Source organism: Antennarius striatus, chromosome 7 (genome assembly GCF_040054535.1).
Source record: "Antennarius striatus isolate MH-2024 chromosome 7, ASM4005453v1, whole genome shotgun sequence".
NCBI lineage: Eukaryota > Metazoa > Chordata > Actinopteri > Lophiiformes > Antennariidae > Antennarius > Antennarius striatus.
In genome coordinates this window covers 25,127,538-25,270,420 of record NC_090782.1, presented here as the reverse complement: position 1 = coordinate 25,270,420, position 142,883 = coordinate 25,127,538, and the positions used below count along the sequence as shown (strand labels likewise).

General features: G+C 45.7%; 6 protein-coding genes and 1 long non-coding RNA gene across 12 annotated transcripts; 2 read left to right on the top strand and 5 right to left on the bottom strand.

Annotated features, from left to right (window-relative positions):
* Window positions 1-6,573: 6,573 nt before the first annotated feature.
* foxf2b (forkhead box F2b) lies at window positions 6,574-9,367 on the bottom strand. Its single transcript, XM_068319565.1, has 2 exons — window positions 8,291-9,367; window positions 6,574-7,201 (listed from the first exon to the last, which is right to left on the bottom strand). The coding sequence occupies exons 1-2, from the start codon at window positions 9,261-9,263 to the stop codon at window positions 7,026-7,028; spliced, it is 1,149 nt and encodes a 382-aa protein (XP_068175666.1). The 5' UTR covers window positions 9,264-9,367; the 3' UTR covers window positions 6,574-7,025.
* Window positions 9,368-12,777: 3,410 nt separating this feature from the next.
* On the bottom strand, window positions 12,778-14,161 carry foxq1b (forkhead box Q1b). The gene has a single exon (XM_068320033.1). The coding sequence runs from the start codon at window positions 13,994-13,996 to the stop codon at window positions 13,118-13,120; it is 879 nt and encodes a 292-aa protein (XP_068176134.1). The 5' UTR covers window positions 13,997-14,161; the 3' UTR covers window positions 12,778-13,117.
* A 42,435-nt stretch (window positions 14,162-56,596) lies between these two features.
* On the top strand, window positions 56,597-88,830 carry exoc2 (exocyst complex component 2). 2 transcript variants are annotated; one of them, XM_068319509.1, is made up of 29 exons: window positions 56,597-56,639; window positions 63,072-63,229; window positions 64,991-65,167; window positions 65,827-65,953; window positions 67,475-67,588; window positions 68,229-68,353; window positions 70,956-71,036; window positions 73,969-74,114; window positions 75,162-75,243; window positions 75,325-75,427; window positions 75,676-75,794; window positions 79,172-79,285; window positions 79,380-79,504; window positions 80,234-80,302; window positions 80,386-80,543; window positions 80,624-80,745; window positions 80,830-80,891; window positions 80,976-81,056; window positions 81,133-81,192; window positions 81,287-81,348; window positions 81,420-81,489; window positions 82,136-82,252; window positions 83,519-83,660; window positions 85,570-85,625; window positions 85,703-85,825; window positions 85,943-86,004; window positions 86,211-86,270; window positions 86,361-86,442; window positions 88,082-88,830. In XM_068319509.1, the coding sequence occupies exons 2-29, from the start codon at window positions 63,112-63,114 to the stop codon at window positions 88,193-88,195; spliced, it is 2,871 nt and encodes a 956-aa protein (XP_068175610.1). In that variant the 5' UTR covers window positions 56,597-56,639; window positions 63,072-63,111; the 3' UTR covers window positions 88,196-88,830. The 2 variants fall into 2 exon arrangements, with proteins under 2 accessions (XP_068175610.1, XP_068175611.1); XM_068319510.1 differs by lacking the exon at window positions 88,082-88,830 and having other exon boundaries at window positions 86,361-86,948.
* A 218-nt stretch (window positions 88,831-89,048) lies between these two features.
* LOC137598927 (interferon regulatory factor 4-like) lies at window positions 89,049-95,015 on the bottom strand. Of its 2 annotated transcripts, none has more exons than XM_068319511.1 (8): window positions 94,598-95,015; window positions 93,554-93,740; window positions 93,374-93,450; window positions 92,516-92,654; window positions 92,328-92,429; window positions 91,364-91,741; window positions 90,311-90,423; window positions 89,049-89,586 (listed from the first exon to the last, which is right to left on the bottom strand). In XM_068319511.1, exons 1-8 carry the CDS (start codon window positions 94,793-94,795, stop codon window positions 89,425-89,427), a joined length of 1,356 nt encoding a protein of 451 aa, XP_068175612.1. In that variant the 5' UTR covers window positions 94,796-95,015; the 3' UTR covers window positions 89,049-89,424. The 2 variants fall into 2 exon arrangements, with proteins under 2 accessions (XP_068175612.1, XP_068175613.1); XM_068319512.1 differs by having other exon boundaries at window positions 93,554-93,834; window positions 94,598-94,758.
* A 233-nt stretch (window positions 95,016-95,248) lies between these two features.
* On the bottom strand, window positions 95,249-100,392 carry LOC137598930 (dual specificity protein phosphatase 22-B-like). Of its 2 annotated transcripts, none has more exons than XM_068319516.1 (7): window positions 100,216-100,392; window positions 100,111-100,144; window positions 98,650-98,732; window positions 96,843-96,892; window positions 96,662-96,736; window positions 95,844-96,007; window positions 95,249-95,777 (listed from the first exon to the last, which is right to left on the bottom strand). In XM_068319516.1, exons 1-7 carry the CDS (start codon window positions 100,234-100,236, stop codon window positions 95,623-95,625), a joined length of 582 nt encoding a protein of 193 aa, XP_068175617.1. In that variant the 5' UTR covers window positions 100,237-100,392; the 3' UTR covers window positions 95,249-95,622. The 2 variants fall into 2 exon arrangements, with proteins under 2 accessions (XP_068175617.1, XP_068175618.1); XM_068319517.1 differs by having other exon boundaries at window positions 95,260-95,777; window positions 95,844-96,015; window positions 100,216-100,384.
* Window positions 96,131-108,442, top strand: LOC137598928 (valacyclovir hydrolase-like). 3 transcript variants are annotated; one of them, XM_068319513.1, is made up of 13 exons: window positions 96,131-96,755; window positions 96,845-96,880; window positions 96,962-97,140; window positions 102,395-102,453; window positions 102,567-102,647; window positions 103,064-103,560; window positions 105,358-105,411; window positions 105,547-105,650; window positions 105,754-105,920; window positions 106,090-106,243; window positions 106,326-106,457; window positions 107,787-107,910; window positions 107,979-108,442. In XM_068319513.1, exons 6-13 carry the CDS (start codon window positions 103,532-103,534, stop codon window positions 108,067-108,069), a joined length of 855 nt encoding a protein of 284 aa, XP_068175614.1. In that variant the 5' UTR covers window positions 96,131-96,755; window positions 96,845-96,880; window positions 96,962-97,140; window positions 102,395-102,453; window positions 102,567-102,647; window positions 103,064-103,531; the 3' UTR covers window positions 108,070-108,442. The 3 variants fall into 3 exon arrangements, with proteins under 3 accessions (XP_068175614.1, XP_068175615.1, XP_068175616.1); XM_068319514.1 differs by lacking the exon at window positions 103,064-103,560; XM_068319515.1 differs by lacking the exons at window positions 102,395-102,453; window positions 102,567-102,647; window positions 103,064-103,560.
* A 149-nt stretch (window positions 108,443-108,591) lies between these two features.
* LOC137598931 (uncharacterized) lies at window positions 108,592-112,156 on the bottom strand. The gene is made up of 5 exons (XR_011036733.1): window positions 112,002-112,156; window positions 111,791-111,892; window positions 111,533-111,700; window positions 111,347-111,451; window positions 108,592-110,731 (listed from the first exon to the last, which is right to left on the bottom strand). It is a non-coding gene; the product is annotated as an uncharacterized lncRNA (long non-coding RNA).
* Window positions 112,157-142,883: the final 30,727 nt, after the last annotated feature.

The following is a 142,883-nucleotide window of genomic DNA, read 5'->3' as shown; positions in this document are numbered from 1 at the left end:
AGAAAAAAAGTTTGTTTAGACTGACCGACATACCAAAAAAAATGTTTGGACTGACCGACGGGTTGAGAAAAAAAATTTTTTTGTTGGACCTATCGACCAACCGGTTGAAAAAAATGTTTTTTTGCCCCACTAAAACAATTTTTTTACACTGACTGACCAAAAAAGATTTTTTTTACACCGACCAACAAAAAAAAATTTAGACCAACATCCAAGGGTCGAAAAAATGTTTTTTTGGACACACCGGCCAAACCAATAAAACATTTTAGACCCACCAACTGTGGGTTGGTAGACCAACTGGCTGACCAAATAAAGTTTCGTTTTGACGGGGTGGCCGGTTGGACGATCCAAAAAAACATTTTTTTTGGTTGGTCAGTCCAGAAATGACTTTTTTCGACCAGTCATTCGGTCTAAACAAATTATTTTTTTGGTCGGTCAGTCCGATAAAAAAATTTTGGTCAGATGGTTGGTCCAAAGAAAAAAAATTTTTTGGACTACTTGGTTGGTTGGTCCAAAATTTTTTTGTTTTGACTGGTTATAGGTTGATGAACGTTTGACCAATCAATTGCCAATCGATTGGTCAAAGGTCCAATCAATTGGCAAATCAACTGGACCGATCGATTCTGCCAATTCTTTTGGCAAATCGATCGGTCCAAAAAAATTATTGTTTGATGGGTTGGTAAATTTTGAAAACATTTTTTGGTTGGTCGGTCGGTCCATAAAGGAAATTTTTTTTTGAACAGTAGGTCAGTGTAAAAAAAGTGTCTTTGGACGGTCGGTCTTCTTGAATACCCGGATGTGACATTGCATGTCTGCAGGGTGAAGAACCCAGCAGACTCCATTCCACTCCCGTTTGAGGGAGAACACCACATTGAAGCTTTAACCGGCAGGTCAATGCCTTCTCCAATTTACAAAACAGCTAAGGGACCTTCTCTTAGTAAAAATTCAATCCAGCAGCGCTGGTTCTTGGCTGGGGGTCGTCCGGATCGTCAGCTGGGGCAGCGCGTGGGTTGGTGGGAGCGGGAGACCATCTTTTCATCATCATTGTGAGCTTTGTCTGAATTGTTCGTTTCTTTTTCTCCTCATAAATTTCACGATATGGACGGAAGGCGTCGTTTGCCATCCGTTCAATCCTTGCAAATGTTTCTATGTTCTATGTCCATTTCTTCAAAGTGTGCACGGAGTTTATTTAACAGGGAAAAGCCTTCTGACAAGCCTTTGGTGGTGAACATTTTTTCTGTTTCCTCCTCTTCTTTCTCTGCTTCTCTTCTCTCTTCTTCTTCCACTCTTTCTTCTTCCAGCGCGATCAGTTCTTCTTACAGCGCGATCATTCGTGAGTTCTCCAAGGAGAGGTTTTTTGCCAGTTTCACTATTTTCTCCCGAATCTGATCAAGTTCTTCGTCACTTTCAAATCCAGCAGAAGAGTTCACGTAACGCTTGACAGTTTTTCCATACGCCATTCATACATTTCTCCGTCACAGCCTCCTAAGCAGCCCAGCCCATCAGTAGTGGGCTGGGCTGCTGATCTCAGTGTGACTGAACAGCGTGTGTGCGCCGTGGGGACTGGAGAGAGCGCGGGAGCCTCAGAGCGTGAGTACTGTGGCTGGAGGGAATGCCCGCGTTACCCGGACATTGTGGTCGTAAAGTCGGTTGGTCGTAAGTTGTATAGGTCGTAAGTTGACGACTACCTGTACAGGCAAAAGCTGACCGTGAGGAAATTCCACCTTCAGTGACACCAGGAGACTTGGTGTCCATAAAGGTGTTCAGACAGAAGTGGAACATCCCCCGACGGGAGGGTCCGTACGAGGTGGTGAGGGCTTCTTCCACTGCAGTGCAGGTCAAAGGATCCCCTACATGGTGTCATTAAAGCATTGCTCAAAAGCACCCATTGACATTCTCAGTGACAAAGATGAAGGCCAGGGGAAGGATTCCCTGGAAGGGGGGAATGCTCCTTCTTCTCCTCCTGGCTATGATGGGGATGATGATACAGCACAGTTTCCAGTTATTCATTTCCCCAAAGAGAAGTGATACCAATAATGATGTTAATAATCTAATCCCTACAATTACTAGCTGGTTCCACAGGAAAATGTTAGGGTTGGAAGATATGCCAGAACTTTTTACAACGGAGGTGAAAGAGGTAGCTTGGTTTGAAGAAAAAGAGTCAGACATTGCGGTTGGACCAGAAAAGAATGGTTGGTATAAGTGGGTTCAGTTTGTAGGTTATCTAGGTTAATCATAAGACTGACTGCTATATCTGTACTAAAGCTAAGATAGATCATCTGTTTGTGATAAATACTGTTTTCAGCTGGCAGAAGTGTGTTGGTGAAATCGGCAGATACATGGGGACTATTCGACCGTGGTGTAAGGCAGAGTGTTTGCTGTTCCTGGGATCAGATAAGTACTGGCCTTTCGTTATGCATGATACTAGTGGAAAGACGGATGCACAGCGTTGTATGGAGCTGGATGAAAGGATTGGCAGACGTAATGCAGAGCTCGGGATGCCAACAGGAGTTCCTTTAATACCAGTAGGATGGTTTGAATGCTTTGAAAAAATCATGGAGTGTGTATTTAGGAATAATAAACTCGGCTAGATGTACTTACATGTGGAATGTAGATGCTAATTGTTCTAAACCAACTTTGACACCTGGTACTCAACGAAAGGGTTTGTCAATAAATCCTGCTTATGTGCCAGCGTGTCCTTATTATTACCAAAGTCCAGTTATGGCTGATCATTATTGGTGGTGTGGATAAGTCAATAAGTCTTATCCACACCACCAATCAGTCTTATCTAAAAAAAATTTTTTTTGGTCGGTCAGTCCAAAAAAATTTGTTTATGGTCAGTCGGTCCCCCAAATTTTTTTTTCAACCGGCTGGACATTTGAAATAAAACCTAAAAATGTTTCTTTTGACCGGTCTGTCGGTATAAAAATTTTTTCCGACCGGTCAGTCGGTCAAACACAAAAAAGTTTTTTGCGACCATCCCACCAAAAAAGACTTCTTGGTGGGATGGTCGTGATAAAAAAAAAAATGTTTTCAGTCTAGAAAAATTTCAGACGGTCGGTCGGTTTTAAGATTTTTTTGAGTTGGTTGGTTGGTCTAAAAAATTGGTTTTGGTCAGTCAGTTAAAAAACTGTTTTTGGTCAGTCAGTTGGTCGACTGGCTGGTCGTTTGAAAAAAATTCTATAATTTTTTTCTTTAATAGGTTGGTTGGTCTAAAAAAAATTTGTTTGGTATTCTCTTTGGTTGCTTGGTCCAAAACAATTTTTTTTTGACTGGTCAATCGGTCAAACAAAATTATTTTTGGTCGGTTGGTCTAAAAAAATGTTTTCGGTCAAAAATTTTATGTTGACTGTTCGCTTGATTTAAAAAAAAAATGTTTTAGTTGGTCGGTCGGTTCAAAAAAAATTTGTTTTTTTGGTGGGTTGGTTGGCCGGCATAAAAAAATTTTTTTTGACAGGTCAGTTGGTCCAAATTAATTTTTTTTTGGTTGATTGGTAAGTCCAAAAATTTTATTTAACTGAGCGGATGGTCTAAAAAAAATTTTTTTTTGGTAGGTCAGTCAGTCCAAAAAAATGTTCTTTTTCAAGTGGTTGATCAGTCTACAAACCTTTTTAGTTGGTCGATTCATATAAAAAAAAAATTTTTCCTGACCAGTCGGTCAGTCAAAAATGTTTTTTTTCTGACTGGTGGGTCAGTCCAAAAAAATTTTTTTTGAGCGGTCGGTCAGTTGGTCTAAACCTTTTTTTTACTGACCGACCGTCCGACTGACTGACTGACTGACCGACATGCATCTGGCTAGTGTGAGCAGTTGGAGGTTGGGTTCCATTCGTGTCATTTTTGGAGAGCGACATAGAAATCAATGAGACTGACTGTTACGGCCGTAGCTCATCTGTGCATATTGTATAGTGTATCCCTCTGCAACCCTGCCTCTGAGCTGCTGGCCCTGCTCTGGGTTGCTCCGCCCTCCGTCGTCAGTGCCAGGTGTGGTGTCTCTGGGACTCCTGGCCAAGCCCATCTCCTGATTGGTGTGCCGTCTCCTTGATTAGCCCAAGCCCTGCCTCGTCAACTGGAATGGACAGCTTAAAAGCTCTGCAAAGCCATTCAAGCGGGGCGACTCTCTGACTGTGGCAGCACACCTTTGAGAGCAACATCGAACTGTGACCTTATGATTTGTGAGCTTGTGATTCGGCTTTTGGGATTTTGATTGTTGTACACCCTAGTTAAAGGGCTGGTGTGTTTTTTGTTCCATTCAGTAAATTTGTGTTAGTGCCTTTTGCATTTTTGAATCTCTTGAAGAGTCCTAAGTTTAATGCATTTTTGTTTTTGTTAAATAGAGCCCATTGGCCTTCCTTTGTTAATTAAAAGAACAATCTTACTTAAACCTTTGTATTTAAAGTGAGAATTTGAAAACAAATGTTTTATGTTCCCCCTTTTTCTATCCTAGTCATGTTATTTCCCCAGTCCTCTACCTGGGTCGTAACGCTGACGGGTTAGAATGCATCTTTCAGAACACAAAAAAATTGGTTTTTGAAACTTCTCTTAGTTCTGATTGTTATTTACCTTAAACAGATCAGAACAATCTAGTCAAGGGATCTAGACCCCTCAAACGGCTGTTAAGTCATTAACGCCCTTTTCCCCCTTGAAATCTGACCTCTAAGCTAAAATACTTATCTCTAAATCCTTATATTGACATTTACTCTAATCTTAATCTTTATAAATCTGCAATTTATGCAGTTACAGCCTGTGGCCACTATATTGCGCTGTTCTATACATTATTATGCGGTTAAAGCTTGTGGCCACCAATAGCGCTGTTCCCACGATTTTTGTGCGATAATAGACTATGGCCACAAGAGGGCGCGGTTCTCCACACTATTGTGTAGTTGGGGTCTATGACCACTAGAGGGAACTCTTCCCACCATTACTGTGCAGCTACAGCCTGTGGTCACTTAAGTGCGCTGTTTTTCAGCTTGTGGCCGCCAGAGGGCGATGTTCTCCAGCTTATTGTCTGTTCCTTCACCACTGAGGCCGAAACCAGGAAACGCTTTATTTGTCTCGCTTATCCTTTAGTTCTTTTTGAACAGCGTCTATATTCTGTTAAATCTGCCCACATTAGCAACACCTGATGACGTCATCGCCAAGCAGGATCCGGTTACCTGTTTATATTAGAGTAAATTGTTTTGTCAAAGTTCTATATCGATAATATTAAAAAGAACAAGCAAAAACCTGCATTGAGACGTTTTATAATGATACTCTGATACATTACGTATAAAATAATCAGGGGAAAAAAAGGTTTTAAAGGCTTTAAAAATCTTTCACAAAATATGAATGTGTGTGTCTCCCCGGAATGTTGTCCCATCATTTGATCTGTTTGTTCGTGGTTATTTGTTTTCAAATTAAACCTTTTTTTTAAAGTTTAATCTGGAGTTTTAAAAATGAACTTTAACCTAATTTTTATGCATAAATATTTTAAAATCTATCCGGAGCGGGTTAGACAGCTGCACCGGTGACCTCTGGTGACCCCTGATGGATTCCACTAAAGATTCCCCCTTTAAGACACAAACGTTTATTTTGCGCAAACCTGCTTCTGGATCTCATGACGTCACGCACCGCCGAACCGGGTCCGCTATGGGGCTGGTGTGTTTACTACCCCCCCCCCCCCAGGTGCGTGTTTATTCGTGTCTTCAGATGTCGGCAGCCGCCGATGGAGCGCAGACCCCCACCCTGCGTGGGTATTCGGTTTTTAGCCTCACGTCGTCCGGTGGAGAAGAACCGTGATGATTGACTCCGTTATCGGATGGAGATAAACCACGTGACGCTTGAGAGACGCGTTCATTAGAAATTAATCAGAATGACATCATATCCACCTGATCCAATCACAGCTGGTCAAATTAAGGACGTTTAAGATTAAAAGACGATCAATAACAGATAAAATCTGTTTACCGACAAATTTAATTCAGGCGTAATTATTGTTACCAAAATCAGCAGAGCAAGTAATCGGATACTTTATGGGATTAAAAACTGGTTTGTATGACATTAAAAACATTTTAGAATCTTTATTTTTTTCTTAGAATTCCTGATGAGATGAAAGAAGCTGAATTCATTTTAAAATCTGCTGCCGGTTGAATTTAAATTCACTGACAAACGGACGCATTTATATTTATTCTGTCTTCATGAGTCTAAAGCAAAGAATTAATAATCTGAAACCGAATTCAAACAAAACTTGAGTCCGCTGTGAATCCGGAGTGACATCCGAACCGTCTCCAGTTCAAGAAAGAGACATCAAACCCAGGGACGTCCTGTTACTATGGTAACGGAGCATCACAGGAAGATGAAGGAGGGCGATCAGACACCTGCAGTCACAGAGCCGAACTTTACCTGAATTTATTTACATTTTTCTTTTATTATTTATTCCTCTTTTCCTTCTTTCTCTTCTGTTCTTTATTGATTCCTGTGCTTCAAACTGATCAAACGTTCCAGCTGATAAAAGTCGTGAAACTGTTTCCCACACGTCGAGGCAGCAGCTCACATTTCCCCCTCGTTTTAACGCAAATGAAAAATTTCTGCATGAAATCTTCCTAAAATATATTTGAGCTTTATTGAAATCTTTACAGGACAGAAGGCGCTTGGTTATACAATAAGTGCAGGTCGTCATGTGATCCTATGACGTCATGTCAGCCTATGAAGCCTCAGGTGTGTCTAATATGATCGCTATAGAGGTTATAATTTGTTACAGGAGCAAACGCATCAAAAATCGTGTTTCTGTCTTTGGAAGAAGAAACCGCTTGTCGGGTTCGCGCAGGCGCAGTGGTTTCTTTACAAGGCCTCTGGGTTCCTTCATTCAATCCCTTCAATGCAAGTCCAACAAAAATAAAAATAATAAAAATAAAAATGAAACTAAAAATAAAAATAAAAATAAAAATGAAACTAAAAATAAAAAATGTTTCTTTGGCTGCAAACACCTCCAGAATTTTTTTTTATTTTTAAAAAGACAAAAGTCCGCGTGTGGGAGTCCACGGAGGCGTACGCGCTCACATGACGCAGGGCTTGACGTCCTGACAGACGCTCTGGGGGTGGTGGTGGTGGTGGTGGTGGTGGTAGTAGGACCCCCCAGCCGACGGGTGGAACGACGAGATGCCGTTAAAGTTCAACACGAAGTCCTTCCGGTCGCACACCGACGAGTGGCTCTGGTAGCGCGGGATGCCCACTGTGGAGGAGACACGGGGACACGTTAGCAGCCACCAACAACCCCCCCGTTCATTCTGAACCCCCCCATAAAAAAAACAATAAATAAATCTGTTCAAACTGAAGAATGTGTGATTTTATCAGATTATCAATAATCTCTTCTAGACCGATTGTTCGATTAATCGATAATTTCTTTACAGCAGGAATTATTTTTTTAAAAACGTTTTATTATAAGGTAACATTTGAATTTAATTCATCATAAACTTCCTTCTTATAGCGAGTTAAAGAACAATTTTCCCCTAATTTGACACCAATCTATACGATCAATAATTAATTAGTTGATCAGCTGACAGCTGATATTCGACTGTTTCGTGACTGCCTGACAGATTTGATTATTTTTTTAAGAAACTTGGTTGTGATTTTTTTTTCTGATGACTTCGTTAAAATTAAATTTGTGATTTGGACAAAACAAAATATAATTTCTTGATCGATCAACTATCGATTAATGGAGAATGAGCTGCAGCCCTAAACGCTGTGAGCCCAGACCACACCGGCGGAGCGGCGGCGGGTCATCCGCTCTCCAGATGTTTTCAGGCGGCTGTCGGTTCGCGGCCCCGCGGCCCTGAAACCTCCGCCGGTGTGGTCCGACCTGCGCGGCCCTTGTTTGGTTAACCTCTGGGGCCCCCGCGGCTCCAGCGTGGGGGTCCCCGCCCGGTGGAACCCCCAGACTTTAAGCAGAGCCGTGTTGTGTTAAAGGAGGAGGAGACCCCCCCCCAAGACATTTCACGTCTGTTTCATTTACCGTTAATTCCGTTAATTTAACGGATTCCAGCGGAGCAAGAGATTTAAAAAAAGAACATTTAAAGAACTTTCCTTAATTTGATTCTTGTGAAATAAACGATGAGAATTTACATTTTTTTGACAGTAAAATGAATTTAAAAATTAAATTAAATTTTATTAACGGGCTTTTTCTCCTCGTTAATAAAATCGTTCGGTTCCTTCCGGTGTTTGAATAAAACTTTAAATATTAGAAATATTCCTGGATATTTAAAATAAATCTTTTATAAATAATCTCAGGCCTGCTGCCGTGAGGGGGGGGGCATGCCGGTACCTGTCAGCTCGCTGCTGTGGGTGTCCCTCCCGTTCTGGTGGAGGTAGCTCTGCTCCAGGGAGTAGGGCGACATCCCGGAGTGCAAACCGGAGGCCGCGGGGCTGCTGGAGGCGAGCGGCTGCTGCTTGATGTAGTGGGACCCGCCGGTGGGGGCCCAGTGCGCGGACGCCCCCGCGTAGGGCGAGTGTCCGTCCAGCGCGCTCCCCACGCTGGGGGACGACGGGACGGGGCTGCTGCTGCTGTCCGCCCCGAAGTCCCCGCTCGGCGGCACCGGACAGCTCGCCATGTAGGTGGAGCCGGGGCTGGGGGACATGTGGGGGACGTGGTGGCCGCCGTGATGGTCGTACCCCCCCGCCATGGAGTTACTCATCATGTCCAAGTTGTAGCTGTTGCTGTGACACGCCAGGCTGGCGGAGGGGGGCTGGAAGTCGAAGCTCTGCGGCAGGATGGAGGTCCCGAAGCCGATGCCGTTCATCATCCGGTACATGGGCTTGAGCGCCTGACACTTCCGCCTGAAGCCGCGGGGTCTGCGCCGGAACGACCCCTCCTCGAACATGAACTCGCTGCCCGGGTCGATGGTCCAGTAGTGGCCCTTCCCGGGCCGCCCCAGGCCCTTGGGCAGCTTGATGAAGCACTCGTTCAGGGACAGGTTGTGCCGGACCGAGTTCTTCCAGCCCTGGTAGGAGCCCCTGAAGAACGGGAAGCGCGCCTGGAGGAACTGGTAGATCTCGCTGAGCGTCAGGCGTTTGCTGGGGGAGCTCTGGATCGCCATGACGATCAGCGCGATGTAGGAGTAGGGGGGCTTTTCCGGTCGGCGCAAACCGGAGCTCGCCTTTTTCCCTTTCATGGCGGTGGACGGGCTCTCCGCGGCGGCTTGAGGGCTCAGCATAGCGGGGTGCAGGACGCCGGACGCCGGGCTGGATCTGAGTGGGGGCGGAGGCTCCAGCTGCTGCTGAGGGGTCTCAGTCGTCATGTCGGCTCTGACGCACGACCCGCGTAAAGAGGAGAGAGGGACGGTCCGCGGAAGATCCGGTGGTGGTCGGTGTGTGTGTGTGTGTGTGTGTGTGTGTGTGTGTGTGTGTGTGTGTGTGTGTGTGTGTGTGTGTGTGTGTGTGTGTGTGTGTGTGTGTGTGTGTGTGTGTGTGTGTGTGTGTGTGTGAACGTGAGCGTCACGCCGCCAGTCGTCCAGCAGGATCCAGCGCGGAGTGGAGTGGATTCTGTCTCCGGTTACGCACGGCTCTGCCGTTACGCACGGGGCTCCCCTGACGCACCGGACGGAGAGGAAGAGGAAGGGAGGCGCGGGGAGCTGGCCGCCCACTCGAGACGGAGTGTCCAGGATTCTATAGCAGAGGCTCCACTGGGTGCCGTGTGGCGCGCCGGGGGGGGGCGGGAGGGCGCCTTAAGAGTCCTTCACGTGGAGGAAACGCGAAAAACTCCGCGACTTACAAACCCCACCACCTATCATTCCATAAATCTTTCTTCCTTCTGCAAAAGCGCGCCCCCCCCCGCCCTCCTCTTTATCCGCACTCTGAAATCACTGACGAAGGGAGCCACCCCCCTCAAACCTCTGCCAAATCTGGGACCACGTCCACTTAGTGTTAAAGGCCCTCATTCCCCCCTCCCACTCCAAGTTCGAACACGCAATTAAGCCATCTATCAATCCCCCCCCCCCCCCTCTGACGTCCCAATCAACAGCGCCACACGCCAGACGCGCAAGTTAAAAAACGACTTTGGAACCTCGGACCCTACACCCTCCTGACGCGGATTAATCACCACAACAGGCGCAAAGCGTCCAATGTGCAAATCGAAACCCGGACGCCCCCCCCCGACCCCCCCACCCCCCAAACACGCCGAAGTGAAGCCATAAAAACGCGCCATCTTTGTATTATTTGTGTTATTTTGCTCACAATTTCCTCCAGAGGAGAAGAAAAACAAACGGGGCTGGGAGAGGAGTGTGAGACGGGGGGGGGGTCGTTACCGTGCGCGTACAAGCGGGGGGTGGGGGGTGGGGGGTTGCTCTGAGTAAATGACTTTGACATGAGTGGAAGCAGGCTTTTTCCATCAGGCGCGGCCCTGGATGCCACACACAGCGCCGCAGTGTCAGCTTACCGCCCCGGGCGGGGGCCGGTCCCCCGGGCCCCGCGTTCATTAGACAGAGAAAAGAGAAATTAGGCGAACGGGCGTCGACAGTTTCCTCCCCTATGGAGACATCACACGCAGATTTGTCCGACATGATGGAGTTCGAGATCCCAGACAGGGAACGTCAACATCCGCGCGTCGGAGCTTCCGGTTGAGTCGTTTATTTACAGCTCGAATCGACTCAAGTCGTTTCACTTTAATCTCAAGTCAGTTTTAGTGGATTTGAGGTGATTTATACAATAAAAACCAGCAGATCCATTTTTAATTTAACGTCTCCAAACGGCCGAACAATAACGGCGCTGCGCGCAACAAAGGATGTGCGGATAAAATCATTTTCCACCGCAGTGAGGGGCCCCTCCGCGGCCCCAGAAGCTTCCTGCGACATCAAACCTTCTGACCCCCGTGGAGATCAGGATGCGTTGGCCCGCGGAGGGGCCCTTTGTTCTGGGGGCGCTTTGAAGACGCGGAGCCGCGCTCCTTTTTACGCACCGAGACCTTTATGAGCGCCCGATTTAGCCTTCTGGAAACACCGACGGTCACCGGGAGAGCTGCCCCCGACCGGGGGAGTCTCTCCGTGGGCTGGGGGCCCGGGGGGAGCCGCACGTAATGAGGCCCGGTGTCTGTTTGGACGTTAACGGTGAAATGTTCTGATATTTAAAGAATTTATTCCTCCGGTTCTGTGACGTCATCCGCCCCAGGGCCGTGTTAACATCAAATGACAGTTTACACTTATTAAAATAATTTACACAAGAAAACACAATTTATCCCTCATTAGAAATAATTACTGCAAATATTTAGAGAGGAATTTTCTCCAATAATCAACAAACCGTTTGTGATAATGGTGATCAATAGATTTTACACTCAAACCCGTCAGAAATAAAAGTCATCAAATCAAACAGGGATATAATGGCGCGGTTCTCCTCCGGTGTTTCCGGTGTCGGTGCCCCCCCCCCCCCGGGCCTCTCGGTGTCACCGGGCGGACCCCCGGACCCTGCGCCGGGCCTCCAGGCAGCCTCCACGCCGCTGCGGGCCCGGAACGAGCCCGAGCTCCTCCCCCCGTGAACCAGGCCGAAAACACGCGGGATGACGGGGAGCGTGGGGACACGTGACAGCCACGCGGACAGGTGTGCTGTTCCGGTGTTTCACCTGCAGGTTGCAGCATTGTCCCTGGAAACACCTTCACCTGTCACCTGTGGAGGGGGCCTCCCGAGGGCCAGACGCGTCACGGCGGCGGTGTGGACACGTCACGGCCCCAACAGGTTGATCGGATCGATCGTCGTGCGTCACAGCCCGCGCGCTAAACAGCATTTAACGTTTATTGACTTTATTTTGCGGATAATTTAAAATGTAAAATCTGTTTATTGATTAAAATCAAAGCTCTGGTCTGAAGCTCGTTTCGAGTCTTTAAGGTTTGGGATCGATACTAATAAACAAATGATCGATTAATATTCCAATAAAACTCTCAACGTGACAAATACGTGACTCAAGAAGGAGTGATCTAGAGAATAGTCGTGGATCAATAATATAAATATCAGTTATTGATTGTCACACCCCCCCCCCATCTCTCTCTCTCTTTATTCTAAATTCAATTTATTTAAATGAGACATTTTCTAATAAGGAACACATTTGGCTCCGGGGGGAGCTTTGCTCACATCCACCTGTGGTGCCCGCGGGGTCACGTGACACGTGACGACACTTTTACGCACGAACGTCAGAAATGATGAATAAACGTTCTGAGGACTGAAATCTAAACGTTCAGCTGGAAGGAAAAGAACGGTTTACAGATTCCACAGTTTCCTCCAGAGGAAAACTCAGATTTATCACTTTAAAATAAAATAAAATAAAATAGACGAAACAAAAACCGGATTCATATTTAAATTCAATATTTAACAACATTTACTCATTCTTTGTTCCTATCATTTAAAAGATATTTAAATATCATGATAATAATTTTACTGGTGAGTTCAGGATAGAAATGTAGTTTTAAATCGTTTGAATATAAATAAATAAATATAAATAACACATTAAATTATTACTGCAGTGTTTTATAATATTTTATTTTTATCTATTTATTCGTGGCGTTTTTATTTAATCTTCTGAAGCTCGTTCACTTCATTGATTTTTAAATTTTTTTTTAGAGCTCTGATTGTGGATTTACGTATTAAATCTGTTCCCCTCGTGAATCTCCTGTTGAACAGGTGTTATGCCCCCCCCCATCGCATCACGCATCACACACACACACACACACACACACACACACACACACACACACACACACACACACACACACACACACACACACACACACGAGGAACTCGCTGGACGTCAGGTGTGTTTCACATGTTTTTATTCATAAAAATATCATGCATGAATCAATCAGACACACATCCGTTATTTCCACGCAGCCGCGACTCGTGTGGAGGCAGCTCGGTCCACATCCATAGTATTTATGTTTCATTTATTTACACGACATTTTAGACAGCAGGTCATAGAAAACATGAAAATATAAATAGAACAGTTTAATGTCAAAGTCACACACACACACACACACACACACACACACACACACACACACACACACACACACACACACACACACACACACACACACACACACACACACACACACACACTCTAAACATCTAAAGCGCTGAAGGCTGCGCGCGTCTGACATCAGTTCCCGCGCGTTCACGACAGCAGAGAGTCTATGTGGAACCCGCGCGCCCGCGGGCCGGGCGGCTCGAGCGCGTGGCCCGCGGGCCTCTGCGTCTGCTGGAGGGCCGCGAGCGCGTCCCCGCTGCTCTCCGAACCCGCGCGCGCCGCCTCCGACAGGTAGGCGCGTGGGGGCGGGTAGCACAGCGCGTAGGGCAGCAGGTGGACCCCCGGGGGCCAGTAGGGGCCGGGCGCGGGGCCCTCCGCACCCTCCCGCCGCCTGAAGGGCGTGCTGAGGATGCTGTCGATGGCGAACGAGCTGGAGAACTTGGCCCCCACCCTCTCCTCTTCTGGCCCTGGGAGGCGAGTATCCTCACCGAGGAGGTCGTGGGGCCCCTCCTGCTCCTTGGGGGGCCTCTTGGCGATGCGCTTCCTCCTGCGGCGGAACACCCCGTCCGCGAAGGTGTACTCGCTCTGCGGGTTGAGCATCCAGTAGTTGTCCTTGCCCCACGGGCGGGAGGGGTCCCGCAGGACTTTGAGGAAGCAGTCGTTGAGGGACAGGTTGTGGCGCACCGAGTTGCGCCAGCCGGTGTAACTCCCCCGGAAGAACGGGAACTTCTTCATCAGGTAGTCGTTGATCTCCGCCAGCGTCAGGCGGCCGCTGCCGGACTCCCGGATCGCCATGGCGATGAGCGCGATGTAGGAGTAGGGGGGCTTGGGTCTGCGCGTGTACGGCTTCCCCTTCCCGGCGTCCCCCCCAGGAGTGACAGGTGCCGGGCTGTTGGCCACGCAGTCGCCGTCCGAGCCCAGCTCGTCCCCGGACAGAGGAGACGGGACTCCCCGCTCCGCATCCATGCACATCTCGAGCAGCGGCTTCTGCGCAAAGTGGTGCGCAGAGAACACTTCAAGTTTCATTTCTCCCCAGAAGTAAAAGAATAATAATAAAGCAACGTGGAAGTCTCTCCGCTGGGTGGGTGGGTAGGTGGGTGGACGCGTCCGTGGACAGCTGAGTGCGTCTGTGGGGTGTTGGAGTGTCGTGGAGACGCGTGTGGGGCGCTGGAGGCACGTGGAACCTCTGGAGCGGAGCGCACGGATCTGTCTCTGGAGACGCGCGTCTTGCTGTAATAAGACGGGTTTGCGTGGGAGGGCCCACGGGCGGGGCTTCAGTCTGGAGCCATTCAAGCGGAATAATGTATATGTTTACAATTGGACGCTACTGTGCCACGCCAGTAAAAAAAAAGAAAAAAACAAAACCCGGTGGGTGGGGGGCGGTGAGGTGAGAAACGACAGGTATGGAAAATAATTAGTCTGGAGCGCAAACAAGCCCGGAGTCGTTTATTACGCGCAGGTTTCTAATAAAACGCGTTTCCTGAATTAATTTCCAGTCATTAATGAGTAAAAGTAGAATTTTTTTTATGTTTTACAAAAACTTTTTAATTGATTTTAAGTATTTAAGTGAAGTATTTTTTTTAAGCATCTTCTTTGTGGAAGCCTGAGCCGTCAGGACGCGCAAATCTTCACCACAACTGAACTAAGAAAGGATCAGAATTAATGGAATTAAAATGGGTTTTTGTAATCAGGTCACGTCAACCTGGTCCTGCGTGAACGTGGGCGCGAAACCTGAAAGGAGCGTGCGCGTGCGCGTGACAGAGAGGCGGTTGGATGAGATCCACGGAAGGCAGAAAAGGTGATAACTCCCGTCACGGGTGAAGCAACAGGGGTGAAAGAATAAGAGAGATAAAGGTTGGGGGTGGGGGGGGTCAGGTGCACCTGCATGCAAACACGGAAGAAGAGCAGGTCCCGCGCGCGCGAGCCGCTCATGCAAATGAGCAGCGTCACAAACGATCCGTGAACGTCTCACCTGTGGACGTAAAGCGGAACCGGAAGACGCGACAAATGTGAAGCGGTGTTCGTGTGACGATCCGGGTCGTTAGATGATTTATGATTGGACTGTGAATCCATCCCATAATAGTCCCAGCCATTGCTGTGTGGAAACAGGAGCAGGATCACCACTGGTTGACCTTTGACCGGTGCAAATGTCAAAACGTTTCAGGAGCTCCAGGGCTGGAGGTTCAGGGGCCCGAAGACAAAGTGTGTGTGTGTGTGTGTGTGTGTGTGTGTGTGTGTGTGTGTGTGTGTGTGTGTGTGTGTGTGTGTGTGTGTGTGTGTGTGTGTGTGAAGTCACATAGATTAATCACAGTGTTTTGTGTCACACGGTAACGTGGTTCTAGTAAATGAACATTAAAAAATGAATAAACATGGTAACTGTAAGCATTTAAATCCTTCTGAACATCAGCGCCTCCTAGTGAGCAGTTTGAAAACATACAGCCTGCAGTTAGCATTCTGTTAACCACGAACAAACATTTTTAAATGTAGGTTCGAGGTGGAAAAAATTCTGATTAACTAACCGTTTGCATGGAATTAACGCATGTAGTCCATGTAATATTTTCTTTCTCCCACACTCCTTGAACGCACCCTAATGGTCGGTGAAATGATGATTCTGTGGGTTTTTGTCGAGCCGGCGATGCTTTCAGGGTGTATCTTAGCATTTCCCGAGTGTCAGATTGAGAAGAAGAGTTTCCCATGAATGCTAATGAGGGTGAATGCGTGAACATCGGTGCTTTAAAATGTGTGAAACTGGAACAAAGGTTTGGTGACGCAGGTTTGACCCCGAGGACAAAGGAGTCCGAGTCGTAAACGGTGTTGAGTAACGTTCGCTATCAGCGCCGGAACACGACTGGACCTTCTGTCAGCGTTTATTCTTCATGAATTCAAAGAGATTAGTTGTGCAAATAAAAAAAAAAAAGTTTCACACTTTTTATTTGAAACAGATAAGAAATTACGAGACGTGTTAATAAATATGAAAGATGACCGTTAGCAAAGAGAGCATCACGTCTTTGTAGCGTCTAGCCTGATAGCATCCTGTTGTCCAGGTGTGGTTGAGTGTTTTAATATTTTTCTGTAAGTAGTGTCCAGTTAATACACTGTTGATTTCAAATTAACATTTTGGACCGCTATGCTATTTAGCATGCTAAATAACGCATGAACGACGCAATGCTAGCTCATAAAAATGCTAAGGTGATGTCATCCAAGATGGCGGAAAATACCCGTTTATCTCCAATGTGATTCGTGCAACGAGCTAAAGGATTACATGAGGCGTAGCATCATCTAGCGTTAGCGGCAGGCTAATTTAGCCTTTTAGTCTGGTTGCATTAGCTGCGTCACCCTGACCTCATTTACGTTCTTAACAGACAAAAAGGTCTCGGATTCTGGCGCAGACTGAGCTAACACGAATTAGCATTTCATCCCGTTAGCCTCACACGAATGCTACCCATGCGCAGCGAGGCTAACGCTAGCGCGGCTGCACCCGGCTAGCAGGTTTTAAATAAACTGTCTCCTTGACAGCTGTTTGTCCGACTGTCAACGCCCCCCCGCCCCCCCAACCACCAGACGGGGACGACACTGGGGAGTTAGCGTGAGTTATGAGCTTGGCCCCGGGCCAGTCATAACCATTAAAGCGTGACACGCCCCCCCACCCCGGCTCACCTGCTCGGACCCCGCCAGGACTGAACACATTGTTCCAGATCCGTGCACCTTCACCATAATTTAACACGATTTACAGTGGCGTGCGATTAATCTGATGGATTATCGTAAACAAAGAGCGTGAAAAACCCTCGAAGGTTATTAATGTATAATAACACGATAATAAGACGGAAGATACGATTAAAGACGCGCCGACACGCCAATCAGTGTCTGACGGCTTTTATGTGATCACGCTAAGTTTGGCTTTACATGACTGGTGTGTGTGTGTGTGAGTGTGTGTGTCACGGGGGTTTTACCAAACGGGGGGCGGGGGGGGGTCGGAACCAGCGAGCTTTTCTGTCTTTGTGACCCCCCCCCGCTGCACACCTGCAGGGGGGGGTGCTGAAGGCAGAGCACCTGTTCAGGTTTCATCCTGGTGAAGTGGACCCACTCACACCACCGTCTGCAGGTCACGGAGGTCAAGCCTCGACACCTTTTTAAAGGTCTCCTGGGAGCTGGGGGGGGGCGTCGGTTTGACACCAGTGGAATCCCAGCGATGTGAACTCGTCGGTGAATCCTTCGCCGCTACAGAAAATAGCCGCACCTCCGTGGCGGTCTGCGCTCACACGCTAACCTTTGTCTTCGCGTCTCTGGAACGTCTTCCCTGAATCTCATCGGCGTTGTCTTTCTTCTCGGTGACTGGAGGGTGTCCGGCCCACATCAGTCTGTGTAAACACACGGGGCGGGGGAGGGACGGCGCTGCGTCGCTGAGATTCCCCACATTCCCCTGCAGGAGATTTGGTTTCTTACGAATGCCGCTGATAGTCGGCGTGCTTGGATTGGGCGGACAGGTGGTGAAGGTACCAAAGTCTGGTGTGATGTGCCCTCACGCATCAACACCCACGACTTCACCTCACTGTGATGTGTAGCAGTCACATGATACCGTACGCGCATTCTATTGGCTGACAGCACCCTGGAGTGCATTATGTTCCGTGAGTGTCGGACGTCCATGAGACACGAAAGCGTTTTAAACATCCGAGTGTTTTAAAGGTGATACAGGTAGAAGGTGGTTTAACCCTTTCAGCCCTGACCTATTTTGGCCGTTTTTTGGTGCTTTTGATATTTGTCTCTCCAGACCACATTAGAAATGATTTAACAGACCCATGCTTGGTATGTTTATCTTTGGCGCAACTTCAGCTATATGAAGAGATGGTTATTAATTCCCTGTAACTTATTATTTTGACATATTGGGGCAAAATATACACACACAGTCAAATTGGGAAAAATGGAAAAAATTAATTTTATTGCAAATAAAAACCAAAGACATGCTCATCAATTTGATTTTGAACTCCAAAAATGCTGCCATATAGGCTTTCTAACACAATTATATCAGTTTGTGTCACTTTTGCCACTCTTCAAAAAGGAGTTTTTCAAAATAAGACGGTGCAACGTGAAATGCACGAATCACGTTTGCGTCACTTGACAAAATGCACCAATCACGGTACATGTTTGCATCACGATCATAGGGCTGTAAGGGTTAATATCAGTATGGGGGGGGTTCATAAATGTTTAAATTACTGTAAATAACAGATAAATATTTCTTGGCTTTGGTATTTGTTATGTGCATGTGGTTCCTGGAACGTGTTAACCGCGAGTAACGAGGGATTACAGTAATTTAATCCTGGATCGTGGATGGTTCCCCGTCTGAATGATTGAGCTGCTTGTGTTCTGACAGATGATTGACAGCAGGAGCCTCATTATAATAATCACCTGATTATTTAACGTCAGCAAACGACCGGTTCCTACCAAACCGCCGAGAAGATCCATCAGAGTCCAGCAAGAAGGATTAAAAAAAGTTTACAGTTGTATAACACACACACACACACACACACACACACACACACACACACACACACACACACACACACACACACACACACACACACACACACACACACACACACACACACATTCGGTGCAGGTAGTGACTCATAAAGCTTTCATAAATGTGGTTGGATGAGAATAAATCTCCGCTTTTGTGTCAGCGACCAATAAATGAAATCTGATAAAAACAAAGCGGTGTATCCTGGCGGCCGCCTGTTGCTATTTTGGGTTCTCCTACATACTTACCTGAGGTGCTCACGCCCTGCCAGACCAGCAGAGAAAAAAAAACACGCTTAAAAATAACCGGAGCCAACAGAGGTGCAATTAAGGTAATAAAAGCGCCGAGGTGAAGCGCGGGTGAAGCCGTGGTGAAAGGCGGTGAAAAAGAACCATGTGACCAAAAAACATGAAATTAAATGAAACGACCTGAGATCGAGCCGTTAGCACCGGAGCTAAAAGCATTAGCATTATCGTACAGGTAGACACTGAGGTAGAGAATTCCTCATGAATTCGCGCATCAACACGCATGTCGTGGATTTTTGGTAGGTAGTCACGTGATACCGTACACGCGTTCTATTGGCTGACGGCATCAGGAAGTGTTCTACGTTCCGTGAGTGTCGGACTTCCATGAGACACAAAAGTGTTTCAAACAGTCTATCAGAGTGTTTCTAAGGTAATACAGACAGAAGGTGGTTTAATATCAGTGTGGGGGGGTTCAGAAACGGTTAAATTAACGTAAATTATAAAATAAATAGTTTGTCGCTACATTGCGGAATTTTTTGTCACATTTTGCGGGTGGTTCCTGGAACGCGTTAACCACGAGGAACGAGGGATCACCGCATCACTTTTTCTAACTTAGTGCCCCCCCCCAACACCCAAATCTGCCCTCAAAACCCCAGAAGAAGAATTTGCCCTCCCTGATCCGTGTGTTACTGTTAGCGCATGTCTGTCAGTTACCCTCCAACACCCCCCCCCCCGCCCCAACCTACCCCCTGATTGTCCGCCGCTATTGTGGAACGCTTCACACGCTAAAGTCGCCTTGCACGCTGAGCCGCGAGGCCTGCAGGGTGGAGGTGGTGGTGGCGGTGGGGGGGGGGGGGGTTAGAAGAAAAAGAGGCATTGATTGATGCCTTAGACACGTGTCTTCATCGGTGCAGCTGATTGGGCCTCTCCTGCGTGTGGGGGTGGTGCTGTTCGTGTAAACACGGGGTGGGGGGGTCAGGGGGGTGGGGGTGGGGGGGACAGTACCTGTGCTGTTTACCTGGCACCCATTCAGGCCTTTCTGTCTAAACTTGAAATAGGATCCAAACACTCTACTCACGCTAGTGTTTTGCACGAGATGCTGTGCCCGCCTCCCGGACCCACCGCGGGGCTCTGCCGAGCTATTTTTGAGCCGTCTGAGCCTCACCCCCCACCCCCCCACCCTGATTGAGCGGTGGAACATCCACCTCGGGGGCTTTCGCTGCACGGATTTTCAAGCAGTTACTGAGAGTCACGCCTCAGACGAACCCGACAAACACGTCCCTGATTGATAACCATCGTCTGTGGATTATATTTAGACGGTTTTCTCACCACAATCAACAGACTTCAAGACATCACGGCGGCTGATGTCACCGAGCGTCACGGCGTCTTTAGAGGTCGTCATTCGAAGATTTATAGACGCCAAGTTTTTGCTACGCAGCGATTTCCCACATTTTCTTGTTTATTCGTATTATTTGAAAACTAACAGTTTTACAGACTTGAATGTTGGGGTGAGATGTTTCCTTAAAGCACAAACTCAAGGCCCGGGGACCCAATGTGGCCCTCCACGTCACTTAATGGGGCCCCCAAGAGCATAAAAGTTCAGAGTGTCTAAAAAAAATAGGTCAAAGCAAAAGTTTTGAGCAAAACTACATTTCCCACAATGCATTAATTCAGCCCATTTTAAACTCGTGAAAAAAAGTTAACGTCCTAACTTGTGTCTGATGTTATTTTTCTTTATTGATTGATAGTTTGATCCTTGATTGATGGAGTTCTGTGGGTTTAATAACCTGACAAATGAAAAGGATTAATGTTAGAACAGAGAAACATTACAGTTTGCACGTATTCAAGTTACAAACATGTTTGTAACTCAAATAAGTATTAAATTCAGTTATTTAACATTAAGGAGTAGTTACATTTATATTACATTACATTGAGTTTCATTTAGTTACATTATTAGTGCCTTAAAGGATCAGTTCATCCCAAATATTTTAGTTCCGTTATGGATTCACTGTAACTACGGAATTATTCTCAGAAAAGTTTCTCTAACGTCGCTTCAAAGCGTCGTTCCAGGATTCCCCCCAAAGGACTGAAGAAGATGAGACTTATTTGAAACGTATAAAGAGAATCAAGTGTATATAATGATTTAACGAACATTCTGAAGCCCTCAGTTTCTAAATGTATTCAAAAAATATGCTATTTGCATTTGCTAGCCCTGCTACAAATCAACCAGAGATTGCGCTATCGGTTTATTTCATTCTCTGATGCTGTCAAAGGACCAATGAGGCTGAGATTTATTTAAAGATGTAAATTACAAACGACGCATTCCCAAAACCAGAGCTGCAAACATTCAACACCAGGATACTGATTAGAAAACCTCCTCATTTGACCTCATAGTCGAGAAACTCACCCGTGAACCAAACATCTAGAGAGCAAAGTTTCCCCTCTTCTATAGACTTTAACGGCTCGCTGCAGAGGCGATCGGGCACCCAGATGCTACTGTTTGTAGTCGGGGCTGTTAGATATCGACCTGGTGATAATTCATTAAAAAAATATCATTAAGGATCGGAAGTTTGATCGGGAGAGGGCTAATCTCCTCCGGCGGGTCGTAATGCGTCCGGCATTGATCCACCGGAGCAAACAGCAGCTGCCCGGCTGCAGAGGAGACAGGAACATTTGAGTCACGTTGCAGGAAAAAAAAGTATTAAATTAGCTTTGGGTTAGCATTAGCAGCCACACTATAGTGTTCACTTTAGCAGAAATGCGATGCTGAACGTATTCCCTAATGCCTACGAAAGGTACGTGAGAACAGGCAGAACACGCAGGCCGTCATTTCAATCTGATGACAGAATTCCTGACATATCACGAAGATGCAAACGTCTGGAACAGATCAAAAGATGCTGTAATTTATGTTATGACTTCTGCCCGAGGCGGGAATATCGTGTTTAATGGAGAAACAAAACATAATTGGTTAGAACAGAAAGAAAATGCTGCCCGGCGACAAAGGAACTCCTCCTGTTAATGCAACCAGAGATACTTTGATGTCTTTTTTTTGTTTGCTTTTTGACAGGATTATACAAGAACTGCTAAAGCTAACGAATATTAATCGACATTTTCCCTCAATATTGTAGAAATAAATATTGTAGAAATTATCCATAAATCATAAAGGAAATGTATAGTAATTAAAAAAAATAAAAAATTCATAGTGTTGATGTCTATAAATGAGATCCAGATCCAAATGAATCAGATTTAATTAATTACCTTCCAGATTAATTGGTCTTGGATTTTTGGGATTGTAATCTGTTACTCTACTACTACCTTAATAATAAAATAAATAAAGTAAACCCTCATCATCATCAGCAGACGTCGGAGCGTTCAGCCCGGTTCCAGTCAGGTGACACGTCGCTGCTGGACTAATCGAACTTTCTCCGATAGGAGCTGTCAGAAAACAGGCGTGACTATTCTTACAGCCCCACACCTGACCAGGCATCCATCCAAGCGCCGGGTCTTGAACCCAGCCCTTGCGTGCCGATCCAGCCCAGACTTTCTGATTAATTACAGTGTGGCCGTTAAAGCAAAGAAAAAACTAGTCGATGAAAAGTCAGCGAGTCTGCAGGCTCAACCTGCCCAAACAGCGTCATGCGTGTTAGCTTGTAAAGTCGTCCCTCCCCCATTCTGTCATGCATTCCCCCCCCCCTGCCCCACCGCTCCAGGCCCCGTTCGTGCAGACGAGGTAAAACATCTCGCCGGCCGCGTCAGACCCCGCAGGTGGGCCCTGCGTGCTCAGGTAGATAATATCACTGTTACTATAGAATGTGTTTGGGTTAGCTCAAAACACTTTTCACGGCAGCAGCAAAACAAAGTGCCGAGCGGTGCGTGATAACACTCCCTGCAAATTAACCTGTGGAAACACTTCGGCCTCGCACGAAACAAACACACGCGGAGTACCTGCTTTGTCTTTTTTTTTTTTTTAAATCAAAGTTTCCAGGAAACATTATATTCAGCATTTATCCAGGATTCAGGATATTTGTTATATGTAATCCACCAAAGGAATCCAGTTAATGCAGAACAGTGAAATAAGCCTTTAATGTTCTGGTGGTTATGTTGTAAGTCGGAGCTGTCTTCCATCCAGGGCGAAAACTTTGGACTGATTGGACGAGTAGCTCTGTTTCTAATCTGCATAGTGTTTGTGCAGTAGACTATAAATTGACTTTCTGTAAACAAAAGAGGCATGAATAGCTGAATGCGCTCAGGGCCAGGAGCCGGGATGGCTTCCATAAACAGATCACCCAGGTGGTCCATGTGCAGGCGAGCGAGCGGAGCGACGCTTTAGAGCCTGCTGCTGCAATCACAAAGCTGGATCTTCTTATTTCAGGAGCTCCCCTTTGTCTCCTTCGCAGAAGTTTGAAGTGAAGCTCATGCGACGAGGCTTCGGTTCAGGCGATGCAGATGTCTGGCAGCCGATGGTTCCTGCTGCACGAAGGAATTAAGGATGAGTTTCGAGGAGTTGGCGTGTGGTTTTAGGGGCAATGCCTTTACCTCCTCCAGATATATTATATTTGTGTGTACCCATTCTGTAGACAAGGGGTGGTCCAAACCCAGAGAGGACATCTGAGACAACCAATAAGTAATTGAAATGATGTAGAAATGAGACACTAATAGACCAAACCTTCTTGAAGAGGTTTTTGCCATGTTCACCAGACTTCCTTCAAATAAAAGTGCTTAGGTCCACTTTATCTGCCCAAACGGGGCTGATCCATCAAAGCCTGGGCTCCTCCACACCTCTGAAGGTTTTCTGTGGTATCTGACACCAAGACTTTGGCAATAGATCCTTTAACTCTTGTCAGTTGGGGGGTGGATGGATCAGATGTTGAGATCAGGGCTCAGTGGTCTCAGTGGTCTCCTACCTATCAGAACCAGCAGTAGCTTCTGGGCTAGCCTCTATCCTTCACCCCATCAGTGAGCCTTGGGCACCATTAGGGTGAATGACCCTCTTCCACTTCACTGTTTGTCCTTCCTTAGACCTGTTTTTGTCAGGTACCAACCACTGCAGACCAGGAACACCCAACAAGACCATCAGCTTAGACCATCAGCTCTGAACCAATCACCCAGACAGGACAGCTTGGATCTTGTTGAGGATTTTCCCCTCATCCAATAAATCTGCTCCTTCTGCTAAGGGGTTGTTGCCCCTTGCAAGGAGATGTTACCTCCACCAAGAGTTGTTCTCAACCGCTACCAACGAGGTTGATTTATTTCATTTATTGCAATACTGCACAAAAACTAATGGGAGGATTTGCATGATATGTTCATCAGATATGGACCCCAGCAGATCTTAGAGGAGATTACATTTTGGTGATGATCTGGACTGGGATGTGGAGTTGGGAATCATTTAAATGATTCCTTAACATTTGGGCTCACAGGCTTTAAACCACACCTCTATTGAAAATTAGGAAATACTTCCTCAACAAACCCTTCCACAGGTTACGAGCTCACATAGTCCCGTCATTGTCATTATCCTCAGTTTTGATTTTTCCTTTAGCACAAATACACAAAAATGACTCGACATGGAACTTTGCGGAAGCGTTTTTGAATATTACAGGAAAGAACCCATTAAATATGGGATTGGTTCTAGACGACAGGATGTGGTTTCACTTTCTTTAACAACAACAGTAACAATGGATTTTTTTCCGTCACCATTTCTGTCTCTTAAATATAAGCTTTATTTATTCATAAAATGTGGTAGAAGGGTCGGGCACAAAGAACCCGTTGAACCTTGGATCCGATCCATGACGGTGGATAGTAGTACTTTGAGATGTAATGATGTGCTGAGGCTTGCGATGACTGTATAACGTTTATCTTAATTTTGAAGTTGTTGGTAATTAATTAAATGAGTCAGACTGATGAACCCACTCCTGTTTCTTCATCACTGCCACTCCAGGTTGCTTTAAAGGAACCGATGTGGGTGGATTTATAGGTGCGTCTAACAGTGGCTGGATGTTCTCACGGCTGTGACTAGTGTGCAGTAACCCACCCACAGATTCAACCAATTCAAAACTCTGATTGGTCAATGCTGATAAAAATAAACGCAAGACAGTTTTAAAATCATAGCTCTTTTAAAATTCATCTTTTGCATTGGAAAAAAACATGAATTCAAATAAATCCTCTAATTGAGAGATTCCGAGGCGACGGTAAATGTTGTTACCTCAAACATTATGCGTCAACTTGTGTTTTTAACATTCATGCTTACCCACTTTTGTAAACTGATAACATCTGAGGCACCTTATGTTTATATGTACATATGTATTTATTCATCTATGACAAGAAGTCTTGTTATGTAAACACCGGACGCCATGTGTCACCACCACCCTCTCTGATTGGATGCCAAACTGCATTCTGGTGTTGTTTACTTGAACCGGGCGACGACAATAAAGTTGAATTTCATCCAATTAATCTCATCTAGTGTCTCCACGCTGCAACGGTAGCCACGCCCCCGGCGTGGCTACAATTGCAAAGAATTGCAATTGCAAAGAAAAGACAAAGGAAGTCGACAATTTTTTGGTCTCGAATGGCAGATTTGTCAAACTCCTAATCCCTGAAAGCTAACTCCCCGGCCCATCTGGTTGGCTGTGTTTATGCCTGATGGTTTACGCTGTCAGCCGCTGCAGACGGATGCTAGCCTCCACGCCGCGACGGCCTGAGATTTACAGGGTGGAAAAACACATTCCTCACAACTAGGCCCACACCAGTCATGTGACCACCCTCATCTCCAACGCAGGTGAAGGATTACGGCTACAAATCCAGACACCCCTCTGCTTTATGCAATGTTTAGATAGCACTTTACATAACTGGCGTGTTTTCGTGGCCTCCCTTATCGCGGGTCGAGCTCGTTCAGTCGATGACATTGACCCCCGGGGGGGGGGGGTTCTGCTGTCAGATCACCTGGCGGAGCTTACCTGAACGGGGGGTTTATGCACTCGCCAATGATTTATGTACAGTGAGCGTGACAGATCACCTGGCCCACACAACATGGTCATTCCAACAACATGTACAAACACACTCTTTAGCTGCTCGGCCGTGTTTGTCTGTGAAAAGGATTAGCGTGAAATATGAGGAAACGGCGACTGACAGAGTGTAACTCTGAGGTAACCCGGCTAGTGTTTCACAACGCTTAATAGCGTCAGATAATAGCTGTGAGTCATTGTTGAGAGTATGCCATCGCGTGTATGTTGAGCAGTTGCGGTTGGGCCTGTGTGTATATGTAGGTGTGTGTAGAAACTGGTTCTTCTGAAATGCTGTTTTGACAGCTACCGATAGCGCAGGGATCACCAGGTACAGGGGGGCGGGGGGTGGTCGGGGTTGGCGGGGGTGGGGGGGTTCCCTGTTTGGTCGCGAATAGGGAGTTTGTTTGTTTTTGCGATGGTTTTTGAGACGGCGGTGAATCAGGCGCGGATTGACCGACGTGTTTGTCTGTGGCTGAAGGAGCCCCACGAGTTTCTGTTATTGTTTTTGCTCTTGCTTTGCTGTCTTTTGTGACTGTAGCTCTAAAAATAACACCAAACCCGTAATTATGGTTTTAAGCTAACGCTACCCTCCTCCTCGACTCCCTTCTGCCATTCTCCCCAGGTAGAACCTGTGCTTATCCGAGAGCGTTGGCTTGTCAGGTGATTTATGACATAGCTGTTGTCACTCTGAGAGGTCTCACACAGGAACGTGACACCAGGAGGAACGGTTCTATACCTCTATGGGAACCTTTTGCTGATGACATCAACTTGTGAACCCTGGTAACAACAATGATGAGTTTATTTATAGTGCTGGCATGCAAGGTGTGGCGCTGAGGATAAGTTTTCAGCTCTAAGAATTCCTCTCTGGGGTGCCCCGGGCTAATTTACAGTAAGCTAGACAACAAACACTAGCGTTGGAGTAGCTACAGAACGGTTGACACTTTACGTAGGCGACGTTCACATTTCCTCATTGTTCAATTCTCATTTGTCGCTCAGATCAGATTTGGTTCTCGTGATGGGGTGCCATCATAACCACAGGTGACCCATATCAAGGTGAATGTGACTATCCTCCAAAATCATCATCCGCACAATAATGTGTTTTAGCACCAAATAAAAAAAGAAATGAAAAATGTTTGTAAGTCATGCTTTTCAAACTAAAATAGACCCCTAATGGTGAATATATGTAAACCAGTTTCCCACTAATCTGAATCAGATTTCTGTAGAACCGGCTAGCTTGTGTTCTATGCAGATGATCTGCTTCTATTGGTTTCTACTGATCAGCGCCTCTGTGGACTGACTGTTCCTCGTGTTGGGGGGGAGTTGCTATCGCAACTGAGGGACTTCCAAGTTTCCCATGGTCTTGATTGTGAGTGAAGGGAAAACGGACCAATGGATGTGTTTGCATTTTTGCATCAACATTAATGTGGACAACGTTGCGGTGAAGTTCTGCTATCTACCGGACCTCACCAGTGTCACAAGTTAGTAGGGACTCCAAGAATGACATCACAGATACTGGATATTTGACCATGAATAGCCGTTAGCATGCTAACATACTCTGATCACAGGACGAGGAACATCTCAGCCTGAATGATTATTGACAAAAATTCAATTTGATTTTTTTCTACCTCTGAATTAATAATTAATACTATTCATGATGAGAGGAGCTGGAAGTACATCTTTTCTGCTTGTAGTTTAGTTGCGTTTTGTAATCAGTTTATTTGTGCATCATCTGCAAGCACTGTTAGAAAACTAGAGGTAGAGGAAATGTAGTAATACATCTCAGCTGACTAATCCAGAGAATTAATTCAGTATGGAATGATGTACAGAATACGTCTGATGCCAACCATCGGCGCTGATGTAACACTGGCCAGAGACGGTTGTGTTTATGTCAATGTAAGGAGCTTTTTTTTTACAGGAGCACTTGTTCAGAATCCAACGTTCCTGCAGGTCTTCCAGGACAGGGAGTAGATCTGCGTGAGAATTCCTGGAATTCATTTTTCGTATGGACGGGTGCCGTGTTTTGAAATTCCTCGCCGCGTCCTCCCGTGTGATACATTGAAGGTTTGTCTGCCTTTGAGCGCTGATCGCCAAACGCGATACCGGGCGGCCAGTTTAACTTAAAAAGAAGGAAATATGTTTGTTAAATAGAGCTGCAGCTTCAGCAGCAGAGATGACAGAGATGAAGCGACAATCTTATCGCGTTCCTGCTTCTCACCTCCTCTACACTCTGGTCTGGACGGCGCCTATCAGACGCCATATCATCGCTCTGTTCCCGCTCGAACCCGATTATCACGCATGAGGCTATAACGTGCCAGCGAATGCGGGCATCGTCTGTCAGTTCTGAACGCTGGCACGCTCAGCAGAGTCTGTGACATCACAAGGGGGGCGGGGCCGCCGTTCTGTTTTGACTGCGCCGAGCAACCCCGTTACGCTGCATAGCATAGCTTGGTAACACAAGTCCACAAGACAATCGAAGGCGAGTGAGTCAGGTTTAAAGAAGCTGTTTCTACCTCCACAAAGAATGTGCATGCGTTTTGTTCTCTTAATAGACGAGTTAACGTTTGAATTCAGATCATTCAGTGAATGTCTTTCTCTTTGTTTGGCTCCTTCTTTTGAAAAGCGTGTGACAGAAAAGTGCGAAAGGATTTCCACAGTGACTAAACTAAACACGCTTATAAACGATCACAACATTCACTGTCTGGGAATCCTCACCAACAAGGAAACAACAGTCAGCAAAGCGTGGCTCCGACGTGTCCCCACTGTCTAGAACCTTTCTTGCGTTCCAGAACCAGACTCCAAAAAGAATAAATAAAACGTCTGTTCCGTGTTTCAACCTTTATTTATTAAAGTTATCGGTTAATTGCGACCTGAATTGAAGACCGACTCTTGGAGTTTGGGGCCTCACAAGTTCGAGGGTTCTTCGAGGAAAATGAGTTTCAGAATGTAACGCCTACATCTGACATCTTGATTTTGTCCTCTTGTTTGTCTGAACAACAACAACAACGACAACAAAAACAACAACAACAACAACAACAACAACAACAACAACAACAACAACCTCAGACTGTGTTTGCCTGTGTTCTAGACTCTCTTTGGTCTATTTACGTCCATCTGACGTAGATGTAGGTGGTACAGTGGTGCAGGTGCAGTGGATAGCGCTGTCATCTCGTGAGCGGTTGTTTGTCTTTCATGTGGCTCCACGGTGCACCACCGGAGTGTACCCCGCCTCTCGCCCGTAGCCATCTGGGATAGGCTCCAGACCCAGAAAGCAAAAGAAGCGGCTCGAGGGGAGATGATTACGGTCGTCTCGTCTCCAGGAAAACGGATGGATGGACGATGTCGCACCAGTGTTCTTAATGGTACTGTGCCAAACTACACTGCCCTCTACTGGCTTGGCATGCCTCCTGCGGCATCACATGGTTCAGTAGATTTGGAATGGCATGGCTGGTTCCTACCTCTGCAAAGTGTTTGTTGTGAATCCATAGTGAAACAAGACCACCGTAGTTGGAGGAAACTGTGAGACTAAAAAGCAAACTATTTCCTTGCTCAATTAAAGGCGGTCGGATGATTCTTGGAGATTAACAGATAGAACCGAAGCAGGCCTGGATGGGAGGTCACATGATAAAGTAGATTTAATGATCACAGCTCAACAAACAGATATCGACTCTTTGATAAAGTAAGAAGTTACCATGTTGATCATAAACGCTCCTCATTTCCATTGAATTATAAATAAAAATCTGTTTAACTGTTTGCAAAGGAGCCAAAAGTCAGGAAACTTTATTGCTGTTGTGCTGAACGACTGCTTCTCATTGAGTTTTCACCACCAGAACATGGAAAACTATTAATATTCAAAGTCGAATCCAGGAAACAAACAGAAGACTTTAACCGACTGGTGCAGCAGGTTCGGGTTTAGGCCTCAAAGCATGCCATCATAATCTTAAAAGCGTCTGTCACTGTAAGCAGCTGCTTGTAATATGTTTCTGGTCGTGTAAGTTTACCTTGCAGACAAACATTCACGAGCCAATGAAAGAGCAGCAGAGCCCAGGTGGAGGAATGTGCGGTTTGAAGAACGCACACACGAGAAAACAACTCACGACATCGACTGGAACAACAGACAGAAATGCGTTCCAGTCGTTTTGTGGCCGTGGTGAAAACAGCACACATTCTATTGACGGCACAGAGGTGCGTGAGAATTTTTCACACTTGATTTAATGAGCTGTACTTTCAGATCAGATAAGCTTTATCAGATCTGAGCTTGAGTCATTCTGTATAAACATCCAAGATAATCTGTGTGTTTGTGCATGCTGCATCCAGAACACATGTTTACATAGCACGGGGGTTCCAACCCAGACCCGGGTTGACAGGTACCCCCAGCTCCCAGGTGTGACCCCTTGTGTTCCAGGGCAGGTGCATCACCCCAATACACACCAGTGCATCCTGCATCACGGGCCGTGTGCCAATCCAGCAGGAATTTGCACTGAAGTCGCCCTAAAGGGAAACATGATTAAAGTTTTCACTCACGAGCAGAAATCTGTGTCCGGGTGTTGAATCGAAGACAAGTCGGATCTCACGTTTTAATCTTTAAAGTGACGATGGGATCGTTTTTGTCCCCAGGCTTTAAACATCCTGAAACTTTAAACAGCTTCCCTGGAAACAAGTGGACTTTCCGCCCGCACCACCATTACATTTCTTTCTGTGATAAACAAAAAAGTTTAGGACTGAGTGGCTGTTGTGACACATCTGAAGGTCAAGGTAATCTCCTTTGTCTGCAAATCAGGCCTGAAATCTGCTTCAGTCATGAGCAACAGGTCAGATTTTATCCACATCATCCTGTGACAGCTAGCTGTTAGCTTAGCTTTAGTTGAGATGCTAATGTGGCTAATTGTCCTCGGGATAGGTCTTCATATTTGGAGAAACTAAGCTTCCTGAATTTAATATTCATTCCAGTTGTGTCGTCACCGGTCCAGGATGCTCTGCAACAGATACAAAAACGTTGACTAGGCCAATGTGGAAACGGCTGCTGCTTTTCATTAGAGCTTTGTTTATTTTATATATGTATATATATATTTGAGTTGATTTTAGTGCGATTTCACCGCTCAGGCTGGTTGTGCACAACCACAGGTTCATCGTCGGATTCAGGATGACGCACGACGAAAAAAACGCTGGATGCTTCACGCAGGGCCGACGCCCGCCTCCTGCAGTCATTCATGCTCTCCTGCAGGTAAATGATGGAAATGTGTTTGGAGGGCGTGATGATTCTGTCATGTCATCAGCTACGGGTATTAACTGTTCATTTTTTTCACGTCGGCATGGAAACAAACGGTTGTCATAGATACGTGTAATGAGAACAGGTAGAGCACACCTGGGTTTGTAAATACAGTTGTAGTAGTTGAGTAAATGTACTTGGTCCTAGTGTGTGTGTGTGTGTGTGTGTGTGTGTGTGTGTGTGTGTGTGTGTGTGTGTGTGTGTGTGTGTGTGCACTCAAAGAATAGATTATCTCCACCTGATTAAGGAAACTGAAGAACACCTGCCAAAATACTGGTTACTTTGGTGCATACCAAAAAGAGTGTGTGTTCATGTGTGTGTTTGTTGTCCACCAGGGTGATAAGCTGATAAGATTAGCGACATGTAAGCAGAGTCATGGTGGTAGCAACAGGTCGCACGCCATCAGGCCCTACGGCCCCCAACGCGTCTCTGCACCATCAGGTCCACACACCGCCATCCACACACACACACACACACACTCACACACACACACACACACACACACACACACACACACACACACACACACACACACACACACACACACACACATGTACATTACTCACACGCACGAGTGCATGCACATACATGTGTGTACACACGTGTGTCTACACACAAATACTTGTCTTTGTGCATGTGTGAGGACATGTGTGTGTGTGTGTGAATTCTTGTGGGTTCCTGTATGAGAATCCCAGCAGGAGCTATTTTCTCTTCAGGGGTGGGGGCTGAGGGGGAGGGGTTGGGGGGGGCAAGCTGTGATAACAAACTCCATTCACTTCAGTAATAACAACACAGACTTGAAGTGCAGCGCCGTTTCCTCTGGGGCCTCGGACCTAGCTCCTCATTGGCTGTTGCATCACAGGATGGAGCCCCGCCTCCAAAGCCATCCCTTATCTCCTCGTTTGCACTTTGCTCACATGGACACTCCTGCCGGCGCACCAGCGACCATGTTTGGGTACAAAAACACAGTCAGGCAGAGTTTCTGAGTGGAACCACGTTTCTACTGGCTGTTGTGTTTGTGTGAGTTTGCGGTGAAGATTTCAGCTTCAACCTGCGCGTAAACACTGGATTTTCTGATCACTAGCAGACCGTTGATGCTATCTTTAGTCGATCTGATGTTTTGAGGGAAGGCCAAGTCAGGGTTCGACGCCCCGTTCTTCCAACCAAACACATCAAATTGTTTTCAGTTGGATTAAACAAAAGCTTCCGCACCTCATTCGGCTGCAGACTTATTAGCTTGGTGAACTAGCGACCCGTCCGGGATCGACCTGATCTGTTTACGTTTGCTTTCACGTTGGAATTAAAGGAGCGCATTAATGGAGTTGACAGGATGTTATGTCACCTCCACCCATTATTGGCTAACGTTAGCAGGCAAAGGCTACAGGCTATTCTCAGTTTCTGCAGAGACCAATGAGGCGAAGCGTGACTCGACCAGGTGTTTCCAGAGCAGCTGTCACCAAAGATTTGTTTTCTGCACGTCAAGATCAGCTACCGGAGTAAACACCTACTAGCCTAGCCTAGCATATGCTAGCGTAACTATCTCGCCGCTCATTTTCAACTCAATTTCTAATCTTGTTCCAAATGTTCAGATGTAGCAGCCCTGACATCCACAGCTTCTGCTCAGTCCATCTGTTTCAGTATGGTCAAACAAGCACACGAGTCAGAGGTCGGAGGTCATCACAGGTCATCTGAGGTCAGCACTTGGGAGAACAAGTCATGGTAATAATGATGGATGATTAGCATGAATGAGACCTTTAAACCTGTCAGGCTAGTAAAGCTGTCAGTGTCGCTCGACCCCGGAGTATCTGAGAAACGATTTTCATTGGTCCTCCACTGCAGGGGCGGAGTTTGACTTCTTCTGTATCTATAAATCATTTTTAAAAAATCTACTTTTCATTCAAATATTTATTCGGAAGACAGATTTATGAATTTGAATTGTCTGCAAAACTGAAACTCTTCTACAAATTTGTGAACATGCGCACGAAATGAAAACATTGAGATCATTTTGCTGAGGTGAAGAGCGGCTCTACCGTCACATGATGTTCAATTCACTGAAGGGAGAAACCTCATAAATAATGGACCAAACACCAGCTTCAACATGTATGTTATTGTTAGCGACAGGCCTAGCAGCAATACGCAGCCCCCCCCCCGCCCCCTCCAGCTCCTAGCAACATTTTAGCCTCTTTCAGCTCATTGTTTTGGAGTGCAGAACCACCCAACCGGCTGTGTTTACACAGTGTGTCAGGCCCTGAGACGCAGAAACCTCCTCAGACGTCAGACGTCCTCACATTCCTTCAAGAAGGCCTCTGATGGGGTGGGAGGGGCGGGTCGGGGTGGGGCGGGGCAGGCAGGTGGGCGGTGATGGCACAGGTGAGTGGCTTTGGTATGTGTTTGTGTTCACCCACGTACAAGTAATCAAACACCAAACTTCACACCTCAACGGCTTTATTACTTAATTATCTGGCTCCGCCCATCACCTGTCGCTGTTTTGTAACCGTCGGTGATTCATCCGCCAGAACTTTGCAGTGACCCCGGGTGACCCCGGGTGACCGGCGATGGAGTCAAGATCCGATCCCGACCCACTCTGGGCGCCAGGGGTCGTACCCGGCCCCCCAACCCTGAATGCATCAATAACAACTGACCGCTGATCTCCTCCTCTGATTGGACGACAGGGAGCACCCAAAAACTGAGACTAAATGCTAACTGATGCTATTTTTCGAGATCGTCAGTTGATGTTTTCGAAGCTAACAGGCTTCTTGGGTACCTCCCGCCTTGCCGTTTATCATCTGACAGGGTCAGGCCAGTGACAAGGCTAAAGGTCAAAGGTCAATGGCCACGACTGGTGACCTCAGGGAATGACAGGCACCCTAAAGAACCTGGACCAAACAGAATTCACTGACGTAAATGTCCCCGACACACACACACACACACACACACACACACACACACACACACACACACACACACACACACACACACACACACACACACACACACACACACACACACACACACACACACACACTCGTCAGAGGTTATTTGCCTGTAACCCTTGAGCATCTCAGTAAACAGTGTAAAGAAAAACTTTATGACTCTTGTTCTTTAATCCCAAAGCTTTAAATACACATTTATCTAAAGGCAACACACACACACACACACACACACACACACACACACACACACACACACACACACACACACACACACACACACACACACGACTCCAGGAGTGAACCGTGAACAGATTACCTCTCATCTCCGTCAACTGAAGGTTTTCCTCGCTGGTTTCGGGACAATTTTTTTTTTGGGGGGGGGGGCTTTTTAAGTAAACTAATCTTTGAGCAAATACCGCAGGCTGTTTCTGAAGTCGGGGGCATAATGGGAAGTCTTAATGTGTCTGAATGAGAGCAAACAGAGCCAACAAGAGGCACGCTGGAAGTTTGGGATCAAAGCTGCGGGACACAAAGCGGAGCTTTAGCGGGTCGGAGCCGTCGACACTCGCTCACATCCACCATTGTGTCTCCGCAAGTTCTTTGAATTCCTGCTCAGTGTAAAACGCTTATTGTTATCCGTGTTCTTCAACATCTCCTTTCAGACGCCCCTCCATTGAAGCGCAGATTAAACCCGACATCAAACGGGCGAGGGTTGTGGGTTCGTGTTTACCCGTTCGGTTATTGTTGGTCTTGACCGGAGTGGAGCGAATCCCAGCGGCCGTGGGACACCTCCTTTCTGCGGTGTGTTTTAAGTGGTTGTTGCTATGTATGCTGGGCGTGTTCCAGGTGTGTTTGTACTAAATGTGGAGTTTCTGTGTGCACAAGTGGCGTTCTCCTCATCCCGCCGCCGCTCTCAGTCTCCAAACCGTTTGATGGTTTTGGCAGAGCTCCGGTTAAATCGCAGATCCCGATGCAGATTCCAGCCGTTATGAAACACCCAGGGTGAATTATTTTGTTTCCAAGGCAGCGGGCCCGGGGACTTATCACCTCCCACAATGCACCTGAAAAGGTTTGATTGATTGTCGTTTGATTGCCGAGCTGCGGGAGCCGTGTTGTCGATGTGATTTGATTCACTAGACGGTGTTTCACACTGATTCCGTCTGATAAGAACGTGTGTTGTACATGTTCGTTTACCTGACACACCTGTGTGAGTGTGTGTGTGTGTGTGTGTGTGTGTGTGTGTGTGTGTGTGTGTGTGTGTGTGAGTGTGTGTGTGTGTGTGAGTGTGTGTGTGTCTTGTTTTGATAATACATCCAAATGAGAGATTTAATCCAGTATAAACGTCTCTAGATTCAGAGAAACGCCCACGTTGGTTCAGTTATGGCTCAGTCTATTACATGGACTCTTGTTGTTGTGGTTTCTCTTGCAGCTGTTTAGTTGCATCCTTTCATCCGGTTGCACCTGAATAATTTTATCTGAGATAAAAATCAATCTTCAGTTCAGAGGGTGGATGGAGAACCAACGACGTTGTAGGATTGATTATTAGGATGTCTAGGACCCTCAAATGCGACGTCACCACCGGTGACATCACAGAAAGAAAATTAAATCTAATATCCTGTTTTAATCAACCTTCTAGACTCTAAGAATGTTTCTTGAAGACGTTTCACCTCCCGTCCAAGAGGCTTCTCCAGTTCTGGTGGTACAAGACCAGCCACCCCCTGAACTGAAGAAGCCTCTTGGACGAGAGGTGAGAGGTCTTCAAGAAACTTTCTTCAAGTGGACTGAGAACCTACACAGACATTAAATCAAATTAAATAAGGCCTCTCCGATTGTTATTCACATTTAATCCTGATTATCCTTATATTTCTCTGTTTCTCAGAGGATTTCAATGTCTTCACATTGTCAAACGTCACCGGAGCTTGGCGGAGCTTCCTGGTTTACCAAAACGTGTTATGTCTATAAAAGGTCAGAATGAAGTATAACGACCGCGCCCCGTTGGAGGTCGTGGACCCACTTTGGGAAGTTTGACTTCATGTTCACCTGTTTGTTTGTTGTCTCTGCTGTGAGCCTAAGAACTGGATGATGGAGCAACGAGAGCTGAAGGACCAGTTCTCAAGTTCTTCACCTGCAGCTCAGCTGAAGGCAACGGGGTCAGATTTTACCGTCCCCACATTCCTGCGATGCATACATTGATCTCGTCAAAACATAAGCTGTCCATACAGACACATTCCATCCAATAGGAGCTGCAGAGAGACTCTGATTGAGTTCCTGTCGCCGTGATGTCACAGATTCCTGAACTGGAAAGGGAACGGTTCGTCAGCATAGAAGCTAAACGTGTACGTTCTGCACATATACAGGGGTGCAAGGACATTTATACTAGTTGGATGCTAGTTGCGTGCATGTCTGATGACATCACCGTCCTTTCACCCCAACAAACACACACTTGCAAGAAAACCCAACCTAACCATCATCAACACGGGGTCGGAGTATTCTATAAAAATACTCACAGATGGATTCTTGTTAAGTCAGGCTTAAAATCAACGCTGATCTAGGGTCTATTTTATCTTTAGCTGCCAGGTTACATCAGCCAGACACACAAACACACCGGGACACGCACACAGTGGTAAATATACACCTCGGCTGGCCTTCGGTGATGGGTCACGGCACGCCTGCGTTTTATAGCTGCGTTTATTCGACATGGAGGCATCACAGTTTCACCCTTCTGCACAGTGAGAATTCTCCCAGGGGTTCACAAAGGGTTCGCCTGCCTACACCTCTGTGCGTGTGTGTATGTGTGTGTGTGTGTGTATGTGTGTGTGTGTGTATGTGTGTGTGTGTGTGTATGTATGTGTGTGTGCGTGAGTGTGTTTGGCAGCCGGCATGTGTGTGCATGAGTGTGAGTTAGCACAAATAAACAGGTGAGCCACAGGGTGATTATGCTGTCAACTGCTGCTGAGTCACACTCATCTCCAGCGAGTTAATTAGAGGTGGCAGCGCATACCTGGATTTTCACACACACACACACATGAACACACACACACACACACACACACACACACACACACACACACACACACACATGCAAACACGTACATCACAAAAAATTACAGAGAGCTAGACAAATGATATATATAAATAAACTTGCGTGCCATCCGTTGGTACACGCAACAAGTTGATAAAGGTTGACACGTTCATTCTGGGAGCATGCGCACACACACACACACACACACACACACACACACACACACACACACACACACACACCTGCAGCGCTGCATTGTGAGGTGTGTTTTCCAGGAAGGCTACATGATCTGGCTTCGGTTTCAGACCAGCTGTTTGCTGTGCCCCCATGTGAGGCTGTGAATGAATGAAAACCTCAGGATGATGTTTGGCCACGTCGGACTCCCAGGGGTTTGTATCAGGAAGTAAAACAGAGTGACAAAGGTCAATCACGCCTACTCAGCACACATCCTTTGAATACAGTCATAATTCGAGATGCAAGGTACTTGACATACGAGTTGTTTGAGATACGAGTCGTGCTTCGGGACACCACCGCTAGCTGGCGGATGGATACATCAGTGAGACCGGATCTCGTTCTCGTTGGTGGAGTAAAGACGTAGATCGTGTGCTCTGACTTTTGCGTTTCTTTTCATTCTTTATCATTGTTTACATAACTTAACTCTGTTGGTTGATATAAATTTCATAATTCAGGAGGTTTGGGTCTTTTGTACAAGACTGGAACAGATTGAAGTGATTTATTTTAAATGGTTAAATGTTGTTTGACTTAGGAGTTCAGTCACGAAACCGATTCAACTTGTTTCTCCAGGTTCTACTGTAGGTTCTACTGTAGGTTCTACTGTACTTGTTATAGAATGTTCAAAGCTAGAATCCAGATGCAGAGAAGGAAACTCAATGCTGATTTATTAATAAGATAGTATACGTATATACAGCATGTATATACAGTATGTGTATGTAAATTTCCCAGTTTGGGATCAACTAACACATAGCATATCTTATACGCATGTGACAAACAGATTGACTAACACTAGGGTGAATAAATAATTTCCCTACGGGGATCATTGAAGATGATTTCATTTCATTTAAAAAATATACAAGGCGTCAACACAAAATCCACCATGAAGGTCAAAGGAACTCACCTGTTGAGGCGTTTTGTAAGTAGAGGTACCACTGTATTTATAGTAATGATGATGATGATGATGATAAAGTTAATGATGATGAGGACCAATAAATCATAAACCAACTGGATCAAACGCTCACTAAGTAGGAACCCGTCTTGAACCTGGGGGTGAACTGAGTAACTAATTTGTGAAAAGGATTAGTTAAAACAAAACAACATGAAATCTCGACAGAAACATTTACATCTCCAGTATCTCAGTCGCTCGTCCGCCACTTGCTCCTCACGCCACATCAGAACCCACGACAGACAGCGGTGCTATCGGGGGACGGCCTCACCCACAGACTGAACAGAACCACAGATTAAAGCATCCAGTCGCTGCCCTTTGTCGGTGCTGCTGACGTGATGATAGGGTTTAGGTTCCTAGCCCACCGCTGGCCTCCCGCATCATTACGTAACGACACCTTTTGAGAGCACAGAATGCCCTGTGGTCGTTCTATCCCAGCCACGCCTATGAGGACCGTCCCAGAACAAAGGGTATTATCTCTGCTCTGGGTCGTGGTGTCGACTCTTTGCAGACGAGGCCGATCTTTATATCTGAGCTGCTGGGTCAAACCAGATGTGAATCAGGCGGGCCCCCACCTCCCAGACACTGGTGGACGGAGAACCCACCACAAAGATGTTTAGATCTCGGCTTCCATGTATCAGCGACATTGATTCAATCTATAATTGTTTATAATTTATAAATCACATTATATATTATATTGGAGAATTTTCCAAGAGTCTATCTTTCTTCTAGAAACCCAACAACGTTCCATCAGTGACAACAAGAGGACAGAGGTTAGGACAACCTGCCTTTAACAGGGAGAAACCTCAAGCAGAGCCCAGAACCACGCTAGGCAGGGCCTCTGCTATGATTGGTTAAGATGGGGGGGAGGGGCAGGAACACAGATGTGTGACAATGATGATATGATGATGACTGTTATGATAAAAAATGATATAATAACCATAACTTTATTCAACTAATCTTTGACGCCATTTTTATGACATTTTAGTAATTAAAGTGGATATGGGAAATAGGTAAAGTACTTACATTAGCAGAGCTGCACAGTTGGCATTAGCAGTGGGGCCCCACCCTTTGTGGGACACCTGAAACCAGTGTCTGATCAGGTGACAGGAAGACGTTGTGATGTCACACAGGTGAATTCCTTCAAAACCAGTTTGAACGAATGAAAAACAGCATCAAATATGGAGACAGGATGTAGAAAGAGGAGGCGGGCTCTGGCGGCGTGAGAGGACGCCATTGGTCAGTGCATCACCTGGAACCCAGGAAAAGACTACCGCTACCGGATGAAACGCCTTGAGAACGGTGAGAAGAGTTTCTGTTCTCACAGAGATTAAATTGGAAATGTGACCTTCCTGGACGACTACTTCCTGTTAGAGATCGTCGTGGTAACCAGGGTACTTACACTCGTTTGCCATCCATACGTTACGATACGTTACGGGGAGGCTTTTAGAGCGTGCTGATGCACTGGTGGATGTGGTAATAATCTAAAAGCCCTGCCTTCTGCTTCACAGACCGAGGCGAGGCGAAGTTCTGTTTCACGTTTCACATGCTGGCATTTTTCAAAACTGGTCCACGCAGCGTTCCCCGGGTGTGGATGGAAACACAGAGAACAGTCCACCCAAAATGTAAACAGCAGTTTCTCATTTCTCTGCCTTAATTTCAATGTAAACCAACCCCCCCACCCCGACCCCCACTACCCTGCTTGGGCTCAAACCACCAAACTTGATGGTTTCTTGGTGTTCATTGCCCCCTGGGCCACCCATTTGGCACATCGTCCCATACTGTGTGCCTCATTACTGTAGTCCCAGAAGACTCGCGGAGAGCAAAAAGCAAACTGTAGGGGGGGGCAGGAAACTCCTCAGAGGTGGGGAGATTTCTATAACGTCCATCAATCCAATGGAAGTGAAGGATTTATTATTAAATTGGACGTATTTAGAAGAAGGATGGTACAGATCCAGGTCCAGGGTGGTTTGAAGGTGGGAGGGATCTTGTTTTAATGAGCTTCAGTCATTAAAAATCCCAACACATGAAAGCTGCTTCTGATAGGGCGTAAAAAACAAACAGGGACATAATAATTACCTGGGATTACCCATTGATAGAAAGACCTTTAACATCTCGGGTCGTAATTCTTCCTCTTTTATTTATTTTGCTTTCATGAGACACCAGCGGAGCTCCGGTTTTATTCAAATATTTTTTTGAGGCAACAAGTTGGAGACAATGAGCAAAACATAAAGGGTTAAAGACATAAATCTATCCCATCATGCATCCCTTTGGAATTCAGGAAAATAATTTCTTATTAATTTTTAAGCATTGATCACCCTCGGCTGTGTCTGGACGTCGTGTTATGATGCGTGTGTTCGTGGTGTTAGGTAACTAACAAAGCAAAGGATGTGTGGTAGCGGGGGCTGATGGGGGATGTTGTAATCCTTGTATAACAGCCGCTGTTACCAACAACAAGTGGTTGGATGTTATTCAGGTAGACGTGCGCGTTGACAGATGACGTCGTGTTATTCCTGTTATTAACCCCACAGTAAACTAGACGGCGTTTAAAACCCCGTTTCCTCTACGAACCAACGGGTTTCAGTCACACACCAGATTCTCCAAAGGCTCATTAAAGATGGCAGTAAGACTGCTTTTGACAGCATTTCCCATCATGCATCAGGTGGACATTTACAGGTGATGCAGTGCAGTAAGTGGGACAACCTGCTTGTGTGTTCTACCAATGTTTGGGGGGGGGGGGGGTTTCATTCCAGGTTCTCCAGCTTCCTTGGACATCATGATTCTGACAGTAACGTTTCTGGAGCCGTCTTAGGCGTTCGTCCGTCTTCCGCTCGTCTCTCCAGGAAGTATAGGGACAACTCGCAACCGAGTAGAAGTCCGTCGTGTTTGACCACCATGGTGCGGTACGGAGCTACCAACTTTAAACCAGCGTGGACAGAGAACTTCAGAAGGTGCAACCCGATCTCCCGCAAAGGGTTTTTACCCAACGCCTCATTGTGACCTCTCGTTACGTAGCCACCGGAGATCTCTGGGGACGTAACACACGGGTGGACACGACCCACTTCTCACGGCGACACCGGATCAGGATGTTATTACATAAGATGCCTTATGACAGCTTGTAAGGCTACGTCCTGTCTTTCCTGAAGCGACGCTGCCGGCCGAGCGACTCTCGATGAGGACGATTTCAGAAGCACAGCATTATTTATTTTATTAGCTATTAGCCTCTAGCATCATTTCTATTTGCACAGCTGACAAGATCAATACACAGTGAGAATCATTGGTCTGATAAAAATGATAGAATAAACAGCGATGACTCTAGTAACTGTTTGCTCCCCCACGGCTAAAACAAACTGTCCCTGAATTACACGGCTATAAAGCAATCAGGAGGAGATAGCAGGAGCTGCTATCAGCCGTTGAGCAAGGCTTCCTCTCAGAGGTGTGTTGCCACTGTGTTGGCCGCAGGCCTGCAGGTTCTACGTCGGTAGGCCTGTGGACGGATCCCTAAAGTCACAAGGCACCAAATCTGATTTTAAAAACACAGATATTGACTCTATCCCAAATTCCACAAATCCGGTGTCCTCATTGGTCATTGCTCCATCCCAATGCGCTGGTGTAACGATTACATCACCGGCTGAACAGAACAAGCTATCAAACCCAAAATTGTCGCAATGATCGGTTGACAAGAAAGAATCGATTCTCCTGTTTCAGTTGACTTTTATTCTCTACCTGCAACAAGTTCAGATATGGATAAAAAGACGCTGCATCATCTATCAGCTCAGGGCTAACACGCAGTAGGAATGATCAGTAACCGCTAGGCTGAAGTAGCATTTTTGTCAGCAATAATAGTATATGGATTATTAATTGATTTGTGCTCTAATGGTCAGTTTGTACATTTTATATGCAGTATGATAAAAATAGCTTCTAAAATGACTGACAACGGCAACCCCAAAGGAAGAAATGTAGTTTTTAGAGCTCATACCGTTATATTTTCTATTATATTCCAATATCCCTATTGATTGATGAACAGGAACAGTTGGTGAATATTTTTGTTTGCACATGATGTCAGGAGAGAATTAATAAATTGGCCATGTGGTCGCTCAACGTGTCAGAATTTATCAAATATGAATGATGGATGGTTCTAATGATGGTCTGTAAATGAATTAACTGACCACACATGACAAAGTTCACAACTTTATCAAAATATTACTTTACAGCATCTGTTTTCCATCCGGGCAGCCAAAAGTTCAAGAATACACAAAACCCCTGATTGAGTTACGGTTTGTGACGACAGTCCTGCAGACGCTTGTTTTTAACCTTGAATTTATTTTTCCTTATCTCAAATCTGAATATAGTAACATAATAAAAGCTGAAAGATTCTGGATTGGATTGATGTAGAATAATCACCCAATCAATCGTCCTTTAGGTTTTTACCAAAGGTCAATATACACGGAAATACATTTATTCCAGATTGATAAAATAAAATGCTGACAAGCTGATTTATACAAATAGTAGAGGTGGAATAAAAGTAAAATAAATCACTTTCACATCAATTTTTACTGCCGCTCAGTTCCAACATTTAAAGACAGATTAGACGTTTAGGGCAAACATTGGCTCTCAAACCGCAAACTGGTTTATGTGATAACCGGTGAGTGGACGTGACCCGCCGTGTCGCAATAAAAGCTGAGCTAATCATTAAGTTAACGCAAGTTAAACACGCCTGGTTAATCAGGGCGTGGCTGAGGTCCAATACAAATGATGGTCAGGTGTGAATCACTGGGGGTGTGATTCGCTCACCGTGTTGCTCGTTCACCCACGGATCTGATTCAAAGTCGACCGGTCCCACAGGTGTGTGCGGTTTGTGCAATCCATCCACCACTCGCACCCAAAGTTAGGTGGAAATCGGTTCAGTCGTTCTTTCGCAGACGATTAAATACTTTTTGTTGTAAGTTCTATAACACAATGTTAAACGTGAAAAGAAAAAGTTCCTGGATGAGAACATTTATAAAATTCGCTTCGGATTTTAATGGAAATCGGTAGTTTTTGCATAATTCTGCTAATTATGCAAAAAACAAAAACAATCAAACAAACAAAAAGTGTTGCAAATCATGCCTGAAGCAGCTGTTAGCTAATGCTAACTGGGCTAAGGTGCTGGTCATCCTGTTAGATGAGCTAAAACATATTTAGCATTCTTTAGCTCTGGAAAATTTTCAGAATGCTCCTCAAAAATATTTACAAAGACGATTTTTAAAAAAATATTTTAAATTGTTCACGTTGTCTAGCTTTAGGGGAGCTCGGTTAAACGTTCCGTGCTGGTTTACAAAGCTCTAAAGATGGAAAGAGTTGAAGAAAGAATCTTTGATTCCATCAAAAAACAGGAGCTTTAAGTTAATGTGAATGTAAGACGAGGATAATAATCACGGAATCTGCTGTTTGGGTGACATTTATTTGTCGTATCGGCGACTGGAGGTGAAAACCATTTTGTAATTCTGGTGAAGCAACTCTTTAAATCTCTGAAAGCGAACCAGGAGGACGTAAATAGACAGACGAGGATTTTTAAGCTGGGAAACATAAGATTTTGGATTATATAACACCTGCTGCAGCTCCATATCAACAAGGAGCTCCTGGTATTCGGAGTGTACACGACTGTAAAGAGTGTGTTTGGGTTTGCAGCTGAACAATGAACTCTGTCATTTTTAAGCAGGATGAAAGTTTAATGATCCCCTCGGGGGAATTGGGAGAAATCAGAGGAAACTGAAAAGATGTTTTCCCGTTTATGAGGGCGCGTCATCGACATAAAGAACAACTTTCCAGCCGTTGTTATGCTAATTCTGTTCCTCGGGTTGCAGAGGTTTTGGAGTCGGGGGGGAACAAATTTGACTCCTTGTCGTCGCCGTTGTGCCCCCCCCCCCCCCCCACACACCTTTTTTGACTTCTGTTTATGCAGACGTCGGGGGGCCCCCCAGCTGGATCGGGCCCCCTCACAAAGGAGGTGTCTCATGTCGCTCTCTATGTTAATGGCGCCGTCTTTGTGCGTCTGCTGCACACGGCGATAACCCACCCCCCCACCCCCCAGCTTTAATCCAAGCCTGCGTCTTGGCTCTTGTTGGGATTAGCTAGCAAGGGTCGCGTTAACGGCGTCTAATCTGCAGCGGGGCTGTTCTTCAGGAGTCAGGGGCTTTGAGTAAAAACACAATCACGCGTTAGACGCCGCCGCTCTGCATATACACGCCTTCATTATCCCCTCTGTGAGTGGCGTGCAGCGTGTCACGCGTCCCCAAGTTTGCAGTTAGCTGCGTGTTTTCAGGTTCCCCACAGAACGCCGGGGGTGCGACGTCCAATCAGAAGGCTGTTTATCTGCACTGACAAACCCTTCGTGACTGGGTTTAACCGTGTCATGCCTGAGTGCGTGCGCGTTCCCCCGCTGGCGACAGCTGAGGTCACCTGTCTGGCGTTAGCGGCGGCCTGAGTAATGACTGCAGATACACTTCATATCAGCGGTGGGTGTTCCCGCCGGCTTTGTTTGCCCAGTCACTCAAACACTCAGTGGACTTACACTTTGGCTTCGTTGCCCTAACCCACCCACCCCCCGCCCCCCCACTAGTCTTGACGGATCGACCCCGAGGGCCCGGCTCCTTGTCCCGCAGGTGAACCGCGAGGGCCGCTCAGGTGTGATGCTTTTCACCTGTCGGAGGTATGAGGCGTGTCTGAGGGTGAAAGCGTCCGACTGACAGGCGGCGCAGCAGAACACGACGTCCCAGAGTTCAGTCAGCGCCGCCGTTCAGCAGGTTGAGGCTTCGCCGCGGGCACCAGGTGAGGAAGGTCAGAGGAGGAAGAGGAGGAAGAGACAACAAGGTCTGAACGGGAGATGTTACAAGAGTGGGCAAAACTCTCACAAAATACGTCGTAACAGAAGTCAAACATTTATATATGCAATTGTATCTTTGCTCATTTGTAAACAATAGAATCAATACTAATCAATGGTATTGGTCCCAATCACTTCCCACGCCCTTTAAAGGTCAGGTGTGTCTCTGCTGAGGGAAAGGTGTGACGTCATTGGTCGGTGGTCCCTCCGCCTCCACCAATCACTCGACTACTCCAACAACCTTGCAGGCTCAGTCCAGGTCCGTACAGTGAAGTTGGTGCATTTCTTGTTCTTTTATTGATCACATGATCACTGACAGGTTAGACGAAGGGAAAATTTAACAAATGCCTCCTGACATGTTTTCCTGTCGTTTTAAACTCTCATTTTGGTTCAGATTTTTGACAAATTTAGAAAGTAAATCAAATTTTATTGCAAAAATATACAAAAGGTTTTACGTTTACGTTCACAAACAACATGTGAGGATATTTTACTCTTTTTCTTTTCCAACTGAAGAAACACAGGAGAATCCGAGCTGCCGAATGTTCATCAGATTATTGCTTGATTGACGCGCGGCTGTAATAAATCATTTCCTGTCTTCACTGCTTGTTGGTCTGCTGATAAAAATAGAAGGTTTCTTGTCAGGTGGGGGCCCGGGGCCATGTGGCAGTTACACAATGTTCAGACACAGACGCCCTCAGGAGATGCTCCACACAAAGCGCCTCTCTGGGAACATGACAGTTACACAATCCAGCTCCTGAGCCACTCTTGTGGTTTGTGTTACGTGTCGCATCGTGTTTACATGACATGAATGATCCCCGTTACATAAAACCAACGCCACGTTTGAGAAGGCGCCGTGTCATCGTGTCGTCGTATCGCTAACACGCCCCCCCCACCCCCACCCCACTCCCACGCCCACCCCCTGTGGGAATCTGTGGAATCATGGGATCAGGATCGCGTTCAGAGCGTGAAACAGATTCTCCAACAGAAAACGCGACGCACCGATTTGTGGTCTTAGCGTGACGATCAGATCCAAAGGCGTGATTTTAGATCGTCATCATTATCATTATCATCATTATCATCATCATCATCGTCGTCATCATCACAATCATTACCATCATCATCATATCATCATCATCCTCATTGTCATTCTCATCATTATCATAGCTATCTTCATCCTCATCATTGTCAGCATCATAACCATCATCATCAACAACATTCTCATCATCCTCATCCTCATCCCCCAGCTGATGGTTAATCATCATCAGGATGAGGTTGGCTGTTTAGTTTCAGGTTGTTGTTTGTTGGTCGGTTGTGTTCAGGTTTGTGTTTCTTTTACATCAAATGATCCAAACTGTCATTATGTTGTTCTGGTAATTATTTCTCTTTATTCTCATTAGAACTTCAATCCCACACCTGCAGGAGTGTGAGTTTTCTCATATAGAGTTTAAACCTTTCATCGATTTGGCTGGAAAAAAAAGTGTAAGAAGTCAAAACGTAAATTAAAAGCAGGAAAAATTCAGTCTAATTTTCCTGTTAAATTATCAAGTTAAATTGTAGAAGCTAGTTTAAACTGTTGTGTTCTGAAGATGTGACATCACTCAGCTCTAGTGGGGACAGGATGTGGCCCCAGGGGGAGGGGGGCCCTCGGTGGAATAGCCGTGACTCCCAAGGTGTGTGTGCGATACTGATAAGTCCCACGGCATGCAAACGCATCCAGCTGTGAAGGCAGACACTGAGCGGTTATGTAAATGCTGTGGATGGAGTGTGTGTGTGTGTGTGTGTGTGTGTGTGTGTGTGTGTGTGTGTGTGTGTGTGTGTGTGTGTGTGTGTGTGTGTGTGCGGCTTCAGTCTGGATCAACACACACTGACCCGCTGGGGGTTTTGCATAAACACACCCCGAGGGGACGGCTGTTACCGCCTGATTGCTCGCAAATTAAAAGGGACGTCTGTGTTTGTCCGAAAACTTTCAAGGGTTAATTTTCCCCTGACAGATTTCAAATGACTTTTATTGTGAAAATTTATCAAAACAGGAAGAAACAAGTCTTGTTTTTGTTCAAAATGATAGAAGCAATACAAGGTTAATTATTAAATCACAGATAACGTTTTTTACCTTTTGTTTCGGGAAAAGCCCACCAAAATAAAAGCATCTAAAAGCTCCAATTATTACATTTGACTTTTTTTTAACTTATTTTATTTAATTTTATTTGAAAGGGACCCCATACAGTTCAAACATAACTCTTGTTACCTGATAAATGCACCAGACTGTAGCTTTAACTTTTAATGTGGCAGGTCACATTAAAAATACAAAGCAGTGAAACAACACACAAGAACATTCGTGTAAATAACAGAAACGATCAAAATCGCACTTGTGTATATTTAAATATTTGAATAGATTGTCATCACAGTTTTCAGCTTCAGTTTATAAACTGAAAATAACAGATATCTTAATAAGTAGTAGTCAGATTTACATAGAATTCTATTTAAATGTTAAAATCTGATTTATTTAATTTGTTTCTGTTAATATTACATAAGAGGTGAAATTTCTTTTGGACTTTCATTTTGAAATTGTCAGGAAAATTGTACATTTATATTTTAACGTTTCAGAATAAGGATGTTTACATGTTACTGTTGTGTAAATTATGTTTTTAAATGACTGTATATGGTTCTTATGTGGGGTTGCAACTTTTTATTGGTTCATTGTGACTTCTAACATAAATAATTGCTTTTGTGGAATGACATTTGAATGTGAATTTTTCCTCTGTTTGCATTACAAGCTCTAGTTCATTGTTTGCCAACATTGGGTGATTACTGCTCCTTTATATCATTGTTTCTAGTAATTACTTCTATTTATTCCTGTCAGAACTTTAATCACATGACTGCATGAGGGAATACTTTAATGCCATATTTTTCCACGATAGAATAATGACTCCTGTCTGATCTCTAAAAGACGAGAAAACGACACACAAACAAAACCCAAATTGACACGAGAAAGATTTGCAGAGCACTAATATTCCTCGAGACGCTTTGCTTATAATAAACACAGGCGTCCGTCACTAGAACAGGCTGCACCCAGTTTTCTGCCCGGTAACAGTGATGAGGTGTTGATGCGACAGGTACGTGATGTCACAGGTGACCAGGATGAGACGCGATGCTTGAACTCTGCTGTCGGACAGAACGGTTTATGTGTGACCACAGTTCACAGAACAATGGCCGACAAACGTGGATCAATGTTGTTCTTGTTTCTAGGCGCGGCCTATCGCCAATCAGAGCTGTTTAAACAAGATAAAGGGCGTCCATTAGCGGCTCAGGTGTGGGGCTCAGGTGTGGGGCCATTCACAGCCCAGGTTTCCAGTCAGCGTGTGGAACACCTGGCCTGATAAGACGCGCAAAAATGTACCTGCTAAAACCTCCACACAAAGCCTGGGGGGCCGGCGGCGTCTTATCAGCCTGAGAAACGACGGCCATGTTGCTCCAGATGCCTGACCTTTGACCCTGGAGAGTGTTGCGGCGTGGCGGCGCGAGTCCCGCTCCCCGGTGTGTCACTCGTGGTGGTGGTGGCGTCACCCGTCAGCAGCTGGCTCCACCCACTCCGTTTCTCGTGATGGGGGGGCTCTTGAAGGGTGGGGGCGGGGCTTGGTGGCGATGGGGGGGGTCGTCTCTTGTCAGACGCATCGCGGCCCAACGGTTGCTTCCAGCAGACATCACCTGCCGCTCAACCGACCTCACCCGACTTAAACCGACCCCAACCGACCACGACGCTAATTGTCATCAAAGAGGGGAACAACAAATTCAGGGGGGCGGGGGCGGGGCTAAACCGACCAGAAACGGGTTGAACGGACGGCCCGGAAACTCCCGGCGCTCTCACTCTGTGTGTGTGTGTGTGTGTGTGTGTGTGTGTGTGTGTCTTAATTAGGCCACATATGAGCTTTTTTTAATGCCGCCTCTCCACTATAATTATAATAGTCATCAATAAATAATAATTTACGAGGCAGTTTTATAGATAATGGAAGAATTTACAGTAAAACAAACAAAAGTTCAAATTTCTTTCTTTCTAAAACGGTTCAGACTAGAATCAGGAAATAAAAGCAGAAGCAGATTCTCTTTTGTTTCTGGCCCATGAAGGACGGGACGTGTTAGTTTATGTTAGCGTGAGCTGCTCTAGTTCTTCTCCTTAAATAAATTGCAGGTGATAATAAAAAAAATCTACATGTTCTCTCCTGTGTTGCCTTCAGGGCCCTGGGTTCTGTGGGATAATTAAGACGATGACTGTAAATTACACATCATCACCTAACCCTAAATCCATTAAATGTTCTTTTCTGCTGTCTTTAATGATTTAAGGATTTAACTGGAGTTTGTCTCCATTCCTGACTGGAAGCGTCACCTGAACGCCTCACGTTCAGAGCAACGAGTTGGAAGCACACACACACGGTTTATTAGCCTCAACCCAGATGATGTTATGTAAAGCAGGTGTTCCTACCGAGTCTGTCGAGAGTAAATCAATCGAGTCTCGTTGAGTCAAATCGAACGGAGTCAGATTGAATCGTATCAAACCGATCAAGTTGAATCGACTTAAAATGAATTGAGATGAATTGAATCAAATCCATTTAATCGAGTCGAGTCAAATCAAATCGAGTCTAAATGAATCGAGTCAGCTTCTGCTTTTGTTTGGTCATTTTTCTTTGTCATAAGCGACAGAAGCAGTCATGTAGTTAAATAGCGGCAGATGTAGATAACGCGCCAATTAGCTTCAAAGCGGGTCAAAAAACGGAACAGTAATAAATCAACTGTCTGAGAAATGCAGCGTTTCACTTAAATGAAAACATCACATAATAAAAAGCTATAATCATATTAAACATAGCAACTCAGATTCCATCACAAAAGCATCAATGAACCTCTATATATGATGTAATAAACATAATTATTAATTAAATTAAAATATATCGTAATATTAAGCCAATTCATTAAGCCAATCAGCATTTATGTTACAGGGGTGACGGTTTATGGGGCGGATATTGGGCGTGTCGTGGGGGAGACAGTTTGGGCCTGTGCATCAGGTAGGAGAGCAGAGACCCCCCCAGCCCCCATGCCTCTACGCCCCCCCCCCCCCCCCGTGAGTGAAGCAGGATGTCTTTCATCCAGTTCAGCTGAGGGATCAAAGCTAAGAGGCTGGAACTGACCTCAGTTTGCACCTCTGCGCGTCACGCCCCCCCCCCCCCCCCCCCGCAGACACGCTCCTATAGACACCCCCCACCCACCCACGCCCAAACGCCCCCCCCCCCCCACTCAGCTGCACACACGCTGCTTCCCTTCCTGCAGGACGCGCCGCTTCACAATGCAGTGACCCCCCCACCACCGCGTGCACGCGTCACGTGACGTGTGTGTGGGAGGGGGGGGGGTCACAGGCGTCAGACCGACCCGAACCTGCTGGTTCCGTGGGTTACCTTCCTCCATCCTCTTCCTCATTGTCGTCAGCACACACACACACACACACACACACACACACACACACACACACACACACACACACACACACACACACACACACACACACACACACACACACACACACACACACACACACACACACACACACACACACACACACTGACACGAGCAAACTCTCCTGTATTTATTTATCGATAATCAATCATAACTGATACATACGTCACAACATATCCGGAAACAATCCAGATCGATACGGTTTGCATCCGGATTTTTTCTAACAACATTGTTGTTGGTTTGTTTGACCTTTAACAAAAAATCTGTTTTGTTTTCAGTTTGACAGAATTGTTTTTGTTTCTGAATTATTATTATTACTATTATTATTGTTATTATTATTATTATTATTATTATTATTATTATTATTATTATTATTATTATTATTATTATTATTATTATTATTATTATTATTATTATTATTATTATTATTATTATTATTACTATTATTATTATTAATTGTTATTGTTATTATTATTATTGCTATTATTATTATTATTATTATTATTGTTATTATTATTATTATTATTATTATTATCATTATTATTATTATTGTTCCGTTTTTATTTTTAAGGAGGATTGGGAGCAGATTTCCAGTAACCTTGTTGGTTTGGGTGGATTTTTTAAAAGTTTCTTCTATTTCTTAAAAATAATTTAATTTAAGTGTTTCATAGACGGACTTTTCTCATGCAGCTGCTGGACTGTAAGGCTGACAAAGGTCCGAAGTCATATTTGGATTTACATTTTGATATTTCTGAAACTATTTTTAAAAAATTTCTATACTCTAAATTTAAATGCAGGAGTGCAAACAGGACCAGACATCCCAGCTGAGAAACCAGGATCGCGGGCGCCCTCTTCTGGGCTGCAGCCACAACTCAGCAAAGGTCTGGACCGAATGGAGAGGAGGAATCCTGCAGAGGTTCCTCCCCAGGCCTGAGTCCTCACGGCGTCTGAAGACATGTTCCATCATTCTAGAGTCCAGTTCATGTCGTCTGAAGCCAGCTGAGTGCGTTAAAGCCTGACAGGCACAGCCCTGGGATACACAAACCCATGTGTGGCATTAGGGGGCTCATTCAGCTAAAGACCCCCGCTTCCTTTCACACAGTGGAAAATCAGATGCCACGTTGTGTTCAGTTGGTTCAGTTGGTTCTGTTGGTTCTGTTGGTTCAGTTGGTTCAGTTGTGTCGTTAATCCCGGGCTCTTCGTTCAGTTTTAATTTGCTCGATTTCAGTTCGGGTCAGTTTCAGTGATGAAGCTTCAGGAGGAAAGGTTTGAGTCTCACTGGTGATAATCCAGTAACCAGTTTGACCAGTATCTGCATCTGTCCTGGGATTAAGGGGTGACCCTCCTCCCGGAACCATGAATTAACAGATTATCAGGATGCTTTAAAGAAAAGTTTCATTTGGTTTGTGACCCATGTTTGAATCATGAACAAGCAGCGAAGCAAAACTCATCTAACAACTGACCCATTAGCTTCATAAACTTTATATTTATTTCTCTGCTCCAGTGGATTTCAGCTGAAGTAGCTTCACTTTTGTTTCCTGTGCTCGTCTTTCTTTTATTCCCCTTTTCCTATAAACGGATCACTAAACCAATAACATTTTCGTTTCATTTGCTTCTCAGTTTTTGTCATAAGCTGCCAAATATTCCTCATAATTTACTGAATTTACTGCAAATAATTAACAGATGGGGGAGCTGGATGTGCTGGAAGCATGAAGGGCTTTTGAATAGGAGGATGTATTTCACTTCCTCTGGGACCGAAATTAATTTCAGATTCTGGACACTTGAATTGGAGGAGTATTTAAAAAACCCTGGTATTTTCCTCCTCAGCAGAGAACTCACTTCCCTTCATTATATTACAAACTTATTGCTTGTAGGTACTTAATTTTGATTTTATAATTCATTGATGTTGACAACTAATTCAGATTTAGACCTGTATTTTAATTTGGATGTGATATCCGGGATTACTTTAAAAAATATATGAAATAAAATAGACTCGATTATTCTCTAATTTTATTGTTTATGATGTACAGAACAGATCGGAACATTATAGATAAATGTTTATTTTAATTGACCAGATGTAGAAAGAAAGTGAATTCAGTTCACAAAATTTAATGACAAACATTTAAATTAAAATAAAATCTAATAACGGTGTTTGTGGTTATTTTATAGCTACATTATATAATACATACTCAAACAGCTGTCTACTCTACTCTGTAACTAAACATGTGTGTGTGTATTTGTACATATTTGTGTATTTATATTCATATATTTCCCGTGTTGATAGGAGGTCAACCTCTCACCTCGATGATTTAACGTTTTAAAATTCTGTCTTTATTCATTTGCTTGTTGCTTATTAATTTATTTCTCTGCCTGCTATTGAAGTGGATGTCATGACAACGCCCTTCTATCACACAGGTGTTGCTAAGTAACGCTGTTTTTGTCCATTCGTTGGTCATTTTAAAATGAAATCCTCAGATTTAAATGATTATCTGACCGGTACCGGCGGAGCGCGGAGCCGCGTCCGGGCGCTGCGTCAGATCGAGTCCTGCTCTCTTGATTGCGTCGGGCTCCGGTCCATCCGGCTCCCCAGTGACCCCCCCCCCCAGCTGTAACTAAGCCGGTCTGTTTGTAAACACAACCGGTAATGAGCGCTTGTCACGTCTCATCGGGGGCGGAACGCGCCTCCGCGGACGTTACGTTACTCCTGGCGGAGGGACGAGCGTCCAAAGGCGCAACGAGCTGCACGACAACCCGAACGGATCTGGCGCGCATGTTTTTACGTCCTCAGCACCCTCGTGGATTTCTACATCTTAGCTCCTAGACTTTTCCCAGTGACTTTTTTCCTGCCTGGTTCTCAGGGCCGAGCCCGTCTGCGCCTCCTGAGACACAGGAGCCCGTTGTCTGGCCCGGGGAGCCGAAGGAGCGGTGTTATGAGAAGGCAGGGAACATGTTATGTTAACCTGGGTGGTAAAGCCCGGACATATTTGGGAAAATGCCCCTTTATTCCCGCCTACACCCACTATTTTCCTTCAGATTCTTCCAGCTGACTGTGGGAATTTCACAATCTCACCTGCCTTTTGATGGAAAATAGATCAGATGGGCAAAAATGACAAGGAGATTATAAATAAAATAACATCACTTTATCCTACAGGGGAGTGTCATAAACTACAGGGTAATAAAGAGTCAAAAAACTCATAATAATAGGAATGCATTTCAAAAATGTGTCACAATAACAGAGTAAAATAAACTAATAAAAGTAATTATAATAAATAAACTGATCAGGCAATTTTGAAAAGTTGTATTTAGAGGTGGTTGTGGTGATGATGAGAGTCATCTTCATCACTTTAATTCCTACTAGCCCATCAGATGTGGAGGAGGGAGGTGGGGTTGATTGACAGGTAGAGCTGAGTGTCATCTGCTTAAAATCAAACTGGATCCTGCATTTCCCCTAAAGTTTAGGGGATGCTTTGGTGGGAGGAATGTTCTTCCCAGTTTGGGTTATGGGATCACTGGAGACTCATGTGGACACACTCTGAGTCATTCTCCCTTCAAATTTCTATCTTATTATTTTTGCCACCTCGTTGTCGAGTCGTCCCAGTTCTCCATCTTCATCCACTTATCGCTCCTGACGCCCGGCTGGGGCACTTACCGTGGACGGCTCCCCTTTAAAGCCCCCTCTTGCATTGTGTTGATGTAGATGCTTTTCCAAGCTGAGCCTGGCACAGGCCTGGATTTCCGGATCCCAAAATGTGAGCCCAGGGAACCGGAGTGCTGCAGGAAAGGGGGGTTGGGGGTGGGGGGCAGCGGGAGATGGAGCGCCATTCAGAAGCAAAACAAACCCAAATATCAGGGGTTTATTTATCTCCCTGCCTTGTATTAACAGCAGCGCTACAGGCTAGTAATTAGCCACACATGGGTCAGAGGGCGCTCATTCAATTTCCCTTGGAATCTATATTTTCTACAGAGAGGGAATGGATTAGTTCACATTTATGAGTATATAAGGTGTGAATTCTTCTTTTTTGGCAAAGTAATTTCTTTTCAGTTCCCCTAGTGTCTAATAATAGAAGTGTTTTCCTTCTTCCATCCAGTGGTCTCGTTAAATCCCAGCTTGATTGCGCCCCGAGACGCCCCAGACCTGCCCAGGTTATTGTAGAGCGAACACTAAGCACATGATCTCACGGCAGCGATCTCTGACACCGAGCGATTCACACCCGTTTGATGTTGTACAGTTGAAATGCCCCGCGCAGGAAGGAAGTGCTCACCCACTGGTCGCCTGTTCCATCTTCAGGAGCTCTATGGGAGGGAGGGAGGATTTCAGTGCAATATTTACAGTGACCTTTTCCTCTCACTGGCCGGGGGCCCATGGGAAAAAACTGGAGAAGACAAACAATGAACAATAGAGTTCAGGGATGAGCAATGGTGCCAGCGCAGCATGTGCCATGACGGGATGGGGGTCACCGAGAGGTTCAAGGAGCCAGGAGCCCCCACCCCCACCCCCGGGGAGTCACACCTGGGACACCTGCTCCAAGCAGGTGTGGTTAATGAAACCACAATGAGCGGTTGTGAAATGAAATTTATCGTTGGAGTCACGTGAGAAGATGGATGCTGTTTGTCTCACGAATCCACTGAACACCGAGCTGCACGCAGGAAGTTAAAGCAGCCCAGCAGGATGTTCTCGTCGATTGGCTAAAATTAAGATAATAAGATATAATAATTTCTTCCTTTGAAATGCGTCTCAAGATGTGACACGTATAATTGAGCTCATTTATGTCACTAATGTTCCCGTTCAGTGGCGAAGGCTGCACCGCCGAGACCCAGATCAGAATCTTGCAGCGTCATTTCTCTTGATGTTTATGAAGACAAACGGTCCCTCTGCTGCCTCAGCATCTGTCCAAAAGCACAGGTCACAGTTTGATCCCTTAATTATCAGATTACCCCGTCTAATTGGACAATGTGCGTCCCCTTGGGATTGGGCCTTGCCTTATCACACAAAGTCTTTCTGCTCTGCACAATTTGGTGAGATAAATGTAATGATATCGGTACTCCAGTGTGAGCCTGGGTGGTCTATGTTGCATTTCTAATGTCGCTGCGCCTTTCCCAGAACAAGTGGAAATACCTCAGTGATGCACCGTGAAAAGAGAGACGAGAAAGAGGCAAAGCTCCCACTGTGTCCCACTCCAAGGACGTCACTTCAGAGGAGAAAGATTTTTATAAACTGATCATTTCTGTGTCACATAAACGTCTTATTTTGAGAGAGACCGAATGAGCAAGCCGCTAAACACAATAGTCAAATGTCTTGAAGCAGATATTGGATGACTGCTCAGTGTTGTTATACACAGCAGGACATCTGTGCAACAGGAGGTGTGCAGGGCTACATGAATTCATATGTTGGAATGTACATTGAGAAGTGGTCTGAATGCACCTCAGCCTCAAAACTGCTGTCAGCATAATGCATAAAACATGTTTTTTTTAAAATGTGTTATTTATACAGATTTTGGATGACATAAATGCTCAAAAAATGCAAGAAAAGTACTTTGATATATTATGCACTGAATATATTTTTAAAAAGTTGTTTATCTTTCAAGAAAATACATTCAGAATTTACTTTGTGCACAGTTCTGCTAATTTCTTACGAATGCAGATGTTTTGGTTCTTTAATGTTGATGTTTTCACGTATGTATTATATTAAGCAATAGTAATCATAATAATAATTTATAAAACACTTGACTGGTAAGTTGTGATAAAATGGAGTTTCCTCCATGATTTTAATGCATCATTGCTTCTCTATAAAAAAAGTATTTAAGATTCCATTTCATGGGATTTTCATCAAATGTTCAATTTTATTTGCCATCGTAGAGACTGATCAGTCAGATGCTGCCATTATATTTTAGAAGTGTGTTTCTAAACCAAATAATTAAAATCACAATTTTTCAAAGTCTCCAAGCTGTTTATTATTATTTTTAATTAAAAAAAGCTCTCAATAATGTAAATGTAAACATAAAGGCGCTATATGAATCCAATCCATTATTATTAGTATAAATTCGCCATCATTTTATATACTTTTATTTTGAAGGCCGTAGATAATAAAGTAAGGCGGAAGTAATCACAGGAAACAGGAAACGGCAGCTGCGGTCTCGTCTCTGACAGCAGTAAGTCAACATTTTCTTTAAGATATTTTTCTCCTAAATGCTGAAAATAGAAAAAGTCTAAACGTTTTACCTCAAGCAGGAATATAAACAGGTTTTAAAAATAGGAACGACACCAGTGACAGCCGCTGCAACGGTTAGATTTCACGGCAGAGCCGTTAGCTGCTAGCGGACGCTGCTAGCCGAAGCTAACGTTACCTGTCAAAGCAAAGCTAGCATCGCGTCTGCAGTCGCGAATGATTTTGATCGATAAATTGCGCCTTTCACGTAGTTATGAGAGTAATTGATCTGATCAAAGCCCGTTTATTCTGCAAACCTAACACACCACAGTCACCCTCCCTTCCTCTTTCTAAATTTACTGTTTAATTGTCCTAAAATCGTGAGTTCTACACTCTTTTTACTGTGACTGACCTCTGCGACACTGAATAATAATAATAATAATAATAATAATAATAATAATAATAATAATGCAATAATGTAAATTATTGCGTTAGGTTTTAGTGCTATATTCCCTGTTTGCTGCTTTAAACCGTCTTTATGGTGATGATGGGATGCCCTCCTGTTCTCTTCACAGCTTCAGAGGCAGAATTTCATGTCAATTTAATAGATGATATAAATCTGATTGATCTTTTCTCATCTGATCATCTTTTGACATATAATGCTTCACAGAGTTTATTGAAGAATTCTTTGCCTCTGATCTTTGAAATATGTAATGATTATCTTCTTTTTTAGCCTTTTGTTTTATTTCCTTGATTTACTAATGTCTGTAAAATTCCGGACAAGGTTTAAAGTTAAAATAGCCTGTTGTGTTTCAGATTGAGTGTTTATTAATTAATATTTATATATGATAAAAATCAACAAACGTCCACATTTAATTTGCTGGAACCCCAAATGTGTGGAGTGTGTACTTTTATTTTAAAAGCTTAAGTCTGATATTTCTGTAAAAGTAATTTTTAATTAGTGCAGCAGCGAGTGGAACATGTAGATCCACATTAACAGCTAGTAATAGACTAGAAATTGTAGTATGTGCATTAACGACTGCATTGTCAACTCTAATAATAATGATGAAGATGATATACACATAAAAGTGATGATGACCGTGATCCCAGCCTGGAACTGAAGCGACCCCCCCGCTTTAATAAAGCAGCTTCATGCTTAGCTCAGCCTGATTAAACGCAGTGTTTTCATACAGAACCGAGCCGAAGCCTCTCTAATCCCACTCTTGTGTACTTTTATCAACTTTTGTCGTAGCGTGCTTTCTTTAAGTAGTTGTTTTTTCTCCGGGGGAATCCGTGTCTAACTGTGTGTGTGCTTGTTCAACTGATTACGAGTTATTGATTGGCAGGTCGATTGCCGGCGGGCGCCGTGTCGCCGTCACAGGAGCACGATGTCATGGAGCTCCTCCATCATCCGTGTCGTCAGCCTTTCAGCGAGAGCCGACACGGCTCTGTGTATATCTGCCCTAAAGTCAGCACTGCTCGGCTGGGGAATGCGGGGGCAAGGCTACACTGATCCATTTCCTGCCCCCCTCTTGGGGCTCTAATTGAAAAATTTGGGTGGCCCTGCTTGTTTGTTTTGGTGGAATGTGGGCTGTGTTTTTTTGAGGCTTTTCCTCCGTGCCGCTCCTCCACGGACTGCGTGGGGAATCGAACAACAGAGCTGAAGCCGAGCCTTGTTTGCCAAGCGGCTCGGCTCCCTAGGCTCTGCCCCCCCCCCCCCCCCCCCCCGGGTTGCCTGCTTCCTGCTGACAGGCCTGAACCACTGGTTTTCACACTGAGAGTCCCGTGACCAGTCAGGTCTGGACAGATGGATCATGGGACGGGGGAGCTGAAGGTGGACGTTTGGTCCGTGCAGCATTCAAACATCTGATCTTTACCCCGTCGTTTCCTTGGTTTTAGCTTCCTGCAAGAACCTTACAAACAGAACAAGACAGTCAGAGACTGCAACATCCTGTGACACCCCTAAACTCAAACTTTTACCCTGACCTACACATTTTTGGCTTCCTGAAAATGTTGCTTTTTGTTTTGTGATTATTTCTCATCAGGTTTCAGAAAGGTGTACAGTGTGCCATCGTTCCTCGTGGTTAACGTGTTCCAGGAACCACACGCAATTAATTCCGTAATAGAGTGATAAACTATTTATATTATTATTTAGGGTAATTGGGGAGCACTGAACCCTCCCCATCCTTCTATCTGTATTACCTTTAAAACACTCTGATAGACTGTTTAAAACACTTTTGTGTCTCACGTAAGTCTGAAACTCACAGAACAGATGCCGTCAGCCAAGAGAATGTGTGTACGGTATCATGTGACTGCCTATCAAAAATCTGCGATGAGCACTAAAGTTGAAATTTGACCTTGACCTAGTTTTCTCAAGGTCAAAGTCATCATCTCATTTTCTTCCCCTTTGCTGCCTGAGTCATGAGCTTTTTCTTTCAGACATCTTCGCTTCGCGGGATATAATAATTGTTTCAGCCTTAGTTGATTACTTCATCAGTTAATTTCCAGAAGCGTAAACAAGCATATTGGTGATTGATTATCCCGTTTGGATATATAAAAAAAGACCAGATCACTTGTGGTTCTGGTTTGATTGAAAATATCAGCTTCATTTCTGCTAGTAAAACTTTTTATACTTTTAAAAAAGAATTCTAACGCCGGTCAAATATTTCAATTTAATAATTTAGTACATTTTTGAACGTTGACTCCTTATAAAGCAGACTCTCAGATGGAGTAATGTTCATGGATCAATCAGGTTCATTGATGAATTCCTGTGGCTGTGGGTCCGTTCTCACACCGGCTCTCCTCCCCCCATGTCACTGGGTGAAGCCATCTGTCTCCAGCCAGCTAATCCTCTACAAACATCTCTCCACATTTGCGGGCCGGTCCTCCATATTTCTGTTTATTGTTCCAGGACGTTCAGATGGGAAACCGAGGACTTCACTTTGTTGGACCTTTTCTCTGAAAAGCACTCGAGACCGACAAACAAACAAGCAGCGAGCCCTAAAGATAACAAAGCCTGTGGGCAGACGGGACGGCGGTGGGATGGCGAGCCGGACCGCTCCGTCCTCCTCCTCCTCCTCCTCCTCCTCCTCCTCCTCCTCCTCCTCCACCCCTCCTCTGTCACGAAGGCTCTGAGACGCTGACTCATCACCGATGACTCGCATCAGTTCCCGCACGGAACACGCATCTATTTCAGATCCGCTCGTTTGAAACCCGATCGGGTCGACTCCCGCTGCGGTCCGTCGCCCCGTCCGCGTGTCGGGGGCCGGGTCGGCCCCGGGCGTGAGCGAACACTGTGGGCGATTGTTCGGGGCGTCGCCCGTTCTGTGTGATCAGAGTGCCGGGGTCGGGCGATGTGTGGCCGGCTCTGTCCATTCAGAGCAGTCGGGGGGGGGATCTTTGATGGAATCTGGTGTTTGTGTAATGTTGGGGAGCTCAGAGTGAAATGTGTTAGTGTTGGTGGGGGGGTGACTTAGGCGCTCTGAGGGGCCGAGGGTGATGAACTGTCTAAATGGGTCCCTTTGTGGCCCCCCAAACCCATTACAGTCTCCCTTACACGTCCGCACACACGCTTGCCAATCACTGCCATATGCGAGTCACCTTTGAGCCGCCGCATCTGAGGCATGAACGCCTCATTCATGTGGCGGCCGACGCGTCCGGGGCGCCGCCACTGAGAGGCCGGCATGTTCCTACAAAGAGGTCAAAGGTCAAAGCTCGCAGGCCTCACCCTGGGCTTCACTTCTGAGTCTGATGGTTCAGATCATCAACTCTGTGATCAGGGATGTGTTTCTTTGTTGGGTGAAATGAGTAGAACCCTCTGCACACAGTGACGTAAAACATCAATATTTAAAGTAGAGAGACTTTATTTTAATTCTTCCATTTAAAAAAAAAAAAAAAAAAATCAGGGATGACATCCATGAATTGTGATGCAATAAATCCCATATTGTTGGTTTAGAGTGTAGTTCTCTGTTGGTCTGAAGTATTTATAGGATATTATTTTTATTAATCTGTTGAGTTAGAAGAGTTTTACAGATCATTTATCAATTTATCATTTATGTTATTTAGTTATTTTTTTCTTGTTTCAAACAAAATGACAACAAATTCCAGATGATTAAGTTATTTACATGCATTGATATATTGATGTTGAGATTATTCATGATGTAATGCAAAATAAGTTAATTTAACTTTTTTATTTCTTTAATTCAGTCGTTATAAATTATATTATTTTATATGCAATGTTTTTTATTTTTTGTTATTTGACAAAACAGTGTTTTAAGAATAGTACGTTATGAGACATTTCACTTTACGTTTTATTCCTAATTTCCCTTCGGGGATTATAAAAGTTTATCAAATTAAAACTGAAAAATAAAATGAAAAGAAAAGCGTCCATGTTGATCAGATTTATATGTTTTTATTCATTTGTTGATTAAAATAAATAGTGAATTAGGGAGCGTTTAGACCCCCCCGCCCCCTGCAGTTTGCCAATCAGCCTCCAAGTAAAACAAATCTGTTAGCAGAGCGAGCAGCTGGAGCTAGCGCTGGGGGGCTAGCAGGGTCCTGATTGGAGGAGAGCACAGGGAGAAGAAAAAGAGCTAGGTGTGTTGTCATCGATTAAATTTAGCCTCGTGCTGGAAGGGTGATCTTCTAGGGATCCCTTGATGACCCCCACGACCTTCAGGGGGCGGCAGAAAATGCCACCCCCCCCCCGTTTTCCAGCCGGAGCGTTGGAACGTTTTCCTCCTTTATTTAACATGAATCAAGATCCAGTTTTCTATGACCTAGTTTACAGAGTATTTGTGATGGTGTGTGACACGAGATTCTGGTGTGTGTGTGTGTGTGTGTGTGTGTGTGTGTGTGTGTGTGTGTGTGTGTGTGTGTTGCAGAGGGGTCTGGGCAGTGTTCCCGTGTCCATGCTCGGCCCCCAGAGTAAAGTAAACACAGCGGCTCTTTTCTCATCCCAGCCGTCAGCAGGCTCTCCCCAGGCCCGCGCCAGAGACCACACACCCAGACCACACACACACACACACACACACACACACACACACACACACACACACACACTGGCCAGGCCTCTCCACAGATCTTTCCCCACACACACAGACCACACAACACCAGCTCGGGCCCCTTGCACGCAACCGAGCTGAGCTGTCATTCTGCCCAGCGTGTTAGTGTGTAAGTGTGGGTGTGTGTGTGGGGGGGGGGGGGGTCGGGGGGGGCTATCTGTGTGTTTGTGCACGTGTATTTCCAAACTGGTGGGGGTGGGATTGGCTAGAAACAGTCCTGGAAGCAGAATGAAGTGTACAAAATAAAGCTCCAGTCCCGTACCCCCCCACTCCAAACATGTGGGATTGATGAGTGACAGCCCCCGCTCTGGTTCGAGGCCCGTTCACCTCTTATCTCCTTCATGGCGGATGCGCCCCCCCCCCCGTTTACTCTGACAGGCGCTGCAGCGGCGTGAGGTGAATCCAGCCGGGCTTTCTTCTTATGCCCGGGGTGGGGGGGTTCCATACTTGTGCTGCTTTGATGGACCCCACCGTCTCAGAGTCCAGCCGGTGATCAATGAGGACACGGGTCGTCCTCTGATCATGTGATCAGAGGTTCGTTTGCTCCTCGCTCAGGTATCGATCCGGTGATCACCACCGGTGGGCGTTCCATTCAGCTTCTAATGAGCTCCACAGAGCAGGAAGTGCCCCCCCCCCCGTTTGTTTTGTGTTTACTTCACACAAACATGAATCCACGGAACATTCCTGAATATTTAAGACGGTATTTTTGTTTCAGCATCAGGAATAATCCTTAAATTGTGTTTGTGTGTTTCTGATCCAGATGATCCCGATCGGCTTTGATCAATCAGCCCCCCCCCATCTGTTGTGTGCCTACATCTGATTAGCAACCATGTGAAGGGTTACCACGGCGACCCCTGTCTGTGTGAACTCCTGCATTGTTTGTGGGGAACGTGTTCTGGCCGCGCAGCCACAGCTGCGTCCTGATTGGTCGGTTCGCTGGCAGCCGTTGGTGCACCAACATCTGCGCCGCTGAAATACATCCCTTCACTTCTGGGTTTTTTTTCATCTGGAATGATTCCCTCCGTTCCTGCGCTCAGCCCCCCACCTGAACCGATTTGCATGGGTGCTGTTTGGTCGGTGCCATAATCTGAGCGGCGTTGGGGGGGCGGGGGGGCTCACGCCGAGTGATTGGGGAGTCCGGGTTTATTTATCCTCCACTGTGAGGTTTACATTCCTCCTGCTCTCCGTCTCATTCCTGGCTGCCTCCTGTGTTTCTCCTATTATCTGGGAGATAACCGCCACCGCGCGTCTGGAGACCCCCCCGGGGTTGGGGGTAGGGGGGGTCTGATTAAGGAGGGTTTTAGTGCAGGTGATTGTAAAATATTCATAATGTTCTTCCTTAACTGAAGTCTCACGTAATTCCCCCCCACCAGGCACTGATCACTTCATCCTGCCCCCCCCACCATCACCAACATGTCTCGTGCCCGTCAGCCCCCCCTGGTCACGGGCATCTCGCCCAAGGAGGGCGCGGCTTGGACCAAAGTCACCATCCGTGGAGAGAACCTGGGAACGGGCCCCAACGACCTCATCGGTAAGGCGTCTAGAACCACACACACACACACACACACACACACACACACACACACACACACACACACACACACACACAAGCAGTGTGTGTGTGTGGGTCATTCTGTCTAGCAAAATTAATTTTTATCATTTCGATAAAAATAAAATTAGGATAATTTAACAGGAGAGGGAAAAGCGTTTCTTCTCTGGAGTGAGACGTTATTTAATCTTTCATTTGTTTAATCCTTCAATTGTTTTTAGTTCTTAAAAATGGGTTTAAAAATGTTTTGAGCTGAGAGTTTTAACATTGAACATAAAGTGATTTTTTTAATCATCAAACCAGAGCGAAGCTTTTTAAATTGACTTGTTATAAACCGTTTGTTTTTATTTAAATGATTCAGAATTCAACAGGAAGCCTCGTCTTTTTTATTCTCACCTCGTCAGCATTTAGGTTTTATTTTCATGACAATTTAATTTAGCTAAAAAACAAATTGGAAGTCAAGCAAATAATTAAAAAGATTTTCCGTGGTGAAAAGTAAAATTAGATCAACGTGCTGCAATAATTAAATACAGATATTTGACATCTTTCGGATTAGTTTAATTTAATTGATTTAAAATATAATATTAGTTCACTTTCTATGAAGTAAAATAAAATTTTAATTTGAACCATTTTATAATATAACTTTAAATTTTTAACTTGTAAGATTGTCTGAATGGTAAAACAGACAACTGTTGTTGTTTTTTTAAATTAATTGATTCCTTTTAGGAAACGAATTTCTGTCTGAACGTTTTGTTTCCTGAAACAAAAATAATATATTTTGTTTGAAACTCTGACTTTTTATTTTTAGTGTGACAGAGAATATTTCTGCTCACACTGAGGCTGAAAAAAAAAAAGAAAAGTTAAGTTTTAAAATTATTTGACAAATTATTCCCTTCAGAATGTACAAAAAATATTCAATTAATTCTCGTGAAGGACGAAAGAAAATTGAAAATATTGACATTTAACAATCTATAAAAAGAGAAATTAAAAAAACGTTCCTGGTCAAAATAGATGAATAATTTAATAGTTATAAACTTATCAATGAATAATTCTAAATATAGAATATTGAGCTGCTTTTCTGTGACACTATTTATTATTGAGATAATCTATTGTTTTGTTTTGCTTTAATGTTAAATTCTAGTCCTTGTTTTCCAGGTTTTATTCTCATTAAACGTGATATACGTGGTGTTTTCTCTCCTGATGTCGCCCCGTTCGGGGGTGGGGGATGGGGGGTCCCGGTCCAAAGGATTCTTACGGTCGGTGTGGCGTTCTCTGGCCCGTGATGCGGAGCTCTCTCTGACCCTGAGCGTCCCCAGGGCCCCGCAATTACACAATCAGATGGTCACAAGTGTGTGTGTGTGTGTGAGTGTGTGTGTTCAGTGGGGGGCTGGTTGTTGGTCGTCCTTCACAGGCGTGGATGATGTTTGATTACACACACGAAGTGGACCCCCCCCCCCAGTAATCACCTCGTCTGTCTCCTGACGTCTAAATAGTTTTCAAGAGGGTTTAAAGAAGACGACAGATGGGGGGGGGGTACTTAGCACTGAAGTGTTAGCTTAAAGGAGCTGAGTGAGAGGAGGGAAGGTCACGGCCACCCATGCCCGTCATGACCCCAACTTGAACTTTGACCCCCGGCGAGTGCTTCCTGAGGGGGGGTTGGGGGGGGGTTGTCCTCCCGTGTGCGTCGGTGTCAGGTTCTGTTTGTGCTGTGTCTGTATTTAACACCTTTACCCCCCCCCCCAGGTCTGTCCATCTGCGGACACAACTGCCTGCTGACGGCCGAGTGGATGTCAGCCAGTAAGATCGTGTGCCGGGTGGGGCCGGCCAAAGACGACAAGGGGGAGATCATCGTCACCACCAAGTCGGGGGGGCTGGGCACGTCCACGGTGTCGTTCAAGCTGCTCCGGCCGGAGCGGATCGGTGAGACGACCGATAATCAATAACTATTGATCAGTACGTACATCTACAGGTCAAATGAGATCAAAGCAGGAACGATCAGATGACCCCCAGATTTAACCCCCGACCTTTACAGCTGCTTAATCATGTTCTGTTTGATAATATCAGCCTGTTACCATGGAAACGCCTCTTCCTTTGTGAGACCTGAACGTCTGTCTTTAGCGTGTGTTTGCGTTGCGTTTTGTCTGTTTTACACGCGTGTTTTCAAGCGTCACAGAGCCAGCAGGCGTCAGTCTGTCTGTCGGACGGATTCAGGTTCCACCCTGAGGCAGGAGAAACCGAAGCGTGTCGTGGGACACGGGGGTCACGCGGGACGGGCGACACATTCTTCTCCTCCCGGCGCAGAAACAGCTAATCGGAGATTTAGATTCAGAACGTCAGGAAAAAAAAGTGTTGTCACGTCCAATTAGAGGCGGCGACCCCCCCAGAAATAAAGGAGAGCTGCTGGGATCGTAACGGACACCTGTCGCGGCCCCCCTGCATGCTAACGCTGCTGGTTCAGAGGCTAACGTTAGCAAACCGGGCTTCTGGAGACGTGAACGTCTTTTAAAAGCGTCGCCTGGCGGAGGAAAGGATTTCAAAACGTCCTAACCCCGCCTCTCCTGCCCCGCCCCCTCCTGCAGGTATCCTGGACCAGTCTGCCGTGTGGGTGGACGAGCTCAACTACTATGACCTGAGGACCGACCGCAACAAAGGCATCTCCCCCCTTTCGCTTAGACCCAGCAACCCCCTGGGCATCGAGCTGGACAGGTACGAGCCGGGAACGCCGACACGCACCCGGCGCCGCCGCGAACACACGGACACGCGCCCGGCGCCGCCACGAGCACACGGACACGCGCCCGGCCCGTAAACACGCCACGCTCTGCTGGTGGAGTCGTGGTTTACGCCCCCAAACAGACACAAACGCGCCCCAGATGCAGCCGTTTGAAGTTTCGTTCCGACACGGCGACGGCTGAACCGCCTCCAACCGCCGCTCAGTCCTGTTTAGAGCAGAGAGAAGCAGCGACCCACACACGTCTGTGTACAGCACGCCGCTGCCTCCCACGCGCCCGGCGGTCCGTCCACAAGTCCCCCCGAACGCCGGGTGTCGTCTGGTTCGATTTTAACCCTTCGTTTGTTTGGTTTAAGGAGGCCGGCGGGGGTGGGGGGTGGGGGTGGGGGGCGACTGACCGCTCGGCCCGGCCCGTCTGCTCGTCTCCGGGTAGCGCGGTTCCACGTTAGCGGACAGAAATATATGGACGCCTGCGTCAGCTGGTGGATCAGGGAGGTCAGTCAGATTCTGAATGATTTGGTTCTTCAGGCTGTGTAAAAAATTGAGGCACGAATCCGGAATAAAAAGATAAACCAAAGTAAAATAAACTCACATCTATCCGTTCTTTTTCCTTTCAGCCTTTTTTTTTTTTCATTCGAGTGAAAATATCTGAGCAGCAGAGACACGAAAAAAAAACCTGAATGAATGTAAATTATCCAGAAAAGAGTCAAAATAAACCAAACAGTCGGGACATTTGACTAAAACTCAGCAGAAGGGTGATTCTGAAACGAGCAGAGGAACAACAGAAAGTCAGAAACACACGTCGACAAGTAGAGAGACCCCCCAGCTGGAGGTCAGGATTCCCTGGAGGTCTATGTCTGTCCGTCCGTCTGTCCGTCCTCACAGCGTCCCTACAAAACTCAGTTATTTTTTCTAGGATTGTTTTTGCATGAAGAAAACAGTCGACTAGCGTTGATTTCACTTTTTACGTTCAGGACGAGAACTGTGTTTAAGTAATCCTGAGGCTCTAAGTAATCAGAGTACTTTCTTAAGTCAGGAACTGCATCACATCAGAGTGAATGTCGTCGGTTTCCCAGGCTTCAGAGCTCAGCACTGTAGCACCGTGTGTGTGTGTGTATGTGCGTGTGTGTGTGGCTGGTGGAGCTGTGTGTGTGTGTCGGTGTGTGTGTGTGTGTGTGTGTGTGTGTGTAAGCCTCGGGTCATTAGCACACATCAAGCTTCCTTAATGAGCTCTGGGTCCTCCAGAGGCGCCCAGGCGTCACACACACCACTTCCCACGCCGGGCGCTCCCAACGCGGCCGCTGTCTGGCAGCACGCCGCCCCCTGCTGGAGGAGCAGGATGCGACATCGCCGTCAAAATACCTGAGTGGTCAGGGTCTATAGACACATCTTTAGGATGCTATTCCACTTGTGTGTGTGTGTGTGTGTGTGTGTGTTCACATAGTTTTCTGTGTTTAAGCAGCAGGTCGGTGTTCTTCTTCATCTCCTGTTTCCCACAGAGGTAAAATCCCTCAGAAGGACATGGAGCTGACGTTTCCAGGCATGAGTGGAGACTTCACCAGTGAGAACTTCTCCGCCACCTGGTACCTCATAGAAAACCATTCCGGCTCCAGGTAGGCCCCCCTGGCCCCGTTAAGTATACACACACCCTCAGATCAGAACTGTGTTTTATAGTAAGTTAAGAAGTTTAGAAGCTGAATCGTAATTTTGTGGATAAAAATGATTAACGAGGCAACAAATGTGATTTAATTCCTTTAATGTTAATGTAGGATTAAAATGAACTCTTCAGAGGGAAAACTGACCAATACAATCATTAAAAATTAAAATAATCATTAGGTAATAATCATTAGGTGCAGGAAATTAAATGATCGATTAGCTTGAGTTTAAGAACTTAAGAACGGTTTCCTCGCCGCCGCTTCAGACGGCGAGCGAGGCTTCGACACCAAAGCCCTGAGCTCAGGTGACAGGGGGGGCACAGGAGCTATTTTAGACGCTCCTGACTTCCTGTCCCCCGCCTTAGCCTCCCAGTAACCCGGACCCCAGGATCCAGCAGGACCAGGGTCTCTGTTTGGACCTGCAGGGTGACTGTTGCTTCCTGTGGAGGAAACCTCACTCAGAACCCTGACACACACGCGCGCGCGCACACACACACACACACACACACACACACACACACACACCAGCCAAGCCTGTGTGTGTAAGCGTCAGTCGAGCGTTTGAGGCTCGACTGACGCTCGTCTTGTGTTTCCTCAGCTTCGAGCAGCTGAAACTGGCCGCCGGGAACCTGAAGAAGCAGGCGAGCAGGAAGAACGAGGGCAGCCTGGCCTACGTCAAGGGGGGGCTCAGCACCTTCTTTGAGGCCCAAGACGCCCTTGCAGGTAGGAGCGCTGCGGATGTGTGGACGCTGTGCGAGTGTTCACACCCCCCCTTAACCCCCCCAATGTGTGGTTTTAAAGCGGTCGATTAAAATGGCTCATTTGGTCGCTGCTCAGAAACCCTCTGCTTTCTGCTACGCTAGCCAAACACAACGGCAGCGGTCACACACACACACACACACACACACACACACACACACACACACACACACACACACACACACACACACACACACACACACACACACACACACACACACACACAGGTGACTGCTGTCGCTCTGCCAGGTACTCCAGATGGACTGTTTGCGTTACGGTTGGGGTATGTGTGTGTGTGTGTGTCAATGCCGCCCCCCCCCAAGCAGCTGCTCTACTTCCTCTACTATTCATAAGGACTCTTTTTTTTCACCCCCCCCCATAATTCTTATTGGTTTCTGAGTGTTTGCCGGCGGTTTGGAGCGAGAAGATGTTTGTCTGGATTGAAATAAACGGAGCGGAGCGACACAATGCGCGGGGGGGGCATTAGGACTGATGGAGCCGATAACCCCCCCCAGTGTAACCGGTGGGAACACTAAACACCCGGCTCAGGTCTGTGTGCCCGCTGCCCCCCCCCCTGACAGGAGGCGATGCTCCCCGACGCGGTTAGCATACGATCAGGTGAACCGCGCGTCTGGACCCGCCCACCTTTCCAGGTGAGGTGGAGTCTGGAGCTCCTATTGGTCGGGTCGTTCCCCACAGAGACCCCCCCACGCCCCCGGGTGGATTTGGTTCTTGCTGGCCGTCCTGTAAACAGTCCATGTGAACGACCTCAGCCTGGTGACAGACATGGGGGGTGGGGGGCTGTTTGGAGATGGGGGGTGGGGGCCAAGCCGTTCTGGTTGATTGACTGACTTGACAGTCCTGTGAGTGAGTCCAAGGTTGTTATCCCCCCCCCCCCCCACAAAAAAATTGAATTGCTGGTTTTTCATTGTTGTGTGGGGAGGAAGTCTCCCAGCGCCGCAGGAAACGCACCGGCTACCGGGAGCCGGAGTCCCCGGGGCCGCCGGCCCCCCGCAGGAGTCAAAACATGTCCCGCTTTAGAACCCAGGGACGCACGCGGTATTTTTACTCCGTCTGCTGGACGGCTGCAGGAAGCCGAGCGGCTCTTCCTCAGGTGGGGGGGCGGCGCTCGCTGTCCGGGCGCCGACCCCGTGTTTGGGTTCACCGCTGCGTCACCAGCGAGAAGAGAACCAGCTGGTGTGTGTGTGTGTGTGTGTGTGTGTGTGTGTGTGTGTGTCATCCTGTGTGTTCCGCCCCATCGGTCCCACGTCTACGTGTTTGTATCCCAGCATGCATCTGCTCGCTGTTTTCCCGCCGCGACCGAGCTCCAGAAACGGCATCTGGGAGAAGAGACGGAGGCCGCGACCAGGCGATGGTGTCACACACACACACACACACACACACACACACACACACACACACACACACACACACACACACACACACACACACACACACACACACACACACACACACACACACACACACACACACACACACACACACACACACACACACACACACACACACACACACACACACACACACACACACACACACACACACACACACACACACACACACACACACACACACACACACACACACACACACACACACACTCTGTCAATAAACTCCTGGTGCTCTCGCCGGCGGCTGCCCACTACTGCACACCGTTTATTTGTCCAGTGGGGCAGCCACTCCACTCCCTCATCCCCTCCTCTACCCGGGTAAAGCGATGGACGCCAGTCATCAGAGGCTCCGCCCACTCCCGCTCCAGACACCCCTGAACCGGCGCCGTTAACGTAGGGTTTCCTTGTGTGGAACGTTCAAGGCCCCTGTCTGTGACTGTCCCATCAGGTTTCAGAGACGTGTTCCTAAAAAGATATAAAATATTTGACCTTGACCTAGTTTGTCAAGGTCATCATCTCCGTCCCCTTTGCTGCCTGAGTTATGTGCTTTTTCTTTCATCTTTCTATCTGCAGCGGTTGTGGTTCAGAGGTCAGAGGTCACAGTGAGGGGATGAGATTCCAACCTCCCCCCGTTCTTCCTCTCCGTCATCATCTTCATCGTTTCTTCTCCTGAACATCAAACGTTCTCCATTGTCTCTTCTGGTGGGGTGGACGCTCTACTGCCCCCTATAGGGGATCAGTTCACACCACCACTGCTGTAGGAGTAGGATACTGATATGGGGGGGGGGGGCTCCGCCCAACCATGCCCCCACCCCTCGGTGGCAGCCAGTGAGCTAACGGCTTTGCGGAGGCGAGCGGATCCTGTGCAGTCCCTGCTTGCGTGGGAACGGCCGCTGGGGGGGTGGGGGTTCAGTCGCAGCATCGGTGGGTGGAGATCGGGGGGGGGTTATCTCCCATCTACCACTGGGGCAGGGCTGTTTATTGTTTTACCTTCGGGTTCCTGAAATTGAAAATGTTCCTGTCTCAGGAGATTGTCTGATTACCCCCCCCCACACACACACAGATGAACCCCCCCACCCCCCAGCTCCTGACAGCTGTCACTCTGCTTTCACCACTCGTCTCCAGAGAACTGATGTTGGTCTTTTGCGTTGCAGCGATCCACCAGAGGCAGGAGTCCGACGGCACCGAGAGGGTGGAGGGCTCCATGACCCAGAGGCTGGAGACCATCCTCAACAGTAAGAGCCTTTTTACCCAGAAGCCTTTGCTTCTAGTGCCAAAGTCAAACTCACTTCCACTGAGAGCCAGGTCAGCACAACGGTAATCAAAGAGCCAGATGTAACTAATAAATGTAACTAAATGTAACTCAGTGTAATGTAACTAAATGTAACTACTCCTTAATGTAACTAATAAATGTAACTAAATGTAACTCAGTGTAATGTAACTAAATGTAACTACTCCTTAATGTAACTAATAAATGTAACTAAATACAGTGATACCTTTGTACTCGACCATAATCCGTTCTGAGGTGGTGGTTGAGCACCGATTTGTTCGACCACCGAAACCAATTTTCCCATAAGAAATAATGGAAAGTATTTTAATCCGTTCTTACCATTTAGAAAAATACCTAAAATATTACAAGAACGTGTATCTAAACAACAATGAATCCGTAAATGTGCACAAGCAGTACATGATAAAGATAAAGCATTATAAACCATTTTGTATAATTTACGTTTTAGAGAGCGGTTGATGGCACTAGCGTCGTCCCTTCCATGATGACGCTAGGTAACGCGCCTCCAGGGGTTTTCTCCCTTCTCTCTTCCGTGGAGGTGAATCTGGCTGGGCAGTAGCCTTCCTCTTTTCTTTAAGAAGGAACCTGTCCATTGTCAGTTGCTTCTGCTTCAAGATAGTGGAAATGGTTGACTTTCATTTCGTACTGCGACGCGAGGTCGGACACTCGTACACCACTTTCATATTTTGCTATAATTTCCGTACGTCTTTACGTACGTAATTTGCGTACGTGTTACTCCGCTGACGGTCTGAGTCGAACTGACGCTTACTCGCTGGCCGAGGAGCGCAGCCGAGGAGTGTGTTCGGGTCGACTCGGCTAGTCGAGTACCGAAAATCTGTTCGGGGTCCGATACATTTTCTACTTGAATTTTTTGGTCGAGCACCGATTTGGTCGAGTATAGAGGCGGTCGAGTACAGAGGTATCACTGTATAACTCAGTGTAATGTAACTAAATGTAACTACTCCTTAATGTAACTAATAAATGTAACTAAATGTAACTCAGTGTAATGTAACTAAATGTAACTACTCCTTAATGTAACTAATAAATGTAACTAAATGTAACTCAGTGTAATGTAACTAAATGTAACTACTCCTTAATGTTAACTAATAAATGTAACTAAATGTAACTCAGTGTAATGTAACTAAATGTAACTACTCCTTAATGTAACTAATAAATGTAACTAAATGTAACTCAGTGTAATGTAACTAAATGTAACTACTCCTTAATGTTACTAATAAATGTAACTAAATGTAACTCAGTGTAATGTAACTAAATGTAACTACTCCTTAATGTAACTAATAAATGTAACTAAATGTAACTCAGTGTAATGTAACTAAATGTAACTACTCATTAATGTAACTAATAAATGTAACTAAATGTAACTCAGTGTAATGTAACTAAATGTAACTACTCCTTAATGTAACTAATAAATGTAACTAAATGTAACTCAGTGTAATGTAACTAAATTTAACTACTCCTTAATGTAACTAATAAATGTAACTAAATGTAACTCAGTGTAATGTAACTAAATGTAACTACTCCTTAATGTAACTAATAAATGTAACTAAATGTAACTCAGTGTAATGTAACTAAATGTAACTACTCCTTAATGTAACTAATAAATGTAACTAAATGTAACTCAGTGTAATGTAACTAAAGGTAACTACTCCTTAATGTAACTAATAAATGTAACTAAATGTAACTCAGTGTAATGTAACTAAATGTAACTACTCCTTAATGTAACTAATAAATGTAACTAAATGTAACTCAGTGTAATGTAACTAAATGTAACTACTCCTTAATGTTAAATAACTGAATTTCTGACTGATTCTAGTTCCAAACATTACAGTTAGACAGAAAAAACATGTTTGTTTGTTTCTCCGTTCTAACATAAATCCTTTCCATTTGTCAGGTTATTAAACCCACAGAACTCCATCAATCAAGGATCAAACTATCAATCAATCAAGAAAAATAACATCAGACACAAGTTAGGACGTTAACTTAGTTCACAACGTTTAGTCAGAGTTAAGATGGGATGAACTACTGCATTGTGGGAAATGTAGTTCCAGGTCAAAGCATACTTTTTTAATCTGTTTTTACACTCTGACCTTTTATGCTCTCGCGGGCCACATAAAATGATGTGTGGGGCCACATTTGGCCCCCGGGCCTTGAGTTGGACACGCGTGTTGGAGTGTCACGTGATCAGGTTTGTTTTCCTCTCGCTTCCCTTTTCTCAGTTTGTCCTTGTGTCCGAATCGAGGGAGGGGGCTGGCGGTGGCGGCGTCCACAGGTCGTCACGCTCCGATTGGCCCTCCAGACCCGCTGTTCCCGCCCCCTCGCCCCCCCCATGATGTTGTGGCTCTCTAATAGAGGGTCAATAAGCAGGTCTTTCTCCTGGAGTCTAAAGTAAATAAACCCCCCAGCCGGACGTAGCTTTCATCCCCACAGCCTCACACACCGTTTACCCCCCTCCCTCGCCCCCACCTCAAACAAACAAAACAACAAAAAAACGACCCACGCGGCGCGCGTCAGCCAATCAGAAAGCAGGAGAGCTCCTCTGGCGAGATCCCAGAGCTGCTCCGTTGTGCCCCCCCCCTATTGTCGGTCCTGAAGAGGTCTTTATTTTGTTGGTGAGGGGGGGGGGAGTCGTCTAACTGGTCGTATGAGGCCACCCATGAAGCCGAAGGCCCAGCAGAGGTTCCCGTCAGGCGTGTGACGGATCGCCGCCGCCGCCGCTCTCCTCAGCAGCTCCTTCAGAAATCACGCCGAGCGGGACGAAAACCAGAGACGCAAATTAAAAGGGAAAATGTGGTCCGAGGATTTATTTTTGTAGCGTCCCAGCGTCTCATTTTCTCCCCCTCTCTCTCTCTGCCTGGCAGGGGCGAGCGACACCGCCGACACGCTCTTCCAGGAGGTCCTGGGGAGGAAAGACAAGGCCGACTCCACCCGCAACGCGCTCAACGTGCTGCAGCGCTTCAAGTTCCTCTTCAACCTGCCGCTCAACATCGAGCGGAACATCCAGAAGGTACGCAAATGGAGACGCCAGCACATGTTGGAAACCCCCCCCCGGGTTCCACCCGCCTGCACACACACACACACACACACACACACACACACGCACACGTGTGATGTGGTCATGTGAGTCCCGATCCGTGTCCCAGTCCATCTGTTTGACAGCCGTTGCTGTCAGATGGGGGTATCACCTCACGTTAGGTTTATTCAGAGGGGGCGGTGTGTGACTGTCGTCCTCCTGTGGCGAGGAGGAGGCATTGCAGGCCAGCATGTTACGTTATAACGGTGAAGGAATGCAGGAGAATTACTGGACGCCTGGCAGCCAATCCCAATCGAGAATTCACCCAGAAAAATCATTTCAAAAAGTTTTCGTTAAAACAGAACAAGGACCAGATTTAACTAATAAATGTAACTAAATGTAACTCAATGTAATGTAACTAAATGTAACTACTCCTTAATGTAACTAATAAATGTAACTAAATGTAACTCAGTGTAATGTAACTAAATGTAACTACTCCTTAATGTAACTAATAAATGTAACTAAATGTAACTCAGTGTAATGTCACTAAATGTAACTACTCCTTAATGTAACTAATAATGTAACTAAATGTAACTCAGTGTAATGTAACTAAATGTAACTACTCCTTAATGTAACTAATAAATGTAACTAAATGTAACTCAGTGTAATGTAACTAAATGTAACTACTCCTTAATGTTAAATAACTGAATTTCTGACTGATTCTAGTTCCAAACATTACAGTTAGACAGAAAAAACATGTTTGTTTGTTTCTCTGTTCTAACATAAATCTTTTTTTTGTCAGAGCTTAAATGGAATTACTGAATTCCTGCATTGTGGGAAATGTAGTTTTGGTCAAAGCATGCTTTTTACCTACTTATTTTTAGACACTCTGACCTTTTATGCTCTTGCGGGCCACATAAAGTGATGTGGAGGGCCACATTTGGCCCCCGGGCCTTGGGTTTGACGCATGTGCTTCAGAACTTCGATTTTTTCTGTTGTTTTATTTTAATGCGTCGCTGCTTGTCACTTGTTTCCACTCAGGGCGATTACGACGTGGTGATCAACGACTACGAGAAAGCCAAATCCCTCTTTGGCACGACCGAAGTGCCCGTGTTCAAGAAAGGTATTCTTTATTATTATTATTCTTACGCGTTGCGATTGGCTGATCGGTCTCTCGTCTGACTGTTTCCTGTCTTCCCTCCAGTTTACGCCGAGGTGGAGACGCGGATCGGAGCTCTGAGGAGCCTCTTGTTGGACAAACTGCTGCAAACGCCGTCGACGCTTCACGACCAGAAGAGATACATCAGGTGTGTGTGTGTGTGTGTGTGTGTGTGTTCATCGTCTCCACTTCAGGATCACAGAGAGTGGCTCCGACCGCACGGCGGCGTCTCTGAGCGCCCACTCAGCTCCGGTTTACTCTGAGGACGGAGGGAGGAGAGAGGATGTTTGTGCCACCAGATGAGGGACAAATGAACTTGTGTGTGTGTGTGTGTGTGTGTGTGTGTGTGTGTGTGTGTGTGTGTGTGTGTGTGTGTGTGTGTGTGTGTGTGTGCAGGTACCTGTCCGACCTCCACGCCCCCGGCGACCCGGCGTGGCTCTGCATCTACGCTCAGCACAAGTGGATCCTGCAGCTGATGCAGAACTGCAGGGAGGAGTTCATCAGCGGCCAGAGAGGTGAGAACCAGACACACTCTGGGGGGCGGGGTTAGGGTGTGTGTGTGGGGGTGAGTCATGTGATCATTGATGACGAGTCGCCGTTCGCCGTATGCTTGTCTGACGCGTCGCTCCTCACACGCGAAACCAGAATCCTCCGTTTAGCGTTCACCCAAACGGGTTGTGGATGTCAGGGGCGAACGGAGGGAGGGGGGCGGGGCGACCAGCTGCCTCCCCACCCCCCTTGCCTGTGGCCCAACTGTTTATTTTTCATGAATGTATGAATAAGATGAAAGCGAGGGAGCGTTGGCGTGGGCTCGGGGTTTCAGGGCTGGACGTGTTGCTGCGTGCGCACACACACACACACACACACACACACGCACGCACGCGCACACACACACACACACACACGCACGCACGCACACACACACACACACTCGGACAAACCCTCTTTCTCCGTCGCTCAGCTTCACAGACGGATGGGGACAATTAACCCCAATTAAACCGTTCCTCTGTTAAATCAGCCGGCAGAGAAATGTGAACGTGAAACCGTTCCTACAACACACACACACACACACACACACACACACACACACACACACACACACACACACACACACACACACACACACACACACACACACACACACACACACACACACACACACAAAGACGCCCATACAAACACATTGTGAGTGGGTGGCTGCTCCGCATAGCGCAGCTGGAACATAAACATGTCTAATGCTAAGGCTAACACAGGTTTCCGGGGCTCAGGATTGATGGACCTGGGGGGTTTTGGTCCCCCCTCCCGTCCCCCCGCCCCCCCCACTCTTACATATCATCCTGATTGTCATGTCATGCCTCCTCTTCGCTCCTCACATGCATTCCACCGCCCAGCAAAATGTGGAATCTGAAGTTACATGCAAATCACGTGCGAGACGGCCGTTTTGGAAATTGCCGGTTTGGAAAAAAATTAAAAATCTGCTGGAAGAGAAAGAAATGCAGACGTGTACTTAGTTTATTTACTCTAACGTAACTTTATAAGGCATTAAACACAACCATATGAGAGCAGAGAATATTATCCTCCTGTGGGCGCGTTAGCATTCAGTTCAGGCAGCTAAAGCCTCTGGGTAGAGTTGAAGTTAAAGTTAAAGCGGTCATCTGTTAGCCTCTGTGGCGCTAGGTTTTATAGCATCACACACTGTTAGCATCAGTTAGCGGCGCTAAAAATCTTAAAACCAACTGGAACCGTGACTGAGGGTGAAGGAGGCGTGAAAAATACACAAAAACTGCTAGACTTCCTTTAGTGGAAGCTCTCTGGCGCCACCTGCTGGTGAGGAGCGTCGCTCCTCTGACGGGCGCCGTCGCTTCTCGGTTTGGAAACCTCATTCACACCCCCACCAGGTCAGGCGGGGGGAAGCCGAGGCGTCGGGTTGTGTTCACGTTTTCATTCTGTGTTTTCATCCCGAACGCAGTGGAGCTGCTCAGACGGCGTTCGTCCTAACGGCACGGACACGTTTCCACGGTTACCGGAGGCCGCGGACCAACGTGTGACGTCACGCTGACGCGGCTTTGATTTTTTCCGTCGAACGCGTTCCCAGATTGGCTTGTGTGTGTCTCTGAAACGCCACGGGGTCGCGTCTCAGAGACACACACACACACACACGCACACACACACACACACACACACACACACCTGGTAGCTATCTGCTCACCTCTTGCCCGGGTATGAAACCCGTGCCTCCACCCAGGCAGCCACCATCACAAAACCACATCCACTGCATTCCCCTGAATGCAATCCCCCCCCCCCCAAATAGCTAGACCCCCCTTCCCTCAGCCCCCCCCACCATCGCTGCCAGCCCCTCCCCTTCTGGTGGCGACTACAGTCCATCTTTCTGTTGTCAGCGTCGCACACGGCGGCGATCCGTCATGTGTGCAGTAGCCGATGTCGTTTGGTGGATATGAGGTCAAAGGTCACCCCGGTTCAGTAACGATTCCTTTAATTACCGCGTAAACGTTCTCGTTTACGTGAAAACAGATCCATTCATCTCTGTCAGCATCGGAATCCCGGAGGCAGAGTCTCTTTGTGAGGAAGCGAAGCGGCGAAAGTTGCTTCCGTATGTCCAAACAGTCGCGCCGTGCCCTGGCGCTGTAACCCGACTCCGCCCCCCCAGGCCTCCCTCTTCCCGAGCGGCGCTTCTTCTGCCAACGTCAATACAATTAGCAGGAAATTCTGTCCGTTTGGAAAGTTTGTCAGCGAACAATTAGGAGGATTCTGGCGCTCCCGACGTTGGAAACATGCGGTTGTGATTTTCGGCCAGCCAGGAGGTGTGACTCATTAGCCTCCAATTAGCACGCTAATTGTGTGTGTGTGTGTGTGTGTGTGTGTGTGTGTGTTCAAAGTCATCAAATTCCATATAAACATGTAATAATAAAAAAATATAATGAACTTTATTTCTGCGGATAGGTCTGAAGTAATGGAAAAGATCTGAGGTCATGCGGGTGTCGAACGTACGACGAAGCGCTTCCATTCGAACGGGAACCGAGCTAAATGTCACCTGACGGGGGCGGGGCCAGGGACTCTATTGGGGAAACGGGAAGTCGTCCAACCTGCAGAGAAGCGTCATACCTGACGAGGAAGTCATGACACACACTGCGTCTTTCTCTCACACACACTCACACACTCACGCACACGCGTGTATACATGTGTACGTTTTGTAGTCGGGGGGGGGGTCAGCCGACACCTGGATCAACAGACGTGAGCGAGGCCCGGGTTCTCAGCGTCTTCCAGCCTGGATGGTGTGACACCCCCCCCCACTGTCGCTCGGAGATTTCTCAAGAGCTGCCCCCCCCCCCCATCAGTTGGTGACTCACATGAGTCTCTGTCAGACGCTTGTTTTGGAAATGTGGCCGTTTCTCTCCTCACGTGGGCGTTCTGCCGCGTTGCATAAACTCCACTTTGTCTGTGGAGTTTCATTTTCATCGTAGTAAGTCTGACCCCCCCACGGCCCCCCCCCCCACACACACACACCCCGGCGCTGCAGCGTTTCACTTTCAACACCGCCGTGTCGACTTTCACCCCTTCCCCTGTCGGAGACGGCGTGTGAGAGCAGACGTCTTCCTGTCGGCTCCCTGTCGCCACCTAGTGGTCGCCTGCTCCCGCCCCTCCCAACGAGACGCGGTCGAACCCGCTTCACCCCGGCCCTCCCAAAGCTCTGCCCCCTCACCCTGGAGACAGCAGGACATTGTGTGCGTCGTGGGCGGCGGCGGCGGCGGCGAGGAGGATTGTTTGGGGTGAACGCCGCTGGGCTCAGGCAGGAATGTGGAATCATGGGAAGGGATTATCTGACATCTGAAAGTGTGTTTCTCTTTCTCCCTCCTTTCGTTACGTCTGCCAGCGGGCGTCGGCGCTCTGGACCCCGAGGGCGACGCCCGTCCCCCGGGCCTCGGCAGGCTGAGCCACACCGCGTCACTGAAGAGGGGGGGCAGCTTGCGGACGCCACGACCCAGCAGTGAGCGCCGCCCACACGTCCCGACACGACCGCGTGGAGGGTCAGTCTCATCGGCCGGACGTGTCTAATAACTGGATGTGTGTCTGCGTCGCAGCCTGGCGCTTCGAAACCCCCCAGCAGGTGCAGTTTGTGGAGAAGCTGTCGGACGTGGTGATTGGTCAGCTGCCCAACTTCTGGAAGCTCTGGATCTCGTACGTCAACGGGAGTCTGTTCAGCGAGGTAAAGATTATACACTAGAACCACAGATTATAATACAGTAGAACCTCAGATTATAATCCAGTAGGACCTCAGATTATAATACAGTAGGACCTCAGATTATAATACAGTAGGACCTCAGATTATAATACAGTAGGTCCTCAGATTATAACCCAGTAGAACTTCATAATAATACAGTAGGACCTCAGGTTATAATACAGTAAAACCTCAGATTATAATACAGTGAGACCTCAGATTATAATACAGTAGAACCTCAGATTATCCCCGAATAGAACCTCATAATACAGTAGAACCTCAGATTATTATACACTAAAACCTCAGATTATAATACAGTCGAACCTCAGATTATAACCCAGTAGAACCTCATAATACAGTATATCCTCAGATTATAATACAGTAGAACCTCAGATTATAATATAGTAGAACCTCAGATTATAATACAGTAGAACCTCAGATTATAATACAGTAAAACCTGGAGATACGACTTTAATCCGTTCCGTCACTGAACTTGTTAATCAAACATTTCCCCATTTAAAATAACTAAAATCATTTTAATCTAAAAACATGTTTTTTTCAACCATTAAACACCCAGACCTAATCTGTAATCTGTGTAATTGATTATATATCAGTGATGTAAACAATGATAAAGACTGAAGAGAAAACACAGAAGTCGGAACAATGTGTTGACCCCCCAGGATGAAGCTGGATGATATTTGCTTGTTTTTGCTGCAGACGGGAGAGAAATCCGGTCAGGTGGAGAAATCCAAGAAAAATGCCCGACAGCGGCAGAACGACTTCAAGGTGAGGCTCCGCCCCCTATTACCGCCTCTGCGCCGTCGCTTTTTTTTAGTAAATGTCGTGTTTTTTTTACGTCGCTGCGACAGAAAATGATCGAGGAGATGACCCACCGGCTGGTGAGGCTGGTCCGGGGGGCCCTCCTGCCCACCACCCTCCAGCAGGGGGAGCTGAGTCTTTACGGCGGCTGGGAGAACAAGAGCGAGCTGACGGGGGCCTGGCTGACGCAGATCATCCACACCGTCAGGTGAGGGGGGTGGGGGCGCGGCGCCGACTACGTCACGCCGGGGGCCAACGCCGGAGGCTAACGCGTCCTGTCGTGTCCAGGGGGTGCTACGAGGCGCTGTCCACGCTGGAGATCCCCAACGACCTGCTGCAGGTGATCCAGGACCTGCTGCTGGAGCTGAGGGTCCACTGCCTGATGGTGGCGCTGCTGCACACCACCGAAGGTGAGGAAGAGGAGGGCGGGAGGAAGGCTGGGGGGGGCGTTCGTCACGACGTTCTAAAGCCATCGCTCGTCTCCGTTCTCGCAGACGTGAAGCGGCTCGCCGAGAAGGAGGACTGGCTGGTGGACAACGAGGGGATCACCAGCCTGGTCAGAAGCTCCGCCCCACACCTCAGCGCCGCGCCGCCATTGGTCGTTTCTGCCGCTAACGTCCGGTTGTCGTTGTTTTTGCAGCCATCGCGGTTCGAACAGTGCGTGGTCCAGATGCTGCAGTCCCTCAAGGAGCCTCTGGAGATCAAACCCGGAGAGATGAACGTGAGCCAATCGATAATCAATACTGCCAAGAGGCGGGTCCGGCGGCGGATCGGTTCTACTTCTGATGTGGTTTCAGGTGCTGCAGCTGGAGCAGGTCCAGGATCAGGCCACCAAGCTGAGCGTGGGCATCATGAAGGTCTGTCACGTTTTAAAAACCTCCGCCGTAAGCCCCGCCTCTCTCCTGATGACATCATCCGCCCCTACTCACGCCGATGTTCGTGTGGTTTCAGGTCTTCATCGGCTGCTTGGAGCAGCTGAGCACCGAACGGGACGCCGGTGCCGATCCGTCTCAGTGAGTGGAGTCGCTTCTGTCCCGATGTTCCTCCTGATCTGGTCTGAACCTCCTTCTCCTCCCCCCCTCAGCGACGTTTCCGTGGAGATGTCCTCCCCGGATCGCTTCCCTGGCCTCCAGGAGGGCTTCAGCCCGACGCCGGTACGCCGCGGGGTGTTCTTGTTGTTAACTCTTTCCTCTGAACTGCTGATACACCTGAAAACCTCAGGAGCGTGGGCCCTCGTCTTCACACGACGGCACACAAACACGCTCCTCACCCGCCCAAACCACAAAAACCCAGCAGGCTGTTTCCTGGTTGTGGACCAGCAGCAGATACGTCCTCGTTTCCTGTAACCGGTTTGAGATATCGGGTGAAGGGCGGGCGAGGAGGACAAGGAGGAGGAAGAGCAGGGCGCGCAGAGGCTTCTGGTAAAGGGAAGTAGAGCGAGGCGCAGACGGGGTTTCCCCCCGCTTCGAGCGCGGAGGAGGGGGCGCCGCTGACCGGAGTCACGGCTTCAGCTGTCAAACCTCTCGCCTGTCTGAGCTGCTCGACACACACACACACACACACACACACACACACACACACACACACACACACACACACACGGTGACTAAATCCTGACATTCAAAGCCAGAAAACACACACACCCACACAGACGATAAAGGTCCGCAAAGGTCGTGTCACGTGACGTCCGTGACGCTCGAGACGCTTCTGTTAGCGTTAGCGACGGACGCTAGATTGTTGGGGACGAAGGTGAAATCAGAAAACGGCTCAACACAAGACGTGTTCTCTCTCCCCCCGCAGGAGCAGCGCCTCCTCATCCTCCTCAGTAACTGCCAGTACCTGGAGCGCCACACCTTCCTCAATCTGGCCCACCACTTCGAGAAGCACGGCCTCACGGGGACGGAGAAGATCACGCAGGTGTGAAACCACCCCCCCCCCCAACAGCCCCATGGGCGTCTCTTTAGATTGATTTGGGTTATTAATGTTGAACAGATTTGTTTTTATTCCATTAATATCAATATTAAATATTGATCCGACCCTTCAGGGATTTGATCAAAACGGAAAAACAACGGGACTAATGGGAATCAGCCGACGGGAGGTGGTGGGGGCTCTAGAATGTGGATGATTCCATCAGTTCTTTCTGAGCCAATCAGGGCTGACCTGCTATCCTTTGAGGCTAACTATAGTTAGCACCCTGCTGCTGAGGAATAGAACTGAACGGAGACTCGTTTGACCCTGTGTCAAATCATGTGTCAAAGTCAAGGCCCGGGGGCCAAATGTGGCCCTCCACATCATTTAATGTGACTCGCGAGAGCATAAAGGGTCAGAGTGTCAAAAAATAAATAGATCGCAAGTGTCCTTTGACCAAAAACTACATTTCCCACAATGCAGTAACTCAACCCATTTTTTGACGTTGTTTGATGTTGTTTTTCCTTATTCACTTGAATAGTTAAAAGAATTTGTTATAACAGAAACATTTTTAGTGTTTGTAACTTGAATCAGTAATAAATTCAGTTATTTAACATTAAGGAGTAGTTACATTTAGTTACATTACACTGAGTTACATTTAGTTACATTTATTAGTTACATTAAGGAGTAGTTACATTTAGTTACATTTAGTTACATTTATTAGTTACATTAAGGAGTAGTTACATTTAGTTATATTACACTGAGTTACATTTTGTTACATTTATTAGTTACATTAAGGAGTAGTTACATTTAGTTACATTACACTGAGTTACATTTAGTTACATTTATTAGTTACATTAAGGAGTAGTTACATTTAGTTACATTACACTGAGTTACATTTAGTTACATTTATTAGTTACATTAAGGAGTAGTTACATTTAGTTACATTACACTGAGTTACATTTAGTTACATTTATTAGTTACATTAAGGAGTAGTTACATTTAGTTACATTACACTGAGTTACATTTAGTTACATTTATTAGTTACATTAAGGAGTAGTTACATTTAGTTACATTACACTGAGTTACATTTAGTTACATTTATTAGTTACATCTGGCCCTTTGAGGACACATGATGATGATGATGTGGCCCCCGGTGGATATGAGTTTGACCCCCCCCCCCGCCATAAATCATGACTTTTAGAGAGACGTGACGTTGGAGTCAAACTGATGTCCCGTGGTTGTGACATCATCACGTGTCCCTGCCCCCGACAGGTGAGCGTGGACGCCGTGCGACAGCTGGACAGGAACCTGTTCGAGGCGTACATCGAGCGGCGAGCCGACCCGATCGCCGGCTCCCTGGAGCCCGGAATCTACGCCGGATACTTCGACTGGAGGGACTGTCAGACGCCAACAGGTGGGCGGGGCCTCGCTGTGTTCACACAGGTCTGATGGGAAATCACCCGCTGGGTGTCATGGGAAATCGGCCTGTTTTGACGGGGGCTGTGGTGGTGGCTGTGTGTCATGTGTAAAAGTACGGCTCTTTGATGGCTTCCTGTAAACGTCGATGACATCATCACTGATGACATCACCGCGCCGGTGGGCCTGTGACCCCGTTCGTTCGACCCTCCAGCCATCCCCGGTGAAACTTAAATGTGTGTGTGTGGTTTACATTCACACAGGATGTGAAGCAGAGCTGTGTGTGTGTGTGTGTGTGTGTGTGTGTGTGTGTGTGTGTGTGTGTGTGTGTGTGTGTGTGTGTGTGTGTGTGTGTGTGTGAGTGAGAGGCGAGCAGCAGCTTGATGGAAAGTGGAGCCCGGCTGTGTTCAGTTTCTGGCGTGAGGGTGTGTGTTTGCGTGCTGGTGAAAGAGGAACGTTTTGGGCCTTCAAACCACACAGCTAGGATGTGAGACTTTCACTGGTCGACCTCTGTGTGGGACTCCTGTGGGCGCGGGGGGGCCGCAACGCAGCAGAACCCAGTTTCATCTGGAGTCGGTTCACTGATGGGTGATTACATCCCGCTTCAGAGCGGTGATGTATTGTAATTGTCAGTGAGTTCGTCCGCACCCAACCCCCGGTCCGCGGACCGGTACCGGTACGTGGGTCATTTGGTACGGGGCCACACAGAAAGAAAAAATAATTTACATGACTTCCTTTTTATTTATTTTGGAGTCTGAAAGATGTTTTATTTTGAAAAGTGACGTCTGTGCGGAATGACTCACAGACGAATGCGTGCGTCTGTCTCAGTCACATGACAGGTTAGCAGCCGCTCCCCCTAAATTAAGCACCCATGACAGCGCCAATGTTCTGGATTAAAGTCAAGACAGATTATCCTGAGATCGCCCAAAAAGTATCGTAATCCCTGCTTCCATTTCCAACCTCCTGTCTCTGTGAAGTGGGATTTTCTGCAGTGACCGTAAAGAAAACCAAACTGGAGTAGACCGGACGTCTGAACACACTTCAGGTGTCATTGTCTCCTTTACCCCGAGATCAGAGGCCCCCCACCACTGATTCATGATTGTAATTATTATTATTTGATTGACTTGTTCACCCTTTGATTGGAAATGATCAATATTTCTCCTGCATTGAATGAACTGATAATTCAAAATAAACCTCATGGGTTCAGTCACTCCAATCCAGTTCTGAATATAATAATTTCTTTCAATTATTTTGTTTACAGAGATGTTGATTATCAATTATGAAAAAAAAGGTTGTTTATTGTCTGTTGATGTTTGTATTTAACGTAAAACCACTGATGATTGATTATTAGACTACAGCCGTCCTGGAGTCATTAACGATTATCAACCAAATGAAGGTGAACATGTTGTCTCTGTTCGGGACTGCTGCGCTAGTCCACCAAATGTCTGCACAACCTACAGATAGAAAGATGAAACACAAAGTTCATTATTCAGGCAGCAAAGGGGATGAAGATGCGATGATGACCTTGACCTTGGGAAAACTGCGTCAAGGTCAAATTTTAACTTTTGTACACTCAGGAACTGGATAAGATAGACAAGGGAGAAGGCCAGTGTGAGTAAGACCATAGATCAAAGCTAGTTTTTTGATCAGTGACAGTAGGTCAGAGCACTAGCTTTGATCTTTGATCTATGCAAGTAGGTCAGGGTAACATTTTGAATTCAGGGGTGTCGCGGGATGTTCCAGTTGAAACCTGTTTGGGTTCGACGGCCATTCCGATCCTGTGGGCGTGTCAGATTGGTGCAAAGTGAAGAAATGAATCAGAAGTGCCCGTGACCACGCCCCAGTTTGATTCTAAATGATGTGTCATGTTCCAGCAGCATGACTCATCACCTGTGTTCCTCCCTCAGGTGTGAGGAACTACCTGAAGGAGGCTCTGGTCAACATCATCGCTGTCCACGCCGAGGTAGGCGCATCGTCCGGCCGGCGGACCCGTCGGACCCGTCGGCGTGGCGTCTCACGGTTTCCCCTCGTGTGTCTCAGGTCTTCACCGTCTCCAGGGACCTGGTCCCCTGGCTCCTGTCCAAAATCGTGGAGTCGGTGGCGGACGAGATGTGTCGCCTCATGCAGTGCGTGTCGTCCTTCAGCCGGAACGGAGCGCTGCAGGTAGGCCACGCCTCACGCGCTGACACGCCCACCCCCCCGGCCTTGTGGGGGATTCGCCTTCACAGCCGCTGTCGGTTTGGTCGATCTCACCTCGTGTCGTGTTCTCGTCCTCCTCAGGCCCGCCTGGAGCTCTGCGCCCTGAGGGACGCCGTCGCCGCGTACCTCAACACGGAAAGCGCGTGAGTGCAGCACACGTGTGCGCGCAGCGGCGCAGATAGCGACGCGTTTGTGTTCCTGGGGGGGGGGGTGGAAGGAAAGGAAAGCAATCTGCTTCTGTTCTGTCAGTGTGGGCACACGTGTGTTCAAACACACACACACACACACACACACACACACACACACACACACACACACACACTAATAATAGTGTTCCCCTTGTTTCCAGTGCGAGCTTCAAACTGGCGCTGGACGCTCTGCCTCAGCTCCACAGCGGCGCCGATAAGAAGTGAGTTTTCCTCCTCCTCTTCCTCCTCATCTGAAGGAGACCCCCCACCCCCCTCCATGATTCTAGTTTTATTTTCATCTCTTCCTGCAGGTTGCTGGAGGAGCTGCTGAACACATTTAAAAGCAGCATGCAGCTGCAGCTCACCTGCTTCCAGCCGTCCAGCGTCCAGCCTGTAAAGAGATAACCCCCCCCCCCCCCCACTGCACACACTCTGTTTCCTCTCCGTTTTACTGTCGCTCGCTGTCGGTCTCTGCCTCACACACCCTCACACACATCCTGCTGCTCGCGCTAATCTCAGACACGACGTGCAAACGCCTGACCGGTTTCCTAACGTTCACACTGCTAGCTGAAGAGCTAACGCTAAAGCACCTCTTTCACTCGGGGTCACTTCCCTCCTGAAGTGATCTGATTGGTTCAGGATCATCGTTTCACAACAAACTGAAGCATGAAGCTAATAAATGTCATGTAGTCCCAGCATCTGGTGGGTTTGGGTTTAACAGAACTGGATCTGGTGATGCTGATGCATCTTGGTCCTGGGAGGTCGTGTAAGCAGTACTCATTTAAATCAATTAGAGTTCATCAAATAAAATCAGACCAACAGCAAAACTCAAAAAAATCAAGTTCTGTTGGACATTTATTTCAAAATGATTTAACCATTAAAGTGTTGCCTTATTGGGATTAACATTTTACTTGTTTTGATTCTTAGAAAATCTTCAACTTGCTGAGAATCTTCATCCTGAATGTATAAAACTGTGTCACACCTTCAACAAATGAACTAAACGTACAGCGTGTGTTCACCAGGAAGGGATTTGTCAACGCCACAAATAAATTAGCGTTAGCGTTAGCATCTGTCCTGGAAATGAAGAATCAAGCTTGCCAAAATATAAAATATCTTAGAAACTCAAACACCGACTGGCATCACGACCCCCGTCTTCCTTCGGGGACGTCTTGCCACCAGGTCTGTCGTTGCTACTTCCTGTTAGCATTATCTTGGCGGCTGCACTTCTGCTTTCCGTTTCAAACGGGTGTGGAGGTCATCTTTTCTTGACTTGACCGGCGCCGCTGACCCGGTTCAGTGTGTGTTTGCAGACGGTCCGTTTGCTTCATCGGTGTGGCTTTCTGGGAGGGAGGGGCGTTAGCATGGCGACGGGGCGGGGGGACGGCGACGCCCATTACCCGGGGTGCCGTCAGAGTAATCCGTCATCGGGTGGTAACACAGTCTGGTTCTGGTTGTGGGTGTCAGGAGGGCGAGCGGTACGTTGGTGGTGGGGTTAGTTGGGTGGGGGCCACGCCCAGAACTAGCGTGAGAACTAGTGTGACATGACGCGCGGGGTCACCTGAGGGCGGGACGCATGCTACAAATGTTTCCACCCGCCTTCTGGAGAACGCCACGCTGCTAGCGCCACGCTGCTAGCGCCACGCTGCTAGCGTCGGAGTTGTTTTGATTGTGGTGCTAAAGTTAGCTCCCGTCCTCCCACGGATTCATTCACAAAGGGCCTCTGAGAACGGGGGGTTTCCTTCTGTTTTCCGTTCTGACAGCTCCTGGTCTGTGGGGCCCCTCAGACGGTTGGAGGCCTCATCCTCAATATTTTAAACAAATTCTGAAATTCAAAATTCATCTGAATGAAAGGCTGAAATTTGCTAGAGTTTGCGATGCCCTCATTGTAGACTTTCTACCCCTCAATTAGCGACTTTTGGATTCTTGTTTTTCTCTTCCTCATTGCTGTCCTCACTTCTCCTTCCTGACCGACCTGCTTCACTTCCTGATCTGCAGCATTCACATCCTCTCCTCTTCTGTCTCGTTCATTTAGCTCCTTATCCGTCCTCCATCTACCCCCCCCAACACGTCAGGATTCAGCACTTTCCTATCCTTCATCATTCTGACCATCGTCCAATCAGCTTCCTGCTCGTCAGTGTTCTCTTGACTACCTGGAACCCGTTGGTGGTTTGATTACCGTGGAAGTGGAAACCGACTCTGGTCTGTGAGTGGAAGCCAGGAAGGCTTTCTCTGCAGCGCGCCACAGAAAGCGTGACCCCCCCACCCTCTGTATGATGTCATCATATTGTTTACCATTTTGAAGCGTTTGATTAACCATCCTGCATCCGAGACACGTTTCCTGTTCACAGAAGAGACAAACCGCGAGCGCAGGCGAGAGCAGAGGGCTTCACGCTGTTGTTGTGATCGAGGGGAGAAAGCTTCAGCCGTCCCTGGGTTCACATCCCATAAAATAAATAATAGAACAAACCGCTGAAATAGTCCACGCAAGCTCGTCTAAGATCTCACAGATGATGTGAAGCTACTTCCAGGAGATCAGCATCTCCAGGAAGTCGTTGACCACAAGCGACGTGCCGTTAGCCGCCTCATCACACGGAAGCTTTTGTTCTGCTTCAGCTTTTATACACATCAAGTGAAGCAAACGTCAAGCTAGGATCTTCTTTGCAGGATAGCTAACAGGCTAGCAGCTTCTGGGTCTCGTAGCATAGCATGCTAACAGAGGATGTCAGCCTGTACTCTTAATTTTCACCCCACTGAAAAACTGCTGTGTTTTAACGTTAGGGCAGTAAGGCTTTTTAAACTTAGTGATTCATTTCTAGGCTAATAAAAACTGTCAGATTATAGGTAATTCATAGTTTTTATTAAAACAAATGTACAAAAAAATAAATGAATCAATAAAATATTTCTCACAGGTCCATTTGGAAAACAAACACTAAAAATCTCCTGTGTTTCCAATAGATTGTACATAACATTTCTCGGAACAGACGAGTTATTTTTACACGAGGGAGTGTAACACACAGATGCATTCTGGGTCGGGAATAGTTCAGACTTCTGGTCTGAGCGGAATCGGAACAAAAATGGGACAAGAGTTAAAAGAACGCTCTACTTCCACGCTCTAGTTTCTAATCCAATCCAATCCACTTTATTTTCCAGTCTTTATGATATGCTAAGCTAAGCTAAGATAACATCGATCGATACTCGGAAATAAATTTTTTGCTTGGAAGATAAAAATCCTGTCCCCTCAAGGCACTAAAACTAATGGCACAGTTTTTACAGTTATATCACCTGAGCTGCCAGTTTTCTTTGCATAGCATAGAAATAAAAAAACAACAACTATCTTTGGCTCCACCCACACACTGACACACACACACACATAGGTCACTCTTGCAGACTGCTGCTGTGGTGATGCGTGACGGACCTCTGGTAGTCCTCGGGCGGGGTCAGGTGGTCCGTGACCCCCGGGTGCTCGTAGCTGCGGAACAAGTGTCCGCCCATATGCTGGGCGTAGTAGAGGAGCTGCCTGGCAAACAGCGGCTCCACCTAGAGGACGGAGGAAAGCTTCGTCACCCAATGGTTAAAAAAATATTTGGAAGCTTAAATTGTTGATTTTGACAATTTTACGATGGTTATGAAAAGTGAAAATGGGATTTTAAAGGTTTAAGAGGTGATTGTCAAAGATTTTGAAGGTCAAATTTACTTGGATGCTGGCGATTCTTTTTGAACTAGCATTGGAGGCTAGCCCTGTCGCGTGCGCTAACATAATGCTAACACTAAAGCTTGAACCTTCAAGAGTAAAACTTCAATTCTAACTTCTGCGGTGGAGTTTGGGGTTTCCAGGGTTGAGATCAGGTGACTAAAAAGCCACACGAAGACTGTAGGATGTTGAAAACACCGTAAACCAAATACCAACCGTCCTGACAGTCGGTCTAGAACTCAACATCAGATTGAGTCTCGACGTCTGACTGTCAGCTCTTAGTAATAACTGGAACACAACAGGTTGAACCTCCTCTGCTCATCTTGTTTCTAGGGGGTTTCTCTAGTTTTTTTGTTTCCTGAGTGGGAAATATATGAAAGATTCCATCATGTGGTGCTGAGCAGATTTTAGCCACGTGGGCGTTGGTTCAGCCCGAAACTGGGGAAACTCGTTCAGAAACTGATTTAAAATCATGACTAAGATGCGTTTCTGACTTTCAAATCCTAAATTTTTACTTTTCAAACCACATCTGCGGGACTTTCTAAGTACTGGCTGGTTTTGGGGGCCAACCTGGACAGCGAGGGTCCGTCTTTGCCTCTGGGGGTCCAGACACTCATCTCCAAAGCTTAGCAGGACGTGCAGGCGCGGCGGCAGCCGACCGTGGAGCCCGTAACTCTGGATCTCTGATGGAGAGTAGATCAAATGCTGTTAGTTTGACTAATCAGAAGTCATCAGAGGTCTGTGGAGGTATTTCTCTTGAAGCGTCGTGACCTTTGGGGTGACTCGATTGGAAAGTCCTGCTCATGTCGTACATGCAAAAAACAATGTGAGGCTGCTACACAGCTAGGCTGTGCTCAACGTGGGCGGCGATGACGTGGCTGTGAAGAAATCACGTGACTTCACCCACAGACACAATCTGATGAGGACTTTTAGGGGTGTCTTCTCCAGTTCTGTTCTTAGATGGTACTAATTCAACCCGACTTACAGTAAATGAGTTAAAGTCTTCCTCACACACATCAGACATGAATACTATCAATCAAACCCGCGCTATTTACATTCCGCTTCAAAGCCGTGATGTATTGTAATTGTCAGCGTTTGTGTGTTCGCCCGTCCGTTAGTTAGTCCACCAAATGTCTTCGCAAAAAAGATGAAACAAAAAGTACATTACTGGGGCAGCAAAGGGGATGTAAATGAGATGATGACCTTGACCTGGAGAAAGCTAGGTCAAGGTCAAATTTCAACTTTTCTAAACTCAGGAACTGGATAAGATAGAAAGACGAGGGAGAAGGCCAGTGTGAGTAAGACCTTAGATCAAAGCTGGTGTTGCAGTCTCTGACTGCCTTGGTTCTATTTAGTTCTGCTTCTTACCTTTTTTCTAAAGGTATTTTTTCCCAAGCTAGCAGCCAGAAAGGCGTTATTGAAAGAGAGATTTCCATCATTGCCTCCAAAACCCTCAATTAGATGTTCTGAAGACTGAGACTGTTCAGAACGGCTGCAGAGTTACCAGCTGAAGGCGTAACGATAAAGTGCCAATAGTAGCAGTAGCTCAGCATTAGGCAGAGTGTTTCTGATCATATTCCCGGGTGTTCTGGGCGTTAGCTGGATAGTGACCTGGCGTCTCACCTGTGATGTAGTCCTGCGTGTGGAGCAGCTTACAGTTGACGTCCCTGTCCAGCTTGTTGGGCTTGTCTCCGTACGGGTTGAGGCCTCCCTGCCAGTACACGCTGCTCTGGCACTGCCTCCGTGCGTAGAGTCCGTCTGGACCCATCCAGAGCAACACCCCTCCCTCCAGGGTGGCCGGGGGGCTTGGGGGGCCCTCGTCTGCCCTCTTCTGGGCTGGAAGACTGTCCACAGGCAGAAGGATCACCTCTGGCCGTCCGGGCGGCAGGAAGTGCTTGTCGTTCGGGGAGCACGGCGTGATGTGGCATCCGTCCGGACTGGTGACGGTCACCTCCCGCACCGGATTGTCCCCGAGGAAGACGGACACCTGCAGGCGGCAGTCTGAGCAGAAGAGGTGAATCAGCGTTTATCACGTATGAAACTTTAACCAATAATTACCAAAGGAAGTAGAAGCTAAAGAGCTAAAATGGAGCAAAGCTAATTTAATAGTTGAAGTTAACGTCACAGTTTCATTAAAGCTGCAGTAGCTATTCCTGGCCACTAGGGGGGAGTCACATGAACACCGTAGTGATTTTTTTGCTGGATCGTTAATTAAATGACCCTCTTAGCGTTTATGCTAACTTAGCGCTTCAATGGCTGTTTTTTATGTGAATCCTTATAGCTTCACTGCAGAAACGTTAGCTAGCTCGCGGTTGCTGTGGCAACAACACGGCGAGCGTTTCTTTGACTTAAGCTAACGTTGGAGCTAAAAACAGCTGAGTTCTGAGACCTGCAATCATTTCTAGATGCTAGCAGCGTTATCAAGCTAGAGAGCGGTAAACGTATCGTCGCTAACGCCATTAGCATTGACTTGCCGTAAAGATTTACCGTAAAGACGTTTTCTGTCACGCAGTTGGGGATGTGATCTACAACCTTCTTCCTTTTGGTTTCACCACCGTTAAAAAGTGATCTGAGAGTGTGTGTTCACCTGACAGCGCCTCCGCCGACCGGATGCTGGCGTCCAGGGCGAACGGAGAGGGCTGGCCGTCGGCGGCGCCGTACGAGTAGATGGAGGCTCTGAGCTGGTAGCCTGCAAACACAACGACAGCTCAGCACACACACACACACACACACATTCACCTGAGCAACACCTGGATGCTAACACTAGCGCAGTACCATTCTCCATGGGCGGGCCCTGCCAGGGCAGGCTGCGGGGGGGGCAGGGGCACTGGGGGAAGGGCAGCTCGGGCAGGGGGGCCGGATCCTGGCAGTAGTCCCTCCAGCTGCACTCAGGGGTGGGCAGGAACTGGGGCATCTGCACACAGACACACAACCTGTTCATGCAAAAACCCTACGACACACACTCTGAGGAGTCTCCAAAGTGTGTGCTGTAAAAAATAAAGTTAAATTTCACATTTTTACTGCAATTTATTTTTACATGTTGTGTAATAAGTGTCAAAAGCTGATGTTTCTACATTATAAATGACAGGGTTGTGTCATTTATAATGTAGAAACAACTTGTTAACTGATCCAAAAATAGTTCAGGAATCGGATGGAAAACTTCAAGAACTGATTTAGTTGTTAGTTTTTGCTTTAACTGAAAATTTAAATGAAAATCTGTTTCATTGGTGTCAGAAAAATAAACATGTTTTTATAACGTGAACAATTTAATCGTATAAAGTGATATTTTCCATTCATTATTGAATAAATGACGTAAACCCGATGATGACACTATTTTTATTTTTTTTTTAAATTTAAATATATTTTTTTAAATTAAAAAAAATATATAGTAAAAATAAATGACAGGGTTGGGTCATTTAAAGCAAAAATTAACAACTAAATCAGTTGTAGAAGTTTTCCATCAGATTCCTGAACTATTTTTGGATCCGTTAACAAGTTTTTCACACGTTTCTTGAAATTGAACATTTCCTGCAGCGCCTGAAGTCACTGTCAGTGAGATGGGCAGTCATTCATGCATTCATTCGCTCTCTGTCCCCCCCCCCCCCCTTTCATTTTCATACATGTGGAAATCACCTGAGTCTGCAGGGCGGGGTAGGAGGGGGGCCCCTGGTAGCTCATGGGACTCGGAGGACTGTCCACCTGTCGGAACCCTTCAAGGAGACATGAACAACTTTATCCATCGTGTTCGGGGCCATCAGATCAGATGTGCAGCTCCCTGCTTTTATTTTTTTGGGGGGGGGGGGGGGGACTGACTTTTCTTGGCCCCCTCCGGGATGATGCGGTACACCTTGTACGGGTCGGAGATGTCCAGCTGGCTCCTCTCCACGATCTCCTCAAAGTCGTTGCTCTTGTTGAGGGCGCAGCGGAGGCGGGTCTTCCAGGTGGGGGGGTCGGGCTTGTCGATCCCCTCCCGAAACTTGCCTTTGAACAGCGCCCAGGCCTGCAGACAGGTCAGTGAAGCGTCAGACTGAAGGCTGCCCTCCCATGTGGCCCCCAAAGTCAGAAACCTGACCTCCCCACCCAGTGAGACCAGGCTGTTGCAATAGAAATGCAAATAGAACTTTATTAAAATGTGATTTTTAATAAAGCCCCCCCCCCTCCACACACGCACACGCACGCACACACACACACACACACACACACACACACCACGTCTTACAGACGTGCTTCACAAGAGGACCTCACTCTTTCTGAAGTACGCAATAGAAGTCGTTGCCATGGAAACACATATGATAAAGATAAAATGTAAATTCTAAAGAGCAGAAGGCACCAGCGTGGCTCACGACCAACACGTCACTCAGTTTGTTGGACGTAAATGAAGTGAAAACGTTGAGAACACAACCGGGAGAACATTTTAATCCAAAACGAAAAAAATAAGATTTAAAAACAAAACAAAACAAAGAGCAGCAGTTTGTGAAATTTAAGGAATTAAAATATCCTGAATGAAACGTACAGATATAATATAATTTTATTTAATTAATAGAATGAGTACTGATATGAAGTTCATCTGTAGTGTCCCACCGTGACGCGTCTCCAACATCGTGGATCAAACGTGACCCACGAGGTGAGAACCGACCGTTAAAAGTCTTTTTATTATTTTATTTTTATTATTAAACACGGAAAGCAGCTGAAAACGAGTAAAACTCCCTTATTTTTCCTACTTTTCTATGAAACTGAACTGACATCGGACCTCCAGGCGGTCTTTGGGTCGTTTCTCTCCGCGTCTTTACGCGCCTGTTTCCGGACTTTTACTCTGAAAGTCTCGGCCCGTCCGTCCGGAGGATGCGGGTGTTTTACCTTGAAAAGCGCGGCATCCTCATCCCGGTTGTAGTCCTGCTTCCCCGCGTGTTTCCATGGTATCCTGAAGATGCTCTTGTCGTCGTTCTCCCACACCAGGCCGGGATATTTCCCACAATCCACCTGCTCGATCAGCCACTGGCGCAGCTTCCCGTTCCCGCTGCTCCCGGTGCCCCCGTAGTCCAAGTCCGCGTTCATCTCCGCGTGAAGCGATGCGCGTACGGGACAAGTCCAACTCGCGCGTAATGAGAAGTTACCGCGCGTAACGAGGGGTCTCACCTGTGTCGCGATCGCTCAGCCTCTCGGGGCCCTCATCATTCCGGCGGGGGCCCGCTTAAATCCTCGCGGGGGGCGGAGACACGATGAGGGGTGGGGGGAGGACGCACCTGGCGGCGCGCCACGCGCCCGCGCACGTGGAAAGGACCGCTTCCGGCCCCCGCGCGTCGTTCACGTTAAAGACCGTTAGAAGAGATTTGAATTCGAATGAAGTTTATCTGAACAGATTTCTGAACCAGATTGATTCTGGTCCAGAACGGGTTCCATCACTGCTGCTGACGCGGGTTGTTTTCTTTCTTGGGTTATTTTTAACATAAAAGTTCGTTTTCCTCCTTTTTTTCATGTTTTCTTTAATGTTTCAGAATTCTTTTCTCTGTTACTCATAAAAACAAACAAACGAAGTGGATCCAGATCCAGATCTGGAGTTTGATTTGAACCTTTAAGGTTCTGGACTCTGGTGCGGGTCTGGATCGGGTTCTCCTGAAATAGAACCCAAACCCCCACGCCTTGTTGGACTTCCGGTTCAGAGTCACCTCATTACTTATGCGTTAAGCAGCTTCTGTCCCCTGATTGGCCGGCTGCAGTCACCTGACTCCTGGTTAACCCTCTTCCAGTCTAACCGCGTCCCGCTTGGCCGCCCGTGCGTGTTGTTTTGACAGTTAGAGACGAGGAGCTGGTCTGGTGGGGGGGTTGGCGGTGGTGGTGGTGGTGGGGGGACTTTGGTCACATGATGGCGCTCCCTGCTGGTTCTAACGGTGGTCCTGGGGCGGGCGGCGGCCCCTCAGGTGGGGCTGGGCCTCGACCTGATGGTGTTCCTGTCGGGCCTCTGAGTCAGAAGCTGCTCCACCAGCTCGTCGTCGTTGAACGGCGTCGCCCCGTATCGATCCTCCCACCAGGCCTGACACTGGAGGGGGGGGCAGAAATGATGCTTTAGGGATGTTAACAGATGGACACGCCCACCCCCACTCACCTCTGTCAGGTCCGTGTTCTCGAACTCGTCCAGCTGGCGCAGGAAGCCCAGGTTGGGGCCGGCACACGGGCGCACCGCCCTCACCGCCGCCAGGGACTCCACCCAGCCGCGCCCGGTCACCGTCATGATGTAAGCCACCACCAGGGTCACGCTGCGGGACACGCCTGCAACGCTGAGAGCACAGGGCCGGTTGTCATGGTAACCTCTGAAGCTGTGCATTACATCCCGTGAAGCGGTGACGTAATTGTCCGTGTCCGTCCGTCCGTCCGTCCACCGAATATCTGCACAACCGTTGCAGATTTAAAGATGAAACAAAAAGCACGTGACTCAGGCAGCAGCAGGCAGGGGACGAAGATGAGATGATGACCTTGACCTTCAGAAAACTAAGTCAAGGTCAAATTTAAACTTTTATACTTTTTTTTAAACATGTCTCAGGAACCAGATAAGATAGACAGACTAAACTAAAGGTGTTACATTCAGGGAGGCAAGGGGATGAAAATTAGATCACAACCTTGACCTTGAAAACCTAGATCAAGGTCAAATGTTCACTTGTATACCTTTTTAGGTACACATCTCTGAAACATGAGATATAATCACAAAACAAAAAGCAACATTTTCAGGAAGCCAGAGGCACAAAAATGTGCAGGACAGGGTAAAATGTTGAATTCAGGGGTGTCGGGGGATGTTGCAGGCTCTGACTGCCTCGTTTCACTTGTTGAGGATGATTTTTAGATCGAAACCAGGGATGTGGTTGGAAGTGAAATCCGTGTTCTTCTCAGACGCTAAATATTATTGATTGTAAATGAAAGCAGACCCACCAGTGGACAAGACAGCCCTCCCCTTTGAGCCGGGCCTCGTGGATGAACGTGATGCCGTCTCTGAAGAACTGGGTCCTGGGGGTGTTAAGCCCCGGTCAGTTATCACACAGTTTGTCGTCATCACGTTTAAACGTAGAAGAAAAGAAACGCTTCTCATCGGTTTGTTGTGTTTTATACTCACAGGTTCTGCTTGGGGTGGTCTGCAGCCGATATACACAGGTACGTCACGCCCTGTAAGGGATGGGGGGGGGCATATAAACCTGTTCAATCATTCGACCCACACACACTTCCTGTTTCTAGGCGTCCCCTGACACCTTGAACCCCTGGCTAAGCTAGTGGTGAGTTCTTGGCGCTGTGCACCTGACAGCTGATGACACCCAGTGGACAGGAAGTACGCTACAACCCCCCCCCCCCAGTCCTCAGGGACGCACTGGCGCCTGGAAGCGTCCTTAAAACTCACCAGCATTCAAGATTTTATGGTAAAATCAAACTCCTGTGACAAATCGCGCAAAATACGATATAAAAACGCTGCAGTCTGCAGAGGCAGAGTCACATCTGACCTCAAAGACTCCAGTTTGCAAATTCTACCTTCCTCTCTCACAAATCAATTCCCAGAAATCAATTAGTCACAGTTTGACTGTCGGGTATGCAAATCTAGCGTCCCATCTGCCACTGTGGCTGACAGGCCTGAGTCAGCATTAGCTAGAAGCGTCGCGTCATCCATACGTGAAGGTGTCGATCATTTCGGGCCCCTTGACCTTCCGGGTCGGTTCCTGTAGAGATACCGTCGTCTTCTTTAGTGTTCAATCAGACGCTAAACGGAGAAAGTGGAGAGAAACGTCGGAGGACTTTTCACGCTTTCAGCAAGAAAAGATGAAAGTTGTGAAAACGAACCCTGAAGGTCAAGATTTTCAGAACCAGATCTGACTGATTCTGAGACGAGAAAGAGGAAATGTCATCAACCAGCAATGAAATTTGAGTCAAACAGGATCAATAATTGATATTAATCCTGGTGAAAGTTAGATTTTGTAGTTTGAGTTTTACAAATTTCTACTTTCAACCCATGTCTTGGCTTTTTCCCCCAAATCAAATCTCAGCATCTAAGTGCAGAAACGTTCTTTTGATCTAGTTCTACTTTCAAGAATTTTTGGATTTCAAGTTGCTGAGCTAACTTGAAGGCTCACGGCTGAAAACGGAACACAGAATTTAAGATTTCACACGATGGAACTGTTTACATGTAAGACCTGCAAAATTCCTGGTCTGAACTGGTTCAAGGACTTTCTGTGTAGACTGAAAATAAGAATGTCTGACTTTCACACCAATGCAAGTCGTCTTTTCACAATGATTCACTTTCAGGGGAGGAATTATCTCATTGTTATTCTTTGAAATGTCAGATTAACACAGATTGAGGATGATAACAATGATGTTCATCAGCTGTTTGTTACCCCCCCGCTTCAAAGCGGTGATGTCAGTGTTTGTGTGTTCGTCTGACCGTCCGTTAGTCCACCAAATATCTCCACAACCGTTGCAGATAGAAAGATGAAACAAAAAGCACATGACTCAGGCAGCAAAGGGGACGAAGATGAGATGATGACCTTGACCTTGACAAAAGTAAGTCAAGGTTAAATTTAAACTTTTGTAGACTCATTAATCGGATAAGATAGGAAGACGAGGTGAGAAGGCCAGTGTGAGTAAGACGATGGATCAAGGCTAGTGCTTTGATCAATGACAGTAGGTCAGAGCACTAGCTTTGATCTTTGACCTATGCAAATAGGTCAGGGTAAAATTTTGATTTCAGGGGTGTCGCGGGATGTTGCAGTCTGTGACTGCATTGGTTCTAGTTAAAAAGTGGGTCTGGGAAGCTTTCACGGATATTTTCTCCAGACTAAAACGAGAATAAATATAAAATGGACTGACTGTGTAGACATTCAGGAACACGTGGTGCGTTCATGGGCTGTATGGAGGGTCACGCCGGGGGGGCCACTCACCTCCAGGACGGGGGCAGCCGTGTCGTGGATGGACAGGATGTGGGTGATGTTGTGCGTCGCCAACAACTCGCTGTCTTGTGCATCTGAAAATCAAGAAATCTGACATTTTTCTTTCATCCAATCACAGTGACAGCCTATATTAAGCATTTCTACCTAACAACAACACCCCCCCTCCTCCTCTGAGCTGTCCCCTTGGCTGGAAAGTGTGGCCCTCGCATTGAACTGAAAGAAATACCGGAAAACCAGTGTTTCTAAAACCGTCCAGCACCTTGGGCCCAAAGCAAGAAACAGTATTTGTTCTAATCAAATTTTGTTCTTTAAAAGGAAGCCGAAGGTTTTCTACCTCGGACAGATGTGTCTTCACATCTTTTTTTTTTTTAATGCTTTGCGAGTTTGCAGGATGCTGACCCCAGACGAACCCCCCCAGAGGATCCACAATAGCACGACAGAATAAAGTTTTATAGATGCGGACGCCGGACTCGACCCAACGACAGTGAAATCAAACGAATCCCTGAGCGCGACGGCCATGAAATTGATATCTTTATAGGGTGTGAAGGTCACTCATTTAATATTGTAGCAGAGATCAGCGACCCCTCCCCGCCCCCCCCAAAAAAAGGAAAACAAATCTGAGTTGTGACCACATGTTGGACGATCACTCCTGCGAAGACGGAGTTTAAAATTAACTAGAAACCACCAGCAATTTGTGAGAGCAGGATAGTAATGTTAGCCAGTGGGACAGCTAACCGTTAGCATACTCATTCCCTCAGTTGTTCCATTTTATTTAAAATTTAATAAGTTGACATCGATTGGTCTTCAGAGCGAACAAAACCCTAGCTAATGCTACAAACCTGCTAAAGCTAGCTATGTCCTACCTTCAAATCCAAGAAAGAGTGAATTTATTTACTACAAGCTATTGTTGGTGTTTTCCCCCTTTAGTCATCTTTGTAAGTACATTTCTGCGTCAAAGATTTCTCTTAAATTATGAAGTTTTCCTTTTGATTTCCGCTCAAGCTCACGGCTTCCACCGAGTCTTTCTCTGCTGCAAAAACAAATCTTTAAAATGCTCCACGTATAACGGATAGAAGACTCAGATTTCCACGCGTTCAACGCAGAAAAACAACCTCGTGATTTCTGTTACTGCTCAATGGAAAGTTGTGGATTCTGGTTGACGTTGGGGACGCCCCCATGGTGCGGGGCATCCCCACCCACGCCTGCCTCCAGCTGCTGCCGGAGACGCACCAACACCCGAACACCCGGGCACGGCGGCGACAAGAGCACCTTAATGGACATAAATAACTCCACGCTAGTCGTACGCCGTGACCTCGCCACTCTATAGAAACTGATCCGAGCGAAGCATCTCACCACACGCCTCTCCGTTTGAGGAACTGAAACGTGCTCAACTTCATCATTCTGCAAATGATTCAATTCTTTACTGAAAGGAGCATAAACAGGACATCGTACCTTTGATGTTTCCCAGATAAAGATCAGGAAGGACCTGAAGAAAGTTTAAAGTTAGTCAAAGGAAGGACCTGAACGCTGCAAATTAAGCCTGTTGAAGTTTGGTACCTTGTTAATTCCGTTACCCATGTCTGCTAAAACTAGCAAAGCGCATCAGCTGTTGACATCTGCAGTTTGTCCCCTGGTAGTCCGGCGGCGTTCAGCTCGGGTCCAGTCCTTTCCCCGGACTGTTGTTGCGTCCCTTCATTTTTAAACCGCCCCAGCAACTTTTTTTGGTATCACAAAGCCTCGGGTGTCCTGAGTGCTACATGATTGACAATGCCCCGCGTTGGGATGATGTAATGCGACCTTAGAGCGGAACGCCCGGCCTTTGGGGTTATATTTAGACCGGGAGTCGAAGGGGAATGTGGCACATACCAGCTGGACAAAGATGGTCGAGGATCCAACCAAGGGTCACGGCTGGAGGTCACTATCTGCTGAGGGGCCGTACCTTACATGGAGTTCATCGTACTTTAGTCTTGAGTTTCGCTTCACTCCAGACAAGCCTCGTCTTTTGTCCTTCACCTCGTGCTGCCCAGCCACACCCACATCATGTCCTCCCAAAACCTTAAGAAGAATTTATCTGTCTTGGTAACTCAAGAGGAAAATTCTGAAAGATTTATGGACGTCTGGGACGATTACGAGTCGCCTGACCCTAAAATATTTGGGGCTTTTACGACCTCCAACCGTCATTGAGATGGAGTGAAACAGAGGATTGACGTAGGATGTCTGGGTGGAGTGAGGGTGCGACAGCCCTGCGTAAACGGGCCAATGAGACACAGGTGCAGGCATTCAAGGTGGAGCAGGATATCATGCAGGAGGAACAAACGGGCGTGGCGCTACAACACCGAAATGAATTCCCTTCCCTGCCACCCGTTACAGATGGCTACTGACAGCCGCAGGCAAGATTAACGCACCCTCCGCTTGACTTTTGTTTTTATTCGGACAGAATATCAGGACACAATAAATTTGCCGTAACCTGTGACAAAAACATGGATGCAAACAATCAGGGAGGAGCAAAACCTGCAAAGTGGCGCTAAAGAAAAAGGCATCCTTCAACGTTTCACTGCAGTCTTTATAATAGTATTATTTGAATCCAAGTCAAAGGGGCGGTCCCATCAGCTCATGTCCTTACTCAAAAGTCGCATTGCTAAAAGTCACACTGATAAAAGTCACACTGATAAAAGTCGCACTGATAAACTGGTTGAAACTCAATTTTGCTATTATCTTGTAATCCACTAGTTTCTGCTGTCACACTACAGAATGCTAGAAGCTTCCACCACCTTGATGCATTTTGATCTTAATTTGGAGATATCTTTTATAAACTTGATTCTGTCTTATAATAACACACACACACACACACACACACACACACACACACACACACACGTACTAATAATGCATGACGATTCTGAATGGACATTAACTGAATTCGATTCTCTATTTCCAGTAAACACAGCTACATCCTCAACGCGTTGCTCTGAGGCGATTGAGGTATTTTTAGCCGGGCTTTGTCGTGTTGTGTTCCTGTGTGTGTGTGCGCGCGCGTGTGTGTGTGTTTGTGTGTGTGTGTGTGTGTGTGTGACACACACACTGTCAGTCAGATGACAGTGGAGGCGTTTACAAAAAGCTGGTTGCCTCAGAGGATTAGATCTGAACAGCTAGTGGCAGGTCAAACCCACTGATAAAGACAAGCGCCACACTTCGGGGCCTTTTTCAACGAATAGGTGTGAATGTCTCCATGGGCGGGGGGGGGGGGGGGGCATTGGGTTGTGTTAGACTGGGGCGTTGTGACGTGTTAACTTCTTGATTGCAATGAAATCTTTGCTGTTCTTCATAGTTTCAGGTGAAACAAAAACGACATGAATGGATGAGATTGGTTTAGACCTCAGGACACGCTGCACTCACATTTCCTTTTACATTTAGCGCCATCATCTGGTCAAATAATGCAAGTTTTCAAAACTGGTTTGTGACTCAACCTACAAAAAATGGTTGAATTCCTGCCAGTCTTGTGTTAAGTCCAGGTTAGTTAGAGTTAGCAGGATAGCAAACTAAATTATGAAGTTTGCATTGCAGTCAATAAATATTAGCATGTTAGCATGATCTGTTTGTACTGTTCAGATATTTAGTTAATTATAATGTCTGTGTAGGTTCTCAGTTCTCCGGGTCATGGTTATCCAAACCGTTTAAATCAATCCGCTGGACTTTAAGAAAGTTTCTTGAAAACGTTTCTCCTCTCATCCAACAGGCTTCTTCGGTTCTGGTGGTGGCTGGTCTTGTCCCAGTTCATTAACCCTTTGGGGTGTGGTCAGTGCTATTCACATTTCAACGACAGTCATTGAAACCAGTCTGGCTCCTCAACACTTTAATATGGATGACTTCTCTCACTTCTCTCTCAAACCATGTCTTCCATTTTTAAGATCTGAACATTGGTGTCCTGAAATGAGCGTCCCTCTTCTCTGAGGGGGGGGGGGGGGGGCACACTGCTGAGTCCTGTCCTGGTGAGTTAGCTCTTCTGTGTTGAGCCATGTTCTTGTGTAATGGTTGTTTGGTCTCCCCTATGTAGACATCTTCGCTGCATTTAACTGCATACACCAGGTTGCTGCTCTGACTGTGGTGTGGGGTCTTTTTGGTGGATCAGTCTTTGTTTCAGGCAGTGGTGGGCGGTCAGGGCCAGCAAGGCCTTCTCTGCTGGTCTAACATAACCAGAAATCATGATATTTATGCTAAAAGTTAGTTACATTTTAATGCATTAATGCATTTTCTTTTAATTAAAATATTTAAATATGTGTATAAATATGTAATTATACATTGGGATATAATATGACATAGGCCAACACTAGGTCAGCGTTCTATTTTTAGGTTAGAGGGGTTTATCCAATCCAAATTTATTCAACATTTTATTTTGTGTTTACAGATAAAAAACTGAAAACTAGGACGTGCAAAAGTATTGGCCCCCTGTTCTCTCAGCGAACCCTCAGCTAACTGACTCCAGATGTTCCCTGATGACTTCTGAATGATCCAATGTTGACCTGAACGACTAACAATGACAAACAGAGTGACCTGCGTGTCGTTTGGTCTCAGTTTAAATGCACCTGCTCTGTGAAGGTCTCAGACGTCTGTGAAAGGAACACTGGAGAACCAACAGCATCATGAAAACCACAGAACACACCAGGCAGGTCCGGGACGAAGTTATGGAAAAGTTCAAAGCAGGAATGGAATACAATAAGATCTCACAATATTTAAATGTCTCCCGGAGCACTGTGTGAGCAATAATATCAACATGGAGGGGTCATAAATCTGTCCTTTATGGAAGAGTGGAAGGAGAAAGCCATTTCTGAAAGAAAACCATAAAAAGGCCCGTCTGGAGTTTGAAAGAAGGCCCATGGAGACACAGATGACATGTGGAACAAGGTGCTCTTCTCAGATGAGACCAAATTTAACTTTTAGGGCTGAATGCGAAATGTTACGTTTGGCGTAAGAGTAACACAGTACATCACCCTGGAAACACCATCTCCTCTGTCAAACATGGTGGGGGCAGCATCATGCTCGGGTTGATTTTCTTCAGCAGGGGCTGGGGAGATCGTTAGAGTTGATGTGAAGATGGATGGAGCCAAATACAGGGCGATTCTGGCAGAAATTCTGTTGGAGTCTGCAAAAGACCTGAGGATGGGGCGGAGGTTCACCTTCCAAAAAAAACATAAATTCAAATCTACAATGGAATGGTTTAAAACCGACCATATGAAGGTGTTAGAATGGCCATCAAAAGTCCAGACCTCAATCCAATAGAGCATCTGTGGAAAGATCTGAAAATTGCTGTGCACAAACGATCTCCATCTAACCTTAAGGAACTTGAGCTGTTTGGTACGGAGGAATGGGCAAATATTTGTCTCAAGATGTGCAAAACTTATAGAGACACACCCAAAAAGACTTGCGGCTGTGATCGCTGCAGAAGGAAGTTGTATTAAGTATTAACTCAAAGGGGGCCAATACTTTTGCAAGTCCTACTTTACAGTTTTATATTTGTGAACACAATATAAAATGTTGAATAAATTTGGTTCCACTTCACGATTGTGTCTCACATGTTGTTGATTCTTGAAAAATATTTTCAGGTTTTTATCTTGAAGTTTGAAGCCTGAAATGTAGCAAAATATCAGAAAGTTCTTGGGGGGCCAATACCTTCGCAAGGCACTGTAGGTGGCAGTGGTGGGAGCAGCTTATAGTATTATGGGTTGTGTTTATTCACGTTTGACTAAGGAGAACATCACTGAAGGCCTAGGTGTGAAATGCACGGCCCGCCACTGGTTTCAGGGTGTTGAAATACACAGGAATCCAGTGTTTGTTAAAGTCCAATGGATTGATTTAAACAGCTTTGGATAACCATCTGGATAACTGAGAAACCACACAGACATCCAACACATAGAAGTCAGAAAATGTCAGCGCCGTTCTCCATCATCTGTAGGAGGAGGTGAAAGCACACCAGAAAGCCTCTAGTTCTTAACATAGTTCAGATTCTTGGTTCATTGATAACTGGATTTCCTGTTGGTATGATCTGATGCCGGGCGACACGGTGGCGCAGTGGGTAACACTGTTACCTCACAGCCAGAAGGTTCTGGGTTCAATTCCTTTCTGTCTGGAGTTTCTACGTTCTCCCTGTGTCTGTGTGGGTTCTCTCCGGGTTCTCCAGCTTCCTATGTGAACTGATTACTCCAAATGTTCCGTCGGTTCTCCACCATGGCTGCATTGTGTTGACATACTTGAAAACATTCAGCGGTAGAACTTGAAGGACTTAGATGGTCGCATTTTTGGGCTTGGCTCCAGCAGACGGTTGATACGCCAGGCAGATAAGTGGCGGTAGAGGACAAGATTGTGACTGTGTCGTCTACAAGACAATGGATTGGTGGTCAGATGTTCTCACCTTTCTTATTTTGTCTGTAGCAGGATGTTCATGATGCGCCCCTTAGGGAATGATTTTTATGGTTCACATGCTCTGCTTCAATTTGATTGTGGTTTAATTGACCTAAAACTGACCTTTTGGTGTGAAATACTTTTGATCTGTTTGTAATCGTTTTTGTGTAAGCTCCTCCCCTTTCCCCTGTCTTATCTGATTACCAGCTAATCTATAGAAACAGGTTATGTGACAGGTGTAAAGAGCTGCAGAGGACGCCTCGTCGTCTTTGCAGACTGACAAATGTTGTGGTTTCTACTCAGGGGACGTTTCTCTAGTTGCAGAGCTGAAGTTCAGAGAGTCAGCCAGATGTACTGGTAACTATGGTTACGTTTCCTTAAACATTGAATTTACAACTGTTTTCTTTTTTTATTAATGTGTGTTCAAGTCAGTGATCTACTTTTCTTCCATCTTGACCTTTGCTGCCATTGTCTACTGTCTGTTTCCTGCAGTTCTTCAATGACCTCAGGCAGGAAGCGTGTTAATGGCGTGGATCTCTACTATGAGCAGACGGGTAGAGGGAAACATGCTCTGCTGTTGCTTCCTGGTGCTCTGGGTAAATACAGCAACACCCGTCTGATTGGTTAATAAGAATTCTCACCCCTCATCGGTGCATTCACTTTCTCTTGGCTTGTGAAACCCACTTTGGTCTACCTCAGGAAGCACTCGAACTGATTTTGGACCTCAGTTGAAGTCTCTGAATAAAGAACGCTTCACTGTAGTTGGCTGGGATCCCCGTGGTTACGGACAATCCCGGCCTCCAGACAGAGACTTCCCCCCTGACTTATTCGAGAGGGATGCAAAGGATGCAGTGGATCTGATGAAGGTTGGATTTGTCCGTTAATCATTTAATGGGATTTATTTAACATTCTAATGACCTGAATTTGCTTTGATCTGTTTTTAAATTGTGAGAATGGAAATCTTTCTGCCTTTGGTCTTTATTGACTGCACTTCAGACACTTGGAGACACGTAGAAGTTGTGTTTTTGCTGACAGGTGCTCGGATTCCACAAGTTCTCTCTGCTGGGGTGGAGCGATGGAGGAGCAACGGCGATGATAGCAGCCGCAAAGAATCCAGAACTGATCAGGCAGATGGTTGTCTTTGGAAGCCTTGCCTTTGTTGATGAGCTCTGCCTCCAGATTTACGCCTGTACTCCTGCTCGAGTTTATCACTATAGTCTGAGACTAGTGTGGTCCTAGGTTCCTAAGTATCCACTGTTTGTCCTTTTTAGCAGTCACTGACGTCTCCAAGTGGAATGCGAAGATGAGGCAGCCTATGGAGGAGGTGTATGGAGCAGAGGTCTTTGCTAGAATATGGGGGGCCAGGCTGGAGGCGGTGTCACATTTCTCAAAACGACCAGGGGGTATGAATTCATGCTGTTACAAAGTCACTGTTCGGTTGGGAATTTAAGAAGAGAAAGAAGAAGAAAGTCCATTTTATGATCCCCAATGCGGAGATATCTTCACACTCAGCTATACATGCTTATATGTGTTAGACAATGCATACAATGTTGTGTACAGGCACCTGAAACAAACACACTAGGGGCCTGTGGGCATACGATTAGTACAACAACAAACAGTACAGGGGGAGGCAGAGTGACGTGCAGCAACTTTGGGGTGTGCCCCATTTGAACAGCTTGTAAGGGGGACAGCACCTTGCTCAAGAGCACCTCGGTAGTGGCCAGGAGGTGAGCTGACACCGCCCACTGTCAGCTCACACTCTGAAGATAGCTGGGCTGAAGTGGGAATCAAACGCTGATCTCTGATCATAGGGCGCTCCACCATTGAGCCACTGCCGCCCCACATTGGTAATGTTGACAAGGAATTCTAAGGGTGGAGGGAAGCCTTTTGGAGTAATGATGCCAGGTTAATGTACAGGTTTACCTCCTATCCAGTGCATTTCCCTTTGGGGGGGCACTAGCCATTTGCTGTCTCTCCAGCAGCTCCAGCAGATGTTCTGATTGGGGGTATCCAAAACAAGAAACTGACTTTTATCCCTTACTAAAACCAACATTCTGGTTTTGGTAATGGACAAAACCAGGAGGTTGCTCTGCTCTGCCAACTCCTAGATGTTGCCTTGTCATCTCATCCCGGACATGTCAGCACCCTTGAGAACATCCATCCTCTGGTCGTTGGGTGCATTGAAGCGGTGTCACTGCACCCTGTTGCCAGCTCAGGGTACTGGAGCTGCTTGAACTCATGAAGGCCACCCTTCCTCCCAAGAGATCATCGCCTCTGAAAGCAATTGGGTGGCAGCAGCTCACTCCACAGGGTCCTGCGCTGGGAACCGGATGGTGGCCGGCTCAAGACCCACATGGACCAAACACTTGGGGGAGTGGACTGGCAGGGGGAGGGGTCAGTTCACATCCTGACCTCTGCCGAGGTACCCTTGAGAAAGGCATCGTCCCCCAACAAATTGCTCCTTGGGGCGCAACGCAATGTACCTGCCTGCCTAATATCACCCTCTCCCTATTTGCATGCTTTCAGTCCCCCTTGAGTGTGTGTGTGTGTGTGTGTGTGTGTGTGTGTGCGCGCGCGCGCGCGCGCGCGCAGGGGCCTGCACTGTACATATATGTATATGTGGGCATGGAAAGTGAACATCAGGCTTTCCCAGAATATACAGTATGCTAAGATTAGAGAGTTTTTACTCTGATGTTGCAGTAAATAACATCTATGGCCATTCTTTGGCTCAGGCAGTATCTGCATGGAGCTTCTGCCTCTGATCAGCTGCCCTACCCTCATCATCCATGGAGAGAAAGACCCAATGGTGCCCAGCATCCACCCACAGTACCTCCTCAAACACATCAAGGGATCACGGTGAGACCAACAACACTCCAACAGAACCCAGATTGATGTATGCTGACGGATTTTTGTCCAACATCCAGGCTGCACCTGATGCCAGAGGGTAAACACAATCTCCACCTGAGGTTTGTTGATGACTTCAACAAGCTGGTGGAAGACTTTCTGCTGGACTGACACGTGAATAAACTCATCGAAACAACACATAGAACAATGTGTGGAACAATAACCCATTTAATTTAATCTAATCAATAATGTTCATTTACCTTTAATCATACAGTTACACGACTTGTTACTGCTGCTGACCTGAGTCATTACAACGCTAACAATGCTAACCAAAGAATGCTAATGACTGAACATTGAAATTACTTACAATTCGACTTAAGAAATCTGTCACTGTTTAAACTTAGTATGATTTGTACGATTCTACTATTTAAAATAGATCAAAAGTCCACAACAAAACTGTTACCTGATACATTGGTTTAAAGCCTGAACTGTAACTCTGAATCACCTTTTAGAAAATGAATAAATATGATTTTTAAAACATAAACCACACATTTTAGATTTGTTTTTCTACTCTTGACTAGACTTAACTGTGTTTCTGTCCCCGTTCGTTGTCACCGCTGTTTGGACAGATGGATCTGGGAGATTACAAACTTGATTTGGCGAGAATCATTGTATTAGTTCATCATCCAGCAACCAAGACCATACGTATGTTAAAGATTGACTTCTCCGTCTTCTTTTCCTTTGGGCTTTTCCCTTCAGGGTCTCCACAGCCAATCAGTGTCCTCCATCTAACCCTGTCTTCTGCATTTTCTTCTCTCACACCAACTACCTTCATGTCCTCTTTCACTACATCCATAAACCTCCTCTTTGGTCTGTTAAAGACTGACTGATTAATGTAAAAGTGTGATAATAGTGGTACAATAATCCCTCATTACTCTCGGTTAATGTGTTCCAGGACCACCCGCGGAAAAAGAAATTCCGTGATATAGCAATGAACTATTTATTATTTACGGTAATTTAAACGTTGTGAGAAATAATAAAACAGCTCAAGTATCCACTACCCGGTGTGTGTTTTCTCTCTCTGTCTGATTTCCCCATTAACACACAAAGGTGCAACTCTTCCCTCTCTGGGGAAGAGCTGCAGGAAATTCTAATAAAGATTGACAACTTAGTTTCCAGAGAGGGTCGGTGATGGTCACATTTTTCTGCAACACCAAAACGAGCATTGATCTCACAAAAAGCTGCCCCCCCCCCCTTTATGGTGTTAAACTATGAGACTACATGGAGACAAAAAAATAATAATAATAAGGAAGCCACTAAGGCTACTGCTTAGAGCCCTTGTGGCCACTAGGGGAACCTAAAGAACACGTGAAATGTCCCACGAGAGTTTGACTCTAGGAGGAAGTGTAATATAGTAATCCCTTGCTTATTCGCGCTTCAAGATGCATGGCTTCACTACATCGCAGATTTTTAGTAAGTAGTCATGTGATACTGTACGTGCATGCTATTGGCTGACAGCATCCTGGTGTGCACTGTCTTCCGAGACTCACGGTTCATCCTACAACTTTTCTTTAAAACAAGTGCGTTAAACAGTTTATAAGAGTGTGGGAAAAGGTAATATAGATAGAAGGTGGTTTAATATTAATATTGGGGAGGGTTCATGAATATTTAAATTACCATAAATAATAAAGTAAATATTTGGTTGCTGTATCGCGGAATTTCGTTTTTCGCTGGTGGTCCTGGAACGAGGGATCACTGTACCGTCTCAAGACAAAGAAATCTTTTTCTCATGCCAATTAGTGTTATTTTGATAGTTGCATTTCTTCTCTACATAATAATAAATTTATTATAGATTAGATTTACAGTGAATGTTCTGTACATCATCTGATCTCACGTCACCTGTCCTTGTCACTGCACACAGGAAGCACAAGTAGAAACTTACTCAGGCTTTATTCCTGGTGACTGATAATCTGTTTAATCTCATGAAGTCAAACCACTTCGATAAAAGCAGCAAAAAAATTACATTAAATAATCGTTATTAACAACATTACAATATAACAGAATGATGAGAAAAAACACTTTGTAGATGATCAATATGTATTAAGTTTCAGTCCAGCACCAGAGACAGGAGGATATATCACACCACCACCAATATCTATCTGAGATCATTCAGAGTCAGTCATTCAAATGGATCTGATTTATTAACAGAGTTCAAAAAGTTAAATTTGGATTAAGATGATTTTTTACGTGTTAACTCTCAAGTCTTGGCACAAATTTCCAGCGTTCATCATGTTGCATCAGTCAGATTCCAGTCAAACCACATCGTCATGGTGATGATTGACTGCCAATGAAGTATTCAAACATTTTCTATGACGGAGTTTGAAACACAACTTCTGGTTCTGCAGGTTTTGAGGTGGTGACCTTGGCAGAGTGATACATGTTCTGAATGCTGTCTGGTTGTAAATACGTGATTAGAAACACACAAACGTTCCCTGACTGATTATTGTTAAAGTGTGATAATAGTGGATATATATGAGGACCTGCTGGTGAGGTTCCTACTGGTTTTAGAAGTGATGAAAGAGTCCCAGTAGCAGAGGGATCAAACCCAGACTGATGGAGAGAGCATCCCTGATAGCTGGAGCCGTATTAAACAGACTGGGGTCGCTGGTTGGAGGTCCCGTGTTTGGAGTCGGGTCACAAAAACTAGAGTCACAACAGGTTGTATCATCGCCTAACAATAAGAGCATGTTGGTAGGAGTCTCGTTAACATCGCTTGGACACAAGTTGTCAGACGTGCAGCCAAAGACTTGACTGGATGGTGATTGTCCGGCCACTGGAAATGAAAAATCAATGTTAATGAACAAAATACTGTTGATCTCAAGCAAAAATGATTCATAATTATAATTTTAGGAACATGTAAACATAAAACAAACATGAATGAATAGATAATGCAGTGTAACTATGTTGGGTATTTTTTTATGTTCATACATTTGCCACCAGGTTGAAGGATGCTGGTAAAGACAGTCTGAAAGAATCACAATGTGAACACAAAAGGAATGGGTGTCACGACCCTGAGTGCAGGTTTCCCTCCTGAATCCACCCCCACTCAATCCACTCATTCCTGCCACCTGTGTTGCTGCAGCCACCTGGATCCCATCTCCAATCAGGTTCAGCTCTTAAGCTCTGCTCAGACCTTAGTTCAGGTTCAGACTGTAGAGACTCTTCCTACTCTTCTGGTTTCTTGGATTTCCTTGCTCTTGTTTTCTGGTTTTGCCTGTTATGTCATTCCCTGCCTGATCTCCTGACTACCTGTTGTAGGATTTTGCCTATTTAAATTGTGAATGTGGACCTCTCCGTTGGTCTACCAGTTGTGGATCCAAAACACACTTGTGATATGAGAGCATGAGAATCTTCATCTATAACTTGTTATTGTCTTATAAAGTCTCACCAGATACTTGAAAACAGCTGTCCTGTATTCCCCTGCACTGGACTGCACTGATGCATTGAGCATCAGAACAACATATTAGGTTGTTTATTGCTGGAATCATAGGAACTGAAACAGAACAGGAAGTAATTTAGCTGAGGAGCAAAGAACACTGATGAGAATTAACTATTTCTACTCAACCATACTCACCAGGAAAAGTTCTGGAGTTACAGTTGGTCGTGTTGCAGCATTCAAGATTTATTTTTGATACGGCGGGTCCATTGCTGAATGAAAAGTTCTGAGAGCCTGTGGTTGAGCAAAGGATGGACAATGCACATCCCCTCTCATTTGACACTGTTGTGTCATTACCTACAAAGGCTATAAAACCAAAATAGAGTTAGATGCTGCTGGTGGAAAGAAGACAAACATGCAGAATTCACAGAAAAGTTGTGATAAAGTAATACTGACTGTAAAAGGTGCTGGAGAAACACATTGTATCTGTAGCGCAAGTTATTGGTTCTGTGGTGGAACAATCACTACTATTGCAGGATAGACACTGAAGAGCTCCATCTGCAGCAAAGAGAACATGACCGACAATCAGCTGATGGATTCAGATAACTGATAATTAACTGATCAATACTGGTGAATGAATCAGGCTTCAAAGGTGTGTTGCAGTTACCTGAGCCGGAGAGAGTCCAGGCGAGAGCCAGAGAAAGGATCAGCTTCATCATGATGAAGAGGAAACTACTGGAGATAGAGATACTTGATCTGTCCTGTTCTTTAATGTCTGGGTGTTGAGAACAGACAGATTCATACCTGAACGCTGGAGGCGTTCCTCGTTGGATCAATCAGAAACTGAAGTCATTATAACCACAACATTCCATTTTACATCTGAACATTTCCTTTTACTTGACTTGATCAAACTCAAACAATATAATGCCAAGGTATGGTGAAGCAACATGACTCCAAAGACGGGGTGATTTTCGATTTTTTTCAAAATAGTTTTTGTGTATTTTTTATTCCCATGAATTTTTTTTGTTGCTATCAAACTCTACCAAAACATGGAGCTCAACATTCTTGAATGGTCCATATGTTTGAATGTATTTTAAGGTAATGATAAAGTGTCTTGATGTGTTTTTGCATAAAGAACCAAGAGTTACATATTTCTAGTTTGTAATTTAGCATTTATTTTTAAGCCATTTTTCTGTTTGGCGATTGATCAAGTGGGAGAGTCATGGACAAAACCCACAACATTCTAAAGTGGCCCAACCCGACTAAAAAGAAAGAACAGAATGCAGGACGGCATTCCAGAGGAGACAATAGTTTAGTTCGCCACTAGTGGTAGAATCTCTCTATGCCTCTTCTTTTTGATGACACATTTGGCAGTAACATTTAAAACGATCAGAGTCAACAAAGACAAAACAATTTGTGAACGCATCATATCCGAGTGAACTCCAGCTGAAATTCAGTGAGAAAAGATATTATTGGATGACCCCCAGTGCCAGGCTTGTTCCTTGCCCTGATTATGGTGGGACTGAATGATGAAGACCCGCGGCTTTAGCCCTTTGGCATTGGGATCCAATTTTTTAGAGCTAATGTGAGCATGGTCCAGGAGCAGTGCTGACTGGAATACCCTCGCCCCAAGAACATTAGTGAAAAAAATTGGACATATATACAGAACACCCTCGCACATTCGCGGATCAATGCTCACGACTCCACATGATCGCGGATTTTAGGTAGGCAGTCACGTGATGAGGTGGAGTCGCAATCATGGATGTGCGAATATGCGAGGGCGTACTGTATACTAATGAGGGTCATTAGCATGAGACGCATCACCTGGGTTAATCTGCTGAGACATTCTTTTCGGGAATTTTGAAAGGACCTGATTATAAATGGGCAAAAGGTTATGTCGCGGACCACCCCCCCGCTCAGAGATGGGTTCTTTCATTCCTCTCTCAAACCAGCTGTCTTCACTATCCAAGATCTGAAAATCAGTGTCCTGAAACATGAGTGGAGTTTAACACACTTCTTCTGAGCAAACTGCTGTTCAAACTGTGCGGTCTGGGTATCGATGAGCACACCTGCTCATGGATCGGGAGTTTTGTCACGAACTGGAGGCAATCAGTCATTCTGGGGGATTGCTACTCCTCAACCCTGACTGTGAGCACCGGGGCCCCCCAGGGCAGTGGGCTCAGCCCAATGCTGTACACCCTCTACACCCATGACTGCGCCCCGACTAGCAGCGGCAACTTTCTCACCAAATTTAGTGATGACATTACTGTGGTGTGGCTGATGACGAATAATAACGAGTCAGCCTACAGGGAGGAGGTCCTGAACCTCACCTGGTGCTCCCTCAACAATTTGGCACTGAACTCTTGGAAAACCATGGAGATGGTGCTGGACTTCAGGAGGAACAGTTAGGATCACCTGACCTGTTCCCCTGGAACCTGTCAGTGACTCCATTTCCTGAGAACGTACATCTCAGAGGACCTTATGTGGGGCCAGTATCAATGCCCTTGTGAAAAAGACACAACAACGCCTGTACTGTCCAAGGTCCCTGAGAAGAGTAAATGTTTCCCAGGACCTGTTTCTGTCGTACTACAGGTTTTCTGTAGAGAGCATCCTCACCAACAATATCCTGGTGTGGTTTAACAGCTGCTCTCAGGCTGATAGGAAGGCTCTGGAAAGGGTCCGGAAGTCAGAACAGAAGGTCGTAGGTGTACAGTTGTCCTCTCTGTTGGACATCTACAACACCAGATGTCTGTGTGGGGCCACGAGCATCACCAGTGACCATTCACACCCCGCCCACAACCTGTCCTCGCTGCTTCCCTCTGGGAAGAAGTGCCGGTCCATCAAGGCCCACACCGCTAGACTAACCAACACATTTTACTCAAGTGCAATCAGACTACTGAACACAGTACTCTGAAAGTAAAGGTTTACATACTGCTAGTCCTTCGTAGTTGGGAACCCTGTTCAATGCCTTGTCGCAATTGCTGCTACTGAGCCCTTGGTACATCGTACAATCTTGACAGCTTATTGTAAATATATTTTAATGATTGCTTGTTTCTGTCACCTGTGTTTTTGTTTTCTTGTTTTGTATTTATGGTCACACTTTATACTTGAACCTTAGTTCTTTTTCCCAGAGAGTTCATTAAAGTCATTCTATTGTATTCTATTGTATTCTGAAAAGACACCAATGTGTGCTTTGACATGTGCCACTCCTTCTCTACTGGAATTTCTGGTGATTTCCCGTCACCACAGTTTATTTCCTCTTACCTGTAGTTTGATTTACCAAGATGTCGAAATGATTGAAGTATTCAGTGGTTCAACAGTAAGACCAGAATTTTTTTTAGAAATGTTTGCCAGCCACTCCCATCAGACAGAATGTACCTGTGTACAAACTGATAATGAAAAGCAGATGAAATGATATCTGATCAATACACCATAAGGAAATGTTTCCCTTGTTTCTTTAGAAAGCCATGTAAAAACACAGTGACATGAGGTCATTGAAGTGTGTGTGTGTGGTGGTTGCTCGAGTTTTGTGTGTGATGCGTCCTCTATGAGTCATTTATTCTGTCTCGTGTCTGGTGGATCTCATGCAGACTCTTTGGGTAGAGAGGCTCATTATGGGTGTGGACATTCTGCACACGGATGAGGTTTGACCCCCATTTGGCGTCTCTCTGGATGAGGTAGACACATCGGAGTATATGTGATGGTTTATGCTTCTCCACTTCTGTAGTTTTTGACGCTCTTCTCACTGATTTTGTCCAATTTCTTTGCAATACCTACAGTTCATATAGTTAGTAAAAAAAGATTGATCAGTCAGCATTTCATCATCGATTTAAAGACGTGATACTAACGGGCTCATAGCTTCACAATGTTAGTGGAAGGACACAAGTTTTCTTTAATGTTGTTCTGTCACACAAAAACAAAGATTACCGAAAAACAAATGAACATTTTCAAATTTCACTGATGAACCTTTGTATAATTTGAAATTTAACCACTCACCGATAAATCACCACGTGATCTTTATAGTTGGTTATTACTAAAATGAAATGTATTTGTACATAACAAATCAATAAAACACTGATATTTGATTATAATAAATAGGATATCAGTAAAACACTATGATATTTATAATGACTTAACAGTAGAATGTTTACAAAATAATTAATAAAACACTATTTGATATTTCATTTCAACACTAATACACAGTTCATAAATAAAACACTATTTGTTTATAATAAATAGTCAATTAAACACTGTTCATTATTGGGTGGCACGGTGGGTTCGAGTCCCGCTCTGTGCGGAGTTTGCATGCTCTCCTCGTGTCTGCGTGGGTTCTCTCCGGGTTCTCCGGCTTCCTCCCCCCTCCAAAAGCATGCGCTTCAGGTTGATTGGCCGTCCCAAATTGCCTGTAGGAATGAGTTGTTTTGTGTACATGGTTGTGTGTCTTTGTGCGTGGCTCCGCGGTGCACTGGCGTCCTGCCCGGAGTGTCCCCCGCCTCACGCCCTATGCCACCGAGATAGGCTCCGGCTCCCCGTGACCCGCTGCGGCGGATACAGCGGTGGTGATCTGAAGATGACTGACTATTCATTATTAAGTTTATCAATATGACACTATCAGTAAGACACTGAATTTGTTTCTAACACACAATCAATAAAACACTCAATGATATTTGTAGTCATCACTAAAATGTTTTTATTGATGAACTTTTATTATAAATGTAGTTTTTCACTGACGTATTACTAAAATATATCAAATATTGTTTTATTGATTATAAACATGTAGTGTTTTCATGACAGACTATTGATTGTAGCAAATATATCCTGCTTTGCTGGCAGTCTACGTGATTTATAAATTATATAAATATATAATACTATAATAATTATTTATAATTTGTTATAATACATATGTTGTTTTATTGATACACTATTGTAAACAAATACAAATTATTTAGTGTTATGTATTTGTTCATAATAGTTTGACAAAACATTCTATGGTATTATTTTATTGTAAATAGACAATCAATAAAACACTATAATTTTTGTTTAGTAATAAAATACTAAAGAGGTTATCAGTAAAAGATATTTGTAATAGGTAACACTAAAACATTCTATTCATTTATAATAAATATATGTTCTTGATGAAACATATTTGCTTACAAAAAGTAGACTGCCAATGAAATACGATGTTACGATGTTTGAAATAATTGATCAATAAAACACTATTTGAGATGTCTTTTTAATAATGTGTCAATAAAACACTCAGTTCCAGGTTTTCCTCCTGTCCTCAGTGTCTCCACTCCCAGTCAGTCCACTCATTCCTGTCACCTGTGTGGCTGCAGCACCTGCATCCCATCTGCAATCAGGCTCCGCCTACTAAAGCTCTGCTCACACCTCAGCTCAGGTTCACACTGGAGAGACTCGTCCTACTGAAGTCTGTGTAGGTTCTCAGTTCTCCAGGTCATGGTTATCCAAAGCTGTTGAAATCAATCCACTGGACTTTAAGAAGGTTTCTTAAAGACGTTTCTCCTCTCATCCAAGAAGCTTCTTCACTTCTGGTGGTGGCCGTCTTGTCCCACTTTATTAACCCTGTAAGGTCTGGTCAGTAATGATGGTCAAATGAAACCCCACGAATCACTGAGGTTTTCCATCCCAATGTTTCACCAAAAGGTTCACAACTGGAGGCCTCAGTGACACGGTGAATACTGCCATCTGCTGGCCAAATGTACACATAACATCATGGTATGATGAGCTGAAATAATGACTTTTGTGTGCAGCAACAATAAACAATAGGTATTTCTACAATAGGTGCATGTATGTGAACAATAAGACATAATTTATTCTAAATTAAAATAGAGTTGCAGGATAGACACTGAAGAGCTCCAACTGCAGCAAAGAGAACAACATGACTGACAATCAGCTGATGGATTCAGATAACTGATAATCAACTGATCAATACTGGTGAATGAATCAGGCTTCAAGGGTGAGTTGCAGTTACCTGAGCTGGAGAGAGTCCAGGCGAGAGCCAGAGAAAAGATCAGCTTCATCATGATGAAGAGGAAACTACTGGAGATAGAGATACTTGACCTCTCCTGTACTTTAATGTCCGGGTGTTGACAACAGATTAATACCTGAACGCTGGAGGCGTTCCTGGTTTAACCAATCAGAAACTGAAGTCATTATAACCACAACATTCCATTTTACATCTGAACATTTCTTTGCTTGACTTGATCAAACTCAAACTACATGATGTGAAGGTGTGGTGAAGCAGCATGACTCCCAAGAAATGGTTATTTTCACATTTTTTCAATTTAGTGTTTTTTATTTCCATGAAAGACTGTAAGACTTGTAAGACTTTACTAATATGTGAAACACAACATTCTTGAATAGTCCATATCCAGTGTGCCCTTGTTCTTTGTGGTTAATGCATTCCAGGAACCATTAACCGCAAACAAACATTTAAGGAATCCGAAATCGAGATTGGGATCTATTTATCTTATTATTAACAGTAATTTAAATGTTTATGAACCCTCCCCATACTGATATTAAACCACCTTCTATCTGTATTACCTTTTCCCACACTCTCATCAATTGTTTAAAGCAGTTTTGTGGCTCACGACAGTCTTGAGACTCACAGAACGCAGTGGACTTCTGGATGCCGTCAGCCAATAGAATGCGTGTATGGTAACATGTGACTGCCTACCAAAAATCTGCGATGAGGTGGAGTTGCGAGTGTTAATGCACGAAGGTGCGAGGGCGCACTGTATGTTGATGTATCTTAACGTAATAATTAAGGGTATTAATGCGTTTTTACATTAAGAACAAAGAATGACATTACCCTTGTGTGTAATTTACCATTTATTTTGTCATTTTAAGCTATTTTTATGTCTGAAACTTTATGAACTCACTGGCTGCCAATGGTGTCTACTGTATAACGTCATTCAAACTACTAAATTTAACAAATGGAAAGATAGAAAAGGAACCCATCGTGTTTGAGGAAGAAATGTGACCAGAAAAAACTCCTGAATGGTTGTGATCGGCGATCACTTTAACGTTTGGTGAGATCAAATGGAAGAAAAACAAGAGCAGAACTCAGGGCTACGTCTGACAGTGAAGGTAGAGTAGGTAAGTGGAGAAGGCTTTGCCCCGCGGTCAGATCCAACGACCAAAGCAAGATCTTGGCGAAACATTGATTCTGGTTCTGCAGGTTTTGAGGTGGTGACCTTGGCAGAGTGATGCATGTTCTGAATGCTGTCTGGTTGAAAATAGGTCATTAGAAACACACAAACATTCCCTGACTGATTATTGTTAAAGTGTGATAATAGTGGATACATATGAGGACCTGCTGGTGAGGTTCCTTCTGGTTCTAGAAGTGATAAAAGAGTCCCAGGAGCAGAGGGATCAAACCCAGACTGATGGAACAAGCATCCCTGATGGTTGGAGCCGTATTACACAGACTGGAGTCACAACAGGTTGTATCGTTGCCGATTGAGAAAATGGCGTTGGGAGGAATCTGGATCCCAGTGCTCGGACACACGCTCTCTGACATGCAGCCGAAGCCTGAAATGGGTGTTAATTGTACGACCGCTGTAAATGAAAGAAATCAATGTTACTGGACAAACTACTGTTGCTCTCAGGCAATAAAATTCATAATTATAATTTCAGGAACATATGAACATAAAACAAACATCGATGGATAATAGTCTAACTAGAAGAAAACTGTGTTCTCCTACAACGAGCCAGGTGGTGTGTTGGGTTGATTTTTATGTTCATACATTTGTCACCTGGTTGAAGGACGCTGGTAGATTGATATATATACTTTATTTATCCCAAACAGGTAAAGACAGTCTATGAAAGAATCACTTCAGACACTAATGTGAACACAGCAGGAATGGCTGCACGATATCATCTAATAAATTCTCACCAGATCCTTGAAAGCAGCGGTCCTGTATTCCCCTACACTGGATTCGTCCGGTGCATTGAGCATCAAGACAACATGATAGGTCATTAACCGCCTGAATCTCAGGAACTGAAACAGAACAGAATCATTTATCTTAGGAACATAAAGCACTGAAGAGAATTAACTATTTATACTCATCCATACTCACCAGGAAAAAGTTCTGAATTACAGTTATCTGTGTTGCAGCATTCAAGAGTTCCCTCTGTTGTGATGCAACCAATGTTGAATGAAGAGTTCTGAAAGCCTGTGGTTGGGCAAAGGCCAGATGGAGCACATCCCTTTACCATTATCGCTGTTGAGGTCGCAAATAAAGTGTCTATAAAACCAAAATAGAGTCAGATACTGCTGGTGGAAAGAGGACAAACATGCAGAATTTACAGAAGAGTTGTGATAAAGAAATACTGACTGTTAAAGGAGGCTGTGAAACACATCGGCTCTGAAGTACAGTTTATTGTTAGCGTGGTGGAACAATCACTACTGTTGCAGGATAGACACTGAAGAGCTCCAACTGTAGCAAAGAGAACAACATGACTGACAATCAACATGACTGACAATCAGTTGCAGTTACCTGAGCCGGAGAGAGTCCAGGCGAGAGCCAGAGAAAGGACCAGCTTCATCATGATGAAGAGGAAACTACTGGAGATAGAGATACTTGATCTGTCCTGTACTTTAATGTCTGGGTGTTGAGAACAGACAGATTCATACTTGAACGCTGGAGGCGTTCCTTGTTTTACCAATAAATCTATTTTTGTAAAACTCTACAAAGACATGAATCACAACATTCTCTAATGGTCCATATATTTTAATGGTATTTCAAGGTAATAATAAAGTGTCTTTATGTGTTTTCACATCAGGAAGAAGGACAGACATTAGTCTAGTTTGTAACTTCCTATTTATTTTGTCATTTTAGGACATTTTCATGTGTGAAGCTTGATTCATTTGGAGAGTCATGGAAAAAAACTAAGAACCTTTTAGAGTTGTCCAACCCAGTTTAAAAGGAGAAACAGCATTCAGGACGACATTCTTGACGACATACAGGTTTAGTTTACCAAACAAAAAAAAAAAAGTAAGTCCATCATGTCTGAGTGAAATCCAGCTGAAACCAGTGAGAAACAATAGGATTTCAGAAGAAGCTAAAACTGGAGACACATGTGAGAAATCTGCACCAACTGCAAATGGGGACATCAACACCCACATACAGAGTTACAGTAACCACCTATTGATCAAAAAAGACTAAAGCCAATGAACGACTTTACCTGATTGACTGCCGAACAGACAATCAGGTGAAGACTAATTTTCTTGGTATGGAAGAGACACAAAGAGCTGAGATTGAGTATTTTAGGGGCAACTCTTGACGGGGCCTCTCATGTACTGCACTGTGATACAGTTGGACAACAATTGATCTTTTATTGTTCAAGACTATTAAAAGTAGTTGATGAGCTGGATTTACTGACAGGTGATAGGTTGATACCTTCATGTCAAGGTATTGATATGTTTTAAAACTAAAAATGAATTCATTTTAGCATTTTCAAGTTGAAATAACAGTAAGCAAGTCATTATTTTTTACTCAAACATTGCTCAACCCATTTTGACTCTCCTGTTGACTTTTCTTTGGCTGGTCATTGACTTGGCTTCATGAGACTCATTACACTAAATTACTGGCTTTTACATGAGCCACTCCTTCACTCCTGGTATTTCTAGTGAATCAGAAACAGTTTCTCGACACCACAGTTTATTTCCTCTTACCTGTAAGTTTGATATACCAATATAATCCTATTTGAATTGATTGAAGTATTTATTGGTTCGGGAATTAGGCTACACTATTTCCTAGAAATGTTTGTACTGATATTGTACCATTGTACCAACCTCCCGTGAGACTGAGTTTCAGTTACTACTGTATTATTAGAACATTAGTTATGCATTGGTTTCCAGTCCTTTTTTTGGTGTTTGACACGGGACAACAGCCAATACAAACTGCTGCGACATGTTTGTGTTTCGTGACATGTTCAACCTCCTGTGGTAGGTTTATACTTATTTTTTTTGATCTGTGTAAACGTACCAGGAAGAGTTAACAGCTTAGATCTCTACTGTGAGCAGACGGGTAGAGGGAAACATGCTCTCCTGTTGCTTCCTGGTGCTCTGGGTAAATACAACAACACTCGTGTGGTTGGTTAATAAGACTTCTCACCCACCATCAGTACATCCACCGTCTCTGAGCTTGTGAAAACCACTTTGGTCTACCTCAGCTGAAGTCTCTGAATAAGAACACTTCACTGTAGTTGGCTGGGATCCCCATGGTTACTGACAATCCCAGCCTCCAAACAGAGACTTCCCCCCTGACTTCTTCGGAAGGGCTGCAAAAGCTGCATTGGATCTGATGAAGGTTAATCATTAAATGAGTTTTAATATCCTAATGATGCCATCGCTTTGTCAGCACCTGATTTTGATATGGGAAGAATGCAAACAAATCTTTCTGCCTTTGCTCTTTGCTGACTGCACTTCAACAACACTTGAAGAAACTTAAAGGTAGGTCTTTTGTATACGTATAGAAATTGGTAGTGTTTTCACAATACCTGACTACCTTTTTTCAAATAACACATTTTGTTGCTGTTTTCGGCTTGAAAATACAACCACACTGGGCTCCTCTTCTTCTCTGCCATTATTGTGCTGTATTTTCTGTGTGTGTGCTGATTAACCTGAGCTGACAGACATTGAGGGAGATTGGGAGGTATGTTGTAGATATAGTTGGACTCACATCCACTCACAGCTTGGGCTCTGGAACCCAAAACCTTGAGAGGGGTTGGTCTTTTCACTTTTATGGTGTTGACCTAAGTGAGAGGTGGCGGACCATTTTGGCTTGCTTATTGCCCCATATTGGCCACTATGTGTTGGATTCTACCCCTGTGAACGAGAGTGTTGAGTCCTTGCGTCTTTTGGTTTGGGACAGGTCTCTCACTGTTATTTCAGCCCATGACTTATTCATGTTGGTACAAAGTCATTCTTCAAGTGGAAATTGGCCATCTAGGCAAGGCATTCTAAGAGTAGAGGGAAGCATTTTGGAGTATTAATGTCAGGTTAAAGTACAGGTGATGCTCTTCCTGCCCTTTTGACCTGTGCAGGGTCAGCTTGAGATATCATTCATCATATTTTTACCTCCTATCCAGTACATTTCCCTTTGGGGAGACACTAGCCATTTGCTGTCTCTCCATCAGTCCTCGCAGATGTTCTAATTGGGGATATTCAACCCAAGAAACTGCCCCTCGTCCTTTACTAAAACCAGACAATCTTCTGGGTGCCCTGCTCAGCCCACTCCTATATGGTGCTTTGTCATTTTACCCTGGACATTCCAGCACCCTTGAGAATATCAACCTTCTGGTCGTTGGGTGCATTGAAGCGCTCTGACTGCCCCCTGATGCCAGCTCAGGTACTGGAGCTGCTTGAACTCATGAAAGCCACCCTTCCTCCCACATAGATGACATGAATCCAAATATATGCCATTCTCTGCTTAGTTCATGATCCAGCAACAAAGACCATCATCATGTTCAAATATTGACTGATTATTGTTAAAGTGTGATAACAGTGGATATATGTGAGGACCTGCTGGTGAGGTTCCTTCTTGTTCTAGAAGAGATGAAAGAGTCCCAGTAGCAGAGGGATCAAACCCAGATTGATGGAGCAAGCATTGCTGGTGTTTGGAGCTTCTTTAGTTGGAGAATGACACATTACGATTTTTTGATGAACCATTTGCAATCCACGGAAGCTGTCACGTAGAGCCCTTGTGGCCACTAGGGGAACCCCAAGAACACTTGACAAGTGAACTGGGAGGAAGTGGAATACTGTGTCAAGACTAAGAAGTCAGTTGTAACTGTGAAAACAACAACTCTAATTAGTATGAGGACATTTCTTCTCTAGATAATCATGAAGTGATTTACAGTAAATGTTCTTTACCTCATCTGATCTCACCTCACCTTTGTCACTGCCCACAGGAACCACATGTGACTATTTTTGTGATTTGATTTTGTATATGACTGTGAAAATTTCTGACAAATGATACAACAGAAATTATGTTTTGTTATCTCCTCCAATAACACTCTTAGGTTGAAGTGTTGAATTTCAAAGTATTTCAATCTGTGAGGAACTGGCGACTTCTCCAACGTGTAAGTCACTTTGGAAGTGATGCTGGAGCACATCCCAAGGTGGGATGGGTTCCAGCATCACCTGTGACCCTTATTCAAGATAAAAAGACAAGATGACTGTGATCATCTTGTGTTCAAGAAAATGTATGAACATATTTCATTGAGGTTTCAGTCCAGCACAAGAGACAGGAAAATTTATCGAACCGCCACCAATATCTATCTGAGATCATTCAAAGTCAGTCATTCAAATGGACCTAATTTATTAACAGTTATCTCCAGGTACTTCAGTAGAGAAATCACCTGTTGCTCCACTGTCTGTGTCAGTGTTGTGCTCAGTGTCCTCTCCGCTTCCCTTCATACATGGAACCATGACCAGTCATTCACAATGTTCCCATTTCCTGTTGGAGAAAAGTTTGGAGTCTGTGTGTTTTGGTATTTTCTTGCTCGGTTTTTGGACTATTTCTGTGTTATTGGCTACTGATTTTGGATTGCGGACATTGACTATCTTTTGACAACACTGGCCTGACCCCTGCCTCGTTTAACGACGCTGATTGTGGAAACGGACTGAAAGAACGGCAGCTAAGGTAAATGCTAGCTCGTCACCTAGAAACATGGGGCCAAAGAAGGCACTTACTGCTGAGGAGGGCGACGACATTAAGAAGTCTCTGGACTTCCTGTCTAAAGAGACTTCTGTTGTCCTACAGCAGCAGAAGACCATTCTGAACCTGGTGGAGGAGGTGAAGGCGCTCCGGATCCAGAACGCCGAAAAGGACCGGCGTCTGGCGCACCTGGAGAGCTACTGGTCTAGCTCTTGCGGAGCTAGAGCAGTACACCCCGGCGGTGACCGATGACAGCAGGGGAGAGCCCAGTGAGCAGGAGGTCAGCTCCGTAGAGCAACAGGTGGCTGCTTTCCTCCAGTCCAAGGGGATAGAAATGGACCATAGCAGCATCGAGGCCTGCCACCCTTTGCCCCAGAGAGAAGACAGCGACAAACGAGCCATCATCGTGACATTTGTCAACAGAAAACACAAAACTGCGCTGTTAAAACAAGGACGGAAACTGACAGTAACTAACGTATTCATCAACGAGCATCCGACCAAACGAAACGACGATATCGCCAGAAAAGTGCAGCTCATGAAAAGGCAGGGGAAAATACAGAACACATGGACATCTAACTGTAAAGTCTTCATCAAACTGAACGGGACACCAGAGCAAGCTAAAGTACTGGTCATCAGGAATATGGAGGAACCTGACAGGTATGAAGGAGCACTATCCCGGACGCTAAGGTAGGACAACACACACAACACACCAACATGGCTCATTCATATCCAACTAGGGACAACTGGGAATTATCGTAACTGGAACTTAGGACATTTCAACACACTGACCATGATCTACTGGATCTGGAGCATGACATAGACCTGGACAAAATTTTTTTCTTCCAACATCAACATCAACTGCTGCTATTACACAGAGGAACAGTGACACCATTAAAATGGACAACAAACTATCAATAATACATTTCAATAGTAGAAGTTTATTTGCAAAGTTCAATAACATATTTAATATTTAAACCAGTTTATAAAACCATTCCAACTAATTGCAATCTCAGAAACATGGATCAATACAGCTAAAGGAATGGATTTTGAACTGGATCAATATGAAGTTCACTGAGCAAACTGAAGGAGGGGTCGCTGTGTATGTGAACAAAAACTTGAATTATAAAGTAGTAGAAAATATGACAACTGTGATTGATAACTTGTTAGAATGTATAACAATTGAAATGTATAATGAAAAAATTAAAAATGTCATAATCAGTTGCATTCAAGGAAAGTTGTACCGCAGTATAAAACTGGGGACAGACACCACTTCACAGATTACAGGCCTGTTTCCTTGCTTCCACAATTAACCAAAATCCTAGAAAAATTGTTCAATAGCAGACTAGATAAATTCATCAATAAACATAAATTACTCTCTGATAGTCAGTATGGATTTAGAGCCAACAGCTCAACATCACTAGCATTGATAGAATCAATTGAGGAGATCACCAATGCCATAGATCATAAACACCACTCTATTGGAATATTCATTGATCTGAAAAAAGCATTTGACACAATCAATCATGAAATTTTAATCAATAAACCAGAGAGGTGTGGGGTCAGGGGGTTAGTACTACACTGGGTGAAAAACTATCTGAGCAACAGGAAACAATTTGTGAAGGTGGGTGAATGTTCATCGTCATGCTTGGACATTGCTTGTGGCGTCCCCCAGGGGTCAGTGTTGGGTCCCAAACTGTTTATTCTTTATATAAATGATATATGCAAAGTTTCAAAGTTATTAAAACTAGCATTATTTGCAGATGACACGAGCATTTTTGTTCTGGGAAGGGTCACTGATGAAATACGCAAATTAAAAATGTTGTATGACAGGAATAAATTATCATTAAATCTAAATAAGACCAAATCCATGATATTCAGCAACTGCAATAAGAACATTCACGCACATGTACAGGTAATGGGGTGGATATTGAAAGGGTTTATGAACATAAGTTTCTGGAGGTGATAATAGATGACAGGATTAACTGGAAAGCTCATATCAAACACATACAAAGTAAATTATCAAGAAGCATTTCAGTTGTGAGCAAAGCCAAACACCTTCTGGACCACAGGTCACCCCACATTCTCTACTGTTCTCTCATTTTACCATATTTACATTACTGTGCAGAGGTCTGGGGCAACACATACAAATGTACAATAAATTCATTATTCACAAGCACGTGGTTTTCACTTGATACAGGGAAGGGGAGGGGGTCTAACAATCGGGTGTTTTTTATTAACTCTACAGTATTTGTTACTTACTTTTCTGTTTATTCTCTTTTCTTGTATATACGTTTAGTACTTCATTTATTTATTTATTTTTGTTCTATGCACTCTATTACTATAAGTAGGGAATTCATGTCAATAGAGAAGTGATGAAGGGGTAGGATTAAATAAGTTTATGCTTCATCCTACTCCTTTTCGGGCATGTTTTGTGTAGTATTATCATTATTATTATTGTTGTCTGGATTATTGTTGTTATTCTGCACATGTGTTTGAAATAAAGCATTCATTCATACACCATGTACTGCATGCTGGTGATGATCACATCATTCACGCGAACGCTTTGCTCCAAATCACCCATTCTCTGTTGTTCCTGTTCCAAGACAACAATGTGTTGGTATTTTTCTTGCATATTTTTCCATATTTTCTTTATCTCATTCCTCATTCCCTCCATGGCGTTCCACATTGGCTTAAATTCCTTCTTTAACTCTTCTTTAAGCGCAGGGGCTCCACAAGGGACAGTGCTCTCTCCCCTTCTCTTCACCCTCTACACCACAGTCTTCCAGTACAACTTGGATACATGCCACATGAGAGTGGCGCTGGACTTTGTGGAGTGTTGTTAGTGGAATGAACTCTAGGTGAACATCTCCAAGACTGGGGAGATGAATTTCTGGCAGGTTCCCCCCTCTTCACAGTCATGGAAGGCATGGAGGTCGAGGTGGTAGATCTCTACCAGTACCTGGGACTGCAGCTGGACAGCAGACTGTCAAGAGGGACTGTGTATACAAAAATGATCTATCTTTTTGTCTGTCTGTCTGTCTGTATGTCTTTTTCTTTACTTCCTTCGAGTGTGCTGGCTGTCAATTTGTGAAGTTAAATGTTACAATTATTTTCATTGGTCTAAATTGTTTCAACTTCACCCAGTTGCCAAACCATTAACAAATACACTTAAATCGTTCAATTTCCCTTTTGCAAGCATTGAGTTTGGTGAATAGGTGGCTACAAATAGTCTGTATGTTTGCATGAAATGGTTGTCTGTCTGTGGCCCCGCGATGAGCTGGCATCTCAGCCGGGGTGAATACCACACCTCTCAACCAAAGCCAGCTGAGAAGGCTCTAGCACGATGATGATGAAGATGATGATGAACAAATTAAAATTGGCGGAAATCTGTTGATCAGAGAAAAATTGCAGATCTATGGGGTTCACATTTTCTCTGACCGGTAAAAATTTGTATTATTTTCACAGCTGCATTTCTTCTCTAGATAATGAATTGATTTACAGTAAATGTTCTTTACCTCATCTGATCTCACCTCACCTGTCCTTGTCACTGCAAACAGGAACGTAAAATCTTAAATACCTTTTTTAGGGTCTGGTCCTGGTGACTTATAACATGTTTAATCTCTTAAAGTCAAACCATTTCAATAAAAGCAACAAAAAAAAACACTGTTTTGAAACATTTACATTAGATTAATAGTCCAGAGTCTACAGAGAGACAGGACCTTCTTAACAACATCACAATATAACAGAATAATGAGACAAAACACTTTGGAGATGATCAGTATGTATTAGGTTTCTGTCCAGCACCAGAGACAAGATATATCACACCACCACCAATATCTGAGATCATTCAGAGTCAGTCATTCCCGTAGATTATACATATTTGCAAAGGGTAAAAAGTTACTTTTGGATTACAATCATATATTATGTATTAACTCTCAACCTGTTGCAGATAAATATGATTCAAAAGTCATAGTACAAATTTCCAGCGTTCATCATGTTACATCAATCATACTCCAGTCAAACCACATCGTCATGGTGATGATCGACTGACGTATTCAAACATTTTATCTGATGGAGTTTGAAACACATCTTCTGGTTCTGCAGGTTTTGTGGTGGTGACCTTGGCAGAGTGATGCATGTTCTGAATGCTGGCTGGTTGTAAACACGTGATTAGAAACACACAAACATTCCCTGACTGATTATTGTTAAAGTGTGATAATAGTGGATACATATGAGGACCTGCTGGTGAGGTTCCTACTGGTTCTAGAAGAGATGAAAGAGTCCAAGGAGCAGAGGGATCAAACCCAGACTGATGGAACAAGCATCCCTGATGGCTGGAGCCGTATTAAACAGACTGGAGTCACAAGAGGTTGTATCGCTGGTGGTTGCAACAGTGGTTGGAGTTGTCGTGGTTGACGTCGTATTACACAGACTGGAGTCACAACAGGTTGTATTACTGCCAAGAATCAAAGTCATGCTGGGAGGACACAGGTTGTCAGAGACGCAGCCAAAGAATGGATTAGATGCTGAAGATGAAAAATCACTGTTAGTGGACAAACTACTGTTGATCTCCAGTAATATTTCATAACTATAATTTCAGGAACACATAAAAACACACATTAATTAATAGATAATGCATTCCACTATGGAATAACATGTGTTCTCCTACAACGAGCCTGGTGGTGTGTTGGGTTGATTTTTATGTTTATACAGGTTGAAGGATGATGGTAAAGACAGTCTATGAAAGAATTGCTTCAGACACTAATGTGAACACAGCAGGACTGAGCGTCACGGCCCCAGTTCCTGGTTTCCCTCCTGTCCTCAGTAACATTAATCCAATCAATCCACTCATTCCTGTGTCGCTGCAGCCACCTGAATCCCATCTCCAATCAGGCTCCACCTACATAAGCTCTGCTCAGTCCTCAGTTCAGGTTCAGACTGTGGAGTCTCTTCCTACTGATTGATAGTGATGTCTGAATTGCGCACGATGGGTCTTAAAACTGTTTAGGACAGTTGTGAAGAAAACTGTTTCATTACTTGGCGCCCCATTCAGTGTGAACCAAGGCACCCTCTTTAGCAGGGTGTTTGTACTACAGCCACACAATGATCAATCAGCCCAGGAAACAATGCTTTGATGTTTCCTGTATTGTATATATTTTATGAGTAAAACCGAATATAATTTAACGTGTTAATCCTTGCTCGATATAATGTAGCCGTATATTATAGGAAATTAATTTATGATTATTGATCCCTGCAGGGTTCAATAAAGCAATAAGAAATATAGATTACTGGTACATGTTCATGCATGTATATGTAATTTAAATATATGCATATGTGTTTTTGTGAGTAACATAGGAGGGTTAGAGCCACTGGATAAAACAAGGTCTATGTTGTGAGATAAAATCAGAATTCTGAGACGTGATCATAGCAGCACCACCGGCTTCATTCTAATGTCTGGATCGGTAACGCCTTTCATTGATGACGTGTTGTTACTGTACGTCAGGTGCTTGGAATGAAGTAAACACTTCACCTCCAAATTAAAAATGACGTGTGTGTGGTTTATTCTTTTCTACGGTGTGAGTAACAGGGCTTTAAAATAAACTTCTTAGAAATTAGAAATCTACTTTGGCGGCACGAGTTCTAAATGTTCCCAGACTTGAGATCTCTTTCTGATTGGTTTCACTGCAAAGCGAATAGAATGCAAACCGCCTCATGTTACTCTTCATTTTTCTTGGTTTTCCTCGTGTTTGTTTTCTGGATTTTGCCTGTTTTGTCATTCTATGAATGATCTCCTGACTACCTGTTGTAGGATTTTGCTTATGTAAACTGTGAATGTAGGTTTCTCGCTTGGTGTACCGCTTTTGGGTCCAAACCACACCTGTGATATGACAGAATGAAAATCACCATCTATAACTTGTTATTGTCTCATAAAGTCTCACCAGATGATTGAAAGCAGCGGTTCTGTATTCCCCTGCACTGGACTCCAGTGTTGCATTGAGCATCAAAACAACATATTAGGCTGTTAAATGCTGGAATCTCAGGAACTGAAACAGAACAGCAAGTCATTTATCTTAGGAACATAGAACAGTGATGAGAATTGACTATTTCTACTTATCCATACTCACCAGTAAAACCTCCAGAATTACAGTTATCTGTGTTGCAGCATTCAAGATTTGCATCTGAACTGACATTACCAATGTTGAATGAAATGTTCAGAGCCCCTGGGGTTGAGCAAAGGATGGAAAATGTACATCCCTTTACGTTTGTTACTGTTGAGTTCGTACCTGAAGTGCCTATAACACCAAAGTAGAGTTAGATACTGCTGGTGGAAAGAGGACAAACATGCAGAATTCACAGAAAAGTTGTTATTAAGAAATACCGACTGGTAATGGAGGCTGTGAAACACATCGGCTCTGTAGTACAGTTTACTGTTTGCGTGGTGGAACAATCACTACTATTGCAGGATAGACACTGAAGAGCTCCAACTGTAGCAAAGAGAACAACATGACTGACAATCAGCTGATGGATACAGATAACTGATAAATACTGGTGAAAGAATCAGGCTTCAAAGATGAGTTGCAGTTACCTGAGCTGGAGAGAGTCCAGGCGAGAGCCAGAGAAAAGATCAGCTTCATCATGATGAAGAGGAAACTACTGGAGATAGAGATACTTGACCTCTCCTGTACTTTAATGTCCGGGTGTTGAGAACAGACAGATTAATACCTGAACGCTGGAGGCGTTCCTTGTTTGAACAATGAAACTATTTTTGTAAAACTCTACCAAGACATAAATGACAACATTCTTGAATGGTCCGTAAGTTTTGATAGATTTTAAGGTAATAATTAAGTCTCTTTACGTGTTTTCACATTACAAAGAAAGAATGTCATCAGTTTGTAATTCTTCATGTATTTTGTAATTTTAGACCATTTTCATGTTTGAAGCTTGATTATTTGGGAGAGTCATAGAAAAAACCAATAACATTTTATTGTTGCCTAACCCATGATAAAAGGAAAAACCGTATTCAGGATGACATTCCTGATGAGACAGAGGTTTAGTTCACCTTTAAAGGTAGAATCTCTCTCCGCCTCTTCTTTGTTTTCAACAAAGACAAAACTAAATGTGAATGCATCATGTCTGAGTGAACTCCAGCTGAAAGTCAGTGAGAAAAGATGGGACTTCAGTTGACACTTGAAAGACTCGACTGTCCAACCAGTTTGTAACTGCAGAGAGCAGCCATTGAAAGGTTCTGTCACCTGAGGTTGTAAGACATGACCTGGGAACAGCCTGTATCGTACTATTGGTTGAACCCAGAGCTCTAAGCAGAGTATAGATGTCTAACAAAACATAAATAAGGAGGTGCCAAACAGTTGATCCAAAGTCGAAGTTATATGTTCATGTTTTGTAGTTGTTCTAGAATTTTGCACCAAGTATAAATAGCAACATCAACAATGTTCCAGTTTCTTTCTATATGAGGGAGTTTTTCCCCACTGCTGTCTCTTATGCTTGCTCTGGAGGGTTCAGTTGGGTTTTCCTGTCTGTTTAAGTGCTTTGAAATGTCTGTTGCCATGATTAGGCACTTCATACATAAAACTTGATTGATTTATTGAAGATTATCAAAGGTGGTTGATGAGCTGGAGGTCCTTATAGGTGATAGATTGACACATGTCAGGTATAGATATTTTTTCAAACAAATTAATTTATATTAGCATTTGTAAGATGAAATAACAGCTCTCCTGTTGACTTTTCTTTGGTTGGCCATTGACTCATATTCGTGAGACTCATTACATTAATTAAATCACCTGCTTTTACATGTGCCACTCCTTCACTTCTGGAATTTCTATTAAATCTGAAACAGTTTCTCGTCACAACAGTTTATTTCCTCTTACCTGTAAGTATTTATTGGTTTGGGAATTAGGCCACACAATTTGTTTGTGAACTCCTCCCATAAGATGAAATTCATCTGTGTAGAAGCTGATATCAATAAAAAGTTGAGTTTTTAGCCAATACCTGACCAATACACTATATATATTTCCCATTTTCATAATATTTTTTATTTTTTTTATTTTGCGTCTTTATATGTAAAGACACAAAACTTGAGGTCATCATCTGGATCCACAATGGTTTTCAATACATTCTTGACCATTGATGATAGAGAGAATTAATTTCCTTCTGCCACTACAGTTAACACTGACAAATTTGAGACAAAATGATGACATACTCCTACGATCTACAACACATCTGATCTGGATCCATATACTATTGTCTTGAATGTTTAAGAGTGTGGGATTAGGATTCCACAGGAGGTTAGTTTGATATCAGAAAAAAATGTTTGTATGCAGGGATCCACCTTGGATGTGTGACTGTGGAAATGCTGATTTGCAATTGGGATCTACATCTAGCATCAGGCCGTACTACCTGGTTAGCTTTCACAGGTCATTGTCCTGGCTGCCTACATTCCACCCAGGGAGAACCCTGAAAACAGCATGTAAGACATCTGGACCACCCCATCTGCTCTTTGGACCCAACATCCAGAGAATCTGTTCATCATCTCAGGTGACTTCAATGATGTCACCTTAGGACACATCTCTTCCTACAATGATCCAGTATGTGGACTGCCCCACATTGAGGAACAGATCAATAGACCTGTTGTACACTCATGCCAAGGAGGCATAGAAAATCCTACCCCGGGCCCCCACTAGGTAAATCAGATCACAGCCTAGTCGATCTTTAGCCCACCTCCATCCCTCTGCTGAAGAGGATGCCAGTAGCAACCCGGCAAGTCAAGAGATGGTCCCCGGAAGTGTGACGCGGATGAGGTTGGACCCAAGTACAGCACAGACTGAGACCAGATCAGGAATAGTCCAAAAGTTTACTCTGAAGCTTTGCACGGAATGGCAGCAATATCACAGCGAAACAGTCAGATTACCAGATTACCGGGGCAGAGATGAGGCAGGGTCGGAACCAAGGGAGCAGTCCGGAAATAAACGCGAGAGAGCTTTGCATGACGTGAAGATAATCTGGCAGAGACTGAGAGGAATGGAAGGGTATATATACTGAACAGGCAGGTGAAAATCTGGTCAGGAAACTCAGGTGAAGGTAGTTGCACTGATGAGGTGGGAGTGGCAGGCAGGTAGAACTGGGCAGATGAGAGGAAAACCAGGAGCCAACTGTGACAGGACCCCCCCTTCAAGGGACGGCTCCAGACGTCCCAACCTGAGCCGGGAGGGAGGGGGGAAGCCGGAGGAGGGCTAAAACTCAGCGGAGTCCACATCTTCTTCTGCAGAAGAGGAAGATGAGCCAGAGGAAGCATCCAAATCTGAGCCGCCATCCTCCGGTGGGTCCCCCAGGGGATGGGATGGAGGACGGAGCAGGCTGGTCCGGATGCAGGCAGTGAAAGTCTGCGATGAGCCGAGGGTCCACGATGAACCGGGCTGGTACCCAGGAACGATCCACCGGACCATAACCTTCCCAGTTTACCAGATACTGCATACCACGTCCACGGCGGTGAGAGTGCAGGAGGCGCTACACAGAACCGCCATTGACAAGCTGAGGAGGTGGAGGGGGTAGTGTAGGGAGAACAAGAGGACTCACCCAGACAGGCCTGATCTTGGAGACGTGGAATGTCGGGTGGATCTTCATGGACCCAGGAAGTTGCAGGCGGACCACTTCCGGGTTTATGATCCGAGTGATGGGGAAGGGCCCCACAAACCTGGGAGCCAGCTTGCAACTCTCCACCTTGAGGGGCAAGTCACGGGTGGAAAGCCAGACCCTCTGGCCGACCTGGTAGGCGGGAGCAGCCTTGTGGCGCTTGTCGGCGGCGGCAGCATAGCGGTCAGCAGACTTCAGGAGGGTGGTGCGTGCTTGTTCCCAGGTGTGCCGGCAATGGCGGACAAAGGCTTGTGCCGACGGGCAGGCAGCCTCCCTCTCTTGGTTGGCAAAAAGCGGCGGCTGATACCCATAGGCACACTGGAAGGGGGAAAGACCCGTGAAGGAGCAGGTGAGGGTGTTGTGGGCATATTCCACCCAGATGAGCTGCTCAGACAAGGAAGCAGGATTGTCAGCAGTGAGGCAGCGAAGCATGGTTTCCAGGTTCTGGTTAGCTCTCTGTTTGCCCGTTGGACTGGGGGTGAAAACCAGAGGTGAGGCTGACTGAGGCCCATAGCAGACTGCAAAACTCCTTCCAGAGGATGGACGTGAACTGGAGGCCCCGGTCCGAGACAATGTCAGTGGGCAGACCATGGAGCTGAAAGATGTGTCGGAGGACCAGATTGGCAGTCTCTTTGGCAGAAGGGAGCTTGGGAAGGGGAATGAAGTGTGCCATCTTGCTGAACCGGTCTACCACTGTGAGGATGGCAGTGTGACCACTGGAGGGGGGTAGACCGGTAACAAAGTCCAGGGACATGTATGACCAAGGGCGATGAGGGACAGGCAGGGGGTGCAGGAGGCCTGCTGGTGGGTGATGAGGGGTCTTATTCTGGTTGCAAACAGGACACGCGTTGACGTAGCCACGGACATCCTCCTCCAGCGAAGGCCACCAAAAGCACTGCTGCAGGACATCACAGGTGTGCGAAATGCCTGAATGATAGTTGAGCCGGGAGGCGTGCCCCCACTGGAGCACATCGGAATGGAGCCTAGCTGGAACAAACAGGCGGTAAGGAGGACAGGAACTAGGACCGGGCTGATCCTCAGTGGCTGGAGCAGGAGTAGAAGCAGGAGCAGGAGCAGAAGAAGCTGACGACGATCCGAGACAGGTCCGCTGGCAGGTCGCGTCCCACTCCCGAATGGAACAGGTTTTCCAGTCAAAATTGGGATTGTGCAGGTGGAGCCAGGGGTAATCCAGAATGACGTGCTGGTTAGGTGTGTACAGAAGCAGAAACTGGATGCTCTCACCGTGCCCCCCTGGCAGGAGCACGCACACCTGGTTAGTTTGAGACGTTACCTTCCCCAGCACATGTCCGTCCAGGGCTCTGGCAGCGGCTCCGGGCGTAGTCTCAGCTGAAGAGCGAGGTTCTCATCCATGATGCCCCCGTCAGTCCCAGAATCAACGAGGGCGGCGATGGAGTGGGAACTAGAAGGCAGCTGGAACTCGGCGGTGATGCTTGGTCTTTCAGAGGAGGCGGGGTCAGCGATGGGGCTCACCAGTATGTCTCCGTTCACTGGTGAGCTCTGGCTTTTACTGGGCACCGGCTGACGAAGTGCCCTGGCTGGCCACAGTACATGCAGAGGTTCAAGCGCTGTCTTCTCTCCCTCTCCTCAGGTGAGAGGTGGGTGCGGAGCTCCATCGGCTCCGGATCCTCCTCACACACAGGGGCGCCTTAAGCAGACAGAGAGGTCAGCGCCACTGTAGGCTTGGAGCGAGGAGGACTGCGGGGACAGGCAGGGTGTGACTGGAGCTCAGAGCGTCTCTCTCTCCGGCGTGCTTGGATGCGCAGATCAATGCGGTCGGCGAGCGCAATGAGGCACTCCAGTGTTGACGGCAGCTCATAAGCGACAAGCACGTCCTTGATGTATCCAGTCAGCCCCCGCAAAAAGACATCATGGAGGGTGACCAGATTCCAGTCACACAGAGGGGCCTTGGTACAAAAGTCCACGGCGTAATCCGTGACTGAACGACTGCCAGATCCAGCAGTTCTTGCCAGGCATCGGTTCCCAGAGGTCCGGTGCCAAAAACCTTCCGGAGCTCGTCGGAGAAGGACTGGAAAGAGCGACAGACGGGTGTCCCTCTCTGCCACTCCGCAGTGCCCCACAGAAGTGCCCACCCGGTGAGGTTATTGACAGTGAAAGCCACCTTAGCCTCCTCCGAGGAGAAGGTGAGTGGCTGGAGGGAAAAAATGATGCAGCAGTTGCAGAGAAAGGCGTTGCAGGTGGCAGGATCGCCGTCATAACGCTCCGGTGCTCCCACATTAGGCTCCCGGACCGGAGGTGGAACGGCGGCGACCCCCGCTGAAGCGGACGGCGGAGCAGCAGCGCCCGCCGAAGCAGGTGACGAAAACGTGGCTCCCGGTGAGGCAGAAGGTTTTAGCCCCAGGGTCTGGGTGGAGGCTTGCCACATCACGCCGAACTTGTGCCAGAACCTGCTGGTTTTCTGCTGCAGCCGCAATGGAATTCGCAACCAGCTGGTTAAGCGTGTTCTCCATCCGGGAGATCCGGTTATCAATCTGTGCTGGATCCATTTCTGGCCAGATTGTACTGTGACGCGGGTGAGGTTGGACCCAAGTACAGCACAGACTGAGACCAGATCAGGAATAGTCCAAAAGTTTACTATGAAGCTTTGCACGGAATGGCAGCAATATCACAGCGAAACAGTCTCAGCAAACAGGTATCCAGCTGTCAGGTAGCAGACAAGGAATGAGCAGGCAGAGGAGTCAAGGAGAGAAGGCTGGTCAGATCACCGGGGCAGAGATGAGGAAGACGGGTCGAAGACAGGCAGGGTCGGAACCAAGCGAGCCGTCCGGAGATCAACGCGAGAGAGCTTTGCATGACGTGAAGATAATCTGGTAGAGACTGAGAGGAATGGGAGGGTATATATACTGAACAGGCAGGTGATAATCAGGGGAGGAAACACAGGTGAAGGTAGTTGCACTGATGAGGTGGGAGTGGCAGGCAGGTAGAGCTGGGCAGATGAGAGGAAAACCAGGAGCGGATTGTGACAGGTAGCTAAGCACACGTTCAGGGACTGCTTCCAGACCACGGACTGGGATGTTATTGCGTGGTCTCATGGGGAGGAAGGGAATATATGAACCTCTGTGTGGACACGGTGGTGTCAGGTGTTACCCCAACAACAAACCCTGGGTAACCATGGAGGTCAAGGCTGTCCTGAACAGGAAGAAGCAGGTGTTCAGGAGCGGGAACAAGGAGGAGACGAGGAAGGCCCAAAAGGAAAGAAGACTCTGCTTGAGAGGAGTACTACAGGAAGAAACTGGAGAACCAGCTGGGGTGTAACCAGGTGCATGAGTTACATGAGGACATGAGGCTTACAGGCCCCCTTGTGTGCTTGTGTGTTCAGGGGCCCTGTATACTTGTCAAACTAACCGAGTGACTTTGTAATTTCCCCCTGAGGGATCAATAAAGTATAAAGTTTGTCTGTGGCCCTGCGATTAGCAGGCATCTCAGTCGGGGTGTATCCAACATCTCTCAACCATAGCCATCTGACAAAAGCTCCAGCACGATGATGATGATGATTATGATGAATCAACAAATTAAAATCGGCGGAAATCCATTGATCAGAGAAAAATTTGCCATCGATGGGGTTCACGTTTTCTCTGAGCCGTTATAATTAATTGTCACGGTTCAGAGTGGCTGTGCTGGTGTGTGGCAGGGAGAGAGGCCAAGCTTACAGGTGGAGCCTCGACTCAACACCTGTTGGTCCTCTCCACATCTGTTACTCATCACCACAACCTTTGCTGGTCTTTTCACCCGAAAGCAATTGGGTTTATTGTCATGAGGCTTTTTAAGCCAGGGTTTTGTCAGAGCCCTTTCTGTTTTTGTTCCAGCCTTGTTTCTGCATGCATTTCTGTTTACATTCTTGCCTGTGTTCCGAGTTTTTTTGATTAAACATGGATAAAAGCTGTGCCTATGGAGTCCTGCATTTGGGTCCCAACCCCTCCCCATGTGACAATGTTATTTTCAAAGCTGAATTTCTACTCTAGATAATCATGAACTGACTTACAGTAAATGTTCTTTACCTCATGTGATCTCACCTCACCTGTCCTTGTCAATGTACACAGGAACCACAAGTAGAAACCTAAATACCTTTCTGAGGGTGTGGTCCTGGTGACCGATAATCTGTTTAATCTCATAAAGTTACACCACTTAAATAAAAGCAGTAAAGAAACAGTGTCAAAGTCAGTCATTCAAATGGATCTCATTTATTAACAAATGGTAAAAAGTTACATCTGGATTAAAATCATATTTTATGTGTTAACTCACAAACTGCTGCAGACAAACATGATACAAAAGGCTTAGTACAAATTTCCAGCGTTCATCATGTTGCATCAATCAGATTCTAGTAAAACCACATCGTCATAATGATGATTGACTGCTAATGAAGTATTCAAACATTTTCTCTGATGGAGTTTGAAACACATCTTCTGTTTCTGCAGGTTTTGTGGTGGTGACCTTGGCAGAGTGATACATGTTCTGAATGCTGTCTGGTTGTAAATACGTCATTAGAAACACACAAACGTCCCCTGACTGATTATTGTTAAAGTGTGATAATAGTGGATACACATGAGGACCTGCTGGTGAGGTTCCTACTTGTTGTAGAAGAGATGAAAGAGTCCCAGTAGCAGAGGGATCAAACCCAGACTGATGGAACAAGCATCGCTGGTGGTTGGAGCCGTCATGTTTGGAGTTGTCATGTTTGGACTCGTCACGTTTGGACTCGTTACGTTTGGACTCGTCACGTTTGGAGCCGTCATATTTGGAGCCGTCATGTTTGGAGCCGTCATGTTTGGACTCGTCATGTTTGGAGCCGTCATGTTTGGACTCGTCATGTTTGGAGCCGCCATGTTTGGATTCCCATTACACAGACTGGAGTTGCAACAGGTTGCATTCTCGGTCAACATTAAAGGCGGGTTGGGAGGACACAAGTTGTCAGACGTGCATCCAAGGAATGGACTGATTGCTGAAGTAAAAAATCAGTGTCACTGGACAAGCTACTGTTGATGTCAAAGAGTAATGACTCATTAATACATTTGTCCTCCAGTTGAAGAACACTGTCAAAGACAGTCTATGAAACTTATCTTCTCATAAATCTCACCAGATCTTTGAAAGCAGCGGTCCTGTATTCCCCTACACTGGAGTTGTCTGTCACAGTTAGCAGTGAGACAACATGTCAGGTTGTTCGTTGCCTCAATCGTAGTAACTGAAACAGAACAGAAAGAAATTTTTCTGAGGGACATAGAACACTGATGAGAATTAATGATTTATATCATCCATACTCACCAGGAAAAGATCCATCATTGCAGTTATTTGTGTCGCAGCATTCAAAAATCCTTTCTGCACCGGTATCTCCACTGCTGAATGAAAAGACCTTAATGGCGTTGGTTGGGCAGATGCTGGTCTGTACACATCCCTTCTCATTGGTCACTGCTGGGGTCATACTTATAGTGACTACAAAAACAAAGAAGAGTTAGATACTGGTGTTGGAAAGAAAACAAACATGCAGAATTCAAGAAAGAGTTTTGATAAAGAAATACTGACCATTAACGGTCAGTGTGAAACATATTGAGTCTAAAGGACAAGTTAATGTTTGTGTGGCGGGACACGTTGTACTATTGCAGGTTTGACACTGAACAGCTCCAACTGCAGCAAAGAGAACAACATGACTGAAAATCAGCTGATGGATACAGATAAACGATAATCAATTGATCAATACTGGTGAATGAATCAGGCTTCAAAGATGAGTTGCAGTTACCTGAGCCGGAGAGAGTCCAGGCGAGAGCCAGAGAAAAGATCAGCTTCATCATGAAGAGGAAACTACTGGAGATAGAGATTCTTGATCTCTCCTGTACTTTAACGTCCAGCTGTTGAGAACAGACAGATTAATACCTGAACGCTGGAGGCGTTCCTTGTTGGACCAATCAGAAACTGAAGTCATTATAGCCACAACATTCCACTTAAGTTGTTTAATGAGTCTGGTGTGCTATAGGGTTCATCTATCCTCTGACCCATTTTAAATAGTATTGTTTTGATATCTGCATTGCTTCTCTACATATCAATGAACTGACTTACATTAGATGTTCCTTACCTGATCTGAACTTACCTCAGCTGTCCTTGTCACCGCACACAGGAACCACAAGCAAACATTTACATACCTTTCGTAGGGTGTGGTGCTGGTGACTAATAATCTGTTTGATCTTGTGAAGTTGAACGATCCATCCATCCATCTTCATCCGCTCATCCGTAGTTGGGTCACAGGGGCAACAGCTTCAACAGGGAATCCCAAACTTCTCGTTCCTTAGCCACAGCCACATCAACAGCTCTGACTGGGAGTCCCAAGGCGTTCCCAAGCCAGTGTCGAGATATAATCCCTCCACCTAGTCCTGGGTCTGCCCCGAGGTCTTCTCCTAGCTGGACATGCCAGGAAGACCTCCCTAGGGAGGCGCCCTGATGGCATCCGCACACAGACTCCCAAACCACCTCCACTGACTCCTTTAGACGCAAAGGAGCAGCGGCTCTACTCTGAGCCTCTCGTGAATAGCAGTGTTTCTCACCCCATCCCCAAGGGAGAGACCAGCTACCCACCTCAGAAAACCCCATCTGGTTGGTTGTACCTGCGATCTCGTTCTTTCTGTCATGACCCATCGCTCATGAGGTGATGGTAGGAACGAAGATTAGACAGAAGATGGAGAGCTTTGTGAAGAAGACTCCGAGATACTTAAACTCCCTTCATTTAGTGTAAGAACCTGATTTTTTACACGGAGAAAACAATCAACCAGTTTCCTGCTATAAACCGTGGCCTCAGATTTGGAGGTGCTGATCCTCATCCCCACCACTTCACACGCGGCTGCAATCCGGATCAGTGAGTGCAGCAGGTCAAAGGCCAGTGATGCAAACAGGAACACATCTTTTTTCCCTTCGTGGATTAAAACAGTTTAAAAAAAAGAAAAGAGAAAGAAAATATCGCAAACTGCCGCAGACAAACATGATTCAAAAGGCTTAGTACAAATTTCCAGCGTTCATCATGTTGCATCAATCGGATTCCAGTCAAGCCACATCGTCACGGTGATAATCGACTGCTAATGAAGTATTCAAATATTTTCTCTGATGGAGTTTGAAACACATCTTCTGGTTCTGCAGGTTTTGTGGTGGTGACCTTGGCAGAGCGATGCATGTTCTGAATGCTGGCTGGTTGAAAATACGTCATTAGAAACACACAAACATTCCCTGACTGATTATTGTTAAAGTGTGATAATAGTGGATACATATGAGGACCTGCTGGTGAGGTTCCTACTGGTTCTAGAAGAGATGAAAGAGTCCCAGTAGCAGAGGGATCAAACCCAGACTGATGGAGAGAGCATCCCTGATGGCTGGAGCCGTATTACACAGACTGGGGTCACAAGAGGTTGTGTCATTTTGGAAAAACATAGTCTGGTTCATATTGTCCGGACACAGGTTTCCAGATATGCATCCGAAGACTGAAATGGTTGTCATTTGTATGTCCGATGGAAATGAAAAAATAAATGTCACTGAACAAAGTACCGTTGATCGCAAGCAATAATTGTAGATATTGTAGTTTCAGGAACACATGAACATAAAACAAACATGAATGAATAGATAATTCAGTGTAATGATGGAATAAAAATGTGTTCTCCTACGATGAGCCTGGTGGTGTGTTGGGTTGATTTTTATATTAATACATTTGACACCTGGTTGAAGACACAGGTAAAGACAGTCTGTGAAAGAATCACTTCAGACACTAATGTGAACACAGCAGGAATGACAGCATGAGACTTTTCATCTAGAACTTATTGTCTAATAAAGTCTCACTGGGTCCTTGAAAGCAGCGCTCCTGTGTTTCCCTACACTGAACATAACTTCATCCATCTCCCCGCTACCCAAAACCTCTCTGCAGAGAACCCAGCGGTCCCGTTCCCAGCTGAAAGGTGTGTGGAAACACTGGAAATGCTGAAGGCGGAGTCCCGTGTGCAATTCCACGAACTACATGCTAATGCAGAAGAAGTCCAAAGAACTTTGGAGACTCCTGGACTACAAGGTCCTAGATTGATATTTTTCAACACTTTGTGTTCATCAGAAGCGTCTGAGAAGACAACATCTCCATTCAGTCCCAGAAGTGTTTTCTAGCTATAGATCCCATTCATATTTACACAATTTACAGTTAACAGTTGGTTCTTGGGCGGCACGGTGGCGCAGTGGTTAGCGCTGTCGCCTCACAACATGGCGGACCCGGGTTCGAGTCCCGCTCTGTGCGGAGTTTGCATGCTCTCCCCGTGTCTGCGTGGGTTCTCTCCGGGTTCTCCGGCTTCCTCCCACCCCCAAAAGCATGCGCTTCAGGTTGATTGGTCGTTCCAAATTGCCTGTAGGAATGAGTGTGTGTGTGCATGGTTGTGTGCTCCGCGGTGCACTGGTGTCGTGCCCGGAGTATCCCCCGCCTCACGCCCTATGCTGCTGAGATAGGCTCCGGCTCCCCGTGACCCACTGTGGCGGATACAGCGGTGGTGATCTGAAGATGACTGACTGACAGTTGGTTCTTCTACTTTGACAACTTCCCCTCCTTTACAGCCAACTTCTGCGCTGCCTTTGTCTTGAATTCGTCTTGGTGTGCTAGCTGTGAAGTTACGAAGTTAATGTTTTTTTCATTGGTACGACTGAAAAAACTGATGGAACAAGCATCGCTGGTGGCTGGAGCTGTAATAAACAGACTGGGGTCACAAAAGGTTGTATCATTGCCAAGAATCAAAGTCATGCTGGGAGGACACAGGTTGTCAGACACGCAGCCAAAGAATGGATTATATGCTGAAGATGGAAAATCACTGTTAGAGGACAAACTACTGTTGATCTCCAGTAATAGTTCATTACTATAATTTCAGGAACACATAAACATAAAACAAACATGAATGAATAGATAACGCATTCCAACTATGGAATAAAATGTGTTCTACAACGAGCCTGGTGGTGTGTTAAGTTGGTTTTTATGTTTATGCAGTTTGAAGGATGATGGTAAAGACAGTCTATAAAAGAATTGCTTCAGAAACTAATGTGAACACAGCAGGAATGAACGTCACGGCCCCAGTTCCTGGTTTCCCTCCTGTCTTCAGTAACCTTAATCCAATCAATCCCCTCATTCCTGTCACCTGTGTCGCTGCAGCCACCCATCCATCCATCCATCCATCCAT

What these genes read in the sequence shown, in the direction of transcription:
- LOC137598930 (XM_068319516.1), bottom strand. Translation starts at nt 100,236, where the DNA reads ATGGGTAACGGAATTAACAAG. An exon ending in GACCACCCCAAGCAGAACCT is followed by an intron (nt 96,737 to 96,842) that starts GTGAGTATAAAA and finishes TAACACCCCCAG; the next exon opens with GACCCAGTTCTTCAGAGACG. An exon ending in AGAACACGGACCTGACAGAG is followed by an intron (nt 95,778 to 95,843) that starts GTGAGTGGGGGT and finishes CCCCCCCTCCAG; the next exon opens with TGTCAGGCCTGGTGGGAGGA.
- foxq1b (XM_068320033.1), bottom strand. Translation starts at nt 13,996, where the DNA reads ATGAAACTTGAAGTGTTCTCTGCGCACCACTTTGCGCAGAAGCCGCTG.
- foxf2b (XM_068319565.1), bottom strand. Translation starts at nt 9,263, where the DNA reads ATGACGACTGAGACCCCTCAGCAGCAGCTGGAGCCTCCGCCCCCACTC. An exon ending in CCACAGCAGCGAGCTGACAG is followed by an intron (nt 7,202 to 8,290) that starts GTACCGGCATGC and finishes TCTCCTCCACAG; the next exon opens with TGGGCATCCCGCGCTACCAG.
- exoc2 (XM_068319509.1), top strand. Translation starts at nt 63,112, where the DNA reads ATGTCTCGTGCCCGTCAGCCCCCCCTGGTCACGGGCATCTCGCCCAAG. An exon ending in TGAGCGTGGGCATCATGAAG is followed by an intron (nt 81,193 to 81,286) that starts GTCTGTCACGTT and finishes GTGTGGTTTCAG; the next exon opens with GTCTTCATCGGCTGCTTGGA. An exon ending in GGACGGAGAAGATCACGCAG is followed by an intron (nt 82,253 to 83,518) that starts GTGTGAAACCAC and finishes TGCCCCCGACAG; the next exon opens with GTGAGCGTGGACGCCGTGCG.
- LOC137598927 (XM_068319511.1), bottom strand. Translation starts at nt 94,795, where the DNA reads ATGAACGCGGACTTGGACTACGGGGGCACCGGGAGCAGCGGGAACGGG. An exon ending in CCCGGAGGGGGCCAAGAAAA is followed by an intron (nt 93,451 to 93,553) that starts GTCAGTCCCCCC and finishes GTCTCCTTGAAG; the next exon opens with GGTTCCGACAGGTGGACAGT. An exon ending in ACCCCGCCCTGCAGACTCAG is followed by an intron (nt 92,655 to 93,373) that starts GTGATTTCCACA and finishes GTCTGTGTGCAG; the next exon opens with ATGCCCCAGTTCCTGCCCAC.
- LOC137598928 (XM_068319513.1), top strand. Translation starts at nt 103,532, where the DNA reads ATGGAGACACAGATGACATGTGGAACAAG. An exon ending in CAGATGACATGTGGAACAAG is followed by an intron (nt 103,561 to 105,357) that starts GTGCTCTTCTCA and finishes GTTTCTACTCAG; the next exon opens with GGGACGTTTCTCTAGTTGCA. An exon ending in CTGCCTCCAGATTTACGCCT is followed by an intron (nt 106,244 to 106,325) that starts GTACTCCTGCTC and finishes TGTCCTTTTTAG; the next exon opens with CAGTCACTGACGTCTCCAAG.